Genomic DNA, 120,761 nt, shown 5'->3' with positions numbered 1-120,761 from the left:
GGCTTGCCCCAGAGTCTCCCAGCTAAGAAAGTATGGAGCCAAGTGTCCAAGTTTCTTGACTCCAAATCCAGTGCTCTTCCCCCTATATAGTCTATAATTGTCAGGCAATTGAATGAATTGCCCATGATCATATACCTGCTAAGTGTTGGTGATGGGATTAAGAGTCAGCCTCCAAACCTGTTAGTATGGTGCCCTTCCACCATACCAACTAGCAGAGCCAATGTGCTCAGAATGACTACCATGGAAGATGTCAGAGAAAAGTCTAGTCTCCTTCACCCTCTCCCAAGTCAACGATGCATCACAAAACTGGGATAACCTCTGGTACGTGTACAACCTTCCTAGCATAGTGCCCAGAGGCAGGTTATAAATTCGAACCTTGCAACTCCTCCATCCATCTAATGAATGTTTGATTATAGCTGTTAGGGGAAGATGGGAAAGAGGTAAGCTGAGCAGAGCTTACTCCCACCCTTAAGCAAATCAAAACCTTTAATTTCCATCTTCCTTCCCCACAGCACTTAGCCCCTCCACTCTACTAAACTCCTGAACCACAAAACAAAATTCAATCTGACCTAGAGTTGGGAGCAAGAACAATGAATACATCCTTAAGGTTCTGGGTACTTTTCTCTCTCCAGCTTGTTACCAGGGGGCCTGATCATGTGATTTTCATCCAGAGGGCTCACCTGAGGCTCCCAAGCATTCTCACACTTTTCCTTTGCACGTGTCTCAATCCTTGAGCATCGAGGATGGCATGGTGAGTGGTGGGGATATTTTACATGAGGAGCATAAGGGGAAACTGCTACTGGAAGGCAGAGCTAAAATATTTCTTCTTAGTTCTCTATTCATTAAAATGAAAATAGCCGTCATTGCTTCATTAGTGGAACAGAGGAAGGAAGCTTCAGAATCATGACTTAAAACCCAACTCCAGAAACAGTTCCACCGAGTACAGGTAACATAGCACAGAACAAAGTATTCACAGCTTACTGCCCCCTGCCCGTTTTTGCTTATGCAATCAATACTTGAGCTAACGATGGTATCCGCTTTCCAATAAGGCACTCTACCCCAAAACCCAGAAACACTGATCAAATTATATTAATCCAGAGTTCTTTCACTTCCTGTCTCCTTCACAGGGCCTAGAAGAGGGCTAAGTACATCATGCCCACAAAAAAAGGAAAATATCCCCAAACTCTTTTGTAAATTTTAAAGGGCTATCTTACATTTAAAATATGTTGATGCTTAAACTGGTTTCACCTTTGACTGTCTGAAATATTCTCATGGTAGTTATTCAGAACGCACTGGTTTCCCTAATGCTGGTGACCTGCCAGGGGCCACCTTTCTGTCTGGAAGAGAAGCAGCTGTTCTTTTGGTTTGATGTGCCAGGCTTCCCTTAGGGAAATTGTTCTGAGGAGTATAGGCATTGGGATGCTTTCTCAGTTTTTAAATGGAGATGGGCTTTTACTGTAAGATGAACTGCGTGCTCTAAGATGGGTGAGTTGCATGAGCCCCTCCAGGTTGGTGATTCTCTACCTAACCTAGGCCCGCAGCAACTCTGAGGAGGAAAGGGGAGAGGGACTGGGAGACAGCATCTCCCTTCAATCAGGAGTCCAGCTTTGGCCAAACACCTCCTTACAGTATTTGGCGATATTTATGTACAAAATATTTATATACAATATATCCTACAAAGATGGAAGGAAGCGGCTTAATCATGTGGATGAAGATGAAAGTGCTTTCACCCATACACTTCAGGCATATGGAGAGATTTGGTGCTGGAACAATGAAATGATTTCCAGGCTTCTGATATTCATTCCCTAAGCGTTATCTTCCATACATGCTGGGAAATTTGGTGGTTGGTGACATAAGCCACAAACTCTAGGGAGTGATTTCACATTTCACCTGGGCCTGAAGCAACTCTAAAAAGGACAAGGGAAGTGGGTCTGGGGAGAGAGTATCTCCCTTCAATCAGTGGTCCAGATGCAGTCAAATACCCAGTTAGATATCTGGATATTTGGCAACATGTACACACGCACACACACACGCGTGTGCGTATTTACATTATGCCCTACCAAGATGAAAGGAAGGGATTTAATCATGCTGATGAGGATAAAAGTTTCCTTATACACTTCTGGCAGATGGGGAGATGCAGTGCTGAACTAATTATATGATCTCTCTAGGCTTCCAATATGTATCTCCTAAAAGTCATCTTCCACATATGCTGTGATGGGTGTTGGTAATAGGAGCCTGCGAGTCCAGGTGAGTGATTTTACACTTAGGGTGGGCCTGTACAAGTCTAAAAGGGGAAAGAAGGTGGTCTGGGGAGAGATGATCTCCTTTCAATCAACTGTCCAGATGTTGCCAAATATCTCGATATAATATTTGGCAAAATGCATACATATAAAAATATTTTATATACATTATGCCCCACCATGATGGATGGTAAGGGATTAATCATGCTCAGGATCACGAAAGAGCTTCTACTTACACACACTTGGCAGACAGGGAAATGAAGTCCTAGGCTAATTAAATGATTTATAGGCTCCCCGAAATGTAAGTTTATCTTCTAATAGTTATATGAATACTCACGGAAATGTCACCTTTCGAGCTACTACAAAAACACAGGTAATGATAAGATAAACTGATTAATAATAAATATTTGATTTAACAGACTCTATATACATGTGACCCAACTATTTTATAAGCTAAAAACAGTGCTAAATTTTGACAATATCCCATTATCTTGCTTTAATACTATCGACAACTGCAGCACAGTCACTATCAAGTCCTCATTTTTTTTTCTTGCTTTCTGACACCGTTTGCCAAGAATTGCTTTAGCCCCCGGTCCACAGCACCTTGGGGCTGCAGGGAACACTCCGTAGGATCCAAGATTTCTTAGGGGTGAAGGCAAGAAAGAGAGTAAATGAGAAAAGAAAGGAAAAAGCCTTACTTAGAGGGGCATGTCAGTGACTCTGCACTTAAACGTATTTGCAACAAATCTAAAGGGATAGGAGAAAGACAACTAAGAGATGTGTCTTCCCTGGCAACATGGTAACCAAAACATGTATACAAAAAGAAGAAGAAGGAGAGGGAGAGGAAGAAGAGGAGGAAGAAGGAGGAGAAGAACTGTATACATTTTACCCAGTGGTGTGCTGCTGAATGTTTATTAACCAGCAAACTGCGGGTAGGGGAGAGGGGGTGAAAGCCCTGATTCGTAATCTTTGCTAATTTCCATGGTATAAATACTCCCACCAACAAGAAGTACTGAACTTCTGAGGTGGGAAGAACTACTGAGCTGGGCGGAGATGTTTAAGCGCACACCATGATACAGTATTTCTGCCATACAGACACAGTAAGTGCAAATACTCTCAGGAGTATGAAAAATAGTAAAGTGTATTTTTGAGTGTTACTTTTGTTTTTTAACATAATTTATTTAATTGCAAGTGCATGTCATTTACTTTTTAATAATGGTTGTGTTTCACAACCAGTTTACAAAATTCTTGATAATTTAATAATGAGTAAGCCTGTGAGTTGACTCTAACATACCACACCTAAATGAGTCAGAGGGAAAGAAAAAATCAGACTGAAAACTGTCCAGTAGTAGTTGCTACATAGATAGATAGATAGATAGGGAGTTGCAGTAGAAAGCTAGTTAAAGGATTTTTAGGCTTTCCAAAATTCAACATGCTCTGCTCATTATTTCCTCAAAAAGTATAAAATATTCTTATGTCTCAAAGGATTTTATTTTGTTTTCATCTATTTTCTTTTCCAAAGGATTTTAGAGATAGAGATGTGGGCACTTATAATACAGGTAAATGTTCAATTTTATAAGGGCTTTCCATCCTAAACAGTTTCCACGTGCTTTATAAACTAACTAGAATAATATATGAATTGTTTTTTCAGTTATTTGTTTTACTGCTATCAAGCAACTCAGGAACACTCAATTACTTAGTAAATTCTGGATTGGGCCCACCTTCTGCCTGAGTCAGCAACTTCTTTAGTTGTCACCAGGACAAAGGATGTCACCTTTACAAGGCTCAGAATTATAAGGAAAAGAAGAAAAAAAGAGAGAGTTGGAAGGAAAGGAGGTGGGGAAGGGAGGCAGAGGTGCCTAAGGCAATGTCAGAGGGTCACCAAGTCCAGCCTCAGGCACTGACAGTTGTGAGCTGGTGTCAAAGGCTGCAGTCACATGTTTCCTTAGCTTAATATCGCACTGCTGCACTGCTAGACGAAAAGATTCATGCATCTACCATGCAATCATCTCAAGTGTACTTTCATAGGCTTTGTCCTTGGGATGACAAACATCTGGATAAATGATAATTCACATTTTTTCCTGATGTTTGAAAATGTCTGGATGGATCATGCCACGTGGACAAAATCTGTATAATTAACTTGAATGTTCACATTTCATCCTGTGATCTTGTTGCCCTAAAGACAAAGCGATAAATGCTTCTAAAATTTGCCAAAATAATGCAATCATGTGTAACAGACAACCTTAAGGTGTGATTATTATTGTTTTATTCAGGAATGTACTATTTTAAAAGCTTCCCTCTTGCTAAAATTTAAAAATTTGCCATCATGGCTGGAAAACTTTAAAACATCTTTGTAAAAAGTTATCCATAGAGTGATGTTAAAGATCAAATTACGTGGAATAATCAGTAAAAGTAGGTATGCTAATTCATTTTGCTACTTGTGAGTCTGGTTTGAAGCTATTTTTATGGGTGAAAGAATATTTCATACCTATTTGCTAAATCTATGCTTAAGTATCTTAATGCTGTCTTCTTTTTATGAAGATGACACCACTGATCTTCAACCAGTAGGGCATGTGCATTTAGTGATTTTTCTGGAACTAAGGGAGAATTTGTGTTAAGTTGATCACATTTTTTCACCCAGTGAAAGATTGGCAATACTAACTTCGTATGTGGTCAGCAGAACACTTCTGATGTATTTAGCCTAACTCAAAGCTATGCATGTAAACAGAGATAGGCCTCTATCTTAATCACAGTTACAAACACATTTATGTACTAAGTTCCTTTCCTTTAAAAAAAAAAAAGTTCATGTAAGAAAGCAAGACCACCCAGTATGAAAGTCACTAAACCATTTTCAATTGTCACCCACTAAGATCTGCATAAGTCCGTTGGTGCAAGTTGCCAGAGGTGCCCATGAGCAAATAAAACAATCGTATATGTTTAAAAATCCAAGACAAATACGTAGTGCTAAAAAAGAATAACAATTAAATTATTAGTTGTGTGGTTAACGGAAATGAACAACCTTTGATAAAATGGTCCCAATGGAGAAGGAGAAGAGCTTTTGTTTTGAAATTGCCACCATGGTGAAATTGCCACTTCCTCTTCGTATGGAAGTTTATCTTCGGTCTCCTTCAACTCGCTTTTTACGAACTAGGTGAGAAAGAAAGGTTTAAAAAGACAAAATGAAGGCATATTTCTTAAACTTCAGACAAACAAAAATAATCACACAGAACAGCAATCTCACACACTCGAGAACACAGTTATCAAAAGTTTCAACATTTCATTACCCGTGGCAAAAAATGGAAATGACAGACTAGTCCAGGGCCTTTTGTAATTTACTTTCAAATAAAGCTAAGTCTGATAGTTGGGGACTTGAATGTTAGAGCTCTCCCATTTCTATGGAGTAGAAGGTCCAGAACAAACCTACGAAACAGTGAACTTCTAAATATTTTCGTGTTTACTTATCCACAACACATCTTCTCAGCTTCTGTGTAACTCAGTCACCAGCTGGCTATAACTAACTCCCCAGGATGACACATTCACAATTCTGATTTTGGATTGAAAACCAAGAGGAGCTGCAAACAGAAATTTAAAGTTTCTACATCTGTTTTAAATGGAGACTTCGAAGCATCAACCTCCAAGGAAGGTAGGATTCAGATGGCTAGCAAACTCAAGAGATTAAGCATCCTTTAATCTGGTACTTAGTATCAAAGAAGCTGCCCTGACTGCCTTCCCACTTTCTGCAACCCTCTTCTTCCCCCTTTCACCTCCCTACCTGCAGGCTCCTCTGGTGGATAAGAAGAGGGCTGCTCCAATCTTCCTGGATTTGGCAAAAAAAAAAAAGGTGCCCTGGCTGTGGCCCTGCCTCAACTTCCCACTTTAAATAGCCCAGCCTGCTCCTGCTCGGCTGCAGAAAATTCAACAAAAGCTGTTGTCCACAGCTGCCGCTCCTGGTCTCAGGACTGCCTCTCCATTTACTTCAGACCTCTTGTTTTGCCTTTTTTCTTTGCTCTCTGTGTTGCTCAGATGAGGACCCATGTGTTTTCCCAGGAATCTTCCAACTGCTGCTCTAATCATTCCCCAAAGCCCTATTTGCCGGGCTGCCCCCTGAGCCTCACTCTTTGCACCTTGGAGGCAAGCATTGCCATATGCCTGGCCAGCCTCTGGGTGCCATACACTGAACGTCTGCTGGGCCTCAGGGTCTTAGGCAGCAAACTGGACACTAACATGTACCTGCCCCCTTCCGGTTCTAACCCTTAACTTCCATCTTGTCCACCATCTGAACCCTCTCCATGGCCAGCACTATACTTGGTGGGACACCTTGTCCAGTTTCCCTGTCCAAGGTCTGGCATTCTGTCCCTGAACCTCAGACTGGGGACTGAGCTCTGTTATTGGCAGACTGCTTGCCAGCTGGACTGTCTGCACCTGGATGGCCTTGCTGCACACTGCTTCCGGTGGCTGGGATGTCCCCAGAACAAGCCTTCCCAATCAGTCCCATTCTTCTTTGCTGTGGTTGACCAGGACATGCCCCACCTCATTCTAACAGAAGTCCTCAGCAAAGAGTGGGTAGCAGGAAAGATTAAACAGAGGCTAACTGAAAAAGCTACTTCTGAGCTTAAACTTTAAAAAACATAGCTCTGTTAGGTCATTTCACATGTAAATCACCAATAACCATACTTAAACCCAAGTACAAAAGCACAGTCCGGAGTCACACATAAGTGAATTAGGAATTTCCATGTCACTGTGTCCATCTTGTGGTGTAGATAACAGAGGGTGATTACATGTAAGAAGTAAGTAAAAGAGAAGTAAATGCACAAAGGAAATCAAGCAAAAATCAAAGCCTGTCTGGAAAAACAAAGAACAAACAGTTCCTCTTGAAAGAATGCTACAATAAAACCTAAACACTGTGAAGATGATGAGGAGTCCTATGACCATGTAATAATGTGCTTCTGATGAAGGGCTGACACCAAAGGCCAGTGGAATGGTATCTGTGAGATGTTATATCTGAAGTGGAGAAATGAATGGTCATCCTGCTCTTCTAATTGCTAACAGCACATATTGTGGCTGCATTACCCAGGTCATTATTCTTTGTGATGGCAGCTGCCACTCTTGTTCGTGGTCCTTGCTTGGTAAACTGATATCCAAACTTGAGGATCCTTGAATTCTCCTCGAGCATCTGGGCAATTTCCATCTCTACGGCTGTTCCCAACTGCTGTCTCTGATTGCACGTGTGGACACATACAGAGAATGGCCAAGAAGGAAGAGGAAACAGTTACTCGCATGGGAAAGATGCATGGCTATTTGTTGGACAAAAAGGCAAAAGTCTCAAACTGAAAGGGACAAAATCACTTGAGGTGTTTTCTCTCATACAGTTATTTGAGACCTGTTCCTTGTGGAGAAGCAAAATCCAACAGACAGCTGAATCTGCTGGCGTGTTAAACTGAAAAGACTAAGCAAATTATTTATGAAGGAAAAGGCAATTCCAGATGTAAAATTAAAGCAAAACTAATACTTGGTGTTTCCAATTACCCCAGTATCTGCTGTTTGAACAAAGGGTATTATTTTTTAATAATGACACTGTCTTATAGCAATCAATCCAATTACAGAATTTTCTATTCTGGGGTCCATATCCAAAAATAACTGAAGATGGGCCATTCTCTCCCAACAGTCTCACTAGGAGATCCTCAAGAGGCTTTATTAAAGTGGTTTGAACTGTAGCTAGTTGAATTATCGAACACTGAAGGGGTTATTGGACTACAGGAAAATCCCCTAAGTTTTTTGAGTTGGTGGAAAGAGGTTCTTTGTCTGTTTGCTTTTTAAGTTGAGACATAGAATAATAATTTAAAAAGTAGAGTTAAAAAATGGGGCATGTACATTTAGGATTTTACAGTTAAATTTAAGGAACATAGTATATTGTTTCATACTATATTCATTAATTTTTTTAGAAAGTACAAAGAAAAGACAAACCAAAAAAGTATATAAAATATAAAAGCTCCCTTTCCCCAGTATTCCCATTCCCCATACAGAAAGCCAGTTCGGCATGTAGTCTTTGAAACATTTTCTGTGCATTCATATGTCTGCATAAGCACATGTACATCTATGCCTTTTTTCACATAAATGGGTCACACTAGCATATTGTTCTGAAACATGTTTTTATTCTTCATTTAACATTAAGAACATCTTTTCATGTAGGTAAGTATGTTTCCCGCATCCTTGTAAACAATTGTGCAGCACTGTATTGTAGTAAGTGATCATAATTTATTTAGCTTTGCTCTACTGACTGCTACATTCCTTTCCATTCTTATTCCAAACTATGCTATGGCGAACTTCCCTTGCACACAAAGTACGTCCTGGGGCATTTCTGCCAGTGTGCCTGTAGGGCAAATTATAGCTGGGCCCAAGAGTAAGCATGTTTCAAATTTTGATAAATTACTGACTTACCCTCAAAGGCTGTGACAACTTTTACTCCTGCTGATAGTGTTGGAGAGCTAGTGTTCCCTACTTTAGCCAACATGGGATATTATGAATCTTTTTCACGTTTTTCAATCTAAGGGGTAAAAATTTATTTTACTTGTATTTATTTAATTGCTTTAATTTGCATTTCTCAAATTATGACTAAGAACAATTAATTTTCTTTTGCATTTGTATTTCTTTGTTTGGAAACTACCAACCTCTATCATTTGTGTATTTTTCTACCAGCTTGTGGTTCCTGTTTTTAAAATTTATATGTTAGGAAATTAGCCCTTTGTCAAACATGCTAAAAAAACTTTGCTCAGTTTGTCTTTTGACTTTCTGATTAAGACCTTTTTTCATTTTCATACAGTCAAATTTATTAGTCTCTTAGATTTTATGTCATGTTGAGGAAGCCTCTCTACTTCTCATTTCTTCCATTTGTTTTATGATTTCTTATATTTTAGGATTTAAATCTTCATTTTACCTGGAATGAATTCTAGTAGAAGAATTAAGATACAGCCCCAACCTAATTTTGTTCCAAAATGCTAGTGAGTCACAACATTGTAAATCAACTATTCGCCAACAGAAATTTTTAAAAAAATGCTAGTGAGTAGACCCACCTTTACTTCATTCTTTCCCCGCTGAGTTGAAATACTACCTTGCTGCAAAATTCTCAGCTGTACTTGGGTGTGTTTCTGGACCCTATAGCTTTGCCAAGTCTATGTCTGTGCCTGAATCATGCTATTTTGATTAAATATATTAAATATATATATACACACACCTTTTAAATATATTAAAATGTGTAATACATTAAAAGATATATTTAAATATATATATATATATCTTTTAAATTTGGAAAATTTAAGTATTGGGCAGATGAAGAAGAAAAGTTAATGGAGGAATTTTTGTGTTCTAGGCAAGTTCTAAGGCTTAACTCTGTTCCTCTTCTTTCTTTTCATCCAGCAACCTGTCAAACGAGTCTCTCCCCAAGAAATGAACAAAATGTGACATTTCAAGTCAGAAAATAACAATTCTGCGTATCCAAAGTATAGAGATTACTCTTCTCAGCAGTGTAGGGCCATGGGAGCGAGAGGCAGCAAAAAGGTAGGAGATACTGACCTCAAAGTTTCATGAGCAACTTTAGTTCATGACACACTTTCAAACAACAGGGCTGTATTAGAGATTGAGACTTGAGCTAAGGTCGGGGCTGCCATAGTTATGGCTTACGCCCCCGGGGTGGGCCAAAGGTGCTATCCAAGGGCAGAAGGAGCTAAAGATGGATGTAGCTGACTGAGGGGGATGACATAACACCCCTCTATTTCCCTTCACAAATCTTAGGCATTTGGAGTCTTAGATTTGGGTAATATACAGCTTGAGCATGCTGTGATGATAAAAGGATATAAGAGCCAAAGAAAATTATATTGGGAGGAGGGCATATAAAAGAAGGGGAGAAAGTAATATAGCATAGAGCATCTTTCTTTATTAGCCTGAGTCTTTCTTTTTTTTGATTTGAGATCTTTTGTGTTGTATAAACCCAGGGCAACAAATGGGCACCAAAATTTCTTATAATTTGGATGTTTCTCTTTTCAATTTTAAGTCACTAAATACAAAGAAAAAGAAACAAAACTTAAGCACATAGTCCTTCAGATCACCTTTTTTGTGACCTTTTTTCTCTACTCAAATTTATTTAGCAGTTACCCATTTCATTAATATGCATCACTGATTGCTCTTCTCACAGGGGCACCTGATTAAATCGTCACTTGTTTACCTGGAGCTTAGTTGTGGCAGCTCACGCCTGTGCTGGATTCTCAGCAGGCCTTCATTTCGGTGCAGCTGCCTGCTGCAATGATGCTAAATTGGTCTCAGCTGCTGGCCCTTCCTGAGGAAACTGTCTTAGAGATTATTTTATTTCAAACCCTTCACTGTACAGATAAGGAAACTGAGGTGTACTTCTAACAGTCTATGAGTCAATGAAGAAAATTTAGATGGAAGAGAAGTTTTGAGTCTGAATTTCCTTTATTGGAATAAAGCAAATAATTTTTCCAGTTGCTTTAGAACTTAACACTCTTTCTTATCATAAGTAAAGAGAAGCCATTTCAGAGGCATATTGCGAGTTGAAAAATTACACAAATCCACCCCTAGATGACTGAGGATGGGAGAGGAGGTTTGATGCTTCAGATGGATTTAAGAGAGCAGATTTTATATTTCAGGGTCTTCTTCACATGCATTCTAAAAAGCTATTCTAAATTTTCAGGATTTCAGCTCATTTAATAGGTATAAGGTTGCTAGATTTAGTAAATAAAAATACAGGACACACAATTAAATTTGAATTTCAATAAATAACAAATAACTTTTTAGTATAAGTATGTCACAAATGTTTCATGGGACATACTTGTACTAAAAATAATTCACTGTTTATCTGAAATTCAAATTTAACTGTATTTTATCTGGCAACCCTAACTAGGTGGTATCTTACAAGGAACTGGTAACAAATTACCTGGAACATTATTTCAGATATGGGGTTTCACAATGGCCTGAAGCAACACAGAAAGTTAAACATACTTTGGAATGAGGTATCCAATTCTGTCTTAGCACTCCTGGAAATATTTACGAAGAGTCCTCATAACTTCCTCCTGACACTAGCCTATTTGATATATATCCCTGAGCTATCACTTCTTTTCACTCACTTAATATTTCCCTCTAGCTTGTTTTCCTACTCTCCCACTCCCTAATTTACTAGCAGCTGGACACATTAGGATACACAGAAGCAAGCTTCCTAAGGTACAGCCACGTGTGCACATTCCCAGGGATTCACTCCACACCTCTGCAAGGGAAAGCTGTTTTGATAATGCATCCCTTCTAGGGAGAGGGAGAGTGAGGGAGTACCTGTCCCCTGGTGGGGTTCCCCTGCTCCCCCGGCAACAAGGCTCAGGAGGAGTCTAGGGACAGAGGACCTGCACTGAAACAGCCCACTTGTTCTGGTTAGCAAAAAAAAAAAAAAAAAAAATGGAGAGTAGAGGGCTTCCCTGGTGGTGTAATGGTTGAGAGTCCGCCTGCCGATGCAGTGGACACGTGTTCGTGTCCCGGTCCGGGAAGATCCCACATGCCGCAGAGCGTCTGGGCCCGTGAGCCATGGCCGCTGAGCCTGCACATCCTGAGCCTGCACATCCGGAGCCTGTGCTCCGCAACGGGAGAGGACACAACAGTGAGAGGCCCACGTACCGCAGAAAAAAAAAAAAAAAAAAAAAAAAAGGAGAGTAGAACTATTCATGTGATCTGCTGGGGGTCTCCAGGCTTAGGCAATAGTCTTGGGTGGGACCCTGGGGCTTCATTACATCTTGGAGGGTCTAGACCAGGGATTTTCCTAGACATGCAGGGGTCACTCACTTCCCCTACTGCCTGTCCCGTCACCCCACAGGGGAATGCTCACAGCACAAGTCTCCTTGCTTTCTCCTCTTTCTGGTCCATTCCAAGGCCCTTTATTCCAACTATACAGTGTCTAGACCTCGCAGATTCACTGAATCTCACTGCAGACACGTCCCTGTAGCCAAAGGGGAAGGGCAGAGCATCATGCTGAGAACTGAGAGTTGCTGTCTGAGAGCAGCAACCAGCTGAAACCAGTAGAGCGACTACAGCAACACTGTAGGCTGATGCTGGGAAAAAGAGGTCTTCGGGGTTACAGGAGGGGGTGGTTCCAGGGAAAAGCGGCTTGCTTTGGCTGTTGGTGGGACCTGGAGCAGTGCTGCAGCATAGCCGGGATTGTGATCACACTGTGGGTGTGGCCTACTACTCTAAGCCAGGCCATCTACTAGAACCCCGAGTCCTTGAAACAAGGCTCTGTGTCCAGCACCAGACAGCAGGAGCTTGGCTCTGGCAGGCTCCAAACAAGGACGAGGAGTCTGTTTCTGGGTGTGGCCATTCTGCTTTTCTCATAGTCCCAGTGAGAGGCAAGAGCAAGGCTGGGGCAGGACTGCGCTGAAGTTCCTGCTAAGAGGCAAGGATGATGAAGGCTGAACAAAGCAGCTGTCAACACCTCTGCCCCCATCTCCTCTTTTTCCTCCTCTGGTTCCTGACTAGCGCAGGGCTGGGGAGAGCTTTCTGTCTCAGGCTTCCCCACTGTGCACCGTTTAATTATTAACATGCTCTCCCACACACCCTCCACACGCCGGAAGCTGTCAAAATTTACCAGAAAGCCAGAACATCAAGTTAAGTCACAGAACTTTGTCTTTTAACTCCCTCCATTGTGGTATTCCTCCCTTTCACATGTACCCTGTGCATTAACTCACCTGGTTGTCGATCTTGATCTCTGTCAAGGTGTCATTTTCTTTGAGTGCCTCTACAAGGGCCAGGATCCCAGTACCAGTGATAAAATTGGATTCTATGTTTAGACTTTTCAAGGTCTTGTTTACTTTTAGCATATCTGCAAAAGCCTTATTATGTGAAAAAGAAAATAACCATTAGGGTTTCTGAAGATTTATTTACTAAGCTTCCCACCCACACATTAAATACATATTTTTTACAGTACTTAAAGAAAACCTTAGTTAAATCACACTTTCACCTCCAAGTAACAAAGATGATAATTAAAAAATGCAATAAAGATAGTTCAGTTCAGCAGTCCAGGCTTATGAATTTCACATACATGCAAAACTAAAAAAAAAAAGGATACTGACATAGAATTAACAACTTTGTTTTATTAAGTAAGGACATTAAAAAAAAACTCACTACCATCTGTTATCACTGTCAATTTTTTTTTTGAGAAAAGGCATTTTAACATTAGGAAAAGTGTAGAAAGGACATAATCTCAGAATTATTTCATTTTTTCCCTTTTACTATGAATGGATAAAAAATTTTTATCATTGACTAGCATTTGGGCACTACTTCAGGTCGTCACAAATCAGGATTTTTCAAAGATAACTTTTGGAACAAAATCAACACTCAGAGTGGTAGAACCGCTGAAGACTCGTCCCAGTTCAAGACAGCAGACTGCACACATGAACCTGTCTGCTCCCTTTATTCCCAAAGTTTCCCACTGTCATGAAGAAAAGATATAATTTTTAAGTGGCTGGAACTCTCACAGTGCAAGAAAACAAAAAAAGAGGGCCATTATCTTGAAGAATTGCTAAAACACAGAAAACAGAAAGATTGGTGGAGAAATTAGCATAAAATTGCCTGAGATGCCAGAGGTAAGAGCTGGTTAGGGCGCCTCATTAAAGAGCTGACTCAGGAACAGGTGGATCAGGTAGAGCAGGTGGCGAGCACACCATCCCTCCCTGCGGCTTCAAAAAGAGCACTGCCTGCATAACCATCAGTGAGGTATCTCCCAGGAAGAGGCTCTAGTGAGGGTGCTAGGTCCCAAGAGAGAAGCAGTGCAGAAACTGAGGCACCTCCAGATCTTCCACCAGATACTGTGTCGGAGAAGGGAGAGGAGAGGCGGCCATTGCCCAGGAAGGGAATATACTGAAATGTATCCCTTGCAGAGTGAAGCCCTACAACCTGGAGCACTTGCAGAGTACTCCCTGGTTGCCTGCCAGCTTCTCATGCACACACTGCAGAGAAGTCCACCTATCAATTCACCTGTCTGCTTACAAAAGCACTCATTCATTCATTCAACCAGAAAAGACTATTTATCAGGCTTCTACTGTGTGCAAGCAGTAGAGAAAACAAAAATCCCTGTTCTAGGGAGCTTATATTTGGGTAAGAGAGGCAGAGTCAATAATTAATAAATAAAATATATGGCCTGTCAGTTGGTAACAAATAGAGAAACATAAAGGGGCTTCCCTTATAAGGGAGAGAGCTGTTGGTGAACCAGATCGACATAATAGGAGAGGAAACAGTCCTAGTTTACACAAATCAGTTTTGTTCTCTAACTGAACCAGGCAACCAATGATTACTAGACATATTAGGAAAACCAACACCATGAAAGAGAAAAGCCAAGTTGACCAAACAGGAGAACATGCCATACAGGGAACAGAGATTATTCAGAAAACATAAATATATGTAAAACTTCTAATTGCTATAGTCTCTCTCCACCCTGCCCTACTTCGAAAAAAAAAAGAAAAGAAGGGCTTCCCTGGTGGCGCAGTGGTTGAGAGTCCGCCTGCTGATGCAGGGGACACGGGTTCGTGCCCCGGTCTGGGAAGATCCCACGTGCCGCGGAGCGGCTGGGCCCGTGAGCCATAGCCGCTGAGCCTGCGCGTCCGGAGACTGTGCTCCGCAATGGGAGAGGCCACAACAGTGAGAGGCCGGCGTACCGCAAAATATAAATAAATAAATAAATAAATACTGGCTAGTACATATATTTTAAAAAAGAGGACAACAAACAAGAAAAAAATTTGAAAATCTGTACTACATTGAAATGTTAAAAAGCAATGGGCATTTAGAATTATAAAATGATCATGGCTGAAGAGCAAGTTGGTGATCTAGAATACGGAACTGAGGATGTTTTTAAAAATGTAGAGTAAAAGAGAAAGAGAAAATACAAGAGAACTGTTAGGAGGTGCGGAGGGAAAGATCCAGAAGCTCAACATTCATCTTATTGGAGTTTCAGAAGGACCATAAAAAAGACAACAGAAAGGAAGAAACTATAAAATAATAGGGAAAAATTTCCCAGAGTTGAAGAAAGCTTCAAGTTTTTATCTGAAAGAACCTGCTGGATGCTCAGCAGACAAAATGAAAGACTATGTGGGCACATACAGATGAAATTTCAGAACTCCAGGAGAAAAGAGAGAGTCCTAAAAGTTTTTCGCAAGAAGAATTTACTCACAAAGGAACAAGAATCAGGCTGCCATTAGTCACCAGATTTTAAGGCCCATGAGAACAGAGATTCATATATTTATACAGCCAGATAATTGTAAATGCTGGTGATGTTTTAATGTTTTTGGAGTCAATCTATATACATAACAGAATATAATGACATAAAATGTATAAAGCCCAAATGCGTGAAATGATAGAATAACTACAATTCAGAGGTAGAAAGGAAGGAGGAATAGAAGGTAGAGTGAGTACAGAACTGCCCTCATCTTTTCTAATGGAGAATCAAAAATTGTCTAAGATAATTGATCAAAAATATAAGTGCAGGGCTTCCCTGGTGGCACAGTGGTTGAGAGTCCACCTGCCGATGCAGGGGACACGGGTTCGTGCCCCGGTCCTGGAAGATCCCACATGCCACGGAGCGGCTGGGCCCGTGAGCCATGGCCGCTGGGCCTGCACGTCTGGAGCCTGTGCTCCGCAATGGGAGAGGCCACAACAGTGAGAGGCCGGCGTACCAAAAAATAAAAAATAAATAAGTGCATGTATATTAGTGCTCTTCTACCCTGGTTGCATATTAGAATGACCTGGAAGCTTTAAAAAATATAGCAGTGCTTGGGCCCCACCCCAGATGAATTAAATCAGAATCTCAGGCTGTGGCCTGGACAGTTGCTTTTTTGGTTTGCTTTGTTTTTTGTTATTGAAGCGTAGTTGATTTACAACTGCATTTTTGAAAAGCTCTCCAGGTAACTAATGTTCAGCAAGGATTGAAAACCACTTCAATTAAAGTCATACAATGAGAAGAATGAAAAATAAACTGCTAACAGTGATTGCTCTGGGGAGTAGAACGAGGAACTTCTGAACTATTTTAACTGCTTTTATGGCAGAAAAGACAAGAAGAAGGAATCCAACTTGGGATAAGAACAGGGTTTCCAACCTCGGATCTATTGACACGAAGCTGGATAATTCTTTGTTGCGGGAGGTTGCCCCGTGTATCGTAGGAGGTTTAGCAGTCTCTGAGACCCACGAAATGCCAACAGTACCCCTCCCAGTCATGACAACCCAAAATATCTCCAGACACTGCCAAATGTTCCTAGAGGGCACAATCACCCTGAGTTGACAATCACTGGACTAGAAGAACAATCCTGTGTATTAGTCAAGCAGCTGCTTGAACTACCAGGAAGCTCAAGGATTTGGACTGATGCTATTGTACACCATGTAAATTAAAGTGCATTTATTCAGTGCTAGGTCTTTAGTTAGAATTAAGTGTATGCATTTTAATTAGAGCCCCAGAAGGGAATGCATCAAGCCTTTCCTTATGGATGCTGCAAGCTTTGGGATTTACTTCTATTACTAGAATAACAAAATGTCAGAGCAATTAGGCCTTTGTAAAAAAGTTGCAGGACCTCCTGGCAAGTAGCCACGATCCTGCCAATTTCTTTTAAACTTGAGAAAACACTTTTCACATACTGAACAAAACAGGGAAGAGAGATCCAGCCAAACATAACCCTCGGCTGTAGGCCTAGGTTCACCACAGTTCAGCAAATATCTGAGCATCTATTACATGTGCTGGGGATAATAACATTAGTAAAACGAAGACTAGATTTCTTAAAGGTTACGTAAATAATTAGAGTAGAAATACATTTTTAAAGAGAAGGTTTTGCTTTCAGTACTTTATAGAATTGCCCGGAAAAGCAGTTTCATGCACTGTCCAAACCTGTACTTCCAGTGGTAGCCACAGGACACAGGTGGCTATGAAGCCCTTAAATAGCACCTGTTCTGAATCAAGAGGTGCTTGAATTTTAAATGTTTTTAAATGTAAAACATGCATTGGATTTCAAAGATGTAGTATGGAAAAAATACTGTAAAAGACCTCATTACATCTTCACATTACATTTTGAAATGATGATATTTTGGATACGGTGGTTTGAATAAAATACATTATTAAGTTTAATTTCACCATTTTTTTTTAATGTGGTTACTGGAAAATTTAGTTACACATGTGGCTTACATTTGTGGTTCTCATTTTATTCCTATTGGACAGTGCTGTCCGAAACTTCTGATTTTTATGTGGCATACCTGTTAATAATATGTAATAGCATTTTTTTACGTATTTGGGCCTTTTCTCTACATCGGCATTCATTACTATGGCAAGTTTCATTAATACTCCCTGCTATAGGTGTGGTTATATGGAAGTGCTTGGAGCATGGCAAACTGAATTCGATTACAGGTCACTTAAGTTTGCTTCCTGGCTTGGCCACATGCTGCGTAATCTTAGTTAAATTACTCAAACTCTGAGCCTCAGTTGCCACATCTGTAAAATGGGGATAATGTCATCTCACATACACATAGCTGGCCTATATTCACAATGATCCCACAAGTACTTTGTTGAATCTGTTCCTGAACCTTACATAGAAAAGTCTTCAAGCTCTTGTTTTAATGCTGATTTGTAATTCTCAACAGCAAGTTGTTCCGCCATAATAACAGTCTGAATATCTCTATTGCCTGTGGGGTAATCAACCAAATTACAACCTACAGAAAAGTTCTTTCCTGACTATAGCATAGCTGAAAGGGGAACCACCTGGGGTCAGCCAGGTGAGGGCTGGACCATGTGAAGCCATCCAGGCACAAGGCTGAAAGAGGCTTTTCTTTTCACACCCTCAAGGATAACAGTTTTTCCTTGAAGTTGTATGGTTTGCTTGTCACATGGCATACATACAATACATAGTCGTTGGATTAAAAACAGTAACAAAGAGATTATTATATTTGAAATTTATTTAGTCCATTTAGCAAATTATCTATTTGACTTAGAGTAGAAGTGAGACTGCTTACTAGTAGTGCTGACAATGAACTATACACTATTTCCATCCCTACCATTTTACTGTAAATAATATATTTAACAGAAATGACAAATCATTTCTTTATTTATCCCTTTAGTTACTTACTTACAAAATGTATTGTGAATATTTTTGCTTTATTGAAAACAAACCTACTAAAGGGCAGAGATTATACACAAAATCATACACAGATAAGAACCCTTAAATTGCTAACTTCACCTTACCAATAATCTAGTTCTGCTTTTTCTATTTTAATGATAGGTTTCAAATTCAAAACTGCTTTCAACCTACAAATTTAGATATGTAAGAATTACTGGTGAAAACATCAGTTCTGTAGCTTAGCCCCTCTTTTACATGAGTACTTAATTCAAATTTGCTGTAGTCATCATGGAAATATTGTCTAATGCTGAGAGGTTGGAGGGCAGGTTCATTCATTCATTTAACAAGTATTTTTCAAATATCTACTCTGTGCCAACACTGTGACGGGTAGTCATTACTTTCATGGTGTCCGTTTTTAATGCTATTTTTTTTAAACTTATTTTTGGCTGTGTTGGGTCTTCATTGCAGCACACGGGCTTTTCTCTAGTTGTGGCGATCAGGGGCTACTCTGTTGCGGTGCGCGGGCTTCTCATTGCGCTGGCTTCTCTTGCTGCGAAGCATCAGCTCTAGGCGCGCAGGCTTCAGGAGATGTGGCACGCAGGCTCAGTACTTGTGGCTCACGGGCTCTAGAGCACAGGTTCAGCAGTTGTTGCACACAGGGTTAGTTGCTCCGTGGCATATGGGATCTTCCTGGACCAGGGATCGAACCCGTGTCCCCTGCGTTGGCAGGTGGATTCTTAACCACTGTGCCACCAGGGAAGTCCCTAATGCTCTTTTAGATCTTCCAAAAGACATGTTACTTTAAATCGCATCATCAAGTCAAGAAAACTTTCGTTTTTCTAGCTTAATTCAAGTGCTGAGAATCAGATGCTGTAGAACCACTGATGCAGCCTGATGCTCAGGCTTCTGACAACTGCCATAGTTTAGCAAATGTACGACAGTGAGGCACAGTATGTAAATATAGCATAGCTTGGTGGTTAGGCATCCTGGTTGTGGAACAAGAAAGACCTGGTGGTGAATCCTGGCTCTGCCACTTGCTGGTTGTGTTACTTTGGAAAAGTTACTTAACCTTTCTGAGCCTCAAATTGCTCATCTGTTAGAGTGGGAACTAATAATAGTACACACCTCACTGTATTATAGTGAGGATTCGGTGAGATGACGTGAGTAAAGCACAGAGATCAGCAGTGGCATTTACTAATTGTTCAAGAAATGTGAGCTATTAATAGGAGGGTTAACGCTGATAATGGAAACGGCAGTAGTATTTACTTGGGTTCAGGGGCTTCCTTATTTACCTGAATTAACTGAAGTGCATAGAAGGAATAGGGCTTTTGGTTGTTTTTTATTTTTTTCATATTCTGGTTAACAGTATCAAACAAAAAATGTTTCAAGATTTGGTTGTTTAAAATATTTTTGAGACACATTAATCCATTTCATTTTTTTAAACATCTTTATTGGAGTATAATTGCTTTACAATGGTGTGTTAGTTTCTGCTTTACAACAAAATCAATCAGTTATATATATACATATGTTCCCATATCTCTTCCCTCTTGCGTCTCCCTCCCTCCCACGCTCCCTATCCCACCCCTCCAGGCGGTCACAAAGCACCGAGCTGACCTCCCTGTGCTATGTGGCTGCTTCCCACTAGCCATCTACCTTACGTTTGGTAGTGTATATATGTCCATGCCTCTCTCTCGCTTTGTCACAGCTCACCCTTCCCCCTCCCCATATCCTCAAGTCCATTCTCCAGTAGGTCTGTGCCTTTATTCCTGTCTTACCCCTAGGTTCTTCATGACATTTTTTCTTAAATTCCATATATATGTGTTAGCATATGGTATTTGTCTTTCTCTTTCTTACTTCACTCTGTATGACAGACACTAGGTCTGTCCACCTCATTACAAATAGCTCAATTTCGTTTCTTTTTATGGCTGAGTAATATTCCATTGTATATATGTGCCACATCTTCTTTATCCATTCATCTGTCAGTGGACACTTAGGTTGCTTCCATGTCCTGGCTACTGTAAATAGAGCTGCACTGAACATTTTGGTACATGACTCTTTTGAATTATGGTTTTCTCAGGGTATGTGCCCAGTAGTGGGATTGCTGGGTCATATGATAATTCTATTTGTAGTTTTTTAAGGAACCTCCATACTGTTCTCCACAGTGGCTGTATCAATTTACATTCCCACCAACAGTGCAAGAGGGTTCCCTTTTCTCCACACCCTCTCCAGCATTTATTGTGTCTACATTTTTTGATGATGGCCATTCTGACTGGTGTGAGATGATATCTCACTGTAGTCTTGATTTGCATTTCTCTAATGATTAATGATGTTGAGCTTTCTTTCATGTGTTTGTTGGCAATCTGTATATCTTCTTTGGAGAAATGTCTATTTAGGTCTTCTGCCCAGTTTTGGATTGGGTTGTTTTTTTGTTATTGAGCTGCATGAGCTGCTTGTAAATTTTGGAAATTAATCCTTTGTCAGTTGCTTCATTTGCAAATATTTTCTCCCATTCTGAGGGTTGTCTTTTGGTCTTGTTTATGGTTTCCTTTGCTGTGCAAAAGCTTTGAAGTTTCATTAGGTCCCATTTGTTTATTTTTGTTTTTATTTCCATTTCTCTAGGAGGTGGGTCAAAAAGGATCTTGCTGTGATTTATGTCATAGAGTGTCCTGCCTATGTTTTCCTCTTAGAGTTTGATAGTTTCTGGCCTTACATTTAGGTCTTTAATCCATTTTGAGCTTATTTTTCTGTATGGTGTTAGGGAGTGATCTAATCTCATACTTCTACGTGTACCCGTCCAGTTTTGCCAGCACCACTTATTGAAGAGGCTGTCCTTTCTCCACTGTACATTCCTGCCTCCTTTATCATAGATAAGGTGACCATATGTGCGTGGGTTTATCTCTGGGCTTTCTATCCTGTTCCATTGATCTATCTTTCTGTTTTTGTGTAATCCATTTCAAAGATTAAAATGAAATATATGTTAACATTTTTTATATGGGCCGAGTTCCTGTAGGCTTTGGCGGGGGGGTCTCATAATATCCATTTACTGGGACAGAATGTTACTGTAGATACAAACGTTTCAGAAAATTTGTACTAAGCACAGAACAAAATCTAAATATTTATTTAGCTAAATACCAAATCTAATCTTGTCTCTTTCTCCAAAAAGTGTAGTGCTAACAAAATTCTAGTGAATTCAAAGTGCCTGACAGTTGGGTTCTTGTTTTACTGTCTCATTATAACTAATTTTGTTTATTAACTATACAGAAAATAAATTTACCTGATCTGAACATTGTTAATTGATAAAACAAATTAAAAATAGCTTCTAATGAATTAAATAATTTCATGTTATAGTTGTAAGAATTTTACTCACAATCGCCACAGGGTCATTGCTGCGGGTTGCGGCCAGGCTGAACTTTTTCACGTGAGTATTGGTCTCCAGAGCCTTTGCAAATTCCTTCAGGGTTGGAATTGGAATGTTCTAAGATGAGGAAGACACAGATCCTTGATGAATCATTCTGCAGCACCTTCACCCCAAGCTAAGGACCAACAGCTTTTAAATACCTTGTATGTTTAGATGTTACCGTTTCTAAAAGACTTTCATCACCCATTCTCTAGCAACCAACCTATCCCAAGCCAAATAGCACCACTTAGTGTCCAATAAGGGAATCTAACACAATGTGACACTCTGGTAACACTTCTGTTTACCCTACTGTCCAAATTATGCATACAGCACACTTTCCTCTTTCCTTCTTTCATTGTCCGTATTTTAGCCAGACTGAGCTGCTTGCCATTCTTTTACTATCCCATGGTCTTTCTTTTGTCCATACCTTTAGATATGCTTTTCCTTTTGCCTACGAATTTCTTTATCCTTTGCTCTAATTCCTACTCAGCCTTCAAGACCCAGCAGAAATATCACCTCCTTGGTTTATTGGCTCTCCTAGGCAGGGTCAAAATTTTCCTTACCCACAATTCCACATGTGGGGGCTGACCACATCATGTAATTATTCGCTTAGTGTTTTTCTCGTAATTTAAGTTCTTCAGAATGAATACCACGTGACTCTTACTTCCTCTTCCACAGCACTTAGCCTAGTACTGGGCACTGGGGAGGCAGACAATACAGGGCACAGCTAGAGGCTAATGTGAGTTTACAGAGCACTACAGGCCAGCTCTGTGACTGTGGGCAACTGAACCTCTTTAAGTCCCACTAAGGATTCAATAAGATAATGAATTTCAAGTATTTAGCAAAGGATATGGCACATAGCGAGTACTTAATAAAAATCAGTTAATATTATTAAATGCTAGAAACTGGCCCAAAAAGAATGAACAAAAAAGATGTCAGGCAGTGCTCTCTCTCTCTCTCTCTCTCTCCCCACCCCCTCTCTCACACACACACATACACACATCTTACCCTCCCTTTGAGAGTGACATGACTTATGGTCAAAGCAGAAGTGACAATGTGTGACTTCAGAGAATAGGTCATAAAAGGCACTGTGGCTTCCAGCTTAGTTTCTCTTTTTTCCTCTTGGATCACTTGCTCTGGGGGAAGCCAGTTGTCATGATGTGAGGACACTCAGGCAGCCCTACTGAGAGATCCACGTTCTGAGAAACTAAGGCCTCCTGCCAACAGACACATGACTGCGCCATCTTGGAAATGGATTTCTGTGCCCTCGTCAAGTCTTCACACAAGTGCAGCTCTGGCTGACAGCTTTACTATAGCCTCATTTGAGACCCTGAGCCACAGCAACCCAGCCCAGTCACTCCCAGATTCCTGACATTCAGAAATTATGTGAAATAATAACTGTTTGTTATTTTGGAGTAATTTGTTACTCAGCAATAGATAGCTAATACACTGTGTATAACACAAGTACTGTGATTCTTTTCAAAGAATTCTAGGAATCACTCTTTTTAAAAAACCCACTTCTTTCAAATAGGATATTGTGCCTCAAAATCCAGTGAGTACAAAGGATTTTAAACAGGTGTAAAACAGGCAATCAGTCATCTCCAGTAAGTTTTCTGACCTCAACGGACAACATTCGTAATGAAATACCTTAATGTTGTTGAGGTTGACCTCTTGCAGGCTGGGGTCATTGGCTTTCATCTGCTGCAGACTTACTTCCACATTTGTGGGATTGGGTGGTTCCTCAAATACTGGCTTGACCTTTTCACCTTTGACCACATCTAAGACACAAGTTTTAATTTTAAAAATAAAATGTAAGGGCTCTCCCATAAAAATCAGAGATGACGTCCCCCCAAATGACCTTCCTTTCATATGCTCTGATTCCAATAATACTACGATATCAATGACAGTAAGCTTACTCTCAACTAAGCAAGCACAGGAATGGTATGATTCTGAGTTACAGCCTCAAGGGTGGGTGTTTTTCACCTGCAATGAGAAGTCTCAGTGGCTGACGCTCCATGGGGCCAAAAGTGCAGGAGGCCCTACAGCAAACTCCAGCACCCAAAAGAATACCCGTGGGTAGTTACTGCTGCTCCACATGGACCTCTTTCAGACTATAATAACCAAACCAAAGAATCTAAGATGCAAAACTATGAGTCTCTCTCTTTTTTTTTTTTTTTTTGCGGTATTCGGGCCTCTCACTGCTGTGGCCTCTCCCGTTGCGGAGCACAGGCTCCGGACACGCAGGCTCAGTGGCCATGGCTCACGGGCCCAGCCGCTCCATGGCATGTGGGATCTTCCCGGACTGGGGCACCATCCCGTGTCCCCTGCATCAGCAGGTGGACTCTCAACCACTGCGCCACCAGGGAAGCCCAAAAATGAGTCTCTTTATTTCCCAAACCTTAATCCTCCCCTGGCCCACCATCCTCTGAGTTCCATTTTGGAGCTTTAATTTTGAGGATGGTATGGGAAGAGAAAGGAATAGAAAAGAAGAATGGAAGAATTCTCAAAAGCAGTTAACAGAAAATGTTTGCAATATGTGTAACATACAAAGGGTTCATATCCCAAGATACACAGAGCTCCTACAAGTCAATAATACAACCCAATCGAAAATGAACAACTAATGATCAGAGGAATCTCTATCAGTCAACCAAAAAAGATAATAAGTAATTAAACTCTGAAATTTAAAAATGAGATACCATTTGATTAGCCAAGAAATGTAAAAAGAGAATATTCAGAGTTGGCAACAATGTGGAGGAAAAAGCATCCTCATACATTATTGGTGGGAATGTAAACTGGTACAAATTTTCTGGAAAAGTAATTTGGCATTATCTATTTTTTTTTTAATTTATTTTATTTATTTTTATTTTTGGTTGCGTTGCATCTTCGTTGCGGTGCACGGGCTTCTCATTGCAGTGGCTTCTCTTATTGAGAAGCACGGCGCGCAGGCTTCAGTAGTTGTGGCGCACAGGCTTAGTTGCTCCGCGGCATGTGGGATCTGCCTGGGCCAGGGCTCGAACCCATGTCCCCTGCATAGGCAGGAGGATTCTTAACCACTGCACCACCAGGGAAGCCCGGCATTATCTATTAAAATATGAAATGTGGATACTTTATGACCCAGCAATTCTATACCTAAAAGTGTAATCTACAGAAAAAGTAGCATGAATATATGAAGATATATATTTATAGATGTTCACTGATACGTTACTTATGACAGCAAAACATGATAAACAAAATGTCCATCAAGGGCTTCCCTGGTGGCGCAGTGGTTGAGAATCTGCCTGCCAATGCAGGGGACACAGGTTCGAGCCCTGGTCTGGGAAGATCCCACATGCCGCGGAGCAACTAGGCCCGTGAGCCACAACCACTGAGCCTGCACGTCTGGAGCCTGTGCTCCACAACAAGAGAGGCCGCGATAGTGAGAGGTCCACGCACCGCGATGAAGAGTGGCTCCTGCTCGCAGCAACTGGAGAAAGCCCTCGCACAGAAACGAAGACCCAACACAGCCAAAAATACATAAAAAAATAAAATAAAATAAATTTTAAAAAAAGTCCATCAATGCAAAAATGGTAAACAAGTTATAGCATAATCACATAATATGAGGCTATCTATTCATTAGAAGAATGAGGTAAACCTACAGGTATTGATAAGAGAAGAGAATCACAATTTGAAAAAAATGTTAATGAAAAATGAAATACTTAGGTATAAATCTAACTATATATATGTATATATATACATATATATGTGTGTGTGTATATATATATATATATAATATATACATATATATAAAATCTGCATGAAGAAAACTACAAACCTGTACTGAAAGAAATCAAAGAAGAACTAAATGGAGAGATATTTCATGGATAGATTCAATATTGTCAAGATGTCAGTTCTTCCCAAATTGACCTATAGATCAATGCAATCCCAATCAAAATTCCAGAAAGTTATTTTGTAGATATCAAAAAACTGATTCTAAAGTTTATATAGAGAGGCAAAATACTCAGAATAGCCAACACAATACTGAAAGAGAAGAACAAAATTAGAGAACTGACACTATCCAAATTCAAGACTTAAAGCTATAGAAAGCAAGACAGTGTGGTATTGGTGAAAATATACAAACAGATCAATGGAACAGAACAGAGAATCCATAAAGAGACTCACATAAATATAGTCAACTGATCTTTGACAAATGAGCAAAGGTAATACAGTGGAGAAAAGAACAGTCTTTCAATAATAAATGGTGCTGGAACAACTGGACATCCACATGAAAAAAAAAAGTGAATCTAGGCACAGACCTTACACCCTTCACAAAAATTAACTCAAAATGGATCACAGACTTAAATATAAAATGCAAAACTATGAGACAGATAACATAGGATAAAATCTAGATGACCTTGGGTTTGGAGATGAATTTTTAGACACAGTCCCAAAGGCATAATCCATGAAAGGAAGAACTGATAACCTGGATTGCATTAAAATAAAAAATTTCCACCCTGCGAAAAATACTCTCAAGAGAATGAGGAGATGAACCACAGACTGGGAGAAAATGTTTGCAAAAGACATATCTGATAGGGCTTCCCTTGTGGCGCAGTGGTTGAGAGTCCGCCTGCCGATGCAGGGGACACGGGTTCGTGCCCCGGTCCGGGAAGATCCCACATGCCGTGGAGTGGCTGGGCCCGTAAGCCACGGCCGCTGAGCGTGCGCGTCCAGAGCCTGTGCTCCGCAACGGGAGAGGCCACAACAGTGAGAGGCCCGCGTACCGCAAAGAAAAAAAAAAAAGACGTATCTGATAGACTCACAAATGTAGCGAACAGATTAGTGGTTACCAGTAGGGAGAGGGAAGAGCGGAGGGGCAATATAGGGGTAGAGGGGAAAAAAAGGGTTATTATGGGATTATTTGAAATCGTGTGTATGAAACTTTTGAAATTTGTAAAGCATTATAGAATTTTTAAAAATCTTTCATTCATTAAAAAAAAAATCAGAAAAAAAGACACATCTGATAAAGGACTTATCCAATATATACAAAGAACTCTTGAAACTCAACAGTAAGAAAACAACCTGATTTTTAAAATGGGCCAAAGAACTTAACAGATATCTCACCAAAGAAGACATACAAATGACAAATATGCATATGAAAAGATGTTCCACATCGTATTTATCAGGGAAATGCAAATTAAAATAATGAGATACCACTACACATCTATTAGAATGCCCAAAGTCTGGAACCCTGGCAAAACCAAACGCTGGTGAGGGTGTGGAGCAACAGGAACTCTCATTCTTTGCTAGTGGGAATACAAAATGGTACAGCCATTTTGGAAGACAGTTTTGTGGTTTCTCACAAAACCAAACGCCTTGCCGTAAGATCCAGCAATCGGGCTCCTTGATATTTACCCAAAGGAGCTGAAAATTTATGTCTAAAACCTGAACACAGATATTTATAGCAGCTTTATTCATAATTTTCAAAATTTGGAAGCAACCAAGATGTCCTTCAGTAGGTGAACTGATAAATAAACTGTGGTATATTCAGATAACAAAATACTATTCAGCATTAAAAAGAAATGATCTATCTCTACCATATGACTCAGCAATTCCACTACACGGTATATGTCTGAAAAAAACAAAAACACTAACTTAAAAAGATACATGCACCCCAATGTTCATAGCAGCATTATTTACAATTGCCAAGATATGGAAGCAACCTAAGTGTACATCAACAGATGAATGGACAATATATATGGAATACTACTCAGTCATAATAAAGAATGAAATTTTACCATTTACAACAACATGGATGAACTTGGAGGGTATTATGTTAAGTGAAATAAGTCAGACAGAGAAAGACAAATCCTGTATGATGTCACTTATATGTGGAATCTAAAAAATAAAACAAATTAGTGAGTATAACAAAAAGGACAGACTCACAGATACATAGAACAAACTAGTGGTTACCAGTGGGGAGAGGGAAGAGGGGAGGGGCAAGATGGGGGAGGGGATTAAGAAGTACAAATAAATAAACTACAGGGATATATTATACAACACACGGAATATAGCCAATATTTTATAATAACTATAAATGGAGTATAACCTTTAAAAGTTGTGAATCACTATATTGTATGCCTGTAACATGTAATATTGTACATCAACTATATCTCAATTAAAAAAATAAATGATCTATGAAGCCATGAAAAGACAGAGCAACCTTAAATGCATATTATTAAGTAAAAGAAGCCAGTCTGAATAGGCTACATACTGTATGATTCCAACTATATGACATTCTGGAAAAGGCAAAATGATGGAGACAAAAGATCAGGGGTTGCCAGAGGTTAGCAGGGAAGGAGAAGTAAATAGGCAGAGCACAGAGGAACTTCAGGGCAGTGAAACTACTCTGCCTGATACTGTAATGGTGGAAACATGTCATTGTTAATTTGTCCAAACCCAGAGAATGTACAACTCCAAGAGTGAGCCCTAATGTAAACTATGGACTCGGTGATAACGATGTGTCAACGTAAGTTCATCAACTGTAAAAACCGTACCACTCTGTGTAGCATGTGGATAAATGGGGGAGGCTGTGCATGTGGAGGGTCAGGGGGTATATGGGAAATCTCTGTGCCTTTCTCTCAATTTTGCCATGAACATAAAACTGCTCTAAAAAAATTAAGCCTTTGAAAAAGTTAATGATATGTGTGTGTATGTGTATGTATAAAAACCCAGAAGGTTAGGCACCAGACTTTTAATAACAAACATGTTGTCAGAATGTTACCCTTTGATACTGAAATTAAGAGGATGAACACTTTGCATCTGTATGCATAAGCAAACAGAAGGTAAATAAAAGGAATATTGCTCATTGTCTGGGTAAATTACCCTGGATAAACAGCAACTGATAAATATACTGAGACTAGAAAGCATTGCCCAAATCACCGTCAAAGAGAATAAAATATAATTAATCTAAGAAAAGCTGTGATCTTCTGTGAGTTTTCATAGTACCTGGATCACACTGTACTGAAATTACCTCATTACTGATCCATCCCTCCCACGGATAGATAAGTTCCTTTGGGCCGGGACCACCTTTTTTACCTTTGTACCTAAGCCTAGAACATTCCTGAAACAGCAGGTATTTAGTAAATGACTGATGAATGAGTGAGAGAGTCTCATGAATTGTACGTTTCTCCAGAAAATGGTGACATAGAAGATAGCGGTCTGGTACATTCTGTGCCAGCAAGTCCATGCCAGTGTGTCTTTCATGCTCTCCGGGGGAAGCAGGTATTCAAATTCTAATGACAAACATCCGTTACTGAGACAAAAAGGCACTCGAATAGAGTAGGAAACTTATCTGATACCAGAGTTGATTAAAACATCGTTAAGAACATAAAACTCTGCATTCTGTGCTAAGCAACCTTTTTGTTTGTTTGTTTGTTTTTGTTTTTTGCGGTATGAGGGCCTCTCACTGCTGTGGCCTCTCCCGCTGCGGAGGACAGGCTCCGGACGCGCAGGCTCAGCGGCCATGGCTCACGGGCCCAGCCGCTCCGCAGCATGTGGGATCTTCCCGGACCGGGGCACGAACCCGTGTCCCCTGCACCGGCAGGTGGACTCTCAACCACTGCGCCACCAAGGAAGCCCTAAGCAACCTTTTTTATCAGTAATTTTCTCTTTTGACTGAACAGACCTATCAAGACAGTGCGTTCTGGGCAAAACACTGATTGGTACTAGTTACGCTGCCAGACAGAGCTCCCAGTATTGGCTAGTCTATCCTGGTTTGACTGCTCAGAGCCTAGTGATCCTTGGTGAACTGGCAAAAACCACCTTCAAAGCCTAAAAGAATTCTGGACTCCCCAGGGGGCCCAGTCAACAGGCCTCTTTCCTACCAGCAACACCCGGAGGCTCCCAAGTTTCATAAAACCACAGATTTCACGTCAGCTTACTTCTCACATGCCCTTTGCCGCCTTTCGTGCTGGCCGTTTCCTCATCAAACTTGGGGTTGTTGAGCAAATTGTGTACTCCAAGAACAGCTGAAAGCAAAGATAATCAGTGAATAAACCTTAAGTTTGAGAAAGCGTGTTAAGATGTCCACATTGTTAATTTGCCCCTCGAAGAACAATTCTTCATATCATAAAGATAAGTCTCCAGACCCTCTTGCCTTGCAAAGTGCATGACACATGTATAGTATGAAATAAGCTTATTTAAAAAAAAAAAAGAAACCCTCCTCCCAAGACCACTGGCAATCTTCACATGTCTTTCTACATCTATACGTGTAGAATCATGTAGGATCTGAGGGACAATGGTCTCGTCATAGCTCCACACTGAAAATCTGCATAGATGTCCTAGTTAAGTAGATTCATCCCTTATGTTTTCTCATCTGTAAAATGTGAACGTAGGACTGAGTCTAAGGATAGTTTAAGAGCTAACATAATACATACTATGGCATGTAGTTTTTCCAGAGACAAAGAGCAGAAAGATCATGGGCCTTTTCCGATGTAAGCCTCCCCATCTCTCCCATCTGTCAGTACCAAAAAGAGTGGTTCTTTTCCCATCTAGAACATCCCAGGGTGGGAAATAAGAGATGTCAACAATAAAAAGTCAGATAAGCAGGCTGAGATTTTTGAGTCTCTTGTACTACACGGAACTTACACCAGGGGGCAGTACAGTATGCAGGGGACAGCACGGGGTGACAACACTGCGCATGCTCTAACTCCAACTGCCCAGCTTTCCCTTTGCTAAGGAAATTCCAGGTGAGAAATTACAGGTGGCCGCCTGGGGAAGGATCCCAGAATAGTCTGCCAACAGGTGGCAGAGGCGCACCTGAGCTCCTCACGCGCTGTAATCTATACCTTAGAAGGAGGGGGGCAGCCCGTACAGCTGAGAAAGGGCAAATGCTCAGAACCAGCGAGTCTAGGGGTTGAGAGTGGCAGTCAGCCAGAGCTTAAATCCAAGCTCTGTCGCGTACTATCTGTATGACTTGAGAAGTTGTTAAATGCCTCTGAGCCTCAGTTTCCCCATCTGTAAAATAAGGATAATAATTACACTTTACCTACTACAAAGGTTAAATGACTTCCTATGTGTTAGATGCAGGTGCCTCAACTCCTGCAGTGACTTCTGAGAGGGTTTCAAATATGTGAGCTTAATATTGACCACTGATATCATCACAGAAGGAATGAAAATGTAGCTGAGATGGTTGGCATGCTGTTAGAATAAGGCATCACTGGTTCTCATGGGAGGAAGGAGATTATTATTACTTACGTATTCCAATGGAATAACAATGTGAGAATTCTTGCCAAAGCTGTGGACTGTTTCTCAAAGCACCTCTATCCTGGGAGGACCTAATGACCCTAATAATCCAAATTTCCATCCAATGAGTACACAAATATGCTGGTACATGCATGGAATCCTTTTCAAAGGAAATGTAAGAAACGGGAGGGGACTTAGGAACGAGGGTGAGAGACTTTTCATTACATATTCTTTTGTACTATTTGGGTATTTTTTCCTATCTGTACGTATAACCAATTCACATAATTATTATAATTACTGTATTGTTGCTATTGTTAAGAAAACTAGAAAAAATCAGCAGATTGGGCTGAATATGGATTTACTTTACTGGGGAAATGTAACAATAAATTGGTCCTGCTCCATGGTTAGGCTAACAGAATCAAAATTGAACAGTGACTGTGGGGAAGAACAAGAAATTTTGTGATGGAAACGGAAATTCTGTGATGATAAAAGGCCAAATGGGGAGCTTCCCTGGTGGCGCAGTGGTTGAGAGTCCGCCTGCCGATGCAGGCGACACGGGTTCGTGCCCCGGTCCGGGAAGATCCCACATGCCGCGGAGCAGATGAGCCCGTGAGCCATGGCCACTGAGCCTGTGCGTCTGGAGCCTGTGCTCCGCAGCGGGAGAGGCCACGACAGTGAGAGGCCCACGTACCGCAAAAAAAAAAAAAAAAAAAAAAAAGCCAAATGTGAAGCTCTTTAGAAAGCATAAGCACTGTGGTGTTATTCAGTTCTGAACACTCCTTCGTATTTATTCTCTTTGATTTCTCACAGTCACTCTCGGACTTTGTACGACCGGTAGTATTGGGAGTAGTTTACAGCTGAAATATGATTTTACATTTTATAGCTGAGATACAGCAAAATGTTTGCTCAGAGAGGTTTAAGTCACCTGCATCCAGCCTTACAGCTGCCTAATGGCTGAACTCAACCTGGTATCACAGTAACAATCAGTAGTTACACAGGAGCTCAAAGGCTGCTGCCAGGCGGGTCAGTGCCCGTCTGGAGGTCACAGAGCCAGACAGGAAAGTTTCCCAGAGCTGAGGACTAACCTGCAAGATCGTAGAGTTCAGTGTCGGAGGCGCTGGCCAAAGCTTCTTCCAGTTCTGGGTCAAGGGTCACTTTTTCTTCTTTATGAGTTTCTATGGGCTTTTCTTTGGGGATAAAGACTCTCCCTTTAAATCAGAAGAAAAACAAAAACCATTGTGTGCTGCTGCCTTGTTGTAGGGTAAGTGAACTAACCAGAGAATGTGCAGCTCTGGCCATTAAGAGCTGAAGCATTAGACCATTGCACATCTAACTGGGACTCCTTAATTTCTGGGATGATGCCAATATCAATAATCCACTATTAGAGGAAGGAAGGTCAGAGGAGGAATCCTGCATTCTGCAACACAGAGATCTGATGCGGCAGAGAGGGAAACAGGGGCTTCTACCTCCCTATCATGGGCAGCATTGCCCTTAGACCTGGGCAAGAGGGGCCCTGCCATGAGCCCTCTGCTCTAGAGGGGCCCAACTCTGGTCTCTTCTGGATGCACACCCGTCCTCACTGCCTGCATCCCACTGAGGGAGGAGTCACGGGGACAAAGGGACATTCCATCCAGAATACAGGCCACCTGCTAGACTATACCCCAGGCACCTGGGGCCCTGCAATTCCCTGACAAAGAGCCCTGAACCTGCTTCCCGGGCCTGCATGAGTCCCTTCCCCATGTCCATCCTCCTGAAGGCAGGTCACACTGCTGGGGTGTGCACCCACGGGCCAACAGGATGCTGTCTGTGAGTGAGTATGGATGAAGCTTGGATATGTAGGCTGGGGTGTCAGCCATGGTGCTTGAGGCCTTGGCAGTGCAGGATGGACCCATATCCCTATGTGGAACTCTTGGAAGTCCAAGAATATTGGCCTAGGTAGGAGGACAGCACATATTTTAACAGTTTGTTAGCCTTTACATATTTATAAAAATGGCACATGGACTTCGATTTGTATTCTTGCCTTGGATCCTGCATATGGGGGGCAGATGCGTCCAAACAGCCCCAGGGGCTCCTGAGATCCCCCTCCTAGAGTTTTCCTCCTAGGAACTGAGATTGTAGGCAACCAGCATGCTATACCTAGGGTACCTGACTAGTGCTGTGACCTGGAGACACAGTCACCTTTCTAGAGCACATCAAAGTCTGCCTGACTTAAAAGGAAAAATCAGGGTTGTCATATTTAGAGATGCGGAGTTCTGAGCAGCAACACACTGTGCTACCCAAATATGCATTCTCTGCCACCACCTCCCACTTCATCCTGTCAGTCTGATTCCATTTATTTTGCCCCCTACTCACTTCTGAATATGCTGAAATCTATAGCACCACCACCGCCCCCCGCCCCCCAACCAGCCCAAACCTCTGGACTGATGATCGCAGTTCTGGGAGGATGGCACATGACCTTCTCCTAACTTCCAGCCAGGCCAACACAGCCACATCCGACGCGTGCAGTGGCTCCTCGAGGTAAACCCAGGCCACTACAGAGCCACCATAGCATACCCCAGACCTACTCACACTCTTTTCCAATTCCTCCCAGCTTTGACTCTTGGTTTCCCTCTTTGTTGGAGCAGCTCTTACCTCTTGGCATGATCTTTGAAATTGGCCTCTTCCATTTTGATTGCTGGAGGTCCCTGAAGACTCACCCCTCTATTGCTTTTCCTCTTTGTCACCTTAGAACAGACAGCTGGCTCCAGCTTCAGACAATCAGAACCCAAGCTCTTGCCAGGTCTCCTGGGCTAGCCTGGCCATCCCCACTCTCATGGGAAAGGAAAGGGTCATAACCCAAGTCAAGTACTCCCTCATGAAAACTCTCCAGGAGCCTCCCCTGGTTACAGGGCTACATACTTCCTGCTGGTTTACCAGACCTTCAAATGGTTGGATACATCAACGGGGGCCAGGCAGAACTGGGCACCCCAAAGAGGCACCACTGCTGTGGTCAGTCTGGGGTATCCTGACCACAAGGTCTCTATCACTGACCAACACATAAGCTACCACATTTCCCAGAAAGAAGGGAAACAGACTGGGAAACAAAACAGGAAAACAGCCAGAGAACAGAAAAGGAAAAAAAATCAAATCAATCAATCAATAACATCTCAGACACCGAGGCTCCTCCCAGACTTTTGCATAGTGTCTGCAGCCCGAAGTATGTTCTTTCTGGTGCCAAGATCTTAGATCCAGAGTCGAAACAGGGTTTCTGAGTTCCTAACTCCTTGGTACCATTTAGGATTACTCTGAACGCTAGGTGCGCAGGTGGCCCAGCTACCAGTATTCAGGAGAACTGCTACTGCATATCCATTCCTGGGGTCCCACCGAACGAGCAGCTCTAAATGAGTAATGTAGCCTAGCAACCTGAAGGCCCAGGGCACCTGGCATTCAGAACTGAGGCTGGGCAGTCCCTCTCCCGAAGCCCTCACCACAGCTCCTGCATCACCGCTGTCCTTCCAGGGGCCCTGCACACGCCTCGCTCTGATTGTTCCGCTCTTTCTGGAAAACTTGCTCTCTGCTCATTGAGCTCAATCATGCTGCTTCTCAGCCTTCTCCTAAGCTCCCTGGTGCAGCTGTGCACCCCTTCTGTACCCCCATTTATTACTCTGACTGCTCCTGTACTCCTAACCCCCTAAGAACCATCTGTAGATTAACCCGGATCAGGAAGTAATTTACCATAGCTGTTCCTCAGACCCCTGCTCTGAGAACAGAAGACAGCAGCTTCCCTCTTATTATTCTTTCACTACCCTGACACTGGATGTTAACTGGGATTTTATGGAAGATTTGACATTATAATTTATTTTTTCCTTCACAATTAAATTAGTCTAACAATAACCGTGCTGCCATAGAAACAGCTCCGTATTTCTACAGCAATCCTCGGTTATCTGCCCAGTTTGTCAGTGCCCAACTTTACCTTCTTAATAAAATGACATTATGAGTGGTGCACAAGCCATTGCATGTGCATGATTCAGAGCAGCTGGGAGGCTGCATAGAGAAGGCAGCAGCCTAGCAGCCCGTGCTTCTGCTCCCCGTGACCACGGCACAAAAGCTCAGAGATGGCATTTATTCCAATCCACGTTTATCTAGTGCCTCCCGTGTCAGTTTCTGTGCCGTGATGCAAGAGAGACACAGCCCCACTGCTAATCTCAATCTCCTATGGAAAACACACAAATCCTAAAGTAAGTAAACAAAAGGATGAACACTGTCACAGTGCTAAGAAAGCAATAAATGGGGTCTGTTTTAGACAGAGAGGTCAGCATAAGCTGGAGGCCCTGACATTTAAGCTGGAGCTTTTAGGAGGTGAAAAACAGGGATGCGGGTCAGGGGGAAGAAGACCCTGAGATGGGAGAAGAATTTGACAAGTTTGGGGAATGAAGTGAGGACAGTGGGGCCCAGGCTTAGTGAGGGTAGGAGAGATGCAGTCAGAGAGGTGGGCGAGGTGAGCTCTGCCAGGACTCTGACGACCACGGCAATGATTTGGGACTTTAAGCAGGGAACTGACATGATCTGATTCGTGTTTTAAAAAGACAGTAGTTACTATGAAGTTATCAGTGATTCCAGTCATACCTTTGGGCCCAAGTCACTGCTTATAGCTGAGGAACCTGGACAGGTGACTGGTATTCACTTTTCCTCCAAAGAGGAGCTCAGGGTCAGGAGGTAGGGAGGAGGATTTTCCTTGTCTTAGTTCAGAGCTCACCCACTGTGTGGAGAAACATCCCCTTACTCCTCAGGCCTTTCCAGATCTATCAGAGTGTTTCTTGCTGGACCACATGCTTCTTGAGGGCAGGGCAGGGTCTCATTCCCTGTGATCCCAGCACATGGCACAGGGCTCTGCACCCAGGAGGTGGTTGGTACATGCTGGATGAACAGACGATTGACTGCAATGGCCTCTAATGGTAGCAACTGGAATAGAGGCAGCGCCTCGACCTGGAGTAGACCCCTGAAGCTAGGAAAGCCCCGGGCTAAGAGGAACACGCCAATGCCGTGAGACCCTCTTTTAAGCCCGACTCTACTTTACACTTCCAAAACTGCTTCTTGGGGCTTAAGATTTTTTTTACAAAACTAATGTGAGTACCATTACACTCTAAGTATTCAGTTAATTAGCCTACATATTCCTTTTTCTTTCCCCCTTACCCAAGCAGATTATTTTTATAAATTATGGTTACCTGCATGTGTTTCAGAAGCAAGATTCATACCTTTCTAATGACAATTTTCTTTCTTTTGAACTGGTAGCTTTTTTGTTGTTGTTGGCTATTCAGATCTTTAATTTCTCTGCACAACAGTCTGTGTTTTTTTTTTAATTTTATTGAAGTATAGTTGATTTACAATATTATATTAGTTTCAGGTGTACAACATAGTGATTCAATATTTTTATAGATTAATTCCGTTTAAAGTTATTAAAAAGAATGTTTATATTTCCCTGTGCTGTACAATAGATCTTGTTGCTTACTTATTTTATACATAGTAGTTTGTGTTTCTTAATCTCGTACCTCTGTCTCACCCTTCCTCTCCTCCCTCTCCCCTCTGGTAACCACTAGTTTGTTCTCTATACCTGCAGCCTTCATATTCTGCCACGGTTCTTTTTTTTTTTTTTTTTTTTTTTTTTTAATTAATAAACTTTAATTTTTTGGAGCAGCTTTAGGTTAGCAGAGGAAAGTACAGAGAGTTCCTGTGTCCCCCCACCCTTCCCCACACTCACAGCCTCCTCTCTAATGACAGCCCACAGCACAGTGTACATTTGTTACAGCTGATAAACCCACACTGACATCATTATCACCCCAAATCTACAGTTTACATTAGGGCTCACTCTTGGTGGTGTACAGTCTGTGGGTCTGGACAAGTGTACACAGACATGTATCCACCAGCCACGATTCTTTTTAATACTGAATCCAATTCGTGGTCTTATTTCCCCCTTTCAGGCCAGTTCTGTTACTTGACCTTCCATGACAATACCTTACGAGTACCTACATTCCCAGATGCTGCCTGTGGCCTTACCTTTCTTTTCTCCAGTGAAGGGCACAAAGTCTTCCCTGTCTTTCTGTTCTAAAGCCTCCTTCTCCAGGTACATGAGGAGGTGCTCGCGGTCAAACGGGCCGGTGGCTGCTTTCTGTGTCTGGTCTTTCTGTCGAAATCCAGCTGGCAGCAGTGCACTCTGACAAGACAGAGGCGTGAGCAGGAAGCAGGGTGTATGCCTGACTGACACCTGTTACCTCCCCTACCCCTGCTGTGTATGGGGAGATGTGGGTGTGAGCTGAGGGCTAGGGCTCTGGTATATCTTTGAGGCCCCACCTGCTCTAACATTCTGTGCTGAGACGGGGGCTCCTGGTGAGCTCAGGCAGAACACACATGGCTGGAGCAGCCTGTCTCCTGCAGCTGCCTTCTAGAACGTGGTAGCAAAGGCCAGCCACCCTTCACAACCTTTTTCTTCGTAGATCCCTCTTAGGTTTGGCCAGGTCTGTGCTCCCAGGCAGGTGTGTGGATGAGCCAATGCGACCACACTCTGTTATTTCTAACCTCTCCTGGGAAACATCCAAGCTGGTAAGTGAGTATTATGGTAGATGCTGATACCTCCTTGATTAAATATAGAGGTATCTTTCTTAAGTTTAAAAAAGTATACTAGTGTTTTTTTAAAGTAAAAACAATATCCAAATTATCTGGCATAATGGAATATCGTATAAATATTTTAGTGGCATTTTTATTTATAGTAAAATCACTATTTTAGATGCCTCCTATTCTATGTCTGAGATAATATTAGCAGGGCTGAAGAAAGTGCTTGCTAAACAATCACTATAACAAGGTAATTACCTTTTCAAGAGCTCATAAAAATATGAGAAGCTCCATTTAAATTTACCTGATATTACGGTTACATTTATTTATTTATTTATTTTAATTTCTTAATACTTAAAAAAAATTTGGTTTTGGCCATACCATGTGGTATGTGGGATCTTAGTTCCCTGACCAGAGATCGAACCCGCACCCCCTGCACTGGGAGCATGGCGTCTTAACCGCTGGACCATCAGGGAACTCTCTCATTACATTTACTTTAATCTATCCATTGTTGTGGGATCATCAAAGATTTCAAGTTGTTTATACATGTTAAAGAAACAAGATATAAAAAAGATCTGCTTTTGTGGTTAAAGATCTGGTTTAAATACCATCTCTGACATTTACCAGTATAGGATCTTATGTAAATTACTTCTCCTGGTGTGTCTCCTCATTTATGAAATGGGGATAATACAATTTATCTCAAGCGCTTCTGGGCCCAGCAGAATATATGAATCGTAGAGGAAACTCAGTCATATTTGTTTCCTCTCCCTCTTCCTTTCTTTTTCCGTAAGTCAGTCTAGTCCTTCTTCAGCCAATGGAAAATATTTTCCCCCATTGACATTAAACTGGTTTTTGAGAAATACAATTGCTGTATCATAGATGTGGCTACTGGGGTTCTCCATGGGTTTATAAAAGTAATGACCCACAGCCAATCAGGGAAGAACACATAATTTGCATTTAGAGATCAGGAATTTCTACACTATTGTTTAAGGACCACACCACACCGTTTATCCCATCATATCACTAACCACCTGCTTCAGTTCCAGGTCACTAACCTCGGGATCTAGGTCATCAAGAACATTTTCCAACTGTTTCAGTTCATCTTCTGAGAGTTTGCCAAGAAGCTCATCTTCATCAATGTTCTTGTATTTCTCCAGGTCTTTTTGAAAGGGGAGTGCCATGGTTTCCTATACGCCTTTCTCATGGGCCATGAACATTTAACCGCACCAGCTTCCTGAGACTTCAGAATACTGCTGAGAAGAAAGAAACACTGTTATCTCCTTTGGGTGAACAGGACTTATTAACTAGCAGGAGACAGGGCTATGCTACGTGCCAATGGGGTCTGTCCCCTGACGAAAAACTCAACAAAGTAAGTAATATCACCTTCATTCGCAGAGCAGCCCGACTGCTTATAAAGTATTTTCATATGTTATCTCACTTATTTAGATCTTTACAATGACCTGGAAAGGAAGCCTGGACAGATATCGATATCCCATTTTACAGATGAAGATTCTCAGGTCGAAGGGGCTGAGCGCCTTGCTGGAGGGCCTGGAGCTGGGATGTGCCAGGCCCTTGAGTCCCTGTGTAGTGAGTGCCTTCCCACCAGAGGACTCTGCCTCCTGCTTTCTACAGAGAACAATGAAGAACAATGCACTAATTGTCAGGCAGTGTAAGGAGCAGACTTGTGTCTTTTCAGAGGGAGAGTGATGTGAAGAATACAGAATGGGGTTCATTCAGGAAAGAGTTTGGATGTCCATGTGAGAAAGCATCGTCCAGAACCTCCCCGGCAATTAAGCTAAGTAAGAGTCTAAAATCCTGGTACTCTCTCCACTTTTCTCCCCTCTTTTCTTCTTTTTTCATCTCCCATTCTCTTTCTAGTCTCATTTCCTTTTTGTTTCTTAAGCCATCCTCCCTAATTCTTTATACCCCTAGTCCATTCTTTTTTTCAACCTCCTCTTTTTATATCACCTCCCTCCTAAACTTCCACTCAAAACAAAATTTTTCCTCAATCCCTTCTTTCTGGCAGAGGATTTTACAGTTCTTCCCTCAAAAGATAATACTGCGTTCAGGAAATAGCAATGCACTTAACTGATTGTGTTTCTCCTTTGGCCGTATTAATATCAAGCAGATCTTTCAAGGCAATGAATACTTGCTGTCAACCTACTATTTGCCAGGTATGGTTCTAAAAAACAGGAATACACAGATAAAACAAGATACGACCCTTTCCCCAAGGAGAACACAACTCAGTGAGACATACATACATAGGGATAATACCACTGGATAAGTGTGTGGACTAAGAATGCCACCTGCCATATCAGCAAAGGATGCAACCCTCAAACACTACAGCCACCCCCAATGGTGCACTCTCAGGGGACTCAGGATGGGAAAGAACAGAATACTGGCCCTAGACAGTTAAGGTGTATATCACAGGAATTACTTCAGTGAGCCCAGACTTTTGCATCTTCCCCTTGTTGACTTAAAAAAAAAAATACATGCACAACGTGAGAGTTGCGAGTTAAATTTTATTTGGGGCAAAATGAGGACTGCAGACCCGGAGAGAGCGTTTCAGATAACTCTGTGAAACTGCTCCAAGGAGGAGAGGGGAGGATCTAGGATATGTAGCAGTTTTGCAACAAAGAGCAGGTAATTGGGAACGTCAAAAGATTATTCTTAAATCAAGAAAACCAGACATCTCAAGTTAAGGATTTAGTGCTTTTCTGTGTACGGGAAGATGAAGAGTCTGGGCTCACTGAAATCATTCCTTTGATTATGCACCTTGTCTATCTGGGGCCCGTGTTTTCACATCCTGAGTTTCCGCAGGGGTCGCCGCAGGGAGTGGCTGCAGTCTGCTGGCTGCTAGATGGCAGGTATTCTTTTCAGCCCTGAGTTTCCTCAGGGCTCACCGGCTCACGTTGGAGGGCTACAACCATTGGTGACTGTGACATCCTCTGTTTATTGATATGGCAGGAAATATTCCATTTATAAATATTCCATTTATCATCCTACACAGAAAAGTGCTGAATTCATTAACTTGAGATGTTTGGTTTTAACTAATAGTAATCTTTTGATGTTCGGACTCCCTGGGTTTTCTAGCAAAAACCCCTATACATCCTGGCTCCTGTCATACACGGCTATCTGAGAAACTGCCTCCTGGGCTTGAGTCCTCAGAAAGTCCGCTGAAGAAAACATAATTCTCAACTTTTAGGTTGTGTGCTTTTTTTTTTTTCAGTTGACAAGTGTTATAACAGAAGTCATGTCCACAGTAGGTTTAAAACACATGAGGAAATAATCCTTGGATGGGGATGGGGGTTTTGAGTTGACACTGAAAGAAGTTGTGTTTGAGCCTTGAAGGAAGAGGTCCTAAGGTGGATGTGGGCAGGGAAGGCTCCTTCCAGGAAAATGGAACAGCATAAACAAAGGCAAAAAGATAAGAAAGTACATGATGCTTGGTGAATGGCTGGTGTGGCTAGAGGGGAGCAGGGGGAAGAGGAGAGGAAACAACTAAAGAAGAAGGGACAACTGTGAAGGGCCTTTCCTATACGTCGTACCAAAGAACCTGGGCTTTATTCTGTTGGAGATGGGGAGTCACCACACATGCTTAAAGTAGAGGAATTGATCTGAGAAGACCTGTTTTCAATAAGGTAATTCAAATGGTAAGAATGAAAAACAGGTTGTCATGGAAAGAGAATGGTTGTGGGTGGGGCCACTTAAGAGCTATTGGAATGTTGTTCCTCTGTCCTTATTTCAACTGCTCACCATTTTCCAGTTTGTGATTTTTTATTTTGGTGTCTTTTCCATATACAATGTAACTCTCTTTCCCTTCCATCAACCCACCTTCTTTTAAGCTTTAATTGTAATATTCCAGTAAAAAAAAAAATAAAGCCAAACCAAAACAAACAAAAGAAATCCTCTCCCACTAAAGTCAAAGAAACCAACTGGGTCATATACACTTTGTTCTGGTCCCAACTACCACTAATTTATTGTGTGAGTCTAAGAATGTCGCCTGCCATATCAGCAAAGGATGCCCTCAGCCACTTACAGCCATCCCCAGCAGTGCACCCTGAAGGGACACAGGATGAGAAAGAACAGGATACTGGCCCTAGATAGTTAAGGTGTATATCTGCCAGGCTCTTAGCTTGAACTGACTGAATTACTCTAACCAATAGATTCTAAGATGCACAGTTTCCCACACTTAACACTCAGAAATTGTGTGTCCTGCAACTAATGGTCCTACAATTATTGTCGACCCAGCAGTGGCCAAGATGTCATACTTGTCATTGCCTATGTATGCATAAATAACAAAAGCACCAGCTTCAAAACTAGCAAAAGGTGTGTCAGGAGTTTGGAAAATATCTCAGGGACTTTTTAAAATAGTGGAATACTCTTTTAAAACCTAACATAATTTACAGAGTAGATTTAAGAGCCAACATCAAAGGCTCTTAGTTCTTTTACAGATTTTTTTTTTTAAATTACCACTCTTGATGGCACAGAGGAGATACTGTGTGGAAAAGACGAGACACTGATGAATATGAGTGATTCCAAAAGTTGGAGTCTGAACATGAAGGAGCTTTAAGAATATTAACCAGGGGCTTCCGTGGTGGTGCAGTGGTTAAGAATCTGCCTGCCAATGCAGGGAACACGGATTCGAGCCCTGGTCCGGGAAGATCCCACATGCCACCGAGCAACTAAGCCCATGCACCACAACTACTGAATCCCGCGCACCTACAGCCCATGCTCCTCAACGAGAGAAGCCACCACAATGAGAAGCCCATGCACCGCAAGGAAGAGTAGCCCCTGCTGGCCACAAGTAGAGAAAGCCTGTGCACAGCAACGAAGACCCAACGTAGCCAAAAATTAATTAATTCGTTTTTTTAAAAAGAATATTAACCCATTCATTTCCATTTTCCCTTTTTATGTATGCACAGAGGTGATATATTATTTTTTTAAATGTATGTGTATTCATAGCAGCTTTATCTGTAATAGCCCAAACCGTAAATAACCTGAATGATCATTAGTAGGTGAGAGGATAAACAAATTGTGGTATATCCACATAATGGAATCTACTCAGAAATAAAAAGTAATGAACTATTGATACACACAGTAACATGGATGAGCCTCAAAACAATTATACTGAATGAAAGAAGCCAGATCAAAAAGAATGTATACGGCATGATTCCATTTGTCTAAAATTCTAGAAAATGTAACCTGCTCTATATGACAGCAAGCAAATCAGTAGCTGCTTAGGGATGGGAGAGAGGTAGGGGGGGAAGAGGCTTACGAAGGGGCATGAGGAAATTTGGGGGGTTTGATTGTGATGGCTTCACAGGTGCATGCATATGTCAAAATTCATCAAATTGCATCGGTTTAAATATGTGCAATTTGTTGAATGGCAGTTCAAAAAATCTATGTGTAAGTCTAAAACAGCTCTTCAATAAAGTAAAAAAATTATATTTTTAAGAAGGGTCACTTTTTTTTTTTTCTTTCTTTTTGGCCATACCGTGTGGCTTGCAGGATCTTAGTTCCCTGACCAGGGACTGAACCTGGGCCCTGGCAGTGAAAGTGTCAAGTCCTAACCACTGGACCGACAGGGAATTCCCAAGAACGGTCACATTTTAATTGGCAGCATTTTTCTTCTCGGTGGTATGTAAAATACTGGTGCATTTTACAACTGATGGTATCTTAGAGTTGATAAGACTCTATTTGCAGTTCTATTCCAGGATTCTACAACTATACCCCAACTTCTTATCTTCCCCTGAAACAGAATTGCTCTCCTGGTTTTCTGGATCATACTATTAATCTACCAGTCAGTCACTGCCAAAACTCAGACCACTTGAGTTTCTTTTCCTTCTTTCCCTGTGTCGTTGGTTAACACCTCCTGTGGATTCTTATTGCATGATACTTTTCACACCATCTCTTCCTGTCACTCTTGCTTTAGATCTTTGTTCTTTCAGACCTGGAGTACTCTCATTGCATCTTGAAAGGATTCTATTCTTCCCTCTAAACCACCCAGAGCACCATGGTTAGATCATCTTTCTTCACACTGCTAACAAGCCACTTCCCGGATTAAGGACTTACAACGGCTCCCTCTTGTCTACACAATGAAATTCAGACAGTCTAGCATCCCAAACTCCTACTATTTGGCTTTGATCTGCACTTTCTGTTTTCTGTCTTCATTATTTTCCTAGGGAGCCCTCCAATCCAGCCAAAATTGTTTATTCCCTCTCTGTGGTCGGCAGAATAATGGCCCCCTAAAGATGTCCATATGCTAATCCCCAGAACCTGGGAATATGTTACTTTACATGGCAAAAGGGACTGCGTGTGATTAAATCAAGGATCTTAAACTAGGAGACTGTCCTGGATTATCTGGGTGGGTGCAATGTAATCACAGGGCTCTTAAAATATGGAAGAGGAAGGCAGAAGAGTCAGAGAATGAGATGTGATGACCAAAGCACAGGGACAGAGTGATGCAATTGCTGGCTTTGAAGATGGAGGAAGCGGCTGAGAGCCAAGAAATGTGTGCATCCTTTAGAAGCTGGAAAAGGCCTGGAAATGAATTCTCCCCAGAGCCTTCAGAAAAGAATGCAGCCCTGCTGACGCCCTCATTTTAGCCCAAAGAAACCTGCTTTGGACTTCCAACCTCCAAAATTGCGCGATAATAAATTTGTGTTTTAGGCCCCTGCATTTGTGACAGCAGCAACAGGAAACTAATATACTCTCTTATTCATAGACTTCCATTTTCCGAGATCATTGTTCTGGATATCTCGTTTGCCCTCCCGATTCACTTCCCACCCTGCTCTGTACCCTAGGAAGACGTTGTATTTACACGGCATCAAGGCTCCCTTGCTCTCTGGCTTCTGTTTGGCCAACAGGAGGCACTAGCAGGAAAATGGAGGGCAGGCGGAGAGGGAGGTTTGTCCGGAAGGGCCACATTGCCTACCAGGAAGCCCCCTCTACACAGCTGTCCCTACGCCCTTGCTGACTTCAGGCCTGGGGGTGGTGAAGGGTTCCTATGTGGCTAGTGCCAGATTTCTGCCTTGTTGGATTCCTCAAACCCTCCCTACAACTTTGTAAATAGTCTCTTTATTAAAATTCCCTCAAATTATTCAGTTTGAGTGTGTCCTCTGTTTCTTGTTGGGACCTTGGCTGATATGGTAATATTACTTGGAATGCCCTTCTCTATTCTCATGGTCAATCCATGTGCTCTGCTTTTGAGACCTGGCTCAGATCCCAGCTCTGCAGGACCACAGAACGTCAGGGCTGAGTGAGGCCTTAATGATCATCCAGTCCAGCAACACAGATGGTTTTTCTGATGCCTCTCTGATCACTCCTTGGTCTCTTTTGGCAATTCTTCTTCCTCTACCTTAAATACTGGCATGTTACAAGATCCTGTCTTAGCATTTCTTTTCTTACACTGTAAACTTTCCCTGGGGAAACTCATCCCCTCCAAAGTTTTCATTATAATCCATAACCTAAAGACCCCCAAATCCATATCTTTGATCTAGACTTTGTTCCTTGAGGGTTACGTCCATATATTTCCACTGCCGAACCAACATCTCTACTTCGCTGAATCAGCCATCTCAAATGTCAGAAGTATTCACATCATCTTTCCTTCCAAATAGCTTCTCCTCTGGAACTTCCAATTTTAGGAATTTGGCCAAGAAACCAGGGAGCCATCCTTGACATCTTCTCTTCCTTGTCTCCTCCCCGCCCACCAATAACCAAATCTGGTCCATACCTAAACATGTTGCGAATCCGCCTACGTCACTTGCCTGCACTGCCTCATCCAGCCTTAGTCCATCTGCATCCATTCTCCATACAAATGGCCAAAGTGATCTTTTTAACCAACTCTGTCCTAGTTACTTAAAATCCTCCAGTGGCTTCCCTTCGCTTGGAGGGTAAGGTTCAAATTCAGTCTGACCTCTGTCATGCCTCATCCTGCACTGCACTCCCCATCTCCTCCTGGCTTCAGCCCCCTGGACCACATCCAACTCCTGGATCATGCCTTATGTTGTTTCCTCCGCTCAAAGCACTCTTACCCCCTCTTTCTCTGGCTGACTGGTAGCCAACTCATCTTCCAGTCTCAATGTAAGCTTCAGTTCCTCAGAGAGGCCTTCTTCAGACCCCCAGGAAGGTCTGAGTCACTCCCTACCCCATGGCACACCCCTTACTCAGAGCTCTCCTTGACTTTATTACAATTGCTTGTTTTATCTCTGTCGTCCTTGCTAAGCTCTGTGAGGGTAGAGGCTGTATCAGTTTTAGTCATTGTTATAATCCTGGCTCTCAGCACAGGTCTTGACCCAGAGAAGACATCCAACAAGTATTGTGCAACAAATGTCAAAAGAAGGAAATGAGCTCAGAGAGGTCAAGTGACCCGTTGGTCCAGAGATCATTCCACCATATCCACAGCCTGCACTCTGTGTCACGGAACATTCTGAGGCCACCTAAACGCACAGAAGTTGCTCTGTTTCCTACATCTCGTTGCCTATGCCACCAGTTGAGTGTTCTTCCCTCTCTCATTATTTTTTATGTATGCTACATAAATGGTTCTCTCTCCAACTACACCACCAACTCATAGAGGACAGGGATGATGTCATAATTCTTTATACTCCTGGGCTTCTTGTACATACAGTCAACAAGTATCTACTGAAAGTCCACCTTTTCCAATGCTGGGACAAAAGCAGTGAACAGAACAGATGATATCTTGTGCCCTAACTGAGCTTACAGTTTGGCAGTGAGAGAGACTTTAACTAAGTAGTTACAATAACATGTTAATACTATGTAACAGTACCTGTTAAAACAAATTGCATACGTTGTGCCAGTGCACGGCGGGGGGGTCTTAAAGCCAGAGGAGAAAAAAAAAGTGTATCCTCCGGGAGCACAATTCTGATTTAAAGATTTGGGGGAAAGCTGGTTTTATTTTTAATAACAAATATAGATATACGTGAAAACATTATTCACATAGCTTTTAAAGTCAAATCACAGATTTCTAGCTCATGGCTAGCCTGCTTTAGCCCCTACCCAGGCCTCCCAGAGTTCGTATTTGTCCTTTTCGGAAAGTTTCCAAAGAGTTGCCGCAGCCTCACCTCCGGCAGAGTGTGTCCCATGGCAAGCTCTCAACATGCAACGAGAAACTAATATGCACACTGCAGTGAAGCAAGCGCCAAACAGAGCTTCCAGGAGTCCAGGTAGGCATGTACGTACACCAACCCGTTAGAAAATGGACAAGAGGAGCAAGGACTTGAGCTGAAGGGAGGATGACTTGGGCCCTCTGATAACTCTTCCTGTTACCAAAGATACAAGCCCGGAAAAGGAAAACAAGCAGTGTGGCTTCCTTCGCTTCTCTTTCCGCTACCTTATTTGTATAACTGTGGTATGAAAGAGGAAAATCAGATACGAAGTGCCCAGCCTTTGGCCCTCCCTCCCCACAAGATTAGAACCAAAGCCAAAACAAGCAGCCCTATTTATTAAATCTGATCCAAACCAAAGACCAATTTTCACAAAAGAGTAAGAAAAAAATACTTGTAAAACCTAGTGAGAAGTTTTTTAAATGGGTAAAACAGTGCCATAAATTGTTCTGGAGTACATACATATCTGGGAAAGCCACAAAGGACTGCACATGGAAAAGACAGACCACCACGTAGCGAGGGGAGGGGGAGTTAATTGGGGAAGGAGGACTTGGGCTTCCACCGTACTGATGATGATTTAGTCCCAAGAGGGGTAGTCAGTAAGTGAGAAGTTCTTATTCTGTATTATATATCTTCAATATTTTATAGTAATCTCTAAGCAATCAGTGAACCAGTTTGCACAAGAGCCAAATCTACATTTTCTAAAACTAGGAAATTAGAAAAAAATCAGCTTATCAATATATCCTCCAACAAAACAGGAATTGATCCTATATATTTAATTCCTTTCTAGCTGCAGGGAAATACAAAGATGTGTACAAAACACATAGCCTGTGTTTTGGAATCTAGCTATTTGAAGATGGCCCATTCAAGTCTGTTTTTTTTTTTTAAATAACCGAATGGCTCCTGCCATATCCTGGGAAATATCTGCAGGCGATGCAGGAGAGAGAATGGGGTGTGATGAGGAGGAATTTCAGGCAAAAAATATGAGGAGGCAATTGGAAGGGGCAAGCTGAATGGGGAATGAGGAACACATCTTACCAGAATGAAGTGTTTGTCTCTGAGATCATTTGTTCTTAACTTCCCAATCTTACAACGCAAAAGTTGCCATAGCTCCAACTGCGCTTGAAAACTGTCTCCTTTTAAAACAATGTGCCCACCAGTAACCACCCCCTCCAGGTTCAGAAGAGGACAGAAGACAAAAAACATGGGCCTTTGAGTCAGCCAGCCCTTGAACTGATGGTTACAGATCCATGTGCAAGTGACAACCTCTCCAAGTCTCTGTCCCTTCCTCTGTAAAACAGGTAAAGAGCAGTACTTATTTCAGAGGGTGGTTCCCTCTGTTAACCTTGTCAGGATCTGTTGAACGTGGAGAGGCAGCACCCTATAGGAGCCCTGGGTCAGCACTGCCAGGTGTAGCAAGCCGCCATGGGTAGGCTGGCCAAAGTATGAGATAGGTTTCCACCTGGGCAGGAAGTTGCCAAGAAGCTTCCTGGCGGGGGCAGAAGGGCTCTAGCATGGAAGTCTCACTGTCTGCCCAGACTGCCACCTGGTTTCTAATTATCTTGGCAGGTCCTATTCCCTGCTGCTGCCCTACCCCTTTGTCAGGCCCTATTCTCTGTTTTCTGAGGAGTTCTTGTTTCTTGACTTCTAACTCCTTGCCTACCACATGGGTGTCTGGGTCTTTTTGGTTTTCAACTGCCTATTGGTTCTAGCCATGTCCCCTCATCTTGGCTTCAGGAAGTTATGGGCTTCTCACTTCCTGACTGGCACTATGGGTTCTCTACTTTTTGTCTTTTCTGCCTGCTTATGCATCTTTGACCCACCTATCTTCTCTCCTTCTCTGGCATCTGTATCCCAGTTAGGTTTTGATCAAAGCTTTGTTATGACTTACAGGTGCTGTGTGCACCTTGACTCATGACTGCTTATCAAGATGATATGCAAAATATTTAACTGGTATGAAATGGGCACTGTCCTATCAGAATGGTTGTCAGCTATCAACGACAGGGATGGCTGACCCTGTATATACTGGCTGAACAGTAGCCCAGCTCCCTAGCCTCAAGACCCCTCCCACTGCTCTGACAAGAGGCCTCCTGGTTCTTTCACTGGGCTGGTGCCTCAGATTGGCTCCTTAATCCTCATGTCCTGGCTCGGCATGGCTGGCCTTGCACCTTGTTTCATGAGCTCCTATTACCCACAGTCCTAGAGCTGACCTTCTCATTCCTACTCTACTCAGCCGTCACCAGGGAAACCCAGGAATACTGGCGACACACAGGAAAGAAATGGGGTAGCCTTGATGCCAAAACGGGGGCAAAACATAAAAGCATATATATATATATAAATCTCAGGTACAGGAAAAACATCCTTGCAGCAAAAGGTTCTGTATAAAATTAAGTGCTGTATCTTAAGAATTGGTTCTGTTTTCTCGGTCTGGTAATAGGTCATAGTTCTCTTCTGCATCTGCCTTCTATGAGCCTCTTTGAGCCACATGGGTGCAGATCTTGAATTGAGAGAGGAAAGGGATAGCACTTTCAGAATGGTTCTTGGGTAAGGCTAGAATTTCTAAGGTTTGGGAATTATTAATACTTTAAGGTTGGAGTTAGGGGATGAGATGTCTTAAGAATAAATGATTCATAGTAGTCAAGACAAACCAAAAAACAGAACTTCCCCTGACCCAACTCACACCTCCAATAGGATTTAAATCTTGGGAACTTGAAGCCACAGACTCACTGTGAGTCCCCCGCGGATCCACTGCTTTTTTCTGTCACTAACCACACTGCCCTCTACAATCCTTTCCTTTGTTGACTTATTTATTTTATTGATCACCTCAATTTTTATTTAAAAAGTTCAAATCTACAGAAAATGTAAAATAGTACAATAAACACCTGTATACCACTCTCTTTAATTCACCACCTGTCATCACTTTGCTGCATTCTCGAGCATCCTCCCCAGCTCTTCAAATCCCCCTCCACCCTGAACCCACTGAAAGTTGCAGACGTCATGACACTGTGCCTCAAATACCCACATCTCAAAAGAAAAAGACAGTGTCCTACATGATCACAGCACCACCGCTGCACCTAAGAAAATGAAAAGTAATCCCATAATATTACCTAATATGCAGCCCGTGTTCAAATCTCTCCAATTGTCCCTAACTCATCGTTTATAGCTATTTTTTATTTATTTTTTCTGATTTAGGATCCAAAGTTCATACATCCTGACTGGTTATTACTTGAATATTTTAATCTACAGTATCCCATTCCCACCGTCTTTTTGGCAGGAACACCACACACGTGAAGTTATGACCTTCTTATTGCATCCCAACAAGAGATGCATGAGAGGTGTTGGGAAGCTTGATCATTCAGCTAAGGTGATGACTTCCTCATCTCTCCATTGTAAGGACACATTTTCCCTAGGTAATCTGTGCCGAGATACTTTGAAAAAATGCCGAGATACTTTGGAAAATGTGAAAATCCTATTCCCCAACAACCTTTTGCTCAAAGGTTTTGTACCCCTGGATGAATCCTTGCCTGAATCAGTTACATTAGGGTTGCATAGCACTGGTTTTCTGGTTCTCTCATTCCTTCTATTGTGTATTTATTATTCAAACAATGACCCATCAATACCCATCCTCTCTATCCTCAGTGTCTGTACTCTCTGCTTACTTTTTGCTGCGGTTTCCTCCCCTCCTCCTTGCTGACCACATCTGACCACTCTGCCCAGCACAGGGGAGCCATTTGCTTCTCCCTTTACCTGCTGATCCCATCATTTCACCTTCAGCAAATTAAAAACAAACACGGATCATCCACAGCCTGTTGTTGTCTACCAATTTATAGTAATTTACAAAAAATAAAAGTTGTAATGCATATTTATTGGGTTAGACTGCAGAGAGTAGATAGAGGAAATTGGTTTTATTTTTTAAAAAATCAGGTTGCCTAAACCCTGAAAAATCTTTCCTCCTCACTAGGTAAAGCCGCTTGCTCTGTCACAATCAGGTTTTTGTAATGGTGTTGAACACCAGCACCCTCATCTCCTCAGTTCCCTGATAATGAGAGTCTTGGAAGAACAGACGTTTAGAAATCATGTGACCCGAATGCCCCGTTTTACCATGGAGAAAGAGGATAAGAGAGATGAAGGGACTTGTCCAGGGTCCCTCAGCTCCTTAATGGTAGAGCTGGAAATGGGTTTTATAAATACCTTCTCCGATGTTCTTTTCATTCCCTTCCCAAGGACCTGGTGATTCAGATGTTTAGTAGGCAAGAGGAAGCCCGTAGCATTCACAGCCTCCTTCATTGCTAATTTGCATTTTGCCCGCATCACCTTCCCACCTTTGAAAACTCCCTTTAGGAGCCATTAGTATCATTATTATTAAAAAGCAATTTTCATTTCTGCAGGTCAACAGGGAAAATTTTGGAAGACTCAAGGGAGCACAATGCTACCATTACTTTAACCAGAAAAAAAATGAGTCCTGAGAACCTGCATCAGGCCGCTCTCGGAACGCTGCTTTCTCGGAGGCTGAAACGCCCTGCGGGTGACAGCTCCAGCCGGAGTCTACCCTTCCCCGTCGCCTGCTCTAACGCTGCAGTGACAGGCATTAGGCTCCAGGAGCTTGTCAAACGTTAACAAGAGAGGATAAAATGGGGAACAAAGCCCAGCGTAGAAAAACCCGGCCCCGCAGCTCAGGGAGGACAGAGACCGCGCCCTCACTGCGGCGGCCCGGGGGCTGCAGAGACTGCGGAGCCGCACTGCAGGGCGTGGGACCCACACCCGCCGGGCGCCTCTCCTCCTCGCCGCCCCGAACCGCCCGTAGAGCCGAGGAGGCCAGAGGCGGCCCCGGCCTCGAGCGCCCGCCCGGCCGAGCGCAGACGCCGCGGAGCATCCTCCCGAGGGCAGGGAGGGCGCGGCCGCCCCACGCTACGGGCCGGGGGCTGCGGACGGCGCCTCGCCCGGGCGGGCCCCCACCCACCCCTCGGCGCGCTCACCAGTCAGCGCGCCCATCCCGGAGCCGGCGGTGCTGGTAGTCAGTCCGTCTGCCCCGAGGTAGAGGGGCCGGCGAGCAGGGCGGCGCCGTGGCCCGGGCGAGCGAGGCAATCAACAGGCTGCTCCCGGCCGGGCGCGGCGCCGGGGCGCGCGGCTGCTGCGGAGCAGGCTGGGAAGCGTAGTTCGAGGCGGCGTGCGGCGGCCGCGCGGAGGCGGGACCCCGTGCCCACTGGCTGTCACCCCGGGCTTCCTCACCCCTCCCCTGAAGGTGTCCTCGCCCAGAATCTGCGTCCCGACCCCGTAACCGCTGTGCAGGCGAGGAGGACCTCAGCCTTGGGACCAAGCTGTGCGGGCTCTTTGGAGAAGCTCGGGGCTACGGATAGGGTGGGTGGCAAAGGCTCTCCAAGCTTGTGAGGAGCTGTTGGGTGAGTGACCATCTTTAAGTGGAAGCCTTGTTAACACCGGTTCAGAGACAGAGCAGGCCTGCCCTAGGTTTTATTGGCTTTACGCCGGCCTAGGGCGGGGCGTGGGGAGGAGTACCTGGGGTACATGCCTGGGGGTAGGGAGGTGGGGTGTAGCGAGGCCGATCTAAGGGTTGTGGGTGAGAATGTTCGAGAGCCCACGCACACGCAGTGGCGTCACTAGAGGAGAGGCTGGCTAATTTAGCCTCTCTGTGCCTTAGCATCCTTATCTGTAAGGTAGGCTTAAAGCTTGAAGACATGTTGTGAGGACTAAACGCATTTTAGTACGACAGACGCGCCGGGTGCATATGTGAAAGCACCTGTGTGTGGCACTTAGCACCTACTCAATAAATGTTCCTCGGGAGTTGCAGGGGAGACCCGGGCACACTTCCGGCCTCGAAAGCCCTACGTATAATGCTAAGCTAAAGATAGTCGGCCTCGTTGGTCTGGATAAATGTTACAACCCGCCGGGTTTGCTATTGTCACACGTTTAGCAGGCTCACTTCATCCGGAATGTAAACTGTGATGTGTCCTCTATGCCAGGTTCTTGGGAACTACAAAGATAGAGAAAATACTGTCTGGTCTCTGAAGCATGAAGTGGGGTGGGGTAACATTGGACAAAGATTGAAATTATGAAAATATATGGCATAATAGGATTGCCTTCCAGAAACGTTTTCTAATCATATGTGATATCTCTCCTTTTTGAACCCTTGCTGCATATTTTCAGTGCAATATTTCACATTATGGTGGGATTTGCATCTTCCAGATGTGGTGGAAGGAAAATGAACCAAAGGGGTGGATGCACCATTGCTGGCATAATCTCTGAAATAGGCAAAGGGTGAATGGAGGTGAAACAGTATCATAATCTGGCATGACCTGTGCGGTAATCATGTGACCAAAAAGAAAAAGTGCCGCAGAGAATTCCATGTTTGAAAATAGTAGCATCACTTTGCATTTGTGGAAGTACTTTCCTATCCATGTTCTAGCTTGATTTTTGCAACAGCCCTGTAAGAGGCAGAGTGAGGATTTTTTTCTTCAGTTAAGAGTTCTAAGAGACACAGGTGATATGAGTTATTCGGTCATCCAGCTGGTCATTAAGCCTATCTTCTCTCCTTCAGCCCTGACCTTCCCCAAAGGGGCACTCACAGCACTCTCTTTCCTTTGTACATTTCAAAACAGGACCATACCTTCCCCAGCAAGAGGGCTGAATCAGAAAATAAAGTTAATTCTCAAAGGCTCTTGAAACTATGAAAATGAACAATGGCATACAGTAGCTGCTGATTGAGAGACCAGTGTTGTTTCCACTATTCAACACTATAGTAATGAACTATAGTTTTGGCCTCCTCACCAGAATGACTAATCTGAGCGGGAAGGAGTGAACTTAAATGGAGGTGTGACCAAATCAATTTAAATCACATTCCCAAGTGTTCCTATATGTTTGTTATTCCAAATACCCTATGTAACAGACCAGATGTCTTTGACTTTTTTATGTTGTACATTTGTCACAAATTATAGCTTTCTGTTAAATAAGAATAGGACTGCTTACAGGTCAAGCTAGTAGCTTCCTCGGAGAAAGCTGATGGTAGGCATAAGCTGAAAATAATAAAGCAATTTTATTCAGATTTGAAGAAAGAGTAGCAAAGGTTTGATATAGCAAAGATACTTAGTGGTGTACTATCTTTCTCATTGGCTTCCTTGTGATTCCCTGAAAGGAAAAGGTCTGCATGGGATGAAATGAATGGAGCACTGCTTCAGATGAAGATTGTGAAATGAAGCAGGTGCAGAAATGATTTCTTAGGTTAAAGTCATAGGTGGCAGCCAAAGCAGAGATACAAGAGCTCTCCAACGGTCCCAGTCCCATTTATATGAAAATGTAAAATTGAAACACAACTCCTAGAGCTGAAAGGGACCTTACAGATCATCTTGTCTTGCCTCTTCATGCAGTGAGGAGGCTGATACATCGAAAGTAAATTCGCAATGGAATATGTAGCATACATCATTTGGAACACGTAGTGGATACTGTTGCTTGCCTACTCAACATCCATTCCCGCCTTTTCCTTCTTCTTTGCAGAAGCCTGTAAAGGTGTTCACCCATTAGGGAACCTGACCCTATTACCATCCCATACCAACCTGTCATGGGCAAGGGGAATACAATCAATCCTCTTGACTGGCCACTGAGAGATTAGGGGTGGGCATGTGACCCAGTTCTGGCAAGTGAGGCCTGAGGAGGGGTCAGCTGAAGTCCTTCTAGGAAAGGTTTTCTTGCTCTTAAATAGAGGCATACAGGGAAACATGCCACCATCTCCATGGGATGTTGTTGCATCTGGCTGTTTTACCTCAAACTGGAATAGCCATTTTAGGGGATCCAGCCTTAAAACAAAGCCAACACACTGATGATGGCAGAGTAAAGAGATAGAATGAACTTGGGTCTGTGATGTTGTTTTTGAGACAGTAAACCAATCAGCCCTGGTGCTGCCCTACCTCTGGACTTATTATTGTAGGAGATAATATCCTTATTGTTGAGCCCATTTGAGATGGAGTTTTCTGTTACTTGAAACTGAAAGAATCCTAAGTGTTGCAGATGAAATGTGAAAGTAAATTCTTTGGATGGACTGAAGGACTACTTCCCAGAGTTAATAAAAACAAACAACAACCACAACCCAGGCAAAGGATAGGGATATTATCCATTATAAATGGATAGAAGTATGCGTTTTAACTATGGTTAAATTGTGGTTTCCAATCCAGACAGACCTGGGACGAACCCATATATTTACTGCTTGCTTGACTGTGGCCAAGTTTCTTTAACCTTTCTAAGCCTCATTTTCTTCATCTCTAGGCTGGGGATAATAATACTTACCACATGGGGTTGTTATGAAGATGAAATGAGATAATTTGTGTCAAGTATGCTACAAAGGATATGGTGTCTAGTAAGCACTAAAGGAGTGGTGACTATCTTGATGAACTATGAATTATCTTATTTATAGTGTAATAAATAACACTATAACAGCCCTGGTGCTGCATCTAAAAGTGAATCACTATATAATAGTGATCATATTAAATGACACCACAGTGATGTAAGCAACAAAGTCCAGAATGTGGGAAACTCTACATGACAACCCAGTTCTTCAATAAATTGCAAGAAAAATAAGGGAAGGAGAGTTTATAGATACACAGAAATAGAAGAGGCAAATAACCATATGTAGTGTGTTATCTTGATTTGAACAAAGCAGCCATTAAAAAAAATCACATTTATGAGACAACTGGGGGGAATGTGAACACAGAATATTTGATTATCTTAGGGTATTATTTTAAAATTGTTTGGATGTGATAATGGTATCATGTTATTTTTTTAAAAAGAGTCATCTTTTGGAAAGATACTACTGAATATTACTGAAAAAATACTGAATATTTGCAGAAGAAATAATATCTGGGATTTGCTTTTCAAATAATCCAGCATGAGAGTAGTGGTAGGGTGGCAGGGTGGAGGTATCGATGAAACAGGATAGGCCATGAGTTGATAATGGTTGAAGCTGAGTAATGGAGCTTTATTAAACCATTCCCTCTGCATTTTTTTTTTTTTTGGTAACTTTTGACCCCCTTCCATGTGATGAGAACTTTTTAATATCTTTTCTCTTAACAACTTTCAAATATGCAATACAGTATTATTAACTATAGTCACATGCTGTACATTACATCCCCATGACTGATTTATTTTATAACTGTAAGTTTGTATCTTTTGACCCTCTACACCCATTTCACCCACTCCCCACTCCTTGCCTCTGGCAACCACTGGTCTATTCTCTGTCTACAAACTTGGTTTTTGTTTTTGTTTTTGTTTTAGATTCCACATGTAAGTGAAATCACACAGTATCTGTCTTTCTCTTCTAACTTATTTCACTAAGGATAATGCTCTCAAGGTCCATCCATGTTGTCGCAAATGGCAAGATTTCATTCTTTTTTGCGGCTGAATAATCTCTGTATTTTTATTTTTTAAATTTATTATTATTTTTTAAATCTCTGTATTTTTAAAATACAGCTTCCCTGAGATATATTTCAAATACCATAAATTTACCCTCTTAAAGTGTACAATTTTGGGCTTCCCTGGAAGCACAGTGGTTGAGAATCTGCCTGCCAAGGCAGGGGACACGGGTTCAAGCCCTGGTCCGGGAAGATCCCACATGCCGCAGAGCAACTAAGTCCGTGCACCACAACTACTGAAGCCCGCGCACCTAGAGCCCGTGCTCCGCAACAAGAGAAGCCACCGCAAAGAGAAGCCTGCGCACCGCAATGAAGAGTAACCCCCGCTCGCCGCAACTAGAGAAAGCCCGCACACAGCAACAAAGATCCAATGCAGCCAAAAATAAATACATAAATAAATTAATTTAAAAAAATCTTTTGCCTACTTTTTAAATTGGGCTATTTGTCTTTTTATTATTGATCTATAAATGTTTTTTATGTGTTCTGATTATAAATTCCTTATCAGACATATTATTTGCACATATTTTCTCCCATTCTGTGGGTTGTTCTTTTTTCTAATTTCTTGATGGTATCCTTTGGTAAACACCCTTTATCAGTTTGAGGAGGTTCCTGTCTATTCCTACTTTGTTCAATGATTTTATCATGAAAGGGTGTTAGATTGCAACAAAGACTTTTTCCGTGTCTGTTAATATGATCATGTGGGTTTTTTCATTTATTCTATTAATATGGTGTATTACATTTATTTTCAGATCTTAAATTAACTATTCATTCCTGAGATAAATCCTACTTGGTCATGGTGTATAATCCTCTTTATATATCGTTGGAATTGGTTTGCAAGTATTTTGTTGAAAACCTTTTGTGTCCATATTCATAGGAAATATTGGTCAGTAGTTTTCTTATCTTTTGATGCTTTGACTAGTTTTGGTATCAGAGTAATACTAGCCTTATAGAATGAGTTAGGAAGTGTTGCTTCCTCTTCTAATTTTGGGAAGCATTTATGAAGGACTGGTATTAATTTTTTAAATTCTTTAAATGTTTGGTAGAATTTACCAATGAAACCATCTGGGCCTTGGCCTTTTTTGTTGGAAATTTAAAAATTACTAGTTCAGTCTTTGTGGTTGAATTCAGATTACGTATTTCTTCTTGAGTCAGTTTCGTTAGTTTGTGTCTTTCTAGGAATTTATCCGTTTCATCTAAGTTACCTTGTTTGTTGGCAAACAGTTGTTCATAATATTTCTTTATTATCCTTTTTCTTTCTGTAATATCAGCAGAGATATGAAGATCTAGGAGATGTTCCCTCCTTCATTCCTAATTTTAGTATATGCATCTCTTTCTTTTTTTCTTGGTCAGTCTAGCTAAAGGTTTGTCAATTTTGTTGATCTTTTCGAAGAACCAACTGTTGGTTTCGTTGATTTTCTCTATTGTTTTTCTAGTCTCCATTTCATTTATTTTTGCTATAATCCTTATTAACTTTACTATGGCTGAGATGGTTTCACTCGTGAATTCTACCAAGAATTTAAGGAAGAAATGTTACCAATTCTCTATAATCTCTTCCAGAAAGTAGAAGCAGAGGAACATTTCCTAACTCATTCTGTGAGGCCAGTATTACCCTAATACCAATACCAGACAAAGATATTACAAGGAAGAAAAATTACAGGTCAGTATCTCTCATGAAAATAGATGCAAAAGTCTTCAACAAAATATTAATAAATTGAGTTCAGGAATGCATAAAAAGAATCTTACTAACAAGTGGAGTTTATTCCAGGTATGCAAGGCTGGTTCACCATTTAAAAAATCAATAAATCTATCACATCAGCAGGCTAAAGAAGAAAAAACTGATATGATCATATCAATGGATATAGAAAAGGCATTTGACAAAATCCAACATTCATTCATGATAGAAAGCACGCAGAAAACTAGGAATAGAGGGGATCGTCCTCGATATGATAAAGAAGATATATAAAAACTACAGCTGACATACTTAATGGTGAGAAACTAGATGCTTTCCCCCTAAGATCAGAAACGAGGCAAGGATATCTCCTCTCATTATTCCTATTCAACATCATACTGAAAATCCTAGTTAGTGCAGGGCGACTAGAAGGGGAGGGAAGGTATATACAGATTAGGAAGGAAGACATGAAAGTCTTTGTTCATAGATGACATGATTGTCTATGTAGAAAATCCCAAAGAATTATTTTAAAAACCTTTCGGAACTAATAAGTGATTATAGCAAGGTTGTTAAGTTACAAGGTCAACAGACAAAGGCAATTGCTTTCCTGTAATTGTAAATTAAAAACACAACATCATTTATTTTAGTACCAAAAAAAAAAAAGAAAGAAAAAAATACTTAGGTATATGTACCTATATGAGGGAAACGACAAGCTCTGATGAAAGGAGTTAAAGAAAATTTATATGGTGAGATATTTCATGTTTATAGAGAGAAAAACTCAGTGTTGTTTGGATGCCATTTCTTCCCAACTTGACCTATAGATTCAGGGCAATCCCAATCAAAATCTGAACAAGTTATTTTGTAGGTATCAACCAACTAATTCCAAAGTTTATATGGAAAGGTAAAAGACCCAGACTAGTCATACAATACTGAAGAGGAAGAACAAAGTCAAAGGACTTACACTACCAAATTTCAAGACTTACCATAAAGCTACAGTAATCATAACAGTGTGGTATTAGTGAAAAAATAGACAAATAGATCAATGAAACAGAATAGAGAGCCCAGAAATAGACTCACACAAATACAGTTAACTTATCTTTGACAGCGAAGCAAAGACAATTTAATAGAGAAAGGATAGTTTTTTCAACCAGTGGTGCTTAGCAACTGGACATCCACATGGAAAAGAATAAATCTAAACACAGAATTCTCACCATTCATAAATATTAACTGAAGATGGATCATAGACCTAAATTCAAATCGCAAAACTATAAGACTTACAGGAAATAACATAGGACAAAATCCCAGTGACTTTGGATTTGATGATGACTTTTTAGATACAACACCAGAAGCAGATTCGGGAAAGAAAAAATTGATAAGTTGGGCTTTATGAAAGTTGAAAACTTCTTCTCTGAGAAAGACACTGTTAAAAGAATGAAAAGGCAAGCCACAGACTGGGGAAAATATTTGTTGGCAAAGATGTGGAGAAATTGGAACCTGCATACATTGCTGCAAGTGGGAATGTGAAACGGTGCAGCTGCTATGGAAAACAGTTTGGTGGTTCCTCAAAAAGCTAAACATGTGACCCAGCGATTTCAGTCCTAGGTATCTTTCTAAAGAAATCTAAAGTAAGGACTTGAACAGATACTTATATGCCAGTGTTTACTGCAGTATTATTTACAACTGCCAAAATGTGGAAACAACCCAACAAGTATCCATCAGCCGATGAATGGACAAACAAAATGTGATCTATCCATACAATGAAGTATTATTCAACCATAAAAAGGGATGAAGTTCTGACACGTGCTACAACATGGATGAACCTTGAGGACATTATGTTAAGTGAAACAAACCATACACAAAGGACAAATATTCTAAGTTTCTATTTGTAAGAGATGTCTATAATAGGCAAATTCATAGAGATAGAAAGTAGATTAGAGGTTACCAGGGGCTGTGGGAAGTAGAAATCGGAAGTCACTGCTTAGTGTTTATAGTTTCTGTTTGGAGTGATGAAAACGTTTTGGAGATAGTGTTGTGATGGTGGTACCACATTGTGAATTGTATTTTGTGCCACTAAGTTGTATACTTAAAAATGGTTAAAGTGGTTAATTTTATATTATATTATACATATATATTTTACCACAAATTAAAAAACTAATAATGTAATGTGAATTTTTTTTTTTTTGCGGTACGTGGGCCTCTCACTGCTGTGGCCTCTCCCGTTGCGGAGCACAGGCTCCGGACACGCAGGCTCAGCGGCCATGGCTCACGGGCCCAGCCGCTGCGCGGCATGTGGGATCTTCCCGGACCGGGGCACAAACCCGTGTCCACTGCATCGGCAGGCGGACTCTCAACCACTGAGCCACCAGGGAAGCCCGAAACATTTTATATGGGTTAATTGTATGGTATGTGAACTATTTCTCAATAAGCCTGTTAAAATGTGCAATTATATAATTATAGCACAATTTACTTATCTGTTCTGCTGCTGAATCATTGATTATTTCCAGTTTTTGTTGTTCTGAATGATGCTGCTATGGACGTTTTCACAACATGTCTCCTGCTGTATAGGTACGAGATTTTCAACAGGGGATATACAGTGTCTAGTATTGGAATTTCTGGTTTGTAGGGAATGTGCATGTACAGTTTTTCAAGACAGTGGCAGAGTGTTTTTCAGAGTGGCTGTACCCAATTGTACTCCTCCCAGCATTGCATAGAATTCTTATCTTCACTGGTAACTGGTCTTACCAAACTTAGATTTTGCCCATCTGGTGAGTGTAAAAGGGTTACTCTTTGTGGTCTTAATGTGAATTTTTCTGATTTTAATGAGATTGAGTATTTTTTCATATGTTTATTCACAATTAGGATATTTTCTTCTATAAAATTCTAGTTATCCCATTGGATTATGTCTTTTATTGTTATATAAGAATTAGCTCTTTAAATATTCTAGATATTAATCTTTGGTTGATTGCATATGTTACAAATAGACATTCCTTGCTACCAGAATTTATGGAGTTTCTGAATTCAGATAACCAGAGTTCAAATAATGAAGAATACCTAGTTTTCAGAATCTATTTCATTCTTTATTTTCATATAAAAGTTAGCTAGAATTTGGATAATGAGATGATTCAACATTTTATTCAAATATTTTTGGTTCCTAGGACACCTGTTTCTTCTCTTAGTTTCTAATTTGTCTTTTTATTTCCTTTAAGATATCTTTTTTGTTAGAAGTTCTTAATTTTAACGTTGTCATGCTTATCAATCTTTTATGAATAGAGCTTTTTTTCATCCTACTAAAGAAGTCTTTTCTTGTCCTGAGATCATAAAGATATTTTTCTCTATATTCTTCTAAAAGTTTTATCTTTCACAATTTTTTTTTTTTTTTTTTTTTTTTTTTTTTTTTTGCGGTACGCGGGCCTCTCACTGTTGCGGTCTCTCCCGTTGCGGAGCACGGGCTCCGGACTCGCAGGCTCAGCGGCCATGGCTCACGGGCCTAGCCGCTCCGCGGCATGTGGGATCTTCCCAGACCGGGGCACGAACCCGTGTCCCCTGCATCGGCAGGCGGTCTCTCAACTACTGCGCCACCAGGGAAGCCCTATCTTTCACATTTAAGTCTGTAATTCAACTGAACTTAAATTTTGTGTGTGGTAGGAAGTAGAGATTCTACCATGTGGATAACTAATTGTCCTGACATCATGTGTTTTATAGACCATTTCCCAGTGACCTACAATGCTACCTTTGTCATAGATGAAGTTCTTATACATTTGTGATTGTGTTTCTGGGTGCACTATTATCCATTGGTTTTCCAGCATCAATATCACCCTGGCTTAACTATTATAGCTTCATAATAATTCTTGATATCTGGTAGGGCAGTTTCCCTTTCCTTATTCTTCAAAAATATCTTGGCTGTCTGTGGGTCTTTGCTTTTCCATATCAACTTTAGAATTAGCTTGTCATGTTTTTTGCAAACCCATTGCTGTTTCATAGAATATACGATCAATTTGTAGAGTACTGACATTTTGTATTTTATTGAGTCTTCCTGTCCATGAACATGGTGTAGTTTTTCCATTTATTTAAGTCTTCTTTAATGTATTTTCAAATATTAAAAATTTTTTCTGTAAAGGTCTTGCCCATCCTTTATTAGATTCATTCCTTTGTTCTATCTATTCTGTCATTTAATCTACTAATGTCTTAATATTAAGGCACCCTTGAATTTCTAGGATAAAGTCATCTTGTTTATGATGGATTATCATTTTTATGCACTGCTAGATTTGGCTTAATAATATTTTAAGATTCTTATATCCATCTTTATGAGCGTGATACCTTCCTCAACTGGTTTTGGTCATGGTTATCCATGATGGATATGGGATTGGGTGTATGGTTATATTATGAACTAAGTTGAAGATTGTTCCTGCTACTTCTTTTCTCTGAAAGAGTTCACATAAAATTGGATTGATCTGTTCTTTGAAAGGTTGATAGACTCTTCCAATAAGATCTTCCGATGCTGACTTTTTTTTGGTAACAAGATTTTTAACTCTAGTACTGATTCAGTTTCTTTAATGGTTATAGAACCATTCAGACTTTCTATTTTGTCACGTATTAGTTTAGGCAAGTTGTTTATGGTTGTAGCTTACAAATCCCTCTTGTTTTGATACATAAGCCTGTCCCTTTTTTATTGCCAACTCAATTATGAATTTCATTAAAAAATTAAATTATAAATACTTATATTAGGAGGACTTCAAGTTAGTTTAGACTTCCAGCTTGCTAGAACCAGAACCAGATATGAATTTCTTCAACTTTACTAGATATTGTCCTATAGCTCTTCAAAGTGGTTGCACCTATTTATACTGCCACCAACACTGTTTGAGAATTTCTGTTGTTCAACAGGAATCTTACCAATACTCAGAATTGTCCAGTTCTTTAATTTTTGCTAGTGTCATGCCTATGAAATTGTAGTTTTAAATGGAATTTCTCTGCTTTTTGGTAAGGTTGTGCATCTTTCTATTGGCCATCTGCGTTTTATCTTCTGTAAATTGTCCGTTCATATCTTTTGACCATTTTTCTAGTGGGTGTTTTTCTTCTAATAACTTGTAGACATTTTAACATACTCTGGATAGTAATACTTTGTCAGTTATAGGTATTCAAATATATTTTCCCATTTTACACCTTGTCTATTGAAATTTTTCAGGTGCCTTTTCAGGACAGAGGTTTTTATGTTTATATATAGAATTTGCCAGTTGTTTTCTTCGTAGTTTGTATTTTTGGTATCTTGCTTAAGAAATTCTTTGCTATCCTAAGGTTATAAGGATATTCTAAAAGTGTTAAAGTTTGCTTTTCCCAATTATATATTTAATCAGTCTATAATTGATTTTGGCATATGGTATAAGGTAGAGATCTACAATTTTTTTCCACGTGGATGGCTAATTGTGGCAGCAGCATTTATTGTCATAGATTCATTTCTCTGATATGTGTGGGTCTGCGTCCCCTTCTTACATTTATTTGTCTTTCCCAGCATCACTACTATAATAGTTTAGTTCTCATCACATTTTTTGTAAATCTTGATGATTGTAAAGTTAAGTCTCCCTTTCTCATTCTTCTTCAGGAATGTCTTGGCTCTTCTTAGCCTTTATCTTCCATATGAATTTTAAGGTAAGCCTGTCATGTCCTTTGAAGAATCCTGTAGGGATTTTGGTTGGAATTTCAATGAATTTATATATGAGTTTGGGAAGGAAATGAAATTTTTGCATGTCCCCATTTATAAACATGGTATATCTCTATTTTTGTTTAAATCTTCTTTTATGTCCTTTAATAGAATGTAATAATTTTTCCATATAAAGCATGCTTCTCTTTTGCTAATTTTATTCCTAGATTTTTTTTTTTTTGGTATCTAAAAGGTTGTCTTTTCCACACAATATTTTCTGATTGATTGACGCAATTGATATTTGCATAATGTGTCTTATAGTCTTATAGTTTGAACAGTTCCAATGTAGACATTATCTGTGTTATCTGTAAACATTTTAGTATTGTTTATAATTGGTAAATAACGGTTTATTTCTTTTCAATCTTCATTTCCATTTCTCCTTCTTTTTCTTATTGCATTGGCTAGGACCTCCAGAACAAAATTAAACAGGAGTAGTAACAGAAGCCTTCCTGTTCTCATTCTTGATCTCAGAGGGAGTGCTTCTAATGGTCACTACTAATGATGAGGTTTGTTCTATGTTGTAGGTAGATATACATAAAACTAATTTTGAAGTTCTGGTTGAAGAAGGAAAAATAAATGTACAGAAAATTCAATCTGAGACACAAATTGTAGATATTAACTTTGGATTAGGGAGAGATCGATATAAAATTCACAGGGGCTTTCCTGGTGGTGCAGTGGTTGAGAATCTGCCTGCCAATGCAGGGGCCACAGGTTCAAGCCCTGGTCTGGGAAGATCCCACATGCCGCGGAGCAACTGGGCCCGTGAGCTACAACTACTGAGCCTGCGCATCTGGAGCCTGTGCTCCGCCAACAAGAGAGGCCGCGATAGTGAGAGGCCCGCGCACCGCGATAAAGAGGGTCCCCCGCTTGCCGCAACTAGAGAAAGCCCTCGCACAGAAACGAAGACCCAACACAGCCAAAAATAAATTAAATAAATAAATAAATAAAAGAATCCTCCGGCCAATGCAGAGGACATGGGTTCGAGCCCTGGTCCAGGGAGATCCCACATGCTGCGGAACAACTAAGCCTCTGTGCCACAACTACTGAGCCTGAGCTCTAGAGCCCGTGAGCCACAACTACTGAGCCTGTGTGCCACAGCTACGGAAGCCTGCGCACCTAGAGCCCGTGCTTTGCAACAAAGAGAAGCCACCTTAATGAGAAGCCCGTGCACCAAACAAAGAGTAGCCCCTGCTCGTAGCAACTACAGAAAGCCTGTGCGCAGCAATGAAGACCCAACACAGCCAAAAATAAAAATAAATAAATTTATTTTTAAAAATTCGCAGGAACACTAGATATTTGACAACAGCTCAAATCTATCTAGGAAAAAATAACTCACAAAGAACCCTAACCATGCAACATCAAATAAGTACTTATTTAAGCCGATTAATTTCTGAGAGCTAGAGGAAACGCTAGTGAAGATCACAAAAAGGAATCATGGAGAAAATTCTGAGAACTGTGTTGAATTTATTTCAGAGCATTTTAGAACTGTTCTAGACATGTTTTCTGACCCAGGATTTCTTATGGCTGGAGAAATTGAAAATAACTAGGGACAGCTTAGAAATTAGCTCTGATAAGAGAGAAGTGGGATGGCTTTCGAATCTCCACACATTTCTTGTGATAACTTTTCCCTTGCACTTTTACAGAGGACTTGGTCTTTTTGTAAAGGAATTAAGTGATCATCACCTAGCCTTTTTCCTTCCTGGCTCATTTTCTGCCTCCTTATATATACTGTTCTGCCTTTTGGGAATCTCTGACTCCCAAAGCTATCTTCCTGGTTCCTTATTTAGGCCTGTCTTTCCCCACTTTAATTCAGCATTTCCCAAATTGTAAAATTTCTGAGAAAAAAAGGGGTTCCATGGTCAAATGAGTTTGGGAAATATGGTGTCAGGCAAAATCCAATACCTTATTTTACTACAGGACTTCTAGAGCCTTCAGTATACTAATGTGCACTGTGAATCTCCAAAAGGGAAGCATATATCGCAGTGTTTCTCCAATTAATTGATCGTGGAACCCTTTGCAAACAACACCTAATAACACCTCATAGAACCCAGTTCATTAATTTTCAAATAAAAACTTCCATTTCTTCAGTAAGCTTTTCTTTAGTGGAAGACATGTGATATGCTATCTCTCTACTAGACTGTCAACTCTGAGGGCAATTTCTCCTGTTTTCTTGAAGTATTACCTGATCTCATTTATATATTGAAACTCTGGGGTTCTGCCTCTTTCTTAGGTCCTGGGGTAGGCACACTGGACACCACCCAAGAGTTCCTCTATGGCAGACTCTTGCTAAATTACCTAATTTAGCTTTCAAGATCTTTTTACTACATCTCAATTCAACCACTTGTGACGCTTTATTCAGGGCACTGAGCTAGGTAGGCACTGCTGGAGCTAAAAAGGATGAGTAAGATCTAGTTATACCTCCCAGGAGTATGTATAGAGGAGATAAGACAAGTACATGACACAAAACACGAGTTAAATGCTAAACAAGAGGTACAAACCACCTTGATATTCAATGGAGAAACAATAACAATTGGGCAGTTGGGGGAGGGGGACAGGTGGGAAGAATCAGGAAAGATCTCATTTTGGGATGTATCATTTGGGATGGACCTTAATATTTTCTTAAATGTAGACAGAGAGTATTGGAAGAGTGGGGTTACAGGTGGAGGGTATAGCATATGCAAGGCATGAGGGTAAGAAGTTCAAGTGGCAGGAGTATATGGAGTTTGCAGGATGAGTTGTAGATGGGGTACGGCCAGAGCATGAATAATAAAAATGGAAATAAGAGTTGAATGCCAGTGTGAGTTAATACTGCTGTCCACAGGGAGCCACTGAAGAATTTTTGAGCGGAAGGGTGATTCGGGGTCCACGTGTTCCTCCCCCACTCTCGTCCTGTCTCCTATACTCTAGTTCCTTTGCCTCTGTCCAGCACAGCGACATATCAAAACTTCAGCCAATGAATCAAACCTCCAGTCTCCTAACCTGCCTGTAGGGTACTTCCTCCTGGAGAGCTGTCCAGAGTACAACAGAATCCTGAGCGCTAGATTCTAGTAAACGCGCACCCACTCTGTGTAGAATACGGAAGCCAGAAAGTTGAGGAGAGGGTGTTCAGATAAAGACTACAGATAAGAGGTCACTGATGGCGTTAATGACAAAACTTTGGGGAGTCATGATTTCAGGGTATCAAAGAGGAAACTGATAAGAAAAAATTGGGTGCAGATAGTAAATTCTAAGCAGTGAGCCAGGAGAATGAACGGTAGCTAGGCAGACTTTCAAGGCAACACAGGACTAAAATTGGCACTGGTGTGCAATGGAGAGTGAAAGCAAAGCAACTGGAGGGTTAGTTTGAGGTCAGCCGCCCGGCCTTAGAAGCACTATCCCCCTGGAGTGTTGAGCACACCGGACCCTCCAGGCTGTTGAGATGGGCCTGGAGTAACTGTGTGTGTTTCATGGTCTTAATGTTTTCTGTGAGGCCCTGGGGTAATCGGGTGGGAGCGGGAAGTACCCTTGGCTGGGGGTGCTTGAAGGTCTGAGAAAGCTGGCGCCTGCTGGGGAATCAATAAAGGAGTCAGAGCAAAGCTTTGGTGTTTTGCTGTTTACAGGGTAGGGCTTTAACAAGGCTGTGTCGGCCCGGCGCGGGGTTGCCTCCGGGGCCGAGGGCGCCTAGGGATGGGGCCCAGTAGCTCCACGGCAAGGGGCCTTAGCGCGCCCCGCTCCTCGCACCGCAGGGCCAGCCGGGTCCCGGCGCGCAGGGTGGAGCCGGGTCGTCGGCGGGGCAGCAGCTGGAGCTCGTTTCGCTCTCCTCCCTGCAGGTGCGCTGGGGAAGGCGGAACGCGTAGGAGCAGGTGCCCACCATGGCCGGTCCGCAGCTTTCCGCCGCGGCCTCCAGCCCGCCGTCCCCGCGGAACGGCCTTCCGCAGCCCCTGTGAGGAGGAAGAGGAGGCGGTGGCGGACGAGGCGCCGCCCTCTTGGCGAGCTTCCCGACCCGGCGGCCTCCGCAGGACCCATGGCTGATTCCTCGCCCGAGCGGTCCCTGCGGGCAGCCGGACCCCGCACGCCCCGGTCCTCGGCCCCCTCGGCGCCGCCACCGTCGCGCTCGCTCTCCGAGGCCGAGGAGGCCGAGCTGTCGCTGAGCCTGGCGCGCACCAAGACCCGCTCGTACGGCAGCACGGCCAGCGTGCGGGCGCCGCTGGGCGCCGGCGTCATCGAGCGCCATGTGGAGCATCGGGTGCGCCCCGGCGACACGCTGCAGGGCATCGCGCTCAAGTACGGAGTCTCGGTGAGCAGTGCTGGTGGCTGCGGGCGGGGGCGCAGCAAGTATCGGGGCGTAGGGGAGGTAGCCAGCCGTCCCCTGGCGGCTCGGCCCCGAGCGCTTGCCCAGCGCGCGCTGCCGGGACAGCTACAGTCGCCAGAGCCTGTCCTGCAGCCAGAGGGGCGGGCCGCCAAGGCTCCCTCCCCGGGTGGGTGCCTCCAGTTCTCGATGCCCTGCCTGTACTCAGACCGGATCTGCCGCGTGAGGAAGGAAGGTCAAAGCGGACCAGGGCGTTGGCACCCTGGGAGCCAAATTCGCCCGATTTTGAGTCCCGGTCGTACTGCTATATATTTCCTGAAAGCCGAACTGAGGTGCAGACTTGGGCAGAGAATTTTGTTTTCTGGGTAAACAATCGCTGTGATGAGTCAGGAAAGGTACAGTTGTTCCCGCAGGATGGTTCTGTTTCTATTGATTATGCTTCTTTATTTAGAAGTGAAATTACACCCCTGGGCTCACTGGCAACTGTGAATGTGACTCCTGTCGCTAAGCAGCGGCCAAGAATGTGGTCTAGGTGAGCTGCAGAGCTGTGTTTATTATAAATTTATAAGTGTGTGTGTCTTGGGCCTATTGCATTACACCTCTGGGAAGAACATGGAAAGCTGAGGGAACATATTGTTTCATTAAAATTACTTATAATTAACTCTGAACTATGTGATGGCCTTTTTACATTTGAGCTCTATATCAGTTTTCAATGTTCCTTCCTGAAGCACCCTAGACAGCAATGGGAAGAAAGGTGATCTTATCTTTATCGTTCTCTTTAAGTGAAACTCTTTCTGGCCCTTCACCAGTGACAGAGACTGAGTCATCTCCTTTGCACACCCATTCTGGTATGTGTTTACCTGGCAGGTCCTTCTATCCTTTCAACATTTTGAGAGCAGGGATCTTGCTGTGCAGGCATGTACTGGAGACTTCATGCCATGGTTAGTCCTATTCCGCCCTCTTGGGAGTTTCTAAAAGTGAACATAGAACTTCAATTCTTGTATTTGCATTCATGGGGCCTGGTTTGAGTCAGAGCCAGAGGAAAGCAGCGTTGGGAAGTATCAGCAGCTACTCTTTCTGCTGAATGCCTGTTGTGTGCCAGGCATTGCATTTGTCTTGTTCCATCTTGTTCTTATTCAGTTTGATTTTCCTAGTAAGCCCTGGAGATAGGTGTAATTAATCTCCTTTTTACAGATGTGAAGGTGGATGAGAGGTAAGGATATTTTCCAAGTATGCTTATTCATTGAGACCAGCTTGAATTATCACAGTGACAAAGCATTTGCTTTGCCCTAGGTATTACTTCTGATTTCCATCCTTATTTATTTATTTATTTTTTGCGGTACGTGGGCCTCTCACTGTTGTGGCCTCTCCCGTTGCGGAGCACACGCTCTGGACGCGCAGGCTCAGCGGCCGTGGCTCACGGGCCTAGCTGCTCCGCGGCATGTGGGATCTTCCCGGACCGGGGCACGAACCCGTGTCTCCTGCATCAGCAGGCGGACTCTCAACCACTGCGCCACCAGGGAAGCCCTCCATCCTTACTTTTATCCTAGTCTTATCAAGAGCTCTCTTAGCATCTTGATTACTGAAGAAGGGAGGTCTTTTCTGTCTGGTTTCTGTGCATCTTATCTACTAGGCTAGGCTGACTGCACCTAGGAATCCATGATACCCAGAGAAGTGTTGTTTCCCTGGTCCCTACCCACAGCAATCTCTCTGCATCCCACTGCCCTCCATGACTTCATTTGGGTTGCTCAGAGCTCCCGAACATCTGCTCACTGCGGTTCTCCACCTTCTTTCTTTTTTAAAAAATAAATTTATTTATTTAATTTATTTTTGGCTGCATTGGGTCTTCATTGCTGAGTGCGGGCTTTCTCTAGTTGTGGCGAGCGGGAGCTATGCTTCGTTGCAGTGCTCGGGTTTCTCACTGTGGTGGCTTCTCTTGTTGTGGAGCACAGGCTCTAGGCGCTCAGGCTTCAGTAGTTGTGGCTCACAGACTCAGTAATTGTGGCTCGAAGGCTCTAGAGTGCAGGCTTAGTAGCTCTAGGGCACAGGCTTAGTAGTTGTGGCACAGGGGCTTAGTTGCTCTGTGGCATGTGGGATCTTCCCAGACCAGGGCTCAAATCTGTGTCGCCTGCATTGGCAGACGGATTCTTAACCACTGCGCCATCAGGTAAGTCCTGATCAAATGCTTTCTAATTCCTGTTTTCACTGATGTAGATCCTGTTACTTACAAATTTATCCCTTTTCATTAAAGCATAAATCAGGTTTTTCATTACCTTTATAAAGACTTGATTTTAAGATGTTAAGCTCAAGTGTAATGAATTGGGAACTATAATCTGTAGCCACAGACAGTCTGTTTCAGGGTTTCTCAACTGCAGCCCTATTGATACTATGGACTGGATATTTCTTTGTCTTGGGGGGCTGTTCTGTGCATTGTAGGATGTTTAGCAGCATCTCTGGCCTCTGCCCACTAGATACCAGTAGCACTGCCCCCCTCCCCCCCATCCAGAAATAGCCAGATATTCCCTGAGAAGCACTCACTGTTGGTTGAGAATCACTGGTTCTCATTTACTTTGGACCCTGAACTCTAGTTGATGAAATTGTTAAGAGACTCTTTCCACTGGTTCTGTAGAACTAGTGAAAGTGAAGATAATCACCATAACAGTGAACTGATATTCTTGCAGATATTAACTACAGACATTAATCGGATTTACTCATTGCAATTGATATTTCAGGTGGAAGTTAAAAAGGCAGAAAGGTTTTTTTCATTCCCCGACTGAACAGAGAGAAGTTGAGTGAGTTAAGTTTCTGATATTGACTGCCAAGATCACCCACATCGTATTTAGACTGGTTTTGGGTTTTTTTTTGGCTGCGCGGCATGGGGGATACTAGTCCCCCCTCCCAGCCCCAGGGATCCAACCCACACCCCCTGCAGTGGAAGCTCAGAGTCCCAACCACTAGACCACCAGGGCAGTCCCACCCACACTGTATTTAAATTAGTGTTTAAAGGAGTAGGTGATGAGATGTTGGAAATTTAGAGCCTACCTTGAACCTGCTGGATCAGAATATCCAGTAAAGGAGCCCAGGAATGTTCCTGTTTTACAAGCAGGGTCTCTTTGCTCTTTCCCAATGCTGTCCCTTCTTGGAGTCTTTGCCCTTGCTGTTCCATCCATCTGTTGGGAACACTTTCCCTGACATCTGCATGCAGGGCCACAGGTACGTGCAGATGTCGGACCTGTGTAGTCACATAGGCCCGATGTTGAGAAGAGCCCTGCACTTAATGCTCTGCTGTTGCTGTCTTGAAATTTTTAATAATTTGTGAACAAATGCCCCACATTTTCACTTTTCTCTGGGACCTACAAATCACGTAGCTGATATTGGCTGTGTGACTTGCTCCCTCACTGCCTTCAAGCCTGCATAAATGTCTCCTCCCTGAGGCCTTCCTGACCACTCCATGTCATACTGCAACGCTCCCTCATCCCAGTGCCCCTCCCCCCTTTCCTGTTTTGTTTTCTCAACAGTGTTTACCATTCATCTGATTTTTCTTTCCTCTTTTTTCCCAGCTTCTACCTTTCTGGTGATACATTAGTGAATAAATAAAAATCCATGCCCTCATGGAGCTTATATTTTAGTCAGTGGAGACAGTAAATAAACAAAATATGTTATATATCCGGTGTTGATAAGCAAAATGAAAAAAAAATGAATCAGGGGAAGGAGACAGGGCTGCTGGAGGTGGCTGCAATTTTCAAATGGTGTGGAGGTGGAAGACCTCACAGAGAGAAACTGAAACTGCTGGGGATCAACTGAGAAACTATTCAATGTAATTCAAATCTCAGACACAGACTTGCTTGGGCTGGAATTTCCTGGGCTTTGCTCATCTCCACTGAGACATTAAGTCTCCTCCCCCAACCCAGTATTCTAGATTTTGCTACAGCTTTTGTGGTGATCCCAGCTCCTTTCAGTTGGAGGCAAGCCTCTGGAGGGAACTGACAAGCTCCAGGCAGCTGCTGTGAACTTTTTGTTAGGAAGCCCTGTATATAAACTGAAAGTGGGTGAGAGGCAGTGAGGGAAGCTGTTATTTGCACAAACTTTTTCTTCATCTTTTTGTTACCCCCTGGAAACTTCCCTGTCCTCTACCCTCTCCAGACCACTGCCCCTCATATCCTGAGTCATTTCCTATCCAATTTTATTCCCGGGGTCTTCTCTTTCTCCTCCAATGAGCTGCTAAGCCCACTTGCTTCTTCACACTTCTCCTATCAGATGTCACCTTGCTGAGAAAAGGTGAAATGATTATCATTTTAGGGGGAACAAGTGCAGTGAGTTAGAAATATAAGCGTATATAAATCTTTTGTGTTTATAACTTTAGCTCCTGCTCTTGCTGGAAATTGTTGACCTTTGCTGGTCAAAGGGAAGAGAACCATAACTAAATAGTGCCACCTGTTGTAAGAAGTACGGTAAAGTAGCCCTTAGTAGTTTTAGGTTTTAATAGATTCTCATGCATTCTTTATTTAAAAACAACTTTATTGATATATAATTTACATATTACAAAATTCACCCATCTTAAGTGTACAATTCAAGGACTTTTAGTAAATTTGCAGAGTTGTGCAACCCTCACCACAATCCAATTTTAGAACAGTTCCATTACCCTGAAAAGATCCCTTACTCCCCATTCTCTTCTATTGTCGCAGATAACCATGAATCAGCTTTCTAATCTATAGATTTGCCTTTTCTGGACATTTCATAAATGGGATCTCATATATTCTTCTGAGATAGCATGGAGAAGAAAAAATCCTTTCCCTTATTATTAGCACATGGCAATGGAGGAGGCTGATAGCCACCAACACCTAGCACTTAATAGGAGACAGCGGAGTGAGGAGGTTGAATCCAGCACTTACTAGAACACGAGCTTGAGAGAATGCTTTAATGTTTAAGTCTTTTCCTCTATAATGATGATAATAATCAACTGAGAGTTGTGTGTATATGGAAATATCCCACAAGCAACACAGTGCTGTGTAAATGTTAGTTATCCTGGGTCCTGAAATGTTTTCAGAACAGTTTGTCTTTTTTTAAGGAATGGAGAGGAAGAAAAAGAAGCTTTGAATGTTGCATTCCCAGTTAGGCAGGTGGCCTAATGAAGCTGATCGAAAGTAGCCTTTGGGGAGAGTTCTTGATCATGCCCAGCAGCAGCTATTGAGATAACTTGGGGGCGGGGATATTTTGTGAGTTCCCTCCACAGTGAATTCACCTTTACAAATGTACTTACAGGGGAGTCATTTTAAACAAGTTGGTGGTGGTATTTGTTCTACCTGATTTCACCACGGTCGACCTTGTGGCCATCCTGTCAGCTCTTAACTTGATTATTCCATACATTGTTTCTTAGTAAGCAGATGGTAAATTTCACTGAATCACGCTACTCAATCCTGATTAGGAGACAGTTTTAAAATGAAAGCATTTGGTTGCTGTATCTCCCCCACTAGTCATTTGCTCTCAAGAAACTGAGGGTAGTTCTGCATCACTTTGAAAAGGTCACACTTGCTATTCTCAGCGTTCATTGGGTAGTAGGAGATATTGAACAGAGAGCAGGTGGTAAAGCTGTAGAGTTTTTCAGCTCTTCCTTGTATTGGATCATGACTTTTCTTAGTTTTATGTGAGGTGAAATTCCCAGAACATTAGACCCATCCAAGTTCAGATAAAAGCATAAAACATTCCAAAGCAAATTAAAATATCATTTCACTGTTTGGGATTATTTATATTTCTTATCTGTGCTATTGCAGTTTCTTCCATAACTGAGCTTCTTCCTGTTTCCACTGATGCCTCTTTCTTACCAATCCATTTTCCATAAAGCTGCTGGAGTGCTATTCAAATCATGTCACTCCCTTCCTTTACCCTCCAATGGTTTCCCATCACATTTAAAGTAAAATCCAAATTTTATTTATTATATGAGTGGCCTGCAGCTTGCTCATTACTCCCTATTTTAGCCACACTACTTTTTCCTGCTCTGGGGCCTTGTAACTACTCTTTCTGGAAGGACTCCTTTTTTTTTTTTTTTCCCCCCTGGCTTTTTGTGTGGCTGGTTTCATTCCTTAACTTCACTACTGGTAATAGAGTTTGGAGCCTATGGTTGTAAAGGAGAACAAGTTAAGATCAAATTAAATACCTTATGAAAAAAAAAATGCTCAGACCTCAGGGCAGTGACAGTATATTATGTTATTCATCTGGGCTTGTTTATATGAAATTTTCTTACATGTTTTTACTTTGTGGGAGAATTTTTTTTTTTTTCTTTTTGCGGTACGCGGGCCTCTCACTGTTGTGGCCTCTCCTGCTGCGGAGCACAGGCTCCGGACGCGCAGGCCCGGTGGCCATGGCTCACGGGCCCAGCCACTCCGTGGCATGTGGGATCCTTCCGGACCGGGGCTCGAACCCGTGTCGTCCCCTGCATCGGCAGGCGGACTCTCAACCGCTGCGCCACCAGGGAAGCCCAGAAATATTTTTTATGGAGAGAAAACTCTTACCTCCTTCCTCCTTATTTGCTGAATACATGTTAGGATCTGCCCTTACTTGTTGCTTTCTCACTTTTAACCAAGTTTAATGATAGTTGCTAACATTTTTGTGCGCTTCCTGTGTGCCATGCATTGTTCTAAGTGTTTTACATGAATTAACTCATTTAATTCTCATAATAATCATATTGTGTGGAAAGTACTATTTTCCTTACTTTACAGAAAAGAAAATAGACATAGGGGATGATTAGAAAGTGGTAAAGCCAGGATTTGAACCTGGAAAGTATGGCCCCAGAGCCCTTGTTTCTAAGTACTACCTTATATTAACCTCTTTTATCTGTTTTCACCTTCAGTTTCAAACCTGCCCATCCTTAGATTGGTTCCCACCTTGATGCTAACTATGTCTGGACATCCCTGATGTCCTTGATGCTGGCAACCATGTGTCTTCTTAGAGTCTAGACCATAATGGTCAACATACACCTTAAATGCTTGCTGGCAATGCTGAGATGGAGAAGAAGCAGTTCCTGACATTGGGAAGCTCATAGACTTGTTAAAAGAGGCAGTTCTATTGGTGAATCAATGGTAGAATGTCATGCATGAGAGCTAGGAGAGCCCTGCCCTTCATTCCCTGTGGACTCCCTGACTACACACAGCCTTTTACTCAGTCCATTTGTCTTGTGCTTCCTGTCTTCGGCCCCTTGCCTGGCTATGATGGCCTGTCTTGCTCTGAGTGATGGATGTATCGGGGTCCCCACAGAATACATTTAGCGCACTCCAAGGGTGTGGCCAGAGAGGGCTTAATGCAGGGACATTTACAGAAGTGTGAATAGGATTAAGAGAACCAGGAAGGGATGGTGCAGCACCCGAGACCAGCAACAGCAGGGAGACATTACCCCTAGGCCTGAGGGCCAGGGGAAGGAGTGGGGTACCCGGCACCGAGGAGAACGGGAGGAGTGGACAAGGGGCTGCCTGGTAGGAGCTCTGCTGTAGAGGGATGCAGGCACCAGAGTCATGGTGTGGTTGTTCTGCTGGTGACTTCCTTGGGAACACTGACTGGAATTCCAAGAACAAGGGGGTTTGGGGAGTGCAGTTCTGAAGAGGTCAGCCTCCTGCAGTTAGAACAAGTTCAAGAAGACTGGGGGATGGATTGGGAGGTGAGGGTGGGTTTAAAGGCAGAAGAATAACCAACAAAACAGATAACTTACCACCCCTTCCTGGTTACTTCTCTGGGTTCATCTTTTATGCCTGTTTCTCTGACCTGTATTAATTATTAATAAATTAATTAATCCATCCATCCTAAGCACTTAGTGTGCATAAGATCTTTGTTAAACCTGGGAGGCTCTAGAAATAACCGGTCTTGACCTGAGGGAATTCACAATTAATGGCTGATGTTCCCAGCCCATCTTCAGCAATCAGATCCCCGTGTTCCTGGCTGTTTCTGTCTTCCATCATTATTCCCAGGAAACAGTGTCTGTAAGCAGTTGTAGGCCCCTGTCAATAAGTATTTCAAGGGTACTGTATCAGTGAGGGTTCTTTCATGTACAAGTGACAGAAAACTCAAGTTGGCCTAAGCAATAAAAACAAAACAGAGTGGCATTTACTGGCTCATTACTGGAACTGAAGGGTGCGAGGGTATTCTGGTTTCAGGCTTTGATTCAGAGGTCTGATCGCTCTCCTTCAAGGTGGCATTGTTGTTAGGTTCCTTGTGGTGGAAGGATGGCTGCCAGCAGCTCCAGGCCCATCTCTTTCTCACAGAAAAAATAGAGGTCCTTCATCTCCCAGACTCAGCAGAAGTCTCCTTGCATCTCTGAATTGTTTCCAGATGGGACTGTGACCTTTCAGGAGCCGGGGAACTGTGATGCTTCAAAGGGCAGGAATGAGTCATGTGCTCACCCTGGAGCCAGGGGAGGACTCAGTGCCCCTGGAAGCCCTTATACTAATTAGGAGAGATGGAGGGCGTGGATGCTAGGTGGTGAAAACAAGAGGTACTAAAGGCAGATTAGGATATACCTGAACCTGCTATGGATAAGTTTTCAAGTTCTTTAATTTGCTCAAATCTAAGCCTAAACTAGACCAGAGACACTTAGGATTTTTAGATGTTAATTCTGTCTCTAAAAGTGTACCTGCCTATTCATGTTCTTTCTCACCCTTGCCTTCTCTCTTTTAACTAGAAACTAGAACATAAAAGACCACCCTACACAAAAGATACTTTAAAGTAGTATCTTTAAATGAAAAAAGAAAACATTGAATGTACTATTTGTGTGGATTCAGCTTATAGCTAGAAAGCAGGAGGAGCAGGGCCCATCTTATTCAACCATTATTTTTTCAGGCTCTTTGAAGTGGAAATCTAATTTTTTCGCTCAGTCGATTTGGCATTAAAGGATCCCAGAATTGGGTTCCATCAGTCATGCACTTTAATCTTGGTGTTGTACGTATGGACTTTAGAGTCAGACGGAAATTCTGGCTCATACAGTTGCGGAGCCATATGCACTTGGTCAAATCAGTCATCTCTTGTGTGCCTTAATTTCTTCATGGGAAAATGGACAGTAAGTACCATTTACTGCTAAATTGTCTCTCCCTTTCACACCTATATCTCTACACCTACACCCATATCCTCTATGCATATACATGTATAAAACTCTCATTTAATCCTTCCAACAACCCTGTGAAGGGTAGATGATACCTGTCTTACACATGAGGAAATAGGCTCAATGAGAGAAGTAACACGCTTATGTTCAGACAGTTTGTGCTGGTGGAGCTGGGATTGGAAATTAGCTCTGTCACATTCCCAAGCCTGTGTGCTTAGCTGTTGTACCAAGCTGTCTTGGTGACAATACCTCACAAGAAAATTAGCTGGTACAGTGCATGTAAAGAACCTAGCATGGCGCGAGTTCCCAGGCTAGTTGGGTGGAGAAGTCTGCAGATGCATGATGGTCGGGTGTGATGAACATGAGGGTAGGTATTTCTCCGACAGCTCTCCAAGAGTCCTGTCTGCACTTACCCACATTTGTGGACTTAGGCATGCCACTTAACTCCCTTGAGTCTCCCTTTCTTCATCTGTAAAAAGGAGGTGATAATATCTAGCTTGCAGTTCTGTTAGCAAAGTTAAATGAGGTAACATGTGTAAATTCCATTCCCCCTTTCACCCCTACCTGCTATCCCCATTTCTTTGGTTTGGAGGAATTCACAGGGTATGAAAGAGTTTGAAGTTATGAAACCTGTATTAAATTCTGTCTTCTTCATCTGCTAGTTGTATGATGATTCCTTGGTACATAATCTCCTTGAGTTTTGTTTCTTTTATTTGAAAAGTGGATCTTCAAATACCTAATCTGTAAGGTAGAAAAAATAAGATACTCTATGTAAAGTGCTCCCTACCTGTTTTCCTTACCTGTCCCACTTCTACCCATTCTTCAAGGTCCATCTAAAGTCAAAAGAATCAAAATCAGAACCCCACCTTCTCCGTGAGGGCTTTCTTAATGACTGCAGCCCCAGCCTACACCATTCTTCCTAATTCTCGTTGTACTTTTTTCTTTACCACCTCCTGTATCCATTAAATTTACCAAACACAATTCTAGAGATTGGAAGCACTCCATAAGGAAAATCACAGCACTAAGAATTTTGTTTTTTTAAATCAGATAATAGAAATGTTAAAATAAGATTGAAGTGTATTAAATAAGTGCTAAATATTCTACATTTTTTAACTTCAGGGATTTAAGGCTGCTTGGTAAAAGCTGCCTTGTAGGGGAAATAATGTAGCAGGGGAAAAACTAGTCTTTCTTCTTATAAAATTGTGAAAGAGAATTTTCTGGCACCTCTTGAAATAACTGGGGGTATCTGGAGAGGTGACTAACCCCGAATTAAGACTTTCAGATCCAGAGATAGCATTGCACACATTTTGCTTATGAATATTTTTATTTTGTGTTGTATAATAAACCCTACTCTTGGATTTATTTATATGTAACTCTGTTGCTTTTTTAAAATATTTTAGATGGAGCAGATTAAAAGGGCAAATAAACTGTTTACCAATGATTGTATATTTCTGAAGAAAACTTTGAACATCCCAGTTATATCAGAGAAGCCTTTGCTGTTTAATGGACTTAACTCAATAGATTCTCCAGAAAATGAAACTGTTGATAGTTTTTCTCATGAAGAAGACCTGGTAGCGGCTGGGGAAGACCTTTCCCCTCCCAGTCCTCAAGAATCTGATGCTCAGCCCATGCATCCGGAGGAAGTGTCAGCCAGAGATTTCCTGCAAAGGCTGGACTTGCAGATTAAGTTATCAACACAGGCAGCCAAGAAACTAAAGGACGAGAGCAGGTAAAAATATGCTGGAAAAATGTCAGAGGCTGAACAAATTACTCTTAAGATGTCCTTGCTTGGTCAAATTCTCTTTTCTTTTTTTGCTTTAAAAGCTAGATTTTAATTCTAGACAGGCTTTTTTTTTTTTTTTTTTTTTTTTGCGGTACGCGGGCCTCTCACTGCCGCGGCCTCTCCCTTTGCGGAGCACAGGCTCCAGACGTGCAGGCTCAGCGCCCATGGCTCACGGGCCCAGCCGCTCCGCGGCATGTGGGATCTTCCCGGACCCGGGCACAAACCCGTGTCCTCTGCATCGGCAGGCGGACTCTCAACCACTGTGCCACCAGGGAAGCCCTAAACAGGCATTTTTAATGTATAAAGTCTAAACAGAGCTACTGCATACTGCATGAAGCTTTATCTGTTGCAATGCTTTTGTTCTTGTTACTTCGTATAAAAAGTTTACTTCTTTGCTTTAATAGCATAACTGTCCAGCTAGTAGTTCTGGAGAGCATCCAAGTAGACGTCTAGTTGACACCATCAGAGGAAGCAGTGCCCTATAGATTACTTGTAAAATACTGTTCTTTATAAAACTTGCCAAAGACATTTATTACTTGTTACCAGGTGTTTCCTATATAAGATCTCATGTGAGCATTTTTTCTTTGTTCTTTAATTTGGTACTAGGGCAAAACTTTCTCTCTCCTATAGAATTGGTTTCCTTCTTCCTTTATCATTCCAAGAATGGCACAACCTATTGTGTTTTCTTTTTTGCCCTGGTTACCAGGAAGCTTGCAGCCAAAACTGGTCCTCAGTTCAACTACTACAATATTGCTGATGGTTAATATATTTGTATCCTTCTCCTTTCCTTAGTCGTGATTTTTAATTTCTATTTTATTCATAGTATATGTATGCCTTTTGTTGTAGGTACCTCAAATCCTTTTGAGAAAGAGGTAGAATATTAAAAATATAGACAAATATAAATGTGAATATAATTAATTATAATTTAATATAAACTTATATAATATAAACAAATACAAATATATAACAAGTACCATTCTTTATTCCAATAACTGAGACACCAGTAAAATGGGGACAATGAATATTCCTTAGTGAGTGTTTGCGTTTTGTACAACTTCCAAGGCATGCATGATATTATAAGTTGATATAACTCCTGCCCTTCTTTGGCAAGAGGATATTAAGTTGTATAATGAATATGTGTGTTAGTTTTCTGAGTACAGTTTTTAAACACTGATTTATGCTGTGTTTCTTTTTTTCAGAGATGAAGAAAGTCTCTTTGCAGCTTCCCTCTATCACAGTTAGATGATCAGGGGGCATAATCTAACCTGGGTTAAGAGATGGTTAGATCATAAAGAAACCAACAACTGATGATTCAAAAGCATCCCTTTTGGATTCTCATAGCATATATCTTTAAATCACAATTAAGTAGTTCCACCTACAGCAATTGCACTGAAGTGACTAGCTCCCTCTGGCTTTCTATGATCTTCAGTCTTTATTATGGCATGACAGCAAAATTGTATCTTAAAGCTCATCACTTTTGCAAGCGGTGGTAGTTTTTCGACTAGCTTTTGTAAATACTAGTTGACATAAAGCCACAAAGACTGTTTACATATTCAAGGTAAAAATGTTTATTTCCTGAGAAATCCTAATTATGTGAAAAACATGGTTGCTGTTTAAGTGATGCTGATTTTGCTATGTGTTTATAACTTAAGTGCTATATATATATATATTTCGATATGTATTACATATTCTGTATTACTATAAAGAAACAAATTTTGTCTGCTATTTTGTAAAATTAAACTCCAAAAGTCTGAATGAGAAAATAAACTATGTTTTCATATTTTAGTCTTCAGTTTTTTTCAACAAATGGGAATATTAAATTGATTTTTAAATTATAGTTTTAAATGGTGACAGCTTCTCCTCTACTTTAATGGTCTTTATTATTATTACTGTAGTTTTGAAAAAGGTTTCAATAATCTAAAAGCAAATACATTGCAATTACTAGTAACCTTTGCATTTAAATAATATCTGACTTGGTGTGTTTCAGATACAGTGAAAATATGGAATATATCAAAAGAAGAAGTAAACAACACCATGACTGGACACACTGGTGAATTTTAGCTTAGATTTCATTGATAAGTCACTTTATAGAATGTTTTACAGCATTTTACAGTCAAATGCTCATTTGAATTGAAGGGTTAGGTTTTTATTCACATAATTTGTCTTAGTTTTTTATATGTACAGGTTACAGCAGTAAAGTTTAAGAAATGTATTATTTGCAATTAAATTTTTTTGATCTCCATTTCTATTCAAGTATCAGGTTAAATAAATCTTTAAGCTTCCACAAAAATTCCTTGTATTTATCCCTCACCAGCATCCCAAAAGGAGTCTGCATTCTGTGAGACAAGAAGGACCTTGTTTCCCTTCTCTTCTCCCGTTTCTTTTTCCTCATTATCTTCTCCCTGCCTTGCTCCTCCAGGTCTTCCATTAAGCAGGAAACAAGTGCCCTTAGGTGTCAGTGTAGCAGAACTTGTTGAACCAGAACTGCATATATCCACCCCTTGAGACTAACAGGGACATGAATGGGAAAACAGTAGCTGTTTGCCCATGTCTTGAATTTCTTGTTTGTTCATAATGTCCACAATCCCTTGTATTTTGGGGTTTTTTCCTCATTATTTTTTCTCATGATAACCTCTGTTTTTATTTCTCATGTTTCTTTTTCCTAACGTTATTATCATCTTTGCTATAGGGTGATCTCCTTGTCATGCTTTGCTATTTTCTTGTATCCATCGCTACCTGAACTATGGGGAGGTCGTTGGAAAAGCAGAAAGCTAAAAGAAAAAAATAAAGGAAGGGAAACAGTTGTGTATGTAAGAAAAGGTCAAGGCCTCTAAAAAAAAGTCCAGGGATTTTTTTTTAATGTTAATAGTTTTATGCTATTTAACATAAAATAATCTGAAATTTGAGAGTAATCCAAAAGACACAAATCCAAAAACACTATCCAAAAGACATAAGTTCAAATTTGAAATGAAGACCACAATCTCAAAAACATTTTTCTGAGTCTTTTATTTTTGCCTAAGATCTCTCTTAGCAATTCGTAGCCAAAACATCTCTTCCCTCATCTTAAAGTTACTAAAAACTGATTTCACTGAGACCACAGTTGAAACGTCCTGGACTAGAGTTCTTTAGTCGCTGCCTTGCACATAGAAGTGCTGTGGAGGAGGGAACTAAGATAAGAACCTGGGTTCTAATCCTGGCTTTACCACTTCTTGGCCATCAGAGTTTGAGCATGTCCAGTGCTCTCTTTTTTTTTTTTTTTTTTTGCGGTACGCGGGCCTCTCACTGTTGTGGCCTCTTCCGTTGCGGAGCACCGGCTCAGGACGCGCAGGCTCAGCGGCCATGGCTCACGGGCCCAGCCGCTCCGCGGCACGTGGGATCCTCCCGGACCGGGGCACGAACCCACGTCCCCTGCATCGGCAGGCAGACTCTCAACCACTGCGCCACCAGGGAAGCCCCCAGTGCTCTTTTTGTGAACCTCATGTATGAAACAGGACTGAAGAGCTCCCTCTGTCCTGCTTATCAGTAGGAGTTAAGGAATGTCAATGTGCTCTGAAAGCTACAATGAACTCCCTTAGTAAATGTCTTATTTTTTAAAATACTGCATAGATATTTAGATAAAGTATAGAAAAGTGAATGGATAAAATGCTTGAGTCATAATCAGCTAATTCTCTCTAATGTAGAAGCAGCGTGTTTGGACTACAGGCCATGGTGAAGTCGAGTCAGCCATGTTATCAAAGATGACTCATGCAAACAGTCTGACTCATCGTGCTTTGGCAAGTATAGTTCTGGCAAAGATGTTTTTAGTTCCCTCTCACCATTCACCAACGGGTATTGGCTTCTCTAGAACATACTGAGTTTTGTTTCTGTGTGTGTCAGGCTGTGGTTTTTGTTTTTGCAATTCTAGAGAGAGTAGGGAAGAGCAGCAGTGGTCTCCTCCCTGTGAAAACAGCCTCTTGTAGCTTTCCTGTATGTTCCCCAGTCCTCACCAAAAACTGAATATGAGGTAGGGACGTTCAAGACAGGTGTCAGAAGCCATCTGAAGTACTGCCAGCTGATATACATAGTATTAAGTTATTTTTATGATTTTCAACTGAAATGTATAGAAAAATATTTATGTACTTAATTTATATTGAATAATACATTTTCAAAGCATTAACATCTCCGGAGGACCTTGGGTCACTGTGTGTTGTTTCCAGGACTGTGTTGGTGGTGGTGGCTGAGGAAGAGGGGTTGCAGGGATCCGACATTCATTAACCTTGTCCTCTAGGGGAACTCATCTACCAGCTTTGGTTCACAGGGGAGGGAATGATTTTTATCTCTATATCTCCCCTACTTCCTGGCCCTCTTGCTCTCTGTTGAGAAACCTTGGCTTGGATCAAATTCCGTTTAGATGACTCAGACCTGGCATCAATTTTTATCTTGCTTTATGTAGCGTTTATGACCTCATTTGTCTTGGAAAGTACATAGGTAGTATCCCTCTTAAGAGAAAAACTCAATGTCTGAAAACTCACTAATAGAAAATGTTGAGAGTGGGGGGGAATTGTTAATAAATCCAGCAAATCCTATGCCCATTTTTCAGGTTCCTTTCTGTGCCATTGGGCCTGATAAAGAGCCAGCAGGAGCAGGCAAAAAAGCAGATGGCTATACTTTAAGCTATAGAGGCTATGAGGAAATGTGAATTTATTTAAACTCCCAAAAGGGAAGAGGTATGGAAATGACATACCAGAGATATCCTACGAGGTGCTTTGGTACCCAGCATGCCTTGAAAACAGAACCCCCTAATTCTTCAGGGGGTGCTTGTATGTGTGACACAGTGGGATGAGGGTTCAGTTTTAAGTTCAGTCCATTACAGGCTTTTCCAAAGCAACATAGATCTGCTTATAAAATGTAAATCTATAAGGAAATAAGGATTCTATATACAGAATCTCAACTTACATACAACTTTACTTTTTGGATAGTTTTTATGGCAAGAAAGCTATGTTTTAACCACTTCTAACAGATTAACTACTGTAAATTCAGCACTTTCTAATAATCCTTGGGTCAAAATAACTTTAATCACAGAATTAGAAGTGTTTTAAGCTACACTATGTTTTCTGAAACAGTTAAAAGACTCTTGGGTCATTTGCCACTTTTACAGGGTGCTGTAAATACGCTTAATGGCATCGGCTTCTTCTTTATCAAGGATGCCTTTCTCCACATAAGCATCAGCTTGTTGGTTGATGAAGTCCCTCATCTTTGAAAGGTCATAATCTGGAAAATATCATTAGAGTATCATGAGCAAAGATAAGGAAAGCACAGCCCATTACAGTGATTACCATTAACGGAGAAGCATTTTGTAGAACATCATTACCATGCCCTGTCTTTCACGCTGGAAGGCATTTTAGTTCTTGGCATTTGTGCTGTAGTTTGCAGCTTCAAATCACGTTTCCACGCATTATGTTATCCCACCTGCTCTTCATCACAACTTTTCGAGGTGTTCAGGTGGGGAGAACAGCCCTCATTTGACCAGAGAGGGAACAGGCTCATAAACCAGGCCTTGGCAGACTTTAATATTTATACCAATCACCTGGGGCTTTTGGAAAGTTGCAAATGTGTATTCAGTAGGCCTGAGGTGGTGCCCCAGATTCTGCATTTTAAACAAGGTCCAGGAGATGTTGATGCTGCTGGCTCAGGAAACACACTTGGGGTAACAAGACCCTAAAGCTTAAGTGCCTTATGCAAGGTCATGCCGCTAGTAAAAGTTATAATCAGAATCAGGTGTCCTGACTTGAACTTGTTACACTGGTTACGCCCACGTTGCCGTGACAACCCACTTTTTTTTCCCCCGCATTAAGAATTACCTTGATTTTCATGTTGTTTGAATTACATGCATGGAGTGAAAAACGAAACCATAACCTCTTTGTGGTTCCTCTGTCTGACTTAAACAAAAAAGTTAGGTAAACCATTGAACCGTCCACAAAAAACAAAGAGATCCTCAACCAAGTAAGGAGGGGGCTGGTGGCATCTTTCTGAAGGCTTGAAAAAAACCCCACATCTTCCCTTGATTCTTTAAGTGTTATATGCTTATTGTTTTAAAATATGGAAAATACAGAAACATGAAAATAAAATTTAAATCACCTGAATTCTATTAATCATTGATAACCAGAGTGGATATTTTGTTCTGTTTCCTTTTAGCTTTTGGATGTATCTTTCTCAACACAGTTATGATCACAGCGTACATTCAACCTTATACCTAATTCCTTGCACTCAGTTTACACAGTGAGCATTGATATTCCTCAGAAACACCATTTTTAGTGGCTATATACAATACATCCTATGGAGGAGAAAGGAGAGAGGGGGACACTAAAGCTCAGAGCATTCTATGGCCACCTTTAGCTACCCTGAATAGAAGCTGAACCTGGGTCACTCAGGCATCTTTAAGCCCCTGCATGAAAGGAAAACCAGACTTGAAGGACCTCTGTACAAGCACCAGGTGTTTAACATACCGTGGTGAGCTGAGGTTCAGAGAGAGGTTGTTTCCTCTCCACCCAGGAGGGCATTTGCTCCTTTCAGTTTGGGCTCGGCCATGAGGATTGAAGTGAGAACTCCCAGCCCTGGACACTTTACAGACATCATCTTATTTGCTCCTCACAAAACCCCATGAGGAAAGCATTACTGTCCCCGTTTCAGAGATGAAGAAACAGGACAGAGGAGGTAAGTCACTTGCTCCGGTCATAATAGAGTCAGGTTCTGAATTCAGGTCTGTCTGTAGTCACTGCTTTGACCACTCTACGGCCTTGAGGTAGTGAATATGAAGCATCTAACACGTGCAGAACATTCAATAAGTGTTTGAAGGCTCAGTTTTGTTTTGGTTGTTGACTTTCCCTTTGTCTCAGGCGCGAGTTAGAGAATCAAGCTGAGTGTACATTCTGTGTGCACCTCCCGAGCTGATTCCTGACTGACTCATAGGGCACAAAGAGGCACTTTTTTTTTTTTTTTTTCGCGGTACGCGGGCCTCTCACTGTTGTGGCCTCTCCCGTTGCGGAGCACAGGCTCCGGACGCGCAGGCCCAGTGGCCATGGCTCATGGGCCCAGCCACTCCGCGGCATGTGGGATCTTCCCGGACCGGGGCACGAACCCGTGTCCCCTGCATCGGCAGGCGGACTCTCAACCACTGCGGCACCAGAGAAGCCCTGGGGCTTTATTTTTTCAATCTGTAACCATACTGCTGCCAGAGAGATTTCTCAGTCCTTAACCTAATTAAGCCCTAATTTTAAGCCCTTGGGCTAAAATTAACCTCCTTTGCAGGGTGCACAAGCCTCCTCCTGACTTGGCCGCTGCCCACCTCCCCAGCCCTGTCTGCAGACCTCAGTGCTCCTGAAAAACGGGCTCCAGTTCCTGTAATGCATCACTCTGTTTTGTCCCTTCATGTCTTTGCACCAGTGTTCCCTCTGCCTCTATCTCTCCTCACTCGTAAATTCTTCCTTGCCTTTCCAGCAAAGGCTTTCCTGCAGCTCTTTCTCCCGATGTAAGGAGACGTGCCCCCTCCTCTCACCTCCTTTGCACCACCATGTTATCTGTGTTAGCCCTGAGCAGTGCCCACCGGAGGTTTATTGATGGTGTGAGCAACCTGGCAGGGGGTGAGGGGCTGCATCTTATGGTCCTTCACATCTCTCACACTCAGAAACGAGTCTGGTTCTGTGTTTTGTTTTAACTAACTGAGCGACTACCTTCGTGACTGCAGGGTGCACCTAATACGTGCTCAGGAAACGTCTTTGTTTAAGATACTCCAAGAGAAGGGGGGCGGGTGGGTACACAAAACAAGATTGGCAAAATGTTGATAATTATTGAAGGTGGGTGATGGATGCATGGTAATTCATTATACTGTTCTCTCTGCTCCTGTTTGACATTTTTTATAATAAAATGGAAAAGAAAAGAAAATGCCTTTGCTTGAAAGGCTGATTTGAAAAATAAGAGAAATGGAGGTCTATTCCCTTCCACATCTGAGAAGCACTTAGAGTCTTTTGGGCCCCGAGAGGGGACTTTAGCCTACTTGGATTGTGGGAATCTTTTTTTTGTAGTACGCAGGCCTCTCACTGTTGTGGCCTCTCCCGTTGTGGAGCACAGGCTCCAGACGCGCAGGCTCAGCGGCCATGGCTCACGGGCCCAGCCGCTCCGCGGCATGTGGGATCTTCCCGGACCGGGGCACGAACCCATGTCCCCTGCATCGGCAGGCGGACTCTCAACCACTGTGCCACCAGGGAAGCCCAATTGTGGGAATCTTTAATAAGAGCTCTTGGGAATTCCCTGGCAGTCTAGTGGTTAGGACTCCATGCTTTCACTGCTGTGGGCCGGGGTTCAATCCCTGGTCGGGGAACTAAGATCCCACAAGCTGCTCGGCCAAAATAAAATAAAATAAAATAAAATAATAAAAAATAAGAGCTCCTGACAAATTGGAGAACTTTGCAATTTATAACAACACTAATTCCTTACCTTCTTTATTTTCTTTTTTGTTGTGTTTCTTCAACCATTCAATATTTTTTCTAATGGCTTCCAAATAGGCTTCTGTTTTCCCTGGAAAAGGCAAGAGAAACCATATTAAACACTTATAAAAATATCACTGCATCCCTTTTTAAAGACCACACTTATGTTTGAGACCATGAACAAATATTGGACTTATCAAGCACTTGGTGGGGACCATCCCTAAGTAGGTGGTGTGCATATTTCTGTGGGTGGGTGGGATAAGAGTCCAGGAGGCAGGTCCAGGCTGGCAATGTCAAGAGGCCATTATCCCCCAACACAAATAAATACAGTTTGATGTCCTGGCAGAGAAGACTTTTGATTCAGTTCACTGGATGGGTGGGTCCCTACCAGTCTCAGATTGGGTCATTTCCAGTTAGGGATGGTTCTTTCAAACTGAAGAGTATTATCAAGTCAAGAACTGAATCAGAGTGGCAGATACTTAAGACTCCATCACCAAATAAATGAGAAGTCAGTCCAAGTTTGTGGCTTTGTGTAAGCTGCTATACAGGTCTTCTGCCCAATCTGTTAGGGAGTATGTAAAAACTCAGATGAAGAAGAGACCTGGACCTCATTTCAAGGCTGGATAGTGAAACTTAGAACTCGTTCTAGTAAAATTCCCCTGGATGTAAACATTCTCTGATGGGCTTTAAGTGTGGCAGGAGAATACCAGGCATCACTGAAGCACCTGCCTTGTGACACCCTTTAGATGCCTTGTTGTCTGCAAGTGGGTATGGTCATTAACTTAGAGATTTGGAAACTAAGGCTCAGAGAAGATAAGTGATTTGGCTGAGGCCATACAGGAAATAACAGAGGTGAAATTTGGACTCTAGTCTGGCCAAGTTTCTGTTACCTGCACTGTCTGAAAGATAAGACTTGTATTCAGACATGAGCACTGATGTAGCTTTGTTCTGTCTCAAAGACATCAACCATCCCCTTAATCAGGTGGGTCCCTAATGCTCAGAGTGTCTGCACCAAGAGATCAGTTGATCTGGAGAGTACTGGATGGCCTAAGAAAAGAGGCTTTTAAAGTCCAGGGCCTTTGCAGAAGCAATGGCTGTCAGAGCTCAGTGCGGTGACCACCTGTTCTGAACCCCCAGTCTACTGCCCAGACCTCTTGGCTGAGCTACCTGTACTGTGTGCTTACTATGTGCCAGAGGCTGTGTTTTGTGCTCCAAAATACATTTTCTCTTTTATTCTTCACAACAACCTTTTGATGCAGTCCTATTCCCCATTTTAGAGGTGAAGAAACTGAGGCTTAGAGAGAGGAAGTAAGGCTACTACTTACTAGCCTTGTGAAGTAAGATCACAAGGCTAGTAAGTAGTAGAGCCACGCTTGAACCTGGGTACATCTGACTATACTCCATGAACAGTAACATTGCCTTAAGATTTGCTGATGTTCCAATTTCCACAACATTTACTTAAGTGACTTCCTGAGCATCTTTCTTCCTGATCTTGTGAGCTCACTCTTACGTCACCACTGGGGTTCCATGTTACCTGGTCCCCAAAGAAGCACAAAGAAACTCCTTTGCAAAAAGGGGTAAGTGGACAAAAGAAGAGAGCCACAATTTTCAGCCCCTATTCAGTTCAATTGCCCGTGTAAATGATTTTAATTCTTTGCTTTTAAGAATGTTAGAGCACGTGAAAGACCAATGTCCTCCTGACTGATGTTACAACATTGCAGCACAATGAATGTAAAGATTTTCATTGTCTGTTGCCCATTTGCTAAGAAGGTCATCAGATTTGGTAACAACAACAAAACAAACGAAAAGCAAAACCAAAAAACACAGCATTATTTCAAATTAATTCGGTTTGAAGAAGGAAAGAAATCTTAGACTATTTCTAAAGAATGCAACTTCGTTATTTTTAAAGAATTTAAATCATATTAGTGGTTCTCATAGGGCTTGCTTTAATGAATAGATAATAATGATTTGTCATTAGCACATCAGGTAATTAGGGCTTCTGAAACTTTTGAGGATGTGTGAAAATAGTCTTGCTCTAAAGACGCAGATGGCAGGCGCAGACGTAGAGAATGGACTTGAGGACACGAGGAGGGGGAAGGGTAAGCTGGGACGAAGTGAAGGAGTGGCACGGACATATATACACTACCAAATGTAAAATAGATAGCTAGTGGGAAGCAGCGGCATAGCACAGGGAGATCAGCTCGGCGCTTTGTGACCATCTAGAAGGGTGGGACAGGGAGGGTGGGAAGGAGACGAAAGAGGAAGGAGATATGGGGATATATGTATATGTATAGCTGATTCACTTTGTTATACAGCAGAAACTAACACACCATTGTAAAGCAATTATACTCCAATAAAGATGTTGAAAAAGAAAGTCAGTCTTGCTCTTTGAATAACTTTAAGCATTCTTCCCACAATCTTACCTATGATATTATATCCTAATATGGAGAGCTTATTTTTAAAATAAATTTATTTATTTATTTTTAATTTTGGCTGCATTGGGTCTTCCGCTGCTGCGCGCGGGCTTTCTCTAGTTGCTGCGAGCAGGGGCTACACTTCGTTGTGGTGCGCGGGCTTCTCATTGCTGTGGCTTCTCTTGTTGCGGAGCACGGGCTCTAGGTGCACGGACTTCAGTAGTTGTGGCACGTGATCTCAGTAGTTGTGGCTCGCGGGCTGTAGAGTGCAGGCTCAGTAGCTGTGGAGCACAGGCTTAGCTGCTCCACGGCATGTGGGATTTTCCTGGACCAGGGCTCGAACCCCTGTCCCCTGCATTGGCAGGCAGATTCTTAACCCCTGCGCCACCAGGGCAGTCCCCTTATTTTTTTTAAGTTTTAAATTATTTTATTGAAGTATAGTTGATTTACAATGTTGTGTTAATTTGTGCTGTACAGCAAAGTGATTCAGTTATATACACACACACACACACATATATATATACATTCTTTTTCATATTCTCTTCCGTTATGGTTTATCACAGGATATTCAATATAGTTCCCTGAGCTCTACAGTAGGACCTTGTTTATCCATCCTATATATAATAGTTTGCATCTGCTAATCCCAAACTCCCGATCCATCCCCTCCCCTGCCACCGGCAACCACAAGTCTGTTTTCTGTGTCTATAAGTCTGTTTCTGTTTCATAGATAAGTTCATTTGTATCATATTTTAGATTTCACATATAAGTGATATTTGTCTTTCTCGGTCTGACTTACTCCACTTAGTATGATAATCTCTAGGTCCATCCATGTTGCTGCAAATGGCATTCTTTCATTTTTTTAATGGCTGAGTAGTATTCCGTTTACATACCATATCTTTTTTATTTTATTTTATTTATTTATTTATGGCTGTGTTGGGTCTTTGTTTCTGTGCGAGGGCTTTCTCTAGTTGCAGCAAGTGGAGGCCGCTCCTCATCGCGGTGCGCGGGCCTCTCACTATCGCGGCCTCTCTTGTTGCGGAGCACAGGCTCCAGACGCGCAGGCTCAGTAATTGTGGCTTACGGGGCTAGTTGCTCTGCGGCATGTGGGATCTTCCCAGACCAGGGCTCGAACCTGTGTCGCCTGCCTTGGCAGGCGGATTCTGAACCACTGCGCCACCAGGGAAGCCCCCATATCTTTTTTTTAAAAACACCTTTATTGGAGTATAATTGCTTTACAACGTTGTGTTAGTTTCTGCTTTACAACAAAGTGAATCAGCTTTATGCATACATATATCCCCATATCCCCTCCCTCTTGAGCCTCCCTCCCACCCTCCCTATCCCACCCCTCTAAGTCGTCACTAAGCATCAAGCTGATCCCCCTGTGCTATGCGGCTGCTTCCCATTAGCTAGCTATTTTACACTTGGTAGTGTATATATGTCCATGCTACTCTCTCACTTCGTCCCAGCTTCCCCTTCCCCCACTGTGTCCTCAAGTCCATTTTCTACATCTGCATCTTTATTCCTGCCCTGCCACTAGGTTCATCAGTACCATTTTTTAGATTCCATATTATATGTGTTAGCATACGGTATTTGTTTTTCTTTTTCTGAGTTACTTCACTCTGAATGACAGACTCTAGTTCCATCCACCTCATTACAAATAACTCAGTTTCGTTCCTTTTTATGGCTGAGTGATGTACCACATCTTCTTTATCCATTTATCTGTTGATGGACATTTAGGTTGTTTCCATGTCTTGGCTATTGAAAATAGTGCTGCAGTGAACATTGGGGTGCATGTATCTTTTCGAATTACGGTTTTTTCCAGATATGTGCCCAGGAGTGGGATTGGTGGTCGTATGGTAGTTCTATTTTTATTTTTATTTTATTTTTATTTTTTGCGGTACGCGGGCCTCTCACTGTTGTGGCCTCTCCCGTTGCGGAGCACAGGCTCCGGACGCACAGGCTCAGCGGTCATGGCTCACAGGCCGAGCCGCTCCACGGCATGTGGGATCCTCCCGGACCGGGGCACGAACCCGTGTCCCCTGCATCGGCAGGCGGGCTCTCAACCACTGTGCCACCAGGGAAGCCCTATTTTTAGTTTTTAAGGAACCTCCATACTGTTCTCCGTAGTGGCTGCACCAATTTACACTCCCACCAACAACGTAGGAGGGTTCCCTTTTCTCCACACCCTGTGGAGAGCTTATTTGGGAAAAGGAATGGCCCAGCTTAGACTCTGTTTAGACACTATATTAAAAATTCTGAATTAGGAGAGTAAAATATAAATATGAGGTTTTGGCCATAGTGTAGCAGATACTGTTGATTCCCCACCCTCATGCTTCCCGTATTCTAGATATGCTAATAGAGGAGCCCTCAGCCAGCGATGGACAGGATTGGCAGATATACACCCCAGCTTCCTCACTCCTCGGGCTCGGTCCCCATGGTCCCCAGAGGTCCTCATGGGACTGAGCCCCACACCCACAGCTGAAGTCTGCTCATTAACACACCACGGTGGCTTCTTTCCCTTCCCCGTCTCATGGACCTATCCCCCAGTAGAGCTTCCTGGGGTCACCTGCCAATTAAAAACGCCACCTCAAATCCTCCTCTCAGTCTGCTTTGGAGGGAACCCAACCTAAGACAATTGGAAGTAGGGGACTCAGCGTCATCTTTTCAGGTTGCTTTTTGCTCAGTGGCCAATTACCTATAAAAATGGTGTTGAATTTTTAAAAGTATGAAATGCATGAAAAATAATTTCATTCACCATATTAACATTATCATCCCACAATAAAGACTTAGTTTACTGCAGCTTAAAGAAAGCTAGACTGTAATCCATTAAAAGACTACTATCTTGTGGATCATAACATACATGATTAGGGCTGTTTCTCTAACTTAAAACATAGAATCCCCCTGCCCCCATCACCCTCATTCCCATTTTCTGCTTTATTTTTATCCATAGTATGTATCACTTTCTACTGTATCACATAATTTATTTATTAAGCTTATTATTTGTCTTCCTCCCTTAGAAATATTTCTTGTTTGCTGATGTACTCCCATGCCTAGAAAAAGCCTAATACAAAATAGGCACTCAGTAAATATTTGTTGAGTGAGTAAATGGATGAAGGCTTCTTATATAGAAGCTAATCATAATCAGAAGATTGTTTGGTGAGCATGGCATCCAAACTAGGGAAACTACAATTTTTAAAAAGAAATGGTATAAGTCTTCCTTCCTTCCTTCCTTCCTTCCTTCCACCCTCCCTCCTTCCCTCCCTCCCTTCCTTCCCTCCTTCCTCAAAAAATGAATTGTTTATTTACAAGACTTGAAATTCAGTGGATTCTGAATTTGGGTTATAATTACATCAGAAACAATTTAAAACACCTACGAGGGCTTCCCTGGTGGCGCATTGGCAGGCGGATTCTGCATTGGCAGAATCCGCCTGCCATTGCAGGGGACACGGGTTCGAGCCCTGGTCCAGGAAGATCCCACGTGCTGCAGAGCAGGTAAGGCCGTGAGCCACAGCTACTGAGCCCACATGCCACAACTACTGAAGCCCAAGCACCCAGAGCCCATGCTCCACAGCAAGAAGCCACCACAATGGGAAGCCTGTGCACCGCAACGAAGAGTAGCCACTGCTAGCCGCTACTAGAGAAAGCCCGCGTGCAGCAACGAAGACCCAATGAAGGCAAAAATAAATAAATAAAACACCTACCAAAGTGCTAAACATACTATATCCATGTGTCACTTAATCTTCACAGAGCTCTATGAAATAAGCATTATTGTTCCCATTTTACTCATGAGGAAACTCAGGCTCAGAGAGGCTAAGTGATGGGCCCAAAGCAGACAGCTGAGTAAAGGTCAGAGCCTGATCTTGAACCAGAATGAATCTGGAACCTCTCATGAGTGGAACTGGGTAAAATTCACCTTTTTGACTAGAGATTTAGTGACTGTTGTTGTCATTACCAAACTGGCCAACAGGCAGTGAGTGGTTCTCAAACTTGGCTGTACACTGGAATCACTTGGGGGGAGCTTTAAAAAATCCTGATGCCCGGGTAACTCCTCATACCAAATAGATCAGAATATCTGGAGGAGGGACTAAGTATCAGGATTTTTTTAAAGCAATCCTGAGATGATTTGAATGTGGGGCAAAATTTGGGAACCACTGACACGGTATTCGGACCTCCGCACATTTGCTGGGGCACTGGAAACAACGGGAATAAAAGCAGGTGTTCACCTGCTCTTGGAGACAAGCAGCTGGTCCCTGTTTACATTTTCTCTTCTTGGGAGCTGTAAAGCAAATCTTTTATTTACACAGTGTGCATTAAAAGCCCATGAGAGTCCACTTTGGAAAACTGGCCTATTTTTTTCAAATTAATTTCAGCTTCCTTTGGAAAAAAATAGCTCATGGCTGAGGTAATATGGCACAAGCCTTAAAACATATGCTGAAGCAGATGGGAAGAGGGCCAGAGTCAAGATGCAGCCCTGTTTTTCTGTCTGTTCTGGTTCTCAGCCCTGCAAGAGAAATATCCTTTATTATACATGAATTTGTCCTAATCCTGATATGCTCCCCTGATCTGCAAACATCCCCTCAAAAAAACCAAAGCAAACCAAGACAAAACAAACAACTCTGTAGAAATCAATAGTTTAACCTACTGAATATTGGATATACTGAAGATATTAAATGTTTGAAAAGAGTGCTTATGAAAATTGTTTGATATAATGCTTAAAATTCCATATAGTAAAGATTATATGGTTATAGGTTTGAACAAAGCAACTGATACTGGTATCATGGGTGTCAAGGTGGGCCCCAGAGCCATTCAATTAAAGAATTTTTGTGGGAATTCCCTGGTGGCCCAGTGGTTAGGACTTGGCGCTTTCATTGCTGAGGGCCCGGGTTCAATCCCTGGTCAGGGAAATAAGATCTCACAAGCTGGGCTTCCCTGGTGGCACAGTGGTTAAGAATACACCTGCTAATGCAGGGGACACGGGTTCGAGCCCTGGTCCGGGAAGATCCCACATGCCGCTGAGCAACTAAACCCGTGCGCCACAACTACTGAGCCTGCGCTCTAGAGCCCGCGAGCCACAACTAGTGAGCCCGCGAGCCTAGAGCCCATGCTCTGCAACAAGAGAAGCCACAGCAATGAGAAGCTTGTGCACTGCAACAATGAGTAGCTCCCACTCGCACAACTAGAGAAAGCCCACGCGCAGCAACAAAAACCCAACGCAGCCCCCCCCAAAATAATAATAACGATCCCACAAGCTGAATGGCACTGCCAAAAAGAAAAAGAACTTGTACAAAATGATGCCATTTGACATGCCTGCAAGATGCAGCATGGGATGCTGGGATGACCACTGGTGGGAGTCAAGGGACAGAAGTTCAAGCCCCAGCTCTGCCACTCTTTGCCTATGAGCTCTTGGGCGAGACTGTTCATCTTCTAAGGCTTGGTTTACTTATTTGTAAATTAAGGAGTGAATTCTGAAAAGAAGATCCGTGGTTTCTGTATATGGGGAGAAATTCTCCTTTGCTGTCCTGGAAAATCTTGTGTTGGTGGTAGGTCTCTGGCCTGCCAAGTGTGCCTGGCACACTTGCTGACTCATAGGGAAGAAGACAGCCTCACTATTTTTGGACATTTCCAACAGAATGCCTTGGGGCTTGAATAAAGACACGAATTTTCCCCTGCTGTGTTGCTTTAAAAATAAAAGCATCCCCGTGAGTTAGTCAACTTATTATCAATTTATTAACTAAATAAGCTGCTTTCTCTTTTCTGGCTCCTGTAAAGAAGATACGGGGGGACTTCCCTGGTGGCGCAGTGGTTAAGAATCCACCTGTCAGTGCAGGGGACACAGGTTTAAGCCCTGGTCTCGGAAGATCCCACATGCCGAAGAGCAACTAAGTCTGTGCGCCACAACTACTGAGCCTGTGCTCTAGAGTCCGCGAGGCACAACTAGTGAGTCTGCGTGCCTGGAGCCCGTGCTCCACAAGAGAAGCCACTGCTATGAGAAGCCACACATTGCAATGAAGAGTAGCCCCTGCTTGCTGCAACTAGAGAAAGCCCGCATGCAGCAACAAAGAACCAACACAGTCAAAAATAAATAAATAAATATTTTAAAAGATTAAAAAAAAAAAAAGATAGGGGGATGATAGGATATTTAGGGGAAAGTTATCTTAGAGATGACCGTTTCATCTTAATTCCATTATCTAGCCATAAACTTGACAAATGATAGCATTGGAATGAGTTTATGGGTATTGTAATGCTTATTTCACCCCTTGGATGATTTTTTTAAAAGATTTTCAGTGACTCATAGAGCAGAAGTGAATGTGTAAACATCAAACTGGCAAAAAGAGCCCCACTTAGCTCATGGAATAAAACTTTAAAGTTCTTCGGTCTCCAGAGAGCAATTTATTTGAAAAATTAAGCACCATTATAAATATGGTTGAAATTGGAGTAAATTTGACTTCATTGGCATATCCCTATATTTAGGAATAATTATCAAATCATTCAAATAACTGCACCAACTAGAAATCGATATCTTAAAATATTATTCTTAGTGTGAGTCCCTGTAGAAAGCAAGGGTTTAAATAGTCTAAAATATTTTCAAAGGTGAACGTGTCATTTTTCATCACTGGTAATTAAATTGGAATTTTTACATTTAGCCTGAAGTGAGATGCATGTAAACTTGCTTTGTAAGTTGAAGAGTGACATAAATGTAGTCTGTTGTTGTTATTCCTGTTGTTGTTATTCCTCACAGACCTCAGCATATGCTTGGCATGGTTAATCAATATTTGCTTTTGTTGGATGGGGCCATCACTTCACATCACAAGACCAAAACAGACTCCCAACAGATATTCCTGCCAATGTGTCCTGCTTATAATTATTTCCTTAAGTGGTTTTAGCTATTACCTCATCTCTTGCTCTGCTCTGTAACGTCCTCCAGCTTCCTCTCTGAAGGGAGCCTGTTCTACATGCTGCTGACTCGTCAGTAAGGGAGAGACATATGTGGCTTGTGTTGTATTTGCCTACATATGACTTAAGGCCTATTCTTAGGTCATTTCAGAGCTTGCCTGAGTCCTCAAAGGCAGGCATTGGTCCTTAAATTCCTTCTGTAGCTTTCTGAGCACAGTGCCAGACATGCCATTGGAATAAATGTTTGTTTATTGCTGAATAAATGTCTCAAGAAACCCAGCCAACCCTGCCTTCACCCACGTAGATTCTTTTATTTTTCTGCCTAGAGACAACAGGTGTTTTCTCCCTGGGTTTTATAACAAAGAAGCAAAATAGCCTTTGAGAAAAGTGCAAATAAAGCAACTGTGAATACAAAGATATATGTCATAATATGTCCTTTTGGGCATTAATTACATCTTTTCCAAGAAATGTTGGCCCTTGGCTTAAGCTCAGTTTGGTGTTTTCTAAACCATACTGGAATCAGTTTTTCTTATCCCAGAGTAAATAGGATCAGGGGTAGCATGAGTAAATTAAGTTTCTAAATAATGGGGGGGGGGACTAATTTTAGCCCCAAATCCCTACCCTTTTCCTAATGTTTCAGGAGAGCCATTACAAAGATTAACACTGGGCTTCCCTGGTGGCGCAGTGGTTGAGAGTCTGCCTGCCGATGCAGGGGACACGGGTTCGTGGCCCAGTCCGGGAAGATCCCACATGCCGCGGAGCGGTTGGGCCCGTGAGCCATGGCTGCTGAGCCTGCGCGTCCGGAGCCTGTGCTCCGCAACAGTGAGAGGCCCGCATACCGCAAAAAAAAAAAAAAAAAAAAAAGATTAACACTAACTGGATGGAGTTTTACTCTTCTCTCTCCCCATTATTACCTGATGGAAATCCTAATGAGAAATCTAACCTCATCATTAGTCTCCACACACTCACACCCTAAACAGGAAGTAGTGGGCTACCAAGAATCAACTCCTTCATATTCCTTTTTTACATAATGCTTTCCTAAAACAAGTAAGAGACCGGGTGGCACCCATTCCTAGGGATATTTGCACGGCGATATAAGGTGTTGTCCTAAGCAATGAGCATACTGCCTCAGCGAGTCAGTTGACCTAGATAGATATGGCTTGCTCTGTGCTAGGGAAGGATGGTCATCACATGTGGGTTGCTCCCAGAGGAGATGATCCAGGCACACTGAGCTCTAGTCCTTTGTGCTGCCCAATTCCTAGCTCTCTATCTCAGGCCACAGGATCACTCTTTTCCTGCTTAGCTGTCTTTCAAAAGTTTACCACTCATCCTCCACCTCACATCCATTAGGATGGCCACCATAAAAACAAAACAAAACAAAAAAACACCAGAGAATAAAAGTGTTGGTGAGGATATGGAGAAACTGGAACTTCTGCACGCTGTTGGTGGGAATGTAAGAGGGTGAAACCACTATGGAAAACACTGGTTTCTCAAAAAATTAAAAATAGAATTATCATATGATCTAGAAATTCCACTCCTAGGAATATTGCCCCTGCCCAAATTGAATACTTTTTAGTCTTGAGATATTTGTTCAGAGCAGCATTATTTACAATAGCCAAAATGTGGAAGCAACACACATGTCCATAGGCAAACAGATGGATAAACGAAATGTGGTATATACATTCAGTGGGCTGTTAGCCTGAAAAAGGAAGGAAATTCTGACGCTCGTTACAGCATAGATGAAGCTTGAGGACATTATGTTAAGTGAAATAAGCTGGTAGCAAAAGAACAAATGCTGTATGATTCCACTTATCTGAAGTACCTAGAGTAGTCAAACTCATAGAGACAGAAGGTAGAATGGTGGTTGCCAGGGGCTGAAGATGGAGGGGGAATGGGAGTTACTATTTAATGAGTTTAGAGTTTCAATTTTGCAAGATGAAAAGAGTTCTGGAAATGGATGGTGGTGATGGTAGCACAATGATATGAATGTACTTAATGCCACTGAACTGTACACTTACAAGTGCTACAATGGTAAATTTTATGTTATGTATATTTTACTATAATTTTTAAAAGATATTTAAAAAAAAGTTTACCACTCATCCAAAGTGGGCCTAGGGTTGATTGGAAACATCAAGGCAGCGTGACTGGCCAGCAAAAGCGACACATATGTCACCAATTCCCCGTTTCCATGCCCATGACAAACATTATTAATTAATCATCGCAACATTCTTTCCTCCTGAGTCCAGATGCAACCTCATAACCTTTCCCAACATAGGCTACCACCAAACAATTAGAGTGCATATGTCAGTGATGTCAATATAGGAGAAAATTGTGGTGGTCTGTGAAATCCATCCTAGAGAGAAGAGGGGTGTAATAATCTAAAACATCGCGAGATAGGAAAAATCGACATGAACTTGACATATTAAGAAAAAATTTCTTTTTCGGCCCTGTGTCAAAAGTCCCAATAACTGGAATACAAGCAGTACCTTTGGCCAACATCACCACTCATTTGAACTCATGTAACTCAGGTTGGATTTTCTATATTTTCTACATAAAGGAACCAGAACTCTTTGAAGGAGAATTGATTTCAAGTTTTTTTTTTTTTCGGGGGGGGGACAGGAAAATTCAGAGTAGGTCTAGAATAGCCTGTTTAGGAGTTTGGGATTAACAGATACACACTGCTATATATAAATAAACAACATGGACCTACTGTATAGCACAGGGAACTATATTCAATATCTTGTAATAACCTATAATGGAAAAGGATCTGAAAAGACATATATATATATATATATATATTTTGCTGTATACCTAAAACTATTACAACATTTTTCTATAGTTCAATTAAAAAAACATAGTCTGTTGTTGCCAGAGAGCATAGATGCTTTAAAAACCACTGGGTACAGGGCAAAAAGGACAAAGGAGAAACTTGGAGGCAGGGTTACTGCCCAAGCTACACCAATTTAAACAGAAAAATCATCATCGTCGTCATTATCATCGTTAACTGGAACAACTTACATAAATGGAGAAGTTTAATATAAAGTGTTAACAAAGAGAGTAGTAATATAAGAGAAAAATAGTTTGTACTATTATTGCTGTTATTAAGTTACAAGGTATTAAATATGTAGCTAGCTTCTTTCTTTTCTACTTAATACATAGACACTGATAAGCATGGGTCTATTATCAAGTATGAATGTGAACCTGTTTCTATCTGTATGAGCAAGAGAGATTGGGAACTTGTATGAGGGCCAAGCAGTCTCTTCAACATTAAGAGCTATACCATGAACATGATCAGCTTTTGTGGTCTCCTATCATATTACAGCAAGGAATAAGGGAAGTCCCTCAGTTCATTGCCACTAATGAGTATATATAATAAACAATGAAAAGGGAGCCCAATGGTGTATTTCCAGATGATAAATTAGCTGAATGTCACACTTGCTACCCCCTCTCCCAAGACAGAAATGACCCATTCCCTCAGCTTCCAGGGAAGGAAACCTCAAGATGACCCTACTAATGAGATACAGAAAAAGATATAAATAGGGTTCCAGTTATACCAAAGAGTTCAATATATCATGACAAAAAATAAAGTAGGTTTAAGCCATCTGTTCACAGCTTCTGGTAAAGACACTGAGTTTCAGAAAAAGAATATCTATCTGAGATACAGTCATAAATTTTCTATGATGTAACCAGCACACTTTGTAATTAAAGGGGCTTGAAACATTGGACTGTGCAACCAGATCCCGCATCCTGACCTGAAATCAGAGTGGTAATGACTTTGAACTTGCAACTTCATAGGGTCTTTTTCTTTGGGTATAGTAAAGTTTCTCAAACCTTGCAAGATGTGAATTTATATCATATAGACTTACTAGAGCTGAGTAAAAATTTGACCCCAGGAATGTGTAAGAATAAGGATAAAAACAAGTTTTATAATTACTTGTTAGTTTAGTGTGTTAGTTTAGTTAGTGGGTTAGTTTAGTGTGTGCTTTTTTGCCTTTTTAAGGTATTTAGGTTATTTAAGGAAATGTAATATATTTGATTTATGATTTTTAATCAAGTCTTTGAAAGTGTCAGATTGCAATCAGTATAAATGATTAAGAAAATTTGCTTTGTTAAATCCATAAATTTTGATGACTTTGTTAAATAAGTAGTATGTGACTATTAAGAGGAGTGTCAATTACGTTTAAATGAATATTGCTTAATAAATTCATAAGATCATAAATTGGACATTGAACAATGCACAAATGGTCATGAGTGTTCCTCCCAAAGTGCAGAAGCCCACTGGACGTTAAAGTCCATCAAAAGATGAAACCAGTTTGCCATTCCAGGAGACTCAAGACCATTAAAAATATTGCTATTCAAATAAAGGTACCACGTGCTGAATCTTCTGTATACAGATGATGTTAATTTCTCCGATTTGGTGGGGCTTGACTTGTGGATGACCCTTCAAGTGAAAGTTTTTGCTTCCCCAATTTCATTGTCAACGTAGAGCTGTCAATTCCATACCTTTTGGCTCATCTGTCTTTCCTCTTGGGTTGGAGTCCTCATCTTTTGTGGAATCCTTCAAGGTTCCATATTCCTTTTCCATCTTAGCAGCTTCTTCCTTGGTACTGTCTGTTTCTTCATGACTCTTCTCTGATGGCACTGTAATCAGATTGTGCAGTATTAAAACCCTGTTTCCTATCTATTAATTAATTCCTAGTGTAGAAATACATTTTATTAAAAAGGTGTAGTTTGAGGTCAGATCATTTTTTGAGCTGAAAGAGATCTTAGTGATTATCTAGTGTGACTCCTCCCTCCCCACCATTTCACAGAAGAGGAAACTGGGGCCCAAAGCGGGGAGAGATGTGCCCAAGGCCACCCGTTGAGTTAGCAGAAGAGCTGGGCCAACACCCCCCACCCCCAGCTTTCTGGATTCTGGTTGCGTTTTTTCTGTTCTGCCACACGGTGTTATTAGAGTGTAGATTATTCTCCTTATTTTAATCAGTGTTGGCATTCAAGTGGGATAGGTCAGTTTCCAAAGTAAATTTGAGTCTTGATTCCAAATGAAAATAACTCTGTAGTTGCCCCATCTCTCCTTGATGTTGTTTTTGAAGAACAGTCTGTTACTCAGAGTAGCACCTAAGGGTTTGGGGCTATGGCTGGACTTCTCTCCTGCCTCTTTCTTCATACTCCCTTATCCCTGGTCACCCTAATGCAAAGAAGAGTATTGGACCCTTGCTGTCAATAATAATGCTTGCTCACTTCTTACTTAAAGATAACTATACTTCCTTCCAGGAATCCTATATTGAATTAAAGAATCATAAAACTTGAAGTAGGTAACTCCTTGAAAACAATGGTAATGCATCCCTGTAGTCAGTAAAATAGGGAATATCAAGCAGTCTAATGATAAGCTTTTTTCTTTTTTCAGTAAAAGGTTTATTACTACAGAAAAATAGGAAAAAAGAAAAATCAGTTATTGTCTCCTTAAACATCCACTACTAGTGTTGTAGTATATATATATACTTTTTTGATGCATTTTTTTTTCATACTTGTGGCACAATTTTGTTCCTTGCTTTTGTCATTAGCATCATTATGGAAGAATGTTTCCATGGTATTAAAAACTGCTTGAAAACATCATTTTAAAGGGCTGTATATTCTATCAAATATAGGTACATAATTTCTGTGATAGGGACACAAAATTAAAGTATAAGAGTTTGTGATCTTGGGCTTCCCTGGTGACGCAGTGGTTGAGAGTCCGCCTGCCAATGCAGGGGACACGGGTTCGCGCCCCGGTCCGGGAAGATCCCACATGCCGCGGAGCGGCTGGGCCCGTGAGCCATGGCCGCTGAGCCTGCGCGTCCGGAGCCTGTGCTCCGCAACGGGAGAGGCCACGGCAGTGAGAGGCCCGCGTACCGCAAAAAAAAAAAAAAAAAAAAAAGAGTTGGTGATCTTTTCTCTTTTTGCGCCTTCCTCATCCCTGAAATTCTCCTTTGCACGGCTCTGCTCCGTGGTGTTCGCCATGCTAAGCAGGGTGATGAGTAGAGATGCACAAGTGAGGAAACCAAGAGAAGGGCATAAATCATACCACACGGAGGCACAGACTGTCCCAGAGGAGAAAGAAGGGCTGGGAGGGGAGCGTATGGGAGGGAGCAGCAGGAGGGGACGGAGGGTAAGGGACAGTGGTGATCTGGGGAGAGAAAAAGATAACTAAAGGAGAATTTTAGGAAGGATTGCTCAACTTGGGATATAGCTCTCACCTTTGCCCACCAGCCACCGCTTCAGTAAAGTCCTCATTTCTTTTCAATGCTTCTTGGGATTAAATTTCTGTGCTGACTGGCCAAGGTTATCGCTACTTAATCCCATGGTTGGATTTCAGGTTTTCAAACTTTTTGAAATCTGTAATTCTTTATCAACATTTATTGAAGTTCATGGTTTACCACTCAAAAGGGTTATTTTGCTAAAAGCTGGGGGAAAAATACTAAAATAAATCATACCTGGGAAAAGCTTGCTCTTATTGTCAGTAACATTTTTTTCTAGCTTGTTCTTGGTCTGAAGAGCAATTGTTTCATCCAAGTTTTCTGGAGGGGGGAGGAGAAGAAATAAAATTTTATGTCCTAAAAGACCATTTCAAAGTTTTCCTAAAAATGTTTAAATCTCACCAGAAATAGCACAACAGCAATTCCACAATATCAGCACTGCTAGTAAGGAGCTTTGATATGGATTATATTTCATTGACTCTCAAGATGGAAAGGCATACAATTTGAGATCCTCAAGTTCAGCTTCCTACTTAGTTAACTGCAGAAGTCCCTTCCACATTTCTGTGACCACTGTGATTGAGGCCTATAATGGACAACTGTGGTTTTGGCCTACTCAATGCCTTCTGGTAACTACACCTTGATTTTCCTTTGGAGAACCCAGACCTCTCCCACTCTCAGCATATTTGCTCCACTGGTGGCTGAATAACCCAGGCCTGGCTGCTCCAGCCCTCAGGCTATGGTGATTGGTTCAAGGAGGAGCACATGACTCAAAGCCAGGCCAGTGAGATTCAATGCTAAGAGAAAGAGGCTCTCTTTCCACTAGGATTGCTATACAGTAGGGATGTGAGATTGGAGCTGTACCAGCCATCTTTTTTTCAGAATGGAGCAGTTTATCTGGAATCAATCAACATACAAAAAGTCAGTGAGATGGGGAGGGATAGATTCCTCACACTGTGGTGGGCTTCACAAACCTGAAGCCAGACTACCCCTACCCCTGGACTTTTCAGTTACATGAGGAAATAAATTCCCTTGTCGCTTAAGCCAAACAGTTGGATTTCTGTCATTCAGGGCTCTCACTAATTCACGAAGCAGCCAGTTCTATTGTTAGTCTTAAAAAATATTTTTTTCACTAAGATAGAACATTGTGTAAGTTTAAGGTATAGTACAACATACTGATCTGATACACTTATATTCTGCAAAATGATTACCACGGTTAGCTAACACCTCCATCATGTTAGATGTCTTAAGAGCGAGAATTTCTCTATTCATATTAAGCTGAAATCTGTATTCTTGTCTTTGTCCTAACTCTGCTCTTTGGAGTAACATCTCGTAGGTGTTACCAGATAGGAATCTAGACTGTGACCACCTCAAGGCAGTCAATGAATTAGAATCCACAACCCTGGTATTCAGTTATTTAACCAGTCACATATCCATCTTACTAATAGGACAGGGCTATTTGCAAACAAGCAGTTCTTTGCAATTAGTCTATAAAGAGTCCATTATTACTTTGTATTACTTCTCCCCAAGAAAATTCTTCCTTCTACCCTACCCCACCCCTTTCTGAGAAGAAAATCAGTATATCCTATTGTGTGACACATTCTGCTTTCTTCTTTGAAATAGCGACCACAGCTGGCAACCTTTGTAGTCACCATACATTGTTGGGACCAGAACAGAGGGTAGATCACTGATCATTGTTTGTCACATGCTGAGATGGAGGAGAGGAGATTAGTTAATCCTCTCTCTTCTACCCATGCTGCCCCTGAGCCCTCGAGGGTCTGAGGGTGTACCTTCATGGCAGCGACAGTCAAAAGCCAACAGGCTTGTACAGAAAAATTCTCTACATACAACTCATTTTCTGATTGTAAAAGTTATATACGAAAATGAACAGAAAATTATAAGGAAAAAATGACACTTACTATGCCCAGATAATGTTTTGGTATATTTCTTTCTAACTTTTTGTTTTCCAACTTTCTTTCTTTATGCATATCCATTTTTTAACACCAAAATTAAGGTCATATTCTGAATGGCTTTAAGCATTCAATAATATATCATGGACATTCCCCCATCATTAGTCTTTATAAACAATATTTATTTATTTACTGTATATAAACACTATAATTATTAAAAGTAGTTTATAAAATATTGTTTATAAGCAATGTTTAAAACACAATTTATAAACATACAATTATTAAAAATGCAAACATTAAAAAATAAAATTTAGTCTAAATAAGAATTAATAATTTATATAGTCTCCTCTTGTGGGGTAGCAAGTTTATTTCTATTGTTTTGTTTCTATAAGCCAGTGCTGTCCAATAGAACTTTCTGCAACGATGGAAATACTCATTTCTGTGCTGTTCAATATGGTAGCCACAAGCTACCTGTGGCAAGTGAGCACTTGAAATATCCCTAGAGCAACTGAGAAACCAGATTTTTTATTTTGCTTAATTTTAATTACTGTTAATGTAAATAGCAACATGTGACTATCACACTGGACAGCACAGCTATAAATAATAGTGGAAATACCTGGTTTGCACACAAGTCTTTGCGGCATCTCTAATTTATTTCCATAGAATAAATGACTTAAGTGCGAAATATGAGTCACAGGGTATTGATATGAAACAATGATCGATTTGAAACAATGTTTTAGATCTACTATTAAGTGGGTAAAGTAGGCCACAAAGCACGGTGTGTAACTTAAGCCCATTTTTTGTTAAATAAGATAAAAGAAAAAAAATGACATAGGTATGTATGTGTATGTGCGCATACATTATTATGTATTATATACATAATATATAATGAGTCATTTTTTCACTGTCTTTTTAATATCTTTTTGCATTGACTGATTTTTTAAAATAAATATGTTCTTTTATAATCAGAAAAAAAGCAGTAAAACTAGTTTTCATGTAGAAAAAAATGGCATTTATACAGAACAACTCTGGATTACTCTATCCTATGAGATTTTCTCTTCCATTTAATTCTCCCTCCCCCATCAGTGATCAGAGTAAGGGGCCATGAGTTCATGTTGCCCAAAGGACCTCTGAGATGAATGGTATTTGGTGATTAACTAAACCAAGCAGGAAAACAAAAGGCTTTTCTTCTTTTAACAACCTGCATGCAGAATCAAAGATTGTTTAAGCTTATCTATAAAGTTCAAGGAATCAAAGGTTGACAAACTTTTTCTATAAAGGGCCAGTTAGTAAGTATTTTTGGCTTTGAGGGCCATATGCAGCTACTCAGCGTTGTCATGGTAGCATGTAAGTAGCCACGGACAACACTAAAACAAAGAAGCACAGCTGTGTTCCAATAAAACTTGATTATGGATGCAGAAATTTGAATTTTATGTAGTTTTCTCATGTCACAAAACACTATTATTTTTATTCAACCATTAAAAAATGTAAAAGCTGTTTTTAGCTTGTGTGCTATACAAAGATAGGTGATGGGACAGACTGGCCCATGGCCAGTAGTTTACCAGCCCCGGTTAGAGGTAACAGAGTCCTTTATTTCATAGATGCAGAAACTGAGGTCCAGAAAGGTGAGTGCCTTCCCCAGCATGACAGACCTGGTCTGAGGCAGAGCTGGGACCAGGAAGCAGAACTTCTGATGCCTAGTCCAGTGCTCCTTCCTCCTCACCACACACAGGCCGCACTGGTTAAAATCAAGACTCTTTTTGTCCCAACCATGCAAACACAATTGGGAAAAAAAAAAAGTCAAATTTTAATAATATTATCTCTGGCGAGATTATTAGAAAATGTTAATAAGACAAAATATAACAAAGGTGAAATGTCTGTATTTGAACTGGATCTGTAAATATAAAGAGCTGAAAATGTCTAGTTAATTTTATTTGTATATGTTGTCAAGCTGGGCAATTCTGATTACCCAGATGATTCAGGCTACTTTGGCATAAATTATCAAATTAGTAAAATAATTGTTGCCAAATCTCTCATTCATTTTGGACAATGAAAACTAACCACTGTGAAAACAAAAGAGGTAGGACTCTCACCAAGGTAGGAAACACCTTCTTCTGGAGATATGGTGCCATATTTTACCATCATCTTCACAAAGTCAATCAACGTTTTCATGATAGTAATCAAGGTTTCTTTCTCTTTTGCCTCTTTTTCTATATAAAAGGACAAAATAATTTTTTAAAGACTAGTGGAGTATAGCTTCATCTTTCAATGTTAATTTATGAAATACAGCATCTTATTGAAATAGTTCTCCCTACATATATAGCTAAACCATTTATAGCTAAAATATATTTAATTTCTGAAAAGCCCAAGACTTGATTGGTAATACAGAACAATGTACAGGTATACTGGACTTTTTCAGAAATGGGTAATTATAACTTCTCCAAAATGGTTTACCTTAATCTAAAATATTTTATTGATAGAGTAGATGATAGAGACAGTTTGCAACCTGAGATAATATAAACTCAAAAGGAAAGTTAGAAGACTGGTAACCCAACAACTTTTCTCTACTCTGGTCGTATGTTTTTGAGGGAAGGAATGACCTGTTTTCATTAATCAAGCTTAATATCTGAAATAGGGACACACATGTTTCTTTATTTTTTAAATGCAATGTTGATTTTTTAACAGTAGTATATATTGCTTTCTAACATTGATTTCGTTTGAAAGAATAAACGCATATAGTGAAAATATTCCAATGGTACAGAAGTAAACAGTGAAAGGAATATTCTCTTCCTCTCCCTCCCCACAACTCCTACTTCCTATAAGCAACCACTACTAACAGTTTCTTGGAAACTTCATATTTGACATACTGTTCTGTATCCTGATAGAACAAGATGGCCAATGATTCCATAATAGTTCAGTGGCTATATTAATTCTAAAATCAGAAAAAAAATCTATTTCCATTTTTGAAGGAAAGAAAACTAAGTTGCTAGAGAACTGTTTCCCTATTCTTTTAGCTGCCAGGAAGGATTTTCTCTACATACTTCTAGCCTTTCCCTCCATTTTTTCATCCCCCTCACAGATGAGGTTGGTAGCCAACAGCCATTAGTCTACTTTTCTTGACGGATGGGGATTTGGAATCTTTCTTCTTTCCGTTCCCCTGGAACAGTGGAAGGCAGGGAACTGAAAAATGTGCCTGCTGTGCAGACTCAAACTCTTCCAGGATTGGCTGTTCCAAGAGCTAGACTGAGGGTAGGGGGTAGACAAGCCCACTGCTGGCTCTCACACCAAGCTACATTCTACAACCCGGTCTGTATCAGTAGCAAAGATACTTTGGTTTTCTCAATTGGTTCAGACCCTGGGTAAAAAAGATGGGTACTATCAAAGACCTCAGTGTAAGTATTTAAATTAAAAGTCTATAAAAACAAAGGCAATAAGGAATGGGGTCAAGGAAACTGAAAGATAAAAACACACAAAATAAAGAATATTCCATACAGTGGAATCTTAAAAATACCACAAAGTTGGGAGAGAGGAAGGCGGGAGAAGAGGTGCGGGAGAGAAATCCTGGAAAAGGGCAGGTAAATAATAACTTCAGCAATCACATTATTTGCTCAAGGTCACATCCATATAAATATTTGGTATTATGCTGATACACTTCACTGACAAGAAGTGACTCACCAGGATGACAGAGGTTCTGAGTTGGGTATATGCCAACCAGTGGGGCAAGAATAGACCCTCAAGATGTACAAGCCCTGCAGACACCAGCAGGGGGGCTGGTGCCATCTGGCCAATGTCTGGGATTGAAGGACAAAAGGATGTTCCCCAGAAATGAAGTCTACTCTAAGGTCACTTCTTGGGGAAAGATGTTACAATTACAGAAGTCTTTATTACAAATGTTCAAACCCGCGATGAATCTTTAAACAGGAAGAAGAAAAGCTATAAGGCAGTGCAGGGCAGCTGTACGGACAATAACAACAGAAAATTGGCATATTATTACCCTCCTTGCAGATTAACCAAAAATAAACATGAGCTGAAATCTTCAGTCAACTTATTTTGGTGCACATATAAAAGAAAAGAGAGCAACACATTAAGGACTTTTTTTAAAAAAAAAAGCAGAACATTTCCCAAGCGTGTTTTGGGCTCCTGACCTTCATTAGTCCAATGTTTAGTTCAATTCATTTGAAGACAAGTTGAAAATATCTAAAAAGCAAAATTCTGAATCATTTAAAAATAATAAATTATGTTCCATACACTGTTCTTACTAAGAGAGGAAAATAAAGCCTTTTCGAAAAGAGACTTGCAATGAAGGTTGAGGCTGAACTGGGTCAGGCCAGGAACACTCTGAGTCATCTCTATATGGGTACAAGGTTCACTACAATCCCAGGAACACAGCATGTGTTCAATACCTGTTTATTGAACAAATAAATGAACGCTCTGTTAACATGAAGATTAAATTATCCAGAAATTCCACCTTTCCTGATTACCCTTTCCTAAATATTTCCATGGCTAGTACACTTCTTTTGAAAAAAATCAATGTGAACTATTTTCCCTGAGGCCATAATACACGTCATTGATGGTTGAATTTAGAAATTGAAAACAGGAAGAAAAAAACCCCACCCACACATTTCCTGGAATTACTGTTTCTGTTCCACATGGTCAGAAAACAATGTTTACCTGAATCAATACTTTTCAGTAGTGCATAGAAGTTTGGGAAATACTGGAGTTCCTCAAAGTTGTCTTCACTGTAGGTTTTAGTTCTCCTTTCCAAGCCATTTGTCAAGGTTAAGGTGTTAGATACTGTTTCGTCATTTTCTCCATTAGTAAAACCATCCTGAATTGCTGCCATTGGAGTCTACAGTGGGGGAAAAATCAATACAAAATAAACATTTTTGTTAGAACTGATGACAATCCAGGATGATTCTTTCCTCTGTGACGCACTTGAATTGAAGTGCAAGAATATCTCTTCCTTTGTAAGCTCCTGCAGGATCAAACTCTTTTGCAGGCGTGTGGGCATCTAGTTACATGGGAAGATCACTGGGATTTAGAGACAGGTGCTTTACCTGAAGACCCTGGCTCCTGCTCAGGGGAGAATGGACAGGTTCCTGCTCTGGCCAAGTTTCCCTCCACCAGTTCTCATGAGTGTTTCTTCATAAAACTGCCTTTCACCAAGGAGGGGAGCTTTGAGCTTATAGAATCTACTAAGAGGGATGGTGCCAAGATACAGGAAAGCCTGTCACAATGTCTAATACTAGCAGAGCAATCATACCTTAGTGATTCCTGGGTGACATTTTAAACGCTGGCTGGGAGGGTACACAAGACTCTTTTTCCCAAACCTGATGTGTGTCCAGTGTTCCCTATCTTAATGATCCATTCTCCACTGAGTGAACTAGACAGAAATGTAAGAGCCTTTCTTGCCTCTTCATTTCCCTGCATTCGATCCATCAGTAGCCTTATTGGCCATACTGTCTAAATTTATCCCAAATTTGTACATTTCTCACTTTCTCCACTACCCCACTCTAGTCCAAGCTACCTTCACTTCTTACTTTTTAACTGGTACACCACCCACCTTCCAATCTATTCCCAACCCTGCATTTTCCACGTTGTAGCCAGTTATCTTTTTAAAAATATGATCATGTAACTCCTTTGCTTAAAATCCTTCAGTGTTTTCCCATTGCTCTTATGATAAAGATCAGAATCTGTACATGGCTGATAAGACCCTGCTGATCTGGCCTGGGTCCACCTCCCCAGTCTCATCTCTCATTGCTCTCTCTGTGGGGCAGCCACACTGTCCTTGTTTCAGTTACTTGGGTACTCCACACAACCTTCTCTACATATTGCCTATCATATTCACAAGTTAACTCCTATTCAGCCTTCAGTTTTTGGCTCAAGTCACCTCCTCCGGGAAGCCTTCCCCAAGCCTAAGTCCAAGACAGGTTCCTTTTTTATGAGGTCTAGTAGAACCATGTTTCTTTTCTCAGAGTACTTAATGCAGTCACAATTAAAATACATGACTGGACTTCCCTGGTGGCGCAGTAGTTAAGAATCTGCCTGCCAATGCAGGGGATACGAGTTTGAGCCCTGGTCCGGGAAGATCCCACATGCTGCAGAGCAACTAAGCCTGTGTGCTACAACTACTGAGCCTGAGCTCTAGAGCCTGCAAGCCACAACTACTGAGCCCATGTGCCACAACTACTGAAGCCCGTGCACCTAGAGCTCATGCTCTGCAACAAGAGAAGCCACCACAATGAGAAGCCCGCGCACCGCAATGAAGAGGAGCCTCCACTCGCTGCAACTAGAGAAAGCCTGCGCGCAGCAACAAAGACCCAACACAGCCAAAAATAAATAAATAAATTTATTAAAAAAGTAAAATAAAATAAAATACATGACTATTTGAAGACCATCTACCTCTTCCCTTAGACCTTAAGCTTAATGAGAGCAGGGATTGTATCTTTTTAAATGAGCATTTTATCCCCAGTGTTTGGTACATAGGTGGTACCTCAATAAACATTTACTGAAAGAATATTTTGTTTGCATTTATGCATTTAGATAATATGAGTGAGCAGGTCAAGCATATGGACATTTTAGAGATGGGAAGTAAGGAGTATATAATGGGAGTGAAGGATCATGAGTATTGCTATGTCAGTTTTAGTTCAGATTGGTAAGTTTGAGTAAAAGCCATGAGTTCTGTGATAAATCTAGATAGTTTTTTTTTAGGGTGGGTGGATCTTCAAAAGCTGTTTTTAAAAATGGCAGATGGTGGGGATTGGAAGTAGGGAGAACAGAGGAGAATTTTTGGCTAGCAGTAAAAAACAAAACAAAAACAATCCATACTAATTTCTGTTTTCTAGCCTTCCCTAAAATAGGACCATAAGTCTATATACCCTTTTTCCTTGTATTTGGGATAGGATGTTGGAGAGCCATGCATGGGGTATGGGTGCTCTGGTGGAGAAAATGAAAGGAGAGGTGAGGAGTTTGATATCCTCTTATATCCTCCTATAGTTAGCTCCATCTAGAAGTTTAAAAAGGAATTCAAGGAGGAGAGAATGATTTTAGTAGTTTGGCTGAGGCCAAAGAAAAGATGAAGAGGCAAGGAGTCCGGCAAGGACAAGGACAAGTGAATGGCAAGTCTAAGTAAAGGACGACAGACAGGCCTCTGAGCCAATGGAAAGAGGAAGGAGCACGTGGAAGGACACAGGGTAGACAGAGAGGCGGCATGAGGCAACTAGCTCTGAGGAATATAGAAGCTTGTGTGGAAAAGGATCACATCAGCCCAAGTTTCTTTTTTGGGGTTTTGGGAGCAGATGATGACATCCACTGTGAACAGAAGTTGGATACCAACTTCTGTTGTGAAATACTTGGATCCAGTGCACTGTGATTATACGAATTGTTATGTGAAATAACCGTTTCACATAATATTATGCGTTATTTTACTCTGGGGTATAAGGCATAATCTTTACTATGTAATATAACATGCATCTTTATACTATTTTCAAAGTGGAGTTCATTTATATCTTTTAACTCATTGGTATTTCATCAATGTATATATTTTAAGTGGGCTAAAAATGTCACATACCCCAATTCTTATTTGGCACAAACTGAAGTACTAATTATACACAGATTGTATTAATTATATACAAATACAAGTATACACACACATCCATGCGCATGCATATACACATACATAATAGATGCATATACATTTGCATATACATACCACTTTCTCTGGTATTTTTCCAGCCTGACTCTCAGTCCTGTTCGTTGGCTTATTGAGTTCCTCTTCATAACTGTTGGCTTCCTTAGAGATCAGTTTTTGTAGAACCTCTGCAACTTCATCTTCCAGTGTGTGCGCCTGGCTTTCTGTGATCTGTTATAAAGAGTCAAAACATATAACTGTTATTCCCATTTTTGTGATTAAAAAAAAATTCTAGACTAAACTCTTTAGTTGAACACATATTTTTAGAAGACTAGAGAATGTTCTGGTCCCTCTTCTGAACATCCCTTGATTATGCCTCTACTACATGCTGGCCTTCACAGTAACTGCTCAGCACTCCTGGGAAGAAGTGTCTTTGGGCCCATTGTGCAAGCATCAGTCCTATCTGTTGGAACCCACAGAATACTTAGTTAGAGAAACAACTGGAGGGTTGTTTCTCAGTCCTCAGCTGCAGGTCATAGTAGGTAACCTTTGAAACCTGCAAATTTAGTGCTCTCCTAAAGCCTGCCAGGCCTGTGTTAGTATCTGGGAGCCAAGCTGGGGCAGGGTCAGTTTGAATTGCTTAGGGCTTCCCAATCATTGCGTGGCTTTGCACATCTTATTTCCTTCTCATCTAACACATTTTTTTTTTAAAACTTCTGCTGGTTAAATCCTAACCATCCTTCTAAGCTCACTTCAAACACCTCCTCCTCTGAAGCTTTTCCTTATTGCATAACTGGATATAATCCACCCTCTGGCACACTGAGCCACTCAGATGGTTCTTAAGCACCTTGCATCATGAGCACTTGCATACTTGTCTAGCGCCTCTGATACACCATAAATTCCTAGAGGGAAAGAATGGTGTCCTACTTGTCCTCGAGACCCATGGTGACTGGTATAAAGTAGATGCATTATAAACATTTGGCTCTTTGAATGAAGTGGCTTGGCTTCTTAGCATATTCCAACCTAAGATTTGGTTTATTCTCATGCATATGACTTACTAGGCCAAGATTCAGCAATTTAGAAACAATCTTGTCAAATACTCCTCTGTCATTTTCCTCATAAATCCTGGTAGCAATTTTCTGGACAATGTCTTCAGCAGTTAAGGAAGTTCCATCTAGTTGATGAAGGCCATCTGGATCATCTAGACAGAGCAATCACAACTTCACGTTGTGGTGGTCACGGACCTATTTCTTGGATTACATTCGATTTATAATCTATATCTTGTACACTCAACTATTTTTGGAATATGTTTAAGGTGGTGCTTAGTCCATGTAAAGTCTTGGTTTAAAATAAAATTTGACTTCAAGTTAAGAACCTAGGATGATAATGGAAATTCTGAAAGCTTCTTATGTGATTATAAGAGGAAGATCTGAAAATAACACAAAAGGCCTCTGCGTTTTTAGCACTAATAGTACAAAAAGTAAAATACTGTTAGATAGTATGCAGTATTGTTCAAAGCACCCTTCTATATATTATATAATTTGATATTCCATTTCCCCACAAGAGTAGATTGGTATTACCTGCACATGTACTCCCTTTGCAGGCAAATTCCTGGGCTGAGGGTGGGGAAACCTGCCTTACACCCAGAATCAGAGAGTATGTACTGAAGATTTTATGACTTACCTGGAATAACTGTTTACTTGTGAGGATGTGTCAGGGCACCTTTATGTAAGGCAGCTTAAGACAAGCCTCTTTCTCCAGAGAATGGGGAACTTATTTTATGTGCCTGGAATTTAAGCTTTTGAAATGTGATCACAGGTTTGCACAAAACAATATGTAAATCTATGTAAATCTCAGCAGAGAAGCTCGCAGATATGTATCCTTGGCTTTCCTGGGAATACATTTGGCAGCACTACTCCAGACTAAAGCGAGGGCCCTTCCTGAGGGAAAGGAAGGATACAGTAGGGTTGGTGGCAAGGAAGCTTTGCACTATGTCCACAGAGCACTCCCAGGAATTACTTGGTCTTTTCCAATCTATACCACATGGAACAGTATATTCATACATGCAAGTTTACAAGGCACTTAACCTGTCACTTCTAGGCAGCTTGGAAAGATCAGAAATTTAGCTCCAGTGATCCCTCTTGTTATCTATATATCCTTGGACCACTGTAAAGGAAGTTAATAAGAGTATCTGTTTCATGGGATTGTGAGGATCAAATGGAATAAGATGTAAAAGCACCTTTTAAATTGCAAAGTATCGTATGAGAGTTAACGTAGTTTTATGAACCGTAGATTTGTACCTGAAATAAGGGAACTACAATTATCTTCTAGAGAAAATAGACATTGCATCCCTAGCCAAATCCTACCTAATAATTCTGATCATATTCACTCAAAGAAAGAAGAACCTAGTACATATTTCTATTCTGATTCTCTCCTTTTCTTCCATAGCTCCTGGGGATTCATAGACTTCTTCTAGACTCTATGAAGCTGGAAGTATGTGCAGCCTCAGGCAGAATATCCTCTTCTTGCTGTTTGGAAAGAAGCTTAGGAAAATGAGCAGGGTGAGTATACACAGAGGGCTGGAAGTTCTCTGACAGTATATGATTGCTGAATTGTTGGCCAGCCCACGAGCTGTGAGCCCTTTGAGTCCTGTGTACCAGCGTGACGAATGAGCAGAAAAGTCCCTTAGAAAACCCTGTAAAATCAGTTCCCCTCCTGGCTGACTGAAAATTGGGCTCATCACCCATGTTTTTCAGGAGCAGAGACTCACTATCACTTAGGTCTGATTTTTCCATTTGTGGGTTGCAAGTCAGACTCTCGGGAATATGTGGAGCAGACACTTCCCTGGGTCTAGGCAGAGGTGGAAGCATTTATTTCCCTTCCCACTTATCCCTCGGGATCTGAAAGAGGAAGAATAGTGGTTGCCTGCTGAAGCTGGAAAATAAATGAGGACTGTTTTTCAGTTCATTTACTTCACAACAGGAAGAACATTAGCAACACTCTGAAGAAATAGCTTCCTCCTCTGCAATGCTGTATTCTCTTGAGCCAGGAACTTCAGGCTCCCCTAGCAGAGCTTTGCTAGATGGGGTTGATAGTTGAGCAGGTGGGCAATGCTCCTTGCCTTCCAGTGATTTCCCCTGCTCCTCTACAAGGGACAGAATTACTCAGAATGGCTTCTCTACTGCTCGTGAAGGGGTATTTCACCCTCCTATACAGACCTCAGAGGGAAACCAAACATGAGTTCAATATTGATAAGTTTTTAAAGCATTTACAACTCTAAGTGGATGCGGAAGGGCCTTGTTCAAAGTTGTCATCTGCTCAGTTACATTTGAATTTCCAGGCATCTAATATGGCACTTGGCCTTCATTTATTCAATATATTTGTATTAAAGTCTTAATATGGGCCAGGACTGGAAATAGAGTGATAAGGAGTTTAGATGTGGTCCCTAACTGCACAGAGCTTACTGTCTAGCTCATAGACTGATACATAGTAATTGCTCAATGAATATTTGTTTGGTGAGTGCACAAAGGAGCCACAAAGCACTATTTCCTATAAGAAACTTACAAAAATCCTGAATCATACACACGGTAGAAAACACTGAGAAGGAGAATTGGTGGGTCCTATAGCACAAGCCCATTTAGAGGTTTCCTAAAGGTATAAAAGCACCCTGCAGAAGTTAGGCCCCTTGCCCTCCCTTCTGGGATGTAAGTCTGCATACCTCTGAGGTTCTAGTCACCTGAGTGGCCCCAAACCTTCTGGTTCCAGGATTACCAGGGTATGAGAGAAAATCAGCAATTCACTCATATCATTCTCTCCAAGAATCTTTTCTGTATACTCAAGTGGACTTAAAATGACCCCTGGGGTAGACCTGGAACCATCAAAACTAGCACTTGGTAGTTCTGAACCTATTTACATGTTAATAAAATGTTGAACAATTTAAACATAAGTTGCTCAAGTTAGTGATCAGATCACAAACACATCTGCCTCTGTTTGCATGTACAGCCCATCTGACCAAAAAATGCAGTCAAACAAACTTTAGACTATTTTTTTATTTTATTAAATCAAACGGTTGATTCAATCAAAGTGGTTAAATCTATTTTTCACGGGGCTATGCCCAGTGCCTATTTATTTCTAGCCCAAATGTTTTAGTTTAAAAAGTAGAATTCAAAAAAAAAAAAAAATGTCCCTGGGAATTCCCTTGTGGTCCAGTGGTTAGGACTCATCGCTTCCACTCCCATGGGTCCGCGTTCAATCCCTGGTCGGGGAACTAATATCCCGCAAGCCATGCACAGCACAGCCAAAACAAAACAACAAAAACAAAACCCTCACACAAAAGAACCCCCAAAACATTTCCCTGAATAGTATACAATATGAAATGTGTCAAAATATAGACCATCTTCCCCACGCCATCCGTATAAAACACACTTCTGAATTCTCCTCAGGCCACAATAGCCTATAAAAGTCAAATTTAATTGGCAGTTGTTTTCTGACCGAGATAATCAGTATAATTCTCTTGTGGTCCGTGGAAAAGAATTAAGACACATAAGAAAAGCTGTAGTCACTCCTAAGCACCGGTACTCAGAATGGAAGACACACTGAGGAAGACCTCAATGCCTAGGTACAATAGTTAATTTATTCCCTCATGTATTCTTTTATTTGTGCATTTGTTCATTTATCAATTCATGCAACAAATTCACGAGCTCCAGACACTTGGACGACACCGTCTCTGTTCTCATGGAGTTTTCAGTTGAGTTTAGGAGAGAAAGATAAATCAGAAGTAGTCACACTCAAGGATGTAAAATTACAAACTGCAGTAAGTGCCATGAAGGGAGGAAATAAGGTTTCTATGAGATCATGTGCGCTGGATGAACCTAGAGAAGTAGACAGCCCATGTAGGACTGCAGAAGCCACGTTAAGGATTTGGGGTTTTATCCTAAGAGAAATGGGAATCTATTAACAGGTTTTATGCAAAACAGAGACATGCTCATGTTTGTGCGTTGAAAAGATCACTCTGGCTGCTACATGAAGGATAAGATGGAGAGGGTCAGAGCGAATGCTAGAAGATCCATTGGAAGATTTTGCTCTCGTTCAAATGAGACATGATTAGAGCTTGGAAAAAGATGGAGGTGATTGGGGATAGAGAAAAAGATTTTGAGAGATACATAGGAGATAAAATTGCTAAGACTGATGGGTTAGAATTTGAGAGGTAAAGAAAAAAGAAATAGTTTGACTCATAGATTTGTCTTGAAAAGCTGGATGTATAGTAGTGCCTTTCCTAGAGGAAAGAGGGCTAAGTTGTAAGGTGTACAGAAATTATGAATTTAATCTTAGACATGCTGAGTTTGAGGTGCATCTGAGACTTTCAAGGGAAGATAAGTCGGTAGTTAGCTAGGTATAGGTCTATAGTTCAGAGCATTCTGGGCTAGTGATATGAAACATCAGGATATAGATGGTAACTGAAGCCGTGGAAAGGTTAGAATGACCTAGGGAGAAAGGATATAGCTAGGAAGAGAACACTGAAAAGGGAGTGACGAATATTCCACTTGGGGAGAGGGGGTATTTTGTTGCTTTAATTGTTTGAGAATTATGATATTTTGCTTGTACTAATAGTTAAATTGGAATGTTAAAATGAATTCAATAACATAAAATATAGAGAGTAGATTTAAATTTTTTTCAAAGCATCAGTAAAGTAACCTTTAAAGAGAAAATAAAATCTGGGCTTCTGTGGAGCTGGAGCTTTGCACATTATCAGTAAGTTTGGGCTTTATCTCAATTTTGGACATGACTAATAAAGGATTGTAAGTGTGTAAGAGATATTTTTAAAATATAGGACTTTCTCTTAACCCATAATGGGAAACTCCAAATTAGAGAAAATAGGTAGCAAAACTTCTTTTTCTTCATTTACCTTGAAATTTATGATCCAGTCCACTCTTAGTAGAATCATAATCATCAATCAGTCTTCGATTCTTGGTTGAATCAACATCTTCCAGGTTCAATTTATTATCATTTGGAGAACTTTTTACGGACTGTCTTTCCTTGTCATTCTTTTCCTTTTCTGTTATAGCCTTTAGCAGGTTCAAGTTATCAACAAAGGAATAATTGCTCTCACCTGGCTTGTTTTCTGAAAGAAAAGCCCCCAAACCAGGCACATCCGTTTTAGTTAAGCTTCTCATAGCCTACATTATTTAAATTAACATCAATGTAACTTCTTATTACCTGAAGGGTATGTTTTTTTAACCTTGTCTGCTTCTGCTTCAGCAATCTGTGAAAGAAACAGGAGATAGACCTGGTTTTAAATCATTACTCCACCACTTACCAAATACGACAGCTCAATAATTTAATCTCCATGGGATTTAGCTTTCTTGTTTGTAAGATGTAGTTAATAGTTTCTATCTCAAAGTATGTCATAAGGATTAAATGAGATAAAATAAAGGGCAGATGGTCTATAAATATTAATTCCCTCTCTGATAATATTGATAAAAGATAAATCTCTGATAAAGAAATCTTACAATAGAATGGATGTGATGTTGAGCTGACTGGCTTATTATGCAGGCAGCTCTTTGCATTACACTGAACTCTCTATATTTAACTGTTGGGACATAAAAATTACCAAAATTATATTTCCCATCATAATTTCAATGTTTATTATTAAGCTCCTGAGGTCTGTGAATTCAAAATGGCTAAAAATTCGCGGCATAGTTACATTAAATAATAATAACTAAAATAAAATGGAATAGCATTTATAATTTTACTTCCGACCTACCTGCTCATTCAAAGGTCTTTCTGCACTTAATTCTCTATTATGTAGGGGTTTGTCTAGAATAAACACACACAAATACAAATTTAATTGTTCATTGGAAAGACAATATGTCTCATTAAATAAAATCTTCAAAAAAAAGGAGAAATATTTTTGGATGACTGTGAAACAAATATATATATTAACAGAGATTATCAAGATTATACAATAACGATGATTATCAGTGTTGCCTTGCTTATTACCTTGGTGTATTTCCTGAGTTAACAGAATTACACTTTTTCTTTTTTTTTTTTTTGACCAGAAATCTAACATATTGTTCTAACACTTGGTTTACCAGCTGTTTTCAACTAGACAGAGCATAGTCTGGATTGGTATTATTGGCACATTAAAAGCTTTCTTCATACACTGCACGTTTTATGAATAGAATATCTGAGAAAGGTTGTAAGATGACTAGGAAAAAAACAAACAAACAAAAAACCCAAAAACCAAGCCATATATTAGGCGGGAAAGCCACCCCCTCCCAATTTCAAAATAAGATCTTTCAAAACAACTTATGTTATTGTTCTATCATGTAAAAAGTGAGGGAGGACAATCTGTCTTCTGGCTCTAAATTCGAACTGATTTCTCTGTCAATATGCACGGATATGACGTGATCAGAAAATGAGGCAAGGTGATTTACAGCTCGCGGATTATACCAAGCTTTACCTTTTCATGGCGAAATAAAAGGGAGGTGGGAAGAAAAATGTCCACGTACCTTGGCTGCCTGCCGGTTTGGGGAAAGCTTGAATTGGGCTGCTGTGGAGCACCAACACCACAATCCAAGTGCCGGTCCAAAGGAACCCCATTCTTCCACGCTTGGCTTCAGAAACAGCCTGGCGCCGGGCTCCCGGAGCTATAGCTTTTGTTATGAATGAAAAGGAGGAGTAAAAACAGGAAGAGCTAGGAGGGCGGGCGCGGGGAGGGCGAGTGGCGGGGGCTCGGAGCTGGTGGAGCTCTCTGGGGCTCCGGAGTAAAGGGATGAGAAAGACTCCGGGCGCTCGGGACTCAGGTCTTCAGGTGGAGGAGAGCGCTGTCCGCCCCGTGGGTGCTGAAGTTCCTGTGACGCGGAGCGGTCAGCGGGTCGGCTAGGGCGTCACCTTATTCTCGCTCCCTTCTTGAGAGGAAGTGAGGATGGAGGCGCATGCTCCCTGCGAGCCAGAGGCGGGAAGGGGTGGTGTCAGTGACTCGGAAGCTGCTCCAATCCCCACAGCGAGTGGAAGCGGGGAGGACGACAGACTAGCTAGCGTATTTTCGGTGCCGCAGTCCTAGAGGTGCTCCTGCGCTCACGGTCACCTGGATTGCTGTAAACGTGCACATCTTTGTCGTAACCTCCCAAGTAAACGTTACCTCAGGGACCAGATGCCTTCTCTGCCCGTGCACCTGTCAAGGAAAGCTAGATAACCTTGTGCAAGGGGTTCTGCTTAGAGATTATTCTGGGATACCTTCTCCAAAAAGCCCTTCTTTCCATTCCACCTTCTGTACCTGAAAGGTAGATATAATTCTTAGAAAAGCCGTGCCTTTTGTGATTTGGGTTGACGTACCAGGGCTCCCTTGGTGCTCTTCTTTGTGTCTCAGCTCTATGGAGTCCTTTGAATGGGGATATTTAAGGAACATTCTTTCAAATAGATTGCTGCAGCACACTCTTACTCTCCTAGATGAGGAAACAGAACAACAGCAAAAATCATCGTCTGTTCCCCTAAGGGTGAATATCCTCATCAGTCCAGGGTAGGTGAGCAATAGGGGCCAGTTTCAATAAAAAAATTTCCCCTTCCTCACCGTGGGAAACCCCTCTT

At 41.5% G+C, this 120,761-nt stretch overlaps 3 protein-coding genes across 5 annotated transcripts; 1 reads left to right on the top strand and 2 right to left on the bottom strand.

Annotated features, from left to right (window-relative positions):
* Positions 1 to 5,069: 5,069 nt before the first annotated feature.
* On the bottom strand, positions 5,070 to 51,768 carry TMOD2 (tropomodulin 2). Of its 3 annotated transcripts, XM_065901026.1 has the most exons (11): positions 38,630 to 38,755; positions 37,023 to 37,179; positions 32,075 to 32,197; positions 29,752 to 29,773; positions 26,966 to 26,994; positions 24,131 to 24,151; positions 23,418 to 23,548; positions 21,741 to 21,848; positions 12,977 to 13,120; positions 7,311 to 7,455; positions 5,353 to 5,387 (listed from the first exon to the last, which is right to left on the bottom strand). In XM_065901026.1, the coding sequence occupies exons 1-11, from the start codon at positions 38,753 to 38,755 to the stop codon at positions 5,353 to 5,355; spliced, it is 1,041 nt and encodes a 346-aa protein (XP_065757098.1). The 3 variants fall into 3 exon arrangements, with proteins under 3 accessions (XP_065757090.1, XP_065757098.1, XP_065757104.1); XM_065901018.1 differs by lacking the exons at positions 24,131 to 24,151; positions 26,966 to 26,994 and adding an exon at positions 51,676 to 51,768 and having other exon boundaries at positions 5,070 to 5,387; positions 29,687 to 29,773; positions 38,630 to 38,827; XM_065901032.1 differs by lacking the exons at positions 21,741 to 21,848; positions 24,131 to 24,151; positions 26,966 to 26,994 and having other exon boundaries at positions 29,687 to 29,773.
* A 15,711-nt stretch (positions 51,769 to 67,479) lies between these two features.
* On the top strand, positions 67,480 to 80,383 carry LYSMD2 (LysM domain containing 2). Its single transcript, XM_065872752.1, has 3 exons — positions 67,480 to 67,752; positions 78,247 to 78,575; positions 79,829 to 80,383. The coding sequence occupies exons 1-3, from the start codon at positions 67,480 to 67,482 to the stop codon at positions 79,869 to 79,871; spliced, it is 645 nt and encodes a 214-aa protein (XP_065728824.1). The 3' UTR covers positions 79,872 to 80,383.
* A 2,902-nt stretch (positions 80,384 to 83,285) lies between these two features.
* Positions 83,286 to 120,100, bottom strand: SCG3 (secretogranin III). Its single transcript, XM_065871991.1, has 12 exons — positions 119,684 to 120,100; positions 118,936 to 118,988; positions 118,389 to 118,434; positions 118,078 to 118,293; positions 113,231 to 113,373; positions 112,254 to 112,403; positions 109,214 to 109,391; positions 106,636 to 106,752; positions 102,873 to 102,956; positions 100,903 to 101,040; positions 87,102 to 87,182; positions 83,286 to 83,879 (listed from the first exon to the last, which is right to left on the bottom strand). Exons 1-12 carry the CDS (start codon positions 119,772 to 119,774, stop codon positions 83,761 to 83,763), a joined length of 1,416 nt encoding a protein of 471 aa, XP_065728063.1. The 5' UTR covers positions 119,775 to 120,100; the 3' UTR covers positions 83,286 to 83,760.
* Positions 120,101 to 120,761: the final 661 nt, after the last annotated feature.

This window comes from Phocoena phocoena, chromosome 2 (genome assembly GCF_963924675.1).
Source record: "Phocoena phocoena chromosome 2, mPhoPho1.1, whole genome shotgun sequence".
NCBI lineage: Eukaryota > Metazoa > Chordata > Mammalia > Artiodactyla > Phocoenidae > Phocoena > Phocoena phocoena.
This window is presented reverse-complemented; position numbering and strand designations above follow the sequence as displayed.

Coding starts and splice junctions, on each gene's coding strand:
- TMOD2 (XM_065901018.1), bottom strand. CDS start 38,755: ATGGCACTCCCCTTTCAAAAAGACCTGGAGAAATACAAGAACATTGAT. Junction 32,198..37,022: donor CTTCACTGGAGAAAAGAAAG/GTAAGGCCACAG, acceptor TCTGATTTAAAG/GGAGAGTCTTTATCCCCAAA. Junction 13,121..21,740: donor GCAATGACCCTGTGGCGATT/GTGAGTAAAATT, acceptor TCACATAATAAG/GCTTTTGCAGATATGCTAAA.
- LYSMD2 (XM_065872752.1), top strand. CDS start 67,480: ATGGCTGATTCCTCGCCCGAGCGGTCCCTGCGGGCAGCCGGACCCCGC. Junction 67,753..78,246: donor CGCTCAAGTACGGAGTCTCG/GTGAGCAGTGCT, acceptor AAAATATTTTAG/ATGGAGCAGATTAAAAGGGC. Junction 78,576..79,828: donor AAACTAAAGGACGAGAGCAG/GTAAAAATATGC, acceptor TCTTTTTTTCAG/AGATGAAGAAAGTCTCTTTG.
- SCG3 (XM_065871991.1), bottom strand. CDS start 119,774: ATGGGGTTCCTTTGGACCGGCACTTGGATTGTGGTGTTGGTGCTCCAC. Junction 118,989..119,683: donor CAAACCGGCAGGCAGCCAAG/GTACGTGGACAT, acceptor TGTTTATTCTAG/ACAAACCCCTACATAATAGA. Junction 118,435..118,935: donor AAAGACCTTTGAATGAGCAG/GTAGGTCGGAAG, acceptor TTTCTTTCACAG/ATTGCTGAAGCAGAAGCAGA.